The following is a 144,179-nucleotide window of genomic DNA, read 5'->3' as shown; positions in this document are numbered from 1 at the left end:
TCAAATTTATTTATAGTGATGGTGTATGTGTGTGTGTGTGTGTGTGTGTGTTCATGCACATGAAGAAATGTGCATTCCACAGCCATAGCTGGCAAGTGGAGATCACATGACAGACTGTAGTTCTTTCATAAAGTGGGTTCTAGGGATCAAACTCAGGGTGTGAGCCTTGATGACAGGTGCTTTCATCTGCTCAGTCAACTTGCTAGCCCTTGTTCTTTTATTTATTTATTTATTTTCATTTTTTGAGACAGACAGGTTCTCTTGTAGCCTAGGCTGACCTTGAAATCACTGCGTAACTCCTGATCCTCCTACTTCTGAGCTTTCAAGTGCTTGGAATACAGGTATACTGCCTACCATGCCCACTCCAAAGTTGGTCATAACAGCACAGTCCAGCAGGCACTTAGGGGTCCTAAATAAGAAAGATAATACATTGTATTCACACTCCAAAATGACATGGCCACATATGGACATTCTCATAGCAGGATCTTCATCATTGATCCTTTGACTACTTAAACACTGCTCAGGTCTAATCTTCCCTCCAGGATCCACATGTTCACTCCCGCCAAGCCAATCGTCACATTTTTGGATCCGCAATGCCCAATGTACTGCTTCAGTCGAACAATCTACTATGTTAGATTTGTAGTACTTGCTCAAAATATCTTCCTTTACAGAGCACCTTAACTGCAATGCTCTTTCTTCTTATCTTTCCATTCTCAGCATTGTGACCAGCACACAGGACTCAATATTTATTTTGTAGAAAGTATAGAAACAATATTTTGCCTACTTAGGAGATCCTAGCACATTTTGATCAACAGATAGTGTTTAAGAGTCACTTGTCTGAAAGATTACTGCATTGATTTTTTTTTTAAAGAACCATAAACCAATAATCAAACACACAATGCATGGAAAGATCGCATGGTATCAGACTGCCTTTCTGTATAACATCTAAATTCCTTAGCTCATGTTTGAATTCTTCTCTAGAATGGTATCATGCCATGTGCTGGTGTCTGAGTTGGACACTGTCCCAGGTTTGGCCTTGTCTGTTGGCAAGTGGGCTGGGAGGATGCTTCACACTCAGCTTGATATGCTAAGCAGGACCTCCTAACAGGGTCCTCACATCTGCACCCCTCCTCTGGGCCCACATCTCCACGCCCACTGTGCTGCCCTGACACGTGAGAGGAATGTTCTGTGACTGTCAGCAGATGGAATCACACTCATTTCAGCTTAAACAGGATGTGTCCACGGAGACTGCCACCCACTCCTCAAAGTCTCTGGCTTTAGTAGTAATGTCTTTTTTCCTTCTTAAAAGAAATCCCATTTGGCTGACAATAAAAATTACTCAGAATTTCAATGATTTTGACACCATCTTGCAAAGATCACTAAGTCTTTTAAAATCCAATTTAGAGCAATGACTATTATATGCAGAGTGTTGCTTTCAGTGAGAAAAAGCAACAGAATTTAACACATCAAATTCTAAGGAGGACATAATAAGCCTTAACGTCCCTGTGTGGGGGTTGCTTCTATAGTAGAGTGACTCAGAACAGCATTCCTCTCTGTGGGAGGTGGGTAGGAAGGAATGTCTTGTGTGCAGAGAGCTAAGTGACAAACACATTTGTAGTCGCAAAGCAGGGATGACATTTGTAAAGCTTATGTGCATAAAACAATCACATATAGACTGTGTGTACATTTAGACAAGAGTCAGTAGTGTTGAGTTCACAGTCTAATTCAGCTTTCTTAATAGTCTAACTCACTATGCCACACTTACCAGCCATAGCCATAGCTAGATCTGGCTAAACGCAGACTAGAGTCACCCGTAGTTGTGACCGGTAAAATATTTATTTAAATATCTAGTAAACACCTACCAAGTATGTTTTTATGGGGGAAAATAAAGCACCAGATTCGGGGTCTGTGGAAATAAATAGGCAAGAGCTTAGAGACCACTCACTACTTTGCTGTGATAATTTCTTGAAAATCAATGTTAACATTATGTTTCTGCATGTCATTCAGATAAGAGAAAATGTAGGCTACCTAGAACTTTAAACCTTCAAGTATATCCATAGTGACTACAGTACTAGGTTACTGTGAAAGGGTGCAAGACACCCCAAGATCCAAGTTCTCAGCACAAGATTTATTTGCCCCAGAGGGACAAAGGGCAGGAAACAAGAGGCAAGGACAGGAGACAGAGGATGAAGGAGAAGGGAAAAGGAACAAGGAAGACAGAGAAAGGATATTTGCCCTGAGGGACAAAGGACTACAGATGGATACAGACCTGGTCAGTATGCAAATGACGATTTATCAAGGGAAAGGGGCAACCCCACCCCCATAACAAAATGTTACATAAAGCTGAGTTTTGATGAGTTGGCCAGCAACTGTTACAAAGGAAAGAACTTTTCTTGTCATTAGCTTCTTTTTTTTCTCTTGGCCTGTTTATGCTGTATCAGCTTCAGGTCAATTCAAATGATGTATGATTCTGTCTTCTCTCTCATCTTCATATTAACTTTTTGTTCATCTGTGCTGAATGCAGTAATTTAAGACCTCTGGGGGATTGAAGGAGTCCTCAAACTTCTATGATTAAGAGTGAAGGTCACTCCCAATGTGGAAAGACAGTATAGATCTATTTTTCTTGTTCCTTCCCACTAAATATGGCTCTGATCCCATACGTTGATGTGAAAGATAATTAAAGAAGAACTATGAAATGTGATGAGAAGGAGACAGGGAAGCTTGGGACCCCAAGACTACAGAGTATCACATCATAGAGGATGTACTGATAATACATTCTCTCCAGAGAAAGGCCCATGGTGGGCTGTGAAGGAGTATAAATGAAGGGGAGTCGAGTCAGTGAACACGGTCATGGTATAGAATAGAGTTTATTCAGAATAGGGGATGGGAGTTAGTGGTAGAGAAAGAGAGAGAGAGAGAGTGTGTGGAGGCGGCCGGCCATGACCACGTGGAGAGGGGGGAAGAGCCCCAGGGGCAGAGAGGTGAGAGTGTGTGTGAGAGCGGTGAGCAAAGAGGGAGAGGAGGAGCAAGTAGCCCTTCTTATAGTGGGCCAGATCTCTGGGGCGGGGCATACCTGGCTATTACCAGGTAGGTGTGGGGTGGAGCTTACACAAAACCCCAACAGTCCCCAATGTTTGGTTTATTAATAAAAGAAAAAGAAAAAAGAAAAGAAGTGACGGCGCATACGGCGAAGCAGGAATAGGGTCGTTGTTGTGATCTGGCTGCTTCATGCTGACATTGGGGCGGCGTGTCTCTGGGGAACCTAGAGAAAGGGGTATGGGGGGTGATTGTCCAGTCCCAGGAGGACTGGCTGCTTCTTTGCTGTCCAGGGTTTGTAGAGCCATTTGAAGATAAGTCAGGAGAACAGGTCCAGTAGAAGCTGTCTGTGTCTGGAGAAGCTGAGAGGAGATTGGAGCATCTGAAGGTTGCTTCTCTGGAGCTGTCCTGGATATGGCAAGGGCCTGGACTTGACAAGATGTTGGAACACATTAGTATAGTTAGGGAATAAGACGAAGTAGATTTGGGAGAAAGGAAAATTTTTCTTAAGGTGTACAATTGAAACCCAGAGGAATCCCACCCTTTGGAAAGGTAGTAAAGTGGGAACTTGGGCAGATGTACTTATCTGGATGGAGCCTACTTGGTCCATGAGCAGTAGATCTGGGTAGGTTTCCTGTAGCTAACAAGTTTATTAAAGAGATAACAACATGAGTTAACCACATGAACAGTCTTTAAGATGAGCCTTTGTGGATCAGAAGGAATAGAATTGAAGGTTGGGACACTGACAGAGCAAGAAGAGGAAATATGAAGCATTTAATGGAAACAGAGTTTAGGTAAGGAGATAACTGTCTAGCTGTCAATGTAGTCAGAAGTCCGAGGAATAAACAATAACCTAGCAGTTATATTATTAAAGAATGACAGATTCCAGTAGCCAGCAGTTCTTTGTGGTCTCTGGTCTCCATGGCGGCTTTGGCTGTCAGTCTGGCTTTCAAGCACAGAAGATGCACGGCTTTTCTCTGTGGAATGGATACCCATGACATGAGAAATGGCTTACCTTTGTTTAGCTAAGTCATTTGACTCAAGGTATCTAGTTTTGTCCACTGCACTTTCAGGCAGCATCCTGTGGCGGTGTCCATCTTTCTTCTGAGACATCCTGTGGCGGTGTCCATCTTTCTTCTGAGACCTCCTGGGAGAAGCTGTCAGGCCTTTGGGAATTCTGTCTGTCTTAAATCTAATAACAAACTTCTGACAAGATTGAGCGCAAGATAGGAGAGCAATAGTTAAAGAGAGACTAGGAATGGAAATCTTAAGAAGCTTTGACAGGTTGTATAGGTAGAGGAAAGTATATTGTCTTGGTTGGTAAAGATGCTAGGATCACAGAAAGAAAGCTGGCAACAATGGATAAAATTGTGATGTCTAGGCACATTTAGGCTTGTTAACATCAACTTGAGCACACAGCCTATAGGAGCAAATGAGCTAAGGGTGTGGGAACACAGATGGGGAGCAGGCAGGGCAATGAGAAGGCTTAGACCAGAGATAGATAGGATTCGGTCCCATCTACCGGATTGCTTATAGTATGTATTAAGATCCCTTAAAACAATTAGATCTAGGGTGCCATTAGGTGGCCATTTTGAATTATTATCTAGTTTATATTGAGTCCAGACCTTATTGTAGAGGTTTATTAGTTCAGAGACTTGAGATTTTCCAGGAGGCAACTAAGATGGCTTCCTGGGGGTACCGGCGAAGACGCTATTACCCATCAGGTGTGGGGGGGGCATTGTTATACCACTACCGGCGTCCCGGATAGTGTGTAACAAAGAAACGGCAGCTAAGCCAGAGAGTCCGGACCGTCGTGCAAACTCCTGGGAGCTGAGGCAAAAAGCCGGAAGAAGGTAATCCACCTGGGGCCCAGGATTTTCAGAACGGCTGGAAGCCAATGAGGGAGAGTCAGGATTACTTCTGGAATGGAAAACACCTGGGGTTATGAGCGTCGTAAAACGAGTGTTAGCCAAGCGGCACCTAGGTCCAGCAAGGACTGGCCACATCCCTTCTGAACTTAAGAAACCGTCCAGCCAACCGAAAGACCTTACCTTCTTAGGCCGATGGTGTTTGGTAAGGAAGTGCAATCCGATATCCGGGAACGTGGAAGTCAGTGTGGACAGCTTGGCTGTGGGACCCGGTCCCCCAACCTTGCTTCACCTGCCTGTGCGTGGCTGCAAGACCAGTCATGGACTGCTGTGGGAGACCACGCAGTGTAGAAGAGGGAAGACAGGGTGATAGGGAGAAGCTGTAGAACTGTAAAAGAATCGGGTACTAGAATTGATGGGAACGTGGGCTGTGGCTAGGCTTTTGCAGGTAAAGGCCCTAGAAATCTGCACTGTAGCCAGCAGAGTGGGACAGTATGGTGGTGGGGGGTGGGGCGCAGCCACTGGAAAGGGTGTAGGCTTGCTGCGGCGAGGAGGCAGCATCGCTCGGCAGGGATGGAGTGTAGCCGATTCTGAGAGCCTGGAGACCGCGCCATGTGTAACAGTTGCGTTACCAGAACCTGGTTTGGCTCTGATGGTAGACTGTCAGCGAGAAAACTGTAGCAGGGAAAGTTAGTACGGCTTGCTGCGGTGGTCTCTGAGAGCCGAGGAGGCATCAGTGATCGCACATGCGCGGGGCGGAACTTCCCATTGATGGAAGAGGCTTAATATCCCAGGTGTTTCTCGTATCCCGGGTCAACGCACCAATGAAGGAGTATATCAGGATGATGAAGGGGGGAATATATAAGGGGTTAGGTGAGAATATAGGTGAGCTAGGTGAGTGTGGCTAGGCGGCGTGGGGGAAGGTGTCCAGGCGGGCCTTTGCCCGGGCACCTCTGCCCCTAAGGGACCACACACACACAGACATGGTATAGAATAGAGTTTATTCAGAATAGGGGATGGGAGTTAGTGGTAGAGAGAGAGAGAGAGAGAGAGAGAGAGAGAGAGAGAGTGTGTGGAGGTGGCCGGCCATGACCACGTGGAGAGGGGGGAAGAGCCCCAGGGGCAGAGAGGTGAGAGTGTGTGTGAGAGCGGTGAGCAAAGAGGGAGAGGAGGAGCAAGTAGCCCTTCTTATAGTGGGCCAGATCTCTGGGGCGGGGCATACCTGGCTATTACCAGGTAGGTGTGGGGTGGAGCTTACACAAAACCCCAACAGGCTGTGCTATACATTCCCACTCTACACTGCAGTGCCACCTAGACCTTAGCTGACTTTTACTCTAGCAAAAGAAAGCAGTCCAGGTAGCGTCCTTTCTTACTCTGGGACACACTGGAGTCTTTCTGACAGCCCTAGATGGGCCCAACAGCCACTAATGAAAGGATTGAACTGGAATTGAGCTGCCCTTGGGAAGCAGTGGCTGAAAAACCCATCCACTCTCCCCTGGATCTGAGCCTTGCTTTGTCTATTAGAAATACCCAGATGGCCAGGCAGAGAGACTTGGATGAGGTCAGGAAAGCTAATTTGTTTTTACAGGCCAGATGTTCTCCTTATCCACCCAGAGATACTGATATGGCAAGCAGAGGGGGCAATAGGGGGAGGCCAATAGTGGCACTTTTAAGTAAATTAAATCTGATTCTATACAATCTCTTCATACTGAAGAAACTTCCTAACTTATTTTACAAAGGCAATGCTGTAAAGTAACCAACAGCAACAAAAATTGCTAAACCAACCCCAGGAGATTCTGTGTGACAAAAAAGTTCCACAGATTGAGGCATTTGACTCTCTGAAGGGGAGGAAGTCTCCTGGGAAGGCTGTGGAACTCTCCTGTTGGAGGATAATTCTGGTAGTTCTCAAAAGCAGTTTCCTCTTTTCCTTTTTCACAAGGTGATCCTGAGAGCCTGGGCTGATAATCCCATAATCCGTTCTTTGAAGTGGACTCACTGACCCCCGCAAACTCTTTTTTAAAAATTGCAACGCTTTGCCTCATAGTCATTTACGTAATTACACATTTACGTAATTACAACCTTCCAACAACATGCAGGTCTATGTAGCTATGCGTATGTAGATGAGGGTGGCTCTGATACTGTGGTACAGAAAGCATTGATTAAGTCAAGAGGTTTTTACATGGTAAAAGCTAAATGTTAGATAGAATTTCTCAAGGAAACTCATTAAGACGGGGGGGGGGGGGGGGGTCTGCTATAAGAAACTTCAAACTCTTTTTAAAGGTTTGCTGTTAACTACAAGTGACTCTGTATTCTAATCAGAAAGATTGATGGTATCTATAAATTGATCCTCTAAATCTGTTACATGAGAAACATTGTACCTGATTGATTTTGCGTTTCCTTGTGCCAAATGGTTATGATAATCATGCCTGCCTCACTGGCTACATCTTTTGAAATGGTAATAACTCTTCGTGTATAAAAATCCTTGCTTTAGAGCTCCTAAATACATTCAGATTCAAGCGGCTTCTGTGGTTGTTTCTGTTTGTCAACACCGAACCTGTTTCTCTCCTGAAATCCAAAGTCCTCCCTCGGATCTGAATCTTCCTGGCTGGGACCATCCAAGGCAAAAAATTATACAGATACAATGATTTTGAAAAACAGATAGGCAAACTCCCCTTATTATATAGACTGACTGAGTATTTTCTTTAAAAGTTAATTTTATCCATAGCAGAAGAAATGGCTCAGTGGTGAGGAGCACTGGCTGCTCTTGCAAAGGACATGAGGTCAACTCCCAACACTCACAACCATCTATAACTCCAGTTCCTGTGTACCCCATATCTTCTTCTGACCTTCAAAGGCACCGGCATGCATGTGGCATACAGACATACATGCAGGTAAAACACACATATAGAAATAAAAGTAAACAAATCTTTAAGATGTCCATCTTATCTACCTTATCAACAAGCTAATAATAGAGAATTTTCTTTGCTTGAACAATGGTGTCCTTTGCTAAATAGAAGCTTTCCAAAGCATCACGAAGTTCCATTTATTAGTTATTGGTCTTAATGTCCATATTACTGATATGCCAATGAGTTCAAGCCTGTTCTTCATTTCCTCTTCAGTCGGATTCAGGGCATTGGGCCTTATGTTAAGGTCTTTGACACAACCCGAGTTGAATTTGGTTCAGGGTAGTAGATAGGGATCTATTTGTGTTCTTCTACATTCCACTTGTCCCGTCTGACTAACACCATTTACTGACGATGCTGTCGTTACTCCAGTGTGTTATTTTTGGCTTCTTAGTAAAAACCGGCATGTGTGTGGATTTATGCTTGGGTCATCAATTCTATTCCATTCATCAAGATGTCTGCTTTTATACTCATACCTTGTTGTTTTTATTACTACAGCTCTGTAACACAGTTTGAAATCTGGGATAGTGATATTTCAGCAGTTATTTTATTATTCAGGATTATTTTAGTATCCTGGGGATTTTTTTTGTCTTTCTTTGTGAAGTGTAAATTTTTTTATCAAGTTGTTTAAAGAATTGTTTTGGAATTTTGACTTGAGTTTCATTGAATCTGTAGATAGGGTGGTCATTTTCATGAGAGAGAGAGAGAGAGAGAGAGAGAGGGAGAGAGAGAGAGGGAGAGAGAGACTATTGTGAATGGTATTGTTTCCCTGATTTTTTTCCCTTTGTCTCTTCGCAGTTTGTATATAGGAAGGCTATTGATTGTGTGTGTGTGTGTGTGTGTGTGTGTGTGTGTGAGTTTTCACTATTAACTTGAAATTCATCATCACTTAAATGCAAAATCATAAAAGTTTTAGAAAAAAGAAACCAGAGAAAACTCTTTGGGATCTTGAACTAGGCAAAGAATTCCTGTGTTGATACAAAAACTTGATCTAAAGAAGAAAAAGATGACCAATTGGACTCCATCAAAATTTTAAAAGTTTTCTGCTGAGAAAGACCCCATCACAAAAGGGGGACAGTAATTTCGAGATTGGGGGAAAATACTGTAAACATATTTCTGCCACGCGACTTGGGATAACAACACAGGCTGATATCTAGCCCTGGTAATATGGGTCCATGGCATCCAGTGTCTCTGATCCAAACGAGACTATAAAAGGAACTCTTAAATTTCAGTAGTTGTTGAGTGATGTCACATGTTTGTAATACCCATGCCTGGGAGGCAAAAGTAGGTGGGATATCACAAGTTCAAGGCCAGACAGGGCTATCTAGTGATCGGAATAAACTTATATAGTATAAAGTAAGACCATGTCTCCAGAATAAAATCTCAATAGCTAGACACCAATAATTAGACAGCACCAAAAATTATGAAGTGCTTCCTTAAAAAGGATACAGAGAAAGCAACACAAATATGTGCAGATGTTCAAATGTATTAGCTTTCAGAGAAATGCAAATTAAAATGCAAGCTATCATTTCATATCTATCCAAATGGCTAAATTAAAAAATAGTGATGTGTAGTGTGAATTTTTATTTCTTTAAAAACTCAATTATGTCACATGAATGTGTTTTTGTTTTAAACCCAGGTGTGGGATATGGGGCTGCTTCAGATTACCCATAGCTGCTAGGATTCATCTCATGTGCTCTAGAAGGAAAGACATTTTTACCTGGTGTAGATAATTTAATTCACGGGACTCTAGAGGGTATAAATGGGAGAGCCTCAGTTGGGCCTGTGGTAGCTGCTCCTAGTCCCTGCTACTTCTGGTTTGCTGGTTTGATGGCTGGAGGTATCCTGCCAATGAAACTAGGACTGCCCCTCAGTGAGCTTGAAGCCCCTAGTCAGCAGAAGTAGTCTAAAGAGGTCTGTGTCTCCTTTCCCCTCTAACCTTCTTTCTCCCCTACCTAATGTTGGGGGCTTGAAAGGGATTAGGGTGGGACAAGGGTTGGAAGGGTCATAGATATAAGAACCCAATAGAGCAGCCGGAAAATGTACACAAACAGTGATAACATTAAACACTCGTGAGGATGTGGAGAAACTGAGTCACTCATATACTGCTGAATGTAAATAATCCATCCACCCTGGAAAATGTCTTTTGAGAAATGAGACATGTACCTACCATAGGAGTCATAATTACACTTCTAGGCATTTGTGTCAGAAAAAAACAAAAACTCGAGAGAAAATGAAGATGGCAGCGGCCACCAGCACCCACTGCAACGAGTCAGAGATCCATGGATGTCTCAAGGATGACACGGTGGTGGAAAAGGGAGTCTGCAGAGCCTGCACTAGCTCCAGAACAACTAAAAAGAAAGAAAAAGAAAGGCCAGTCCTAAAAGATGCCTTTTAAAAGTGGACTCACTAAATTGGAAAGAAAGATGGCGGAACAGAGCCGCGAGGGGTGGAAAATGATGAATCTCATACCTTTCCGTGTCTCAGGTAGCAGGCTGCAAGCACAAAGGTGGAGGAGATGAGCCCTGGTGCTCAGCGCTGACGACAGGGAGTTATATGGCGGCCTCAAGCTTCTGTAGAAACAGGTCAATTTGAATCGGGCTTGTCCTGGCCTGTTTGCCATCTCCCAGCATGGAGCCACTGCCTCTACAGCCTGTGGTGGTTGCTCTGATGGGAGATGGACAGAGAGCACCTGGGCAGAGGTGCTGCCAGCAGCCTACAATACAAGCACAGAGGTCCATCCTTGTGAACCTTGAGGCAGCAGGCACGGAGGGCATGAGTTCACACAGAACTTACCCCCTGCCTAGCTGCAATATCATTCTGACTCTGAACAACAGCAGAATATCTGGGATGAGTCTTGACAATGGTCAAGTATTTATGGTGCTTCAGAAACTAGAAACCTTGATCCAGAACAGTAAGTCCGTTGCAATGAATATTCACATATAAAGATGTTTGAGCCAAAAATTATACTATGTGACGCACTGCAGGTTCCAGTGCCACTGTGACCCATGAATATGGGACGGAGAGGTAGGAAAGACAGAGGAACGGAACAGTGAGTGTTCTGTGAAGTGGGAGGTGGAACTAGAAGCTACATGGAGATGATGGATGCGAGAGAAGGCTGCAGTGGATGGGGGAACATGTGGTTGCTGGGTGGGGCCAACAGGTGGTGTGCAGCAGCCTAGAACTTATGCAGCCGTGGCTCCTAAATGCTGCCTGGGCCGAGAATGGCCTTGGTTCTGAGCAATGACAGGGCTTCTAAGATGTGGGGCAGTTCATTTTCTCCACTGGGCCTCCTTGAAAAATCTCTATAGTCTGTGCTGTCCCTGGGGGGCTACTTTGGTATCTGTGGCCTGCTGTTCCAGGCCATGTTGAAGCCCAAGGTTCCTGAAGATGTCCCATGGTCCTACTGCAGCCAGGTGATATAGCCTATGTGTTGATTTTTCTGGCCATGCTTACACTGGGGGCTATATTGATGTGAGTGGCCTGTGCTGCCAGCTTAGTCCACGTTGAAGTCTATAGTCTGTGCTGATTATCACCAAGGGCTATGATACTGTTTGTGGCCTGTGCTGCGGCAGAGGTTTGTGCTGATGTTTGTGGTCTATACTGCTGCCAGAGATCATAGGAGGCCAATGGTGTGTGCTGATGCTGGAGACCATTTGGAAATCCATGATCCATTCTCCTAATGACTGTAAAGGGCAAGAAAGCTACTTTTGCAATGATGTTGATAACTACAGATTCACAGTTGTTAAATAAAGCCTGTGTGACAACCCTTAGCCCCTGATCCCTCCTAAATTAACAGCTTAGAGAGAAACCACCATAGAGAACTCTTAAAATCAGGATAAGGATGCTGTTTTAGTATAGCTCTCTATGATTCATAACTTCTCTCTACCATTCATAACTTCTGGTGGGGGGCAGGAGGGGAAGGTCTCAGTTTTCTTTAAGGGCCTGGCCACTGGGAGTTTGACCATGAGTAAATGGAACTTTTCCTTTCCTTTCCTTTCCTTTCCTTTCCTTTCCTTTCCTTTCCTTTCCTTTCCTTTCCTTTCCTTTCCTTTCCTTTCCTTTCCTTCCTTCCCTTTCCCTTTCCCTTCTTTCCCTTTCCCTTCTTTCCCTTTCCCTTCTTTCCCTTTCCCTTCTTTCCCTTTCCCTTCTTTCCCTTTCCCTTCTTTCCCTTTCCCTTCTTTCCCTTTCCCTTCTTTCCCTTTCCCTTCTCTCCCTTTCCCTTCTCTCCCTTTCCCTTCTCTCCCTTTCCCTTCTTTCCCTTTCCCTTCTTTCCCTTCTTTCCCTTTCCCTTCTTTCCCTTTCCCTTCTTTCCCTTTCCCTTCTTTCCCTTTCCCTTCTTTCCCTTTCCCTTCTTTCCCTTTCCCTTCTTTCCCTTTCCCTTTCCCTTCCTTTCCTCTCCTCTCCCCTCTCCCCTCCCCTCCCTTTTCCCCTCCCCTCTCCACACCTTTCCTTTCCTCTCCCCTCCCCTCTTTCTTTCTTTCTTTCTTTCTTTCTTTCTTTCTTTCTTTCTTTCTTTCTTTCTTTCTTTCTTTCTTTCTTTCTTTCTTTCTTGTGAGGGGTGAGGGTGGGGGCAGTCATAATGGTGAGAGGGACCTGGGAGGACTGGGAAGTAAATTTGATTGGGGTTCATGATGCGAAATTCTCAAATAATCAGTACAAATATTACAAAAAAGGAAAAAGAAAACTCAAGTTCACATAAAAACCGATGCAGAGATGCTCACAGCAGCCCTAGTCAGGATAGCTAAGACTTGAAATCAGCTCAGGTGTTTTCCAGTAAGTAAATGACTGTCGTGGTGAATACATACATCACTTGGACTACTCAGCTCTGAAGAGGAATGGGCTATTGATGCGTGCGACAGCTTGGATAAATTGCCAAGAAATTATGCTGAAAACTAACAGCCAATTCCTTATGGCTAAACATTGAGGGATTTCATTTATATTCATATTTTGTAAGTGGAGACCAGGAGCAGAGCCAAACTGAGATAGTTTTGGAGAGGAATGATATACAAGGGATCTTCTGCGCTGTTTGCTATAGTTCCCTGTAAATATATAATTAATCACAATAAAATCCAATTTAAATAAATTTTAAAATGATTTTATCTAGTACTTAAAAACTGAATGGCATAGTTCTAGTATATGTGAGTAGCATCTTTAGGTGTCTTTTAGGAGAGATAATTTCTGTATAAATTCAAGATAATCCAAATTTTAAACTTAAATAAAGACTTGTAATATTCAAGGAAAAGGGGTCATTTTAAATGAAAGTATAAATCATAAGTACAGCCAGACGCTACAGCATTTCTCCTTTTGTATTGAACCACCTTGTTTTTTTATTTTTGTTTTATTTATTTATTTATTTATTTTTTGGTTTTTCGAGACAGGGTTTCTCTGTGTAGCCCTGGCTGTCCTGGAACTCACTCTGTAGACCAGGCTGGCCTCGAATTCAGAAATCCACCTGCCTCTGCCTCCCAAGTGTTGGGATTAAAGGCATGCGCCACCACTGCCTGGCCTTTGAACCACCTTGTGATGTAAATAATTGGTACACAAAGTCCTCAGGGCCACCTTTGCCCTCTTCAGATAATAATTAAGGTTACTATAAGGAATAGTCCAAGGTGCGTAAAACAGTCACCAGTAGTGGAAATTTAAGGGTTCCTTGGAATGTCAGTTGTGTTGGATGGTGTTTTTGCTGGGGCAAACACGTGAAGGAACATTTAGCTGAAATGGACACAGGTAAAAGACGAAGGCAGACTCGTGAAGTAACGTTTCACTGAAGCAGACACAGGTGAAACACGGGCTGTTCTGCTAAAGCAAGCACGTGAAAAGACACGTGATGAAAGACTCTTTGCTAACAGCATACATGTATTGGTGCATAATTACATTGCATAGTTCAGCTGTGTTTGTCAGGACTCCATAGAAAAGAAACTTCTGGCGGTGTGCTGCAGTTTCCTGCTGCTTCCATAGACTCAGGCTGATTGGCAGAGTGATGTCAGCCGAGACAGGTGCACGTGCTGAGGCTAGACCCATGGAGGACACGTGATGTCTGGAGGGTATAAAAAGGACTGGAGGCACAGTGATGAAGACTGAGGTTGGCTTGCTTATAGAGCTGGCTGTGCAAGGCTGGTTAGTCTCACATTGTCATTAATCTTCGATTCCCTGAGAAGCACAGCCTCTCCTGGCCTTCCTCCTGCTGACCCATGCCTTGCTGAGGTTGAGGCCTGGCTGTCTCTGCTAGGTCATGCCATTGCTGCTGCTGTTTGCTATGTGGACTCTGCAGCACTGAACTGCTGGTGTATCTGTGAAGTGTTTTTGAGTGGACTGAGCTGCTGCTACTGACCTGTGAGCTGAACTGCTGATTTATAGATACAGTAACATAGATGAGTTGCTCCAAAAACCTTTCTAAAACAGGACTACTTCCCCCACATCCTTTTTTTTCCACTACCTCTGGTAGGTAGTGATCTAAAAGGGAGGTTAAAGTGTTTAAGAACCTTCATTAAAAATAAGGATTGAAAAAAAAAAATAGAGTTACAGCTACCTGTCCAAAGTTTCTTCAAGAGCTTCACTATCAACAAGTATAAAACATGACTTGTTTGTTTTGTTGAGATAAGAACAGCCCTGGCTGTCTTAGAACTCATTATGTGGACCAGGCTGGCCTTGAACTCACAGAGATCTGACTGTTTCTGCTTCCCAAGTGGTGGGAATGTCACCACACCCATTCCTTAAACATGACTTTTTGATATGACATTTTATAAAACACTGTGATCGTTAATCTCAGTTGTCAACTTGATGAGGTCTAGAATCACCTAAGAGGTGAGTCTCTGGGCATGAGTACAAGGGATTACCTTGATTAAGTTGAGGCAAGAAGATCTGCCCACTGTGGGTGTAACCAATCCCTGGGCTGGGTCATAGCTTGTCTAAAAAGGGGAATATTAGCCAAGTACAAGCAATTATCACCCCCAGCTTCTTGACAGTTGATGCAATGTGGCTGCCTCTTCAAGCTCCTGACACCATAATGTCCCCACCATGATAGACAGCAGCCTGGAAATACTACGACAAAACATTTTCTTCCTTCCTTCCTTCCTTCCTTCCTTCCTTCCTTCCTTCCTTCCTTCCTTCCTTCCTTCCTTCCTTCCTTCCTTTCTTTTTTAAAAGATAGGGTCTCACTAGTATTATTCTTAGTGTGTGAGTATCTCTCTCTGTCCCTTTCCCTGTCCCTCTCCCCCTTCCCTCTGTGTGTGTGTGTGTGTGCATATGTGTCCCATCAGGCCTGCTTCATTGGGTGGCAAAGAGCTGAGCTTTCTCATGGATCCACCTCTTTCTTCCCATGTATTTTTTTCTTTTGGGATTGCAAATTGATTACAGTATTTTCCCTTTCCTCCTCTCAAATCCTCCCCCCATCCCCTTTGTCCTTCAAATTAACACTTCCTTCTTAAATTGCATCTGTGGCAGTATTTTATCACAGCAGCAGACACATATCTATGCCAGACATCTTGTCTTCTATTTCCTCTCAGCAAGAATTTGAAGATAGGACTGGAGAGATGGCTCAGTGGTGAAGAACACTGACTGCTCTTCCAGAGGTCCTGAGTTCAAATCCCAGCAACCACATGTGGCTCACAAACATCTGTAATAAGATCTGATACCCTCTTCTGGTGTGTCTGAAGACAGCAACGGTGTACTCATATACATAAAATAAATGAATCCATAAAAAAAAAGAATTTGAAGATAGCTAAGAAAGGACAGTGTAAAATATCAACTTAGTTGACATTCTTTTTCCCTCTTTAAAAGTAGCACTGATAGAAAAAATTTGCCCCAGTGGTGTGTCAAATGATATATTCATATGAGTTTTTGCCATGATGAAATGTAATTTTCTTTGGGATTAAGTTCTGGGGTTCAGATTTTGCTCATTTCTGGTCTATAGAAATCCTTCTGTGAGGATTCAAGCCTGCCAATTGGAGAAGTTTGGAGTGGTACAATCAGTAGTAAATCAGCAACAATTAAGTAATCCTTGAGAGTGCTGTGGGAGCCAGAAATGACACACCTAATGACCTACCCTCCAGAACCTGCTGAGTCAGCCAGAGCTTGGCAGCATTTCTACCTTGAGAGTCAATGCACTGCTGCCCAGTGCTCAGAAGCGTGTATGCAGTGAGCAGTGGGCATGGCGCCAAGATGATCCCGTGACAGACAGCATCTAGTCATAACACCAACCACAAAGGACTCATCCCAAAGAAGGCAAAGCAAACGCAAGGGCCACTCAGTATCCAACACAGGGTGACTGTACGTGGAGAGTGTAACTGTATCATGGAGGTTTTGCATTAGTCCCACTGCAAATTCCATCTCTATTTGACCTTTAGCATTCTTTTTATGGATCCTTTCAAAGCACACTCCACAGCCTTTGAACTCTTGAGCTAATTAGATTAGAATGAAATAGTTAACCCCGTTATCAGAGAACAATTTGACTAATAAGGAAAATAAAAGGACCCCATTTTCAGGATTTCTGCTCTGAAAAGCGACCTTATAGGAAGGGACATTTTCTTATCCCTTAAAAAAAGTAGAAAGAAGAAAGTTCATCTTGATGAGTACCAATATTGAGGAAAAAAAAAATTCCTGGAACTTTTGTTAGTACCCGAAATAATGTTGTGCGGTCCTAAGGCAAATTAAACAAGTGATGTGCTATGGCGCCAGTTTAAAAAAAAAAATCAAGAATTCTGAAAAAACTATTAATGTCACATTAGTAACTTCATATCAGCCTAGTACGGTTATAACCATACAATTAAGCAATTCTACAGACCACGTCTCTGTGGTTCCTCCCACCCCAGAACCAGTTGTTAACATTTCCCTCATCCCTCTGTGTGTTGGTCAGCTTTTCACCATTATGCTACAATACCTACACAGAGGAAAAGGGGAGATGATTTATGTGTATTTATCCTCCCCTGAGTTCATGGATTTTAGTCTAAGAGGCCAGACCCATTTCTTTGAACGGGGCTAAATAACAGGGCAGCAGGAACATGCCTTGTGAAGGCTGTTTACTTCAAGGCAGCCAGGAAGCAGACAAAGAGTCAAAGAGAGGCTTCTGACGAGATGTAAAGACAGTCCCAGGGGCTCCCTTCCTCCAATCATGTTCCACTTTCCACAGTATCATCCTCTTATCAATATCCATTCAACTGTGACTCCATCAGTGGATTGACTCATTGACTGGATCTGAGCCCCCATGATGTAGCCTCCTCCACCAGTCCGCAATCCCCCAGACTGCATTGGGTTTCAAGCCTTTAACAATGAGCTTCACACTCAAACCAGATACCCTGGATGCTTACGTGTTTGTGGTTTTGTGATGAGAAAGTGAAGAAACGTTGCCTATCTGAAAACAATTTCTTGTGCAGTTGGCTGTGGGAAAGTCTGTGTGATAATTGTAACTTAGAAAGGTTTGATAAACGTGAATGAAAAGGAAGACACAACTGCTCCTAACTACCGTTGGGGAGGTCTTACTGTGGATGTGAGGGAGGAAAACAGTCAGAGGCATCTGGAGGCATCCAGTCTGAACCCATGTTCTTCTATGAGGCCGTGAGAGCAGAGCTTGAGCGGGAGGGCAAAAAAGGAAGAGGAGAGAGAGCAAGGGGCTCAAGAGAAGAATTAAGAGTGCAGGCGGCCAAAATGGCTGAGCTATCTAGGGACGAGGCGCTGGGGGAAGGGAAGCCCAGGCACAGAGCGCTTCAGGATGGGCTCCAAAGAGACCTAGAAATCTATCATTTGTTAAAATAAAAAAAAAAAAGCCTTGAAATTAAAGACTAAAAAAACCAATCTTACATATTTCATGAGATCAACAAAATTTTACTCTGGAAATGATGTGGGTCCAGGAGAGACCTTTGAAGGTTTAACGTGGTTGAATTGCTTGCATATGGGCAACGTGGAATATATGTGATTAAATATGTGGGTTTGTGGGCATGTGGGGTGTGTGCTGAGTGATGGTGGTGGATGGAGAATGTACCAACTCAATGCAATACTAAAGGACCCTTTACGTATGCAGTATACAATATACAGTACTTTATGTGTATAGATTATATATATGCAATAACTATATACAGTACATTCTATGAGCTGTATATCACATCAATGTGCTCTCTACATATATGGATTTAGAATGTAGGTAGAATGTAGCTACAAACTTACAGTGACTCCCTATGTGACTACCTCATTCCCAATGAGTCATGGTTCATGCTAGCTTTTCTGTATGGTGGGAGCCTTTCACCACATTAAAGAATCCTTGCAACATATAATCTACTTGGAGACAGTAGAGACACATATGGGAACAGTGCTACTAAGACCACAATGAGGCAATTGTAAGGGAGACAAACGTGCTTGAGGCAAGACGGAGAGCAGAAATGAACACTTTGCCTAGACTGAATGTCTATAGCGTGCTGCACTATTTTGAAACACTGTGTTTAGGAGCACGGGTTCAGTAACCCACGGTGAATCCATTTTAATCGGATTCCTGAGGCAGGAGACCAGGCAAGGATTTAAACTGGTCTCACAGTTTCATTTCCCAGCTGTTAGAATCCCCATTATTCTCATTTACGTATGGCCTTTCTGTATCAAATCAGGGAACGTTTCTAAAGGGGATCGTTATTAAATAACTAAGAAGCCTTGGGAACCATAACACACTTCCAAGCCCATGGCTTCCTGTCCTCTGTTCCTTTGTTCCCCATGCACTGGGCTTGACATCATGGCTGGCACTCGCCAAAGCTCTCTGAACAGAGCAAGGGAGGTGGGAGGCGGCCTTTGCCTTCTCCTCAGCAAAATCACAGCCTTTCTTTAAGAGGCGGCTTTGATAGGTGGCTCTGAGTTCTCAGGGGGAAGAAGAGCAAAGCTCCCTGCCTTCATTTCCACACAGACTGCAGTATGTGAAGAACTGCTTTTGACATTTGGTGACCTTCATTTAGTCTACTAAGAGGCTATTGGTTTTGAGTAAGAAAATTGGCTGTATCATTCTCTCACTCATATACATGAGATACATTCATATGAGTTAAAATATGTTCTGAATCAACCCCCTCGCAGGACCTCTCTGGTTGTGTGGCCTCCGCAAAGTATTGTCCATCCTCTTCCTGTAAGTCTTCTCACTGGCTGTCCTTTGTCGTCTAATCTCCTGGAGCGTTCAGTGCAGCTCAAGATAATATCAAATCTCCCCTTCACTGTCCAGTGGCTTTCCTTTACTTGTCCCATTTGTGAGATGGACTGTGAAAAGTATCTACTCATTGGGAATTTAAAAAAACGAATTAAAAATGCGCATAGAGTGTTTCATTGTGTTGCATACAGTAGGCACCTAATTAATGTGTAGGTTTAGCACTGCCATTATTTCTTTGGCGGATGATAGGTTAAGAGTTGTTTTATACTTGTCTCTCCCTTTAATTGCTAGTAGTGGTGCACCTGTATTGTTAGGGAGAGTCACCACCATTTCCCAATGAAAATGTCCCTGTGACCACTGTACCTTTTGGAGCATTATAGAGAATTCCCTTGCAAAGAACAGCCTCATCTGCAAATGGTTGCCCATGCTTTTTTCTTTATAGTTTAAGCTGATGTGTTTTTGTTTTCTCTCGCTGGAGCATCTCAGGGTGACAGCACATTTCTCCCCATTTGGAGTCACCCTCCGTGGACATAGTGTAGCTGCTTTGGAAAAAAAGTGCATCTCTGTAAGATGTCTGTCAGGAAGTCCTACTGTGGAATCCAAAGGTGCCATAGTTAGGTCACACTAACCTAAGCACTCTCCAAATTTTGTACTGTAACAATTGTTACAAAATGTGCTAACTCATTGCACAACAGAAATCTATATAAATCTAAGCATACTTTTGAGACTCTGTGTACATGTGCATACATGAATGTATAATATATGTTAATGTGTTTGTATCTGTATAGTATATGTACATGCACACGTATATACATTGCATATGTACTTGCATATTGCATGTACCTGCACATGTATATACATTGCATATGTACTTGCATATTGCATGTACCTGCACCTGCATCTGCACCTGCATCTATATGTTATGTGTATATTATCACATCAAGTGAAAATAAAGGAGGAATGAAAGTGTAAGAATCAGGGTTATACCAGACTAAAGTCAATGACTAAAGTTCATGTCATAGGGTTCATGGATTCCCTAAAAGTAGGCTGCATAGTTGGCTGCAAGCTTCCTTGGCTATTGGCATGCACTCCTAAGTAGATATAGAAGTCAAGGGATTAAACAAACCAGCTACTTGGAAGAAATGTGATTGTTCTAGGTCTCGTCGCTCAAGTGTTTGTTCTTCAGGTTCTCATGATGAGGATGTGGGACCGTGTAGTCAATGTCCCCCTCACAAACATGCCTACGGCTGCTGGTGTGACAGGATGGAATTACACCTGCAACCGCAGCCAATGGAGTTGAGACCAGCCTGGACAACACTGAAAGTCCATGTCTCAAAACAAAACAAACAAAAGCTTCCCACAGTCCCTGCCACAGTGAGTTTCCTAAAACTGGTTCCTCTGATCCTCTGGCAGCTACCAGCCAGGGGCACAGAGTGATAAAGCACGTCTAATCAAAGAGTACTCAGTGGGTAACAGAGAGGCACAAGCCACAGGGGTGACAGGAGGTATGTCTGACTCAATGACACTAGAAATAGAAGGGCAGCAGTTGTTCTCTTAAAGAAAATCCTCCACAGTGATATTTTCCCACCAACTTTTTTAGTACGTTTAATGTGACAACACAGTTTGTAGCAGGCTCAGACCCTTCTCTTATACCTAATGTCATATCCATTAATTTGATAGGTACTATTTTTTAAATCAGAGTTTAGACTAATTAAGTTATGTAAGGATAGCTACTATCTAATTTCAACAATGCAACTTCCTGCTGAATCGTCAAGCATAAAGTAGTTGAAAGGACACTCAGGGTTGGCTGCAAGCAATGGAAAGTTGAAGACTATTTGCTGAAAGTAAGTATTGGGCTGGCCAGAAGGCTTAGTGGGTAAAGGTGTTTGCCACCAACTCCAAAGATCTGAAAAGAAAGCTGGTTAAAACAAACAAAAATAATTACTAATCATTGAATCCAAATGTGGTTGCAAAGTTTGAATACATAAAACTATTATTCTACAAATAATAATTCTTTGACTGAGAGAGCTAGTAATTCTTTGAGATTTATTGGTTTTGCCTTTGCGACAGGGGGTTGCTATGTAGCTTTACTGGCCAAGAACGCTTTATGTAAATCAGGCTAATCCTGACCTGACAGAGATTTGCCTGCTTCTGTCTCTTCAACACTAGTATTAAAGATTTACAATATCAAGCCCTGGAAGACATAGCAATCAGAATAGGAATTAAAACTTTTCTAACTATAGATCAAACTAAGTCTCTAGAGTTCTTTCTTTGAGGAATGGATCATTGCTGAATGTTTTCTTTTAACTCTTAAGCTTTTCTCTTCAGCCTGTCATTTTACCTTCCATGCGTAATCTTTCAGCTACTCAAACGTAGCTTCATATAAATCATTAATTTAGCTGGAATAGTGCAGGAGTGGAGCTAGGAATGGGAAGATGGCACCTGCCTGTGATACTTTTGCATTGGAGGTGGACGCAGGAGAGGCAGGAGTTCAAGGTCAGCCTCCGCTCCATAAAGACTTTGAGAGAAATCTAGATTATACAAGACACTGTCTCCAAACAAAACATCATTCATTAGGAGACCTCTGCTTCTCCTTTTCTTCTTTTCATTTCCTGATTTGCTTAGGCAAGTTCAGCCTGTAAAAGTCACCGTAGTCTGACAATGCACCCTTGGCTCCTCATTTATCTTTCCTACCCACCAAGAATTGTGTCAGTATGTTACCATTAGAGTCAGTCATATCTGCATGTAAACCCTAGCTCTGCCGCAAGATTTATTTTACTTTTACTTTGTGTGTGTGTGTGTGTGTGTGTGTGTGTGCGTGCAAATGAGTGCAGGTGTGTTAAAAGCTTTTGGTGCTGCTTTTAGGAATTTAGCATTTGTCACTGGGCTCAGTGTCACAAGGAAGTAGGCTCAGATAAGAATATTAGAAACAGTGCCCAGGGGGCTTTGTTTACTACTTTGCTGAATTACTACCTTATGTGATCTCTTAATTGTTATCTTATGTGGTCGACTTGCTTACTACTTAGCTTGATCACTTTGTCTTTGATCTAAGAACTGACCATGTTTTTTGGATATACCCTGAGTGATATAAAAGCAGGTTGGAGAGAAATAAAGCTGCTTCAGCCTCAGTATGGAGTCATGTTATAAGTTTGTCTAATTGTTTTATTTCTTTTTCAATCCTCACTCCCTTCCTTGAGACCCTGTTGACTAACTGAGCTGGCTTGATCACAGGTGCCCATGGAGGCCAGTAGAGGCTATCAGATATATAAAATACCCTAGAGCTGGACTTGCCCATGGCTGTGGTCTAACCAACATGGGCTCTGGGAACTGAACTTAAGTCCTTTTTGAGAGCATACGTCTCCACTGAGCTGTTTCTTCAGCTCCACCTGGGAATCTTTTCCTCTACAAGAAGGGATAAGTGATACCTATGAAAAAGAATAGATATTATTAGGGAAATGGTGGGCATTATTTGGTAGTTTTTAGTTTTATTCCATCCCACTTATGACTGTACAAAGTCCCCAAATAATTGTCAATAAATTATTTTAAGAACCAGATGTGGCAGTAGAGCTTTATTAGCAACTATGGTTAGACTCTGCCTCCTTTAAAACCCTTAAACTCTTTCATCTGACTTGATGCCTATGTTAGGTAGAATAATGACACCCCAAAGTCCACACCTTAGTCCCTAGAATCTGTGACTATATGTCTTACATAGTAAGACAATAGCTCTGGAGAGACGGCTCTGTGGTTAAGAGTGCACACTTCCCTTGCAGTGGACCCAAGTACAGTTCCCAGAACTCAGACTGGGCAGCTTTCAACCACCCATAATACCAGCTCCAGGGGATCTAATACCCTCTTTTGTCCCACAAGCAACTATGTTACAAGCACCTATCATATAGACACGCATGCATATGCATAAATACAAAGAATAATAAATCTTATTTGTAAAAAAAGGATCATTCTGATGAGCTCAGCCTGATGACAATCATCCCCACAGATAGGGGAGTCAGGAGAGTGATAGCAAGAAGAAGTGATGATGGATGCAGAATTTGGAATGCTGTGGTACCAGCTTTCAACACAGAAGCAAGGGATGCTGGAAGCCTCTAGAAGCTGGAAACTGCAAGCAAATAAAACCCTCCCTACGGCCTCCAAGAAGGAACATAACCCTCTTAATGACAGAATTTTAGATGAATGAGTACCATTTGGGTACTTCTAACCTCAAAACCTATGAATACTAAATTTGCATCCTTTGAAGCTACTAGGTTTGGAGTATCTTGCAGCTATAGGAAAGGAGTACAGTGCTACAGTATGTTTGGAATCTGAAATACCGGAGCTTGCCTCTGAGTATTTTCAGTGAACCAAGCTACAAAGCACATGCGAGATTGTTATGATATTCCCGCTTCCAATTCAGGTTTAGTTGTCAAATTTAGTTTTCATTTTTGTGCAAAAGGTAACATAGACAAATGTATATACCAAATCTGGCTTGGAATTAAGAATCATGTCTCCCCTATCAGTGCAATTTGCTACGCAAAACATCACAGGGAAGGAAAGATGTAAAATCCTGTATCATCAAGGAAGAAATATTGACTGATGCATTAGTTTAAAGTGAACATCTCTGTGCTAGTTAATTTTCGTCAGCTTGACTGAAAGTAGTCATCTGTGCTGCCTTGCTTTACTTTTTACTTGACTTGGTAAGTTTTAGAATGCTATGAATGCTTCTCCACTATGGTGTAGTCTGTACTAGAACTTTCCCTGGTTTAAATAATGTTCAAACACTGTGAACATGAAGAATGAAGGTGGTATTATCTCTCCCCACAAATATGAACTCCATGGTGATGGCTAGCTATAACTGAGTTAGATGAAATCCTATATAAGTCAAAAGAATGTTCCTAAAAGTACTTATTGTAATTAAGGAGGATATAAATAATCTTGAAAAGGAATAAGAGAATACAAAGAAGCAACTGAGTGAAAATGGACATCAACACAAGGACTTGAAACAGGAATTCAACAAAGAGAAATCTCTACTGAAAGAAATCAAATTGAGGGTTGGAGAGATGGCTCAGTGTCTAAGAGCACTGACTGCTCTTCCAGAGGTCCTGAGTTCAATTCCCAGCAACAACATGGGTGGCCCACAACTGTCTGTAATAGGATCTGATGCCCTCTTCTGGTATTTGAAGACAGCAAAAGTATACTCACATAAAATAAATAAATCTTTTAAAAAAATCAAATTGAAGTTTGGAATAGAAATCTCAGTCAGGTAAATTCAGTAAAGGATGCACCAATATAATGGATCAAGAGAAGGCTAGAAGGTCAGGAATGGGAGACTAAATGGATGAATTAGGATATTCAACACTGACAAAAATAAAATAAGAAGAAAGTATGACCACAGCAAATCTATAAAACAGCATTAAAAGACCAAGTCTATAGATCATGGGCATAGATGGAGGAATTTAAGGCCAAACATAGAAACATTCAATAAAATTATAGCAAAAGCCCTAAACTTAGCAAGATTATAGTCTAGACTTATGATACTTTTAGATCAACAATTAGACAAGGCTAGAAAGAAACCTTCCTAGATCATATTATAACACTAAAAACATTACACTCTAAACCTAGAGGTAAAAACAGATGGAAAGCTACCAGAGAGAAGCACTAAGTCAAACCCTCCCAACTACAGCACATTTCTCAACAGAAACCCTAAAACCTAGGGGAGCATGAAGCAGTGTATTCCAAGCATAAAAATGCATGATTGCTGGCCTATAATACTACATCTAGAAACATGGTCTCAAGAAAGGAGCACTTTCCTTCCTTCCTTCCTTCCTTCCTTCCTTCCTTCCTTCCTTCCTTCCTTCCTTTCTTTTTTTTTTTTTTTTTTTTTTTTTTTGGTTTGGTTTTTTGAGATAGGGTTTCTCTGTGTATCCCTGGCTGTCCTTGTCCTGGAACTCACTCTGTAGACCAGGCTGGCCTCAAACTCAGAAATCTGCCTGCCTCTGCCTCCCAAGTGCTGGGATCAAAGACATGCACCACCACTGCCCTGTGAAAGCAGTGCTTTTTATGACAGAGACTAAAGGAATTCATGATCAGTACTACAGAAGATATTGGATGGGAACCCTTAATACAGAAGAGAGAAATGAACACATCCATGAAGCTGTAATCTTGTCTGAAAGACAAGAGTAATCTCAAGGAGTAGGAAGCAAATGAAGAATAGGAAGTCATCAAACATGATGACATCAACAAAATGACAGGAATTAGCATACGCCATTCAAAGATAACTTTAAATATTAATGGACTACATTCCCCCAATCAAAAGAATAGCAGATTAAATTAGAAATCAGTATCTATCTATTTGTTGCCTCTAAAAATGTACCTCACCATCAAAGTCAAACATAAGCTTGGTTGGGGTGAAGGGATCAGAAAAGGCTTTCCAAGTAGATGGAACTAGAAAGCAAGCAGAGGTTGGAATGCCTGACAAAATAGACTTCAAACCACAATTAGGCAGAAGAGGTAAAGGGCACTACATTCTGAGAATACTGAGAGTGTATATACATTGGACATCTGTGAACCCAGTTTAATAAAAGAAGCAGTACTGGATGCAAAGGCACAGATTAACCCAATGAACTAATAATGGGTGACTTCCAATACGACCTTCTTCCCAACAGGTAATCTTGACAAGAAATAATCAGAGCAACATTCAGGTTAATTTTTTTTTTCAAGACAGGGTTTCTCTGTGTAGACCTGGCTGTCCTGGAACTCACTCTGTAGATTAGGCTGGCCTTGAACTCAGAAATCCTCCTGCCTCCGCCTCCCAAGAGCTGGGATTACAAGCGTGCGCCACCACTGCCCAGCTTATATGGGTTAAATGACATCATAGATCAAATGAACCTGACAGGCATCTACAGGACACTGCAGAACAACCCCTTTCTCAGCAGTCTGTAAAACTTCTTCTAAAATAGATCACATAACCGGATACAGAACGGATCTTAACAAATAGTAAAAAATTGAAATAATTTTTATTAGATATTTGCTTTATTACATCACAAATGGTAGCCCCTTTCCTCCTTACCCCTCCAACCCCCCCCCATCCCATCCCTGGTCCCCCTGCTTACCACCCCCCCACACACACTTTCCTGGCTGGCATTCCCCTACACTGGGGCCTTCACAGGACCAATGGCCTCTTCTCTTATTGATGTCTGAAAAGGCCATCCTGTGCTACATATGCAGCTGGAGTCATGGGTCCCTCCATGTGTACTCTTTGGTTGGTGGTTTAGTTCCTGGGAGCTCTGGGGGTACTGGTTGGTACCTATTATTGTTCCTCTAATGGGGCTGCAAACCTCTTCAGCTTCTTGGATCCTTTCTCTAGCTCCTCCTTGGGGAAGGATCAAAGTATCCACACTTTGGTCTTCCTTCTTCTTGAGCTTCATGTGATCTGTGAAATGTATCTTGAGTATTCCAAGCCTTTGGGCTAATATCCACTTATCAGTGAGTGTACACCATATGAGTTCTTTTGTGATTATGTTACCTTACTCAGGATGATATATTCTAGTTCCATACATTTGCCTAAGAATTTCATGAATTCATTGCTTTTAATAGCTAAGTAGAACTCCATTGTGTAAATGTTCCACATTTTCTGTGTCCATTACTGTGGACATTTCTGTGTCCGTTGAGGGACATCTGGGTTCTTACCAGCTTCTGGCTATTATAAATAAGGCTGTTATGAACATAGTAGAGCATGTGTCCTTATTACATATTGGAGCATCTCCTGCATATATGCCCAGGAGTGGTATAGCTAGGTCCTCAGGTAGTACTATGTCAAATTTTCTGAGGAAATGTCAAACTGATTTCCAGAGTAGTTTTACCAGCTTGCAATCCCACCAGCAATGGAGGAATGTTCCTCTTTCCAACATCTGCTGTCCCCCTGAGTTTTTGATCTTAGCCATTCTGACTGGTGTAAGATAGAATCTCAGGGTTGTTTTGATTTGCACTTCCCTGATGATTAAGGATGCTGAACATTTCTTTAGGTGTTTCCTAGCCATACGGTCGGTATTCCTCAGTTGAGAATTCTTTGTTTAGCTCTGTACCCCATTTTTTTTTACGGTTTTTTTCAAGACAGGGTTTCTCTGTGTAGCCCTGGCTGACCTGGAATTCACTCTGTAGACCAGGCTGGCCTCGAACTCAGAAATCCACCTGCCTCTGCTTCCCAAGTGCTGGGATTAAAGGCGTGCACCACCACCGACTGACTGTACCCCATTTTTAATAGGGTTATTTGGTTCTCTGGAGTTTAACTTCTTGAGTTCTTTGTATATATTGGATATTAGCTCTCTATCAGATGTAGGATTGGTAAAGATCTTTTCCCAATCTATTTGGTTGCCATTTTGTCCTATTGACATTTTGTTCTTTGCCTTACAGAAGCTTTGCAATTTTATTGACCATTTGCCAAATCTTGATCTTAAGCATAAGCCATTGGTGTTTGGTTCAGGAAATGTGCCCATGTGCTCCAGGCCTTTTCACACTTTGTCTTCTACTAGATTCAGTATATCTGGTTTTATGTGTAGATCCTTGATCCACTTGGAATTGAGCTTTGTACAGGGAGATAAGAATGGGTCGATTTGTATTTTTCTACATGCTGCCAGTTGATCGAGTACCATTTGTTTAAAATGCTGTCTTATTTCCCCTGGATGTTTTTAGCTCCTTTGTCAAATATCAAGTGACCATAGATATTTGGGTTCATTTCTGGGTCTTCAATTCTATTCCATTGATCTTCCTGCCTGTCTAAGTACCAATACTATACAGTTTTTTTTTTTTTATCACTATTGCTCTGTAGTAATGATTTAGGTGAGGGATGGTGATTCCTCCAGAAGTTTATTGTTGAGAATAGTTTTTGCTATCTTGGGTTTTTTGTTATCCCAAACAAATTTGGAAATTGCTCTTTCTAACTCTGTGAAGAATTTAGTTGAAATTTGATGGGGATTCCATTGAATCTGTAGATTGCTTTCAGCAAAATGGCCATTGTTACTCTATTAACCCTGCCAATCCATGAGCATGGGAGATCTTTCCATCTTCTGAAATATTTAATTTCTTTATTCAGAGTCTTGAAGTTCTTGTCATACAGATCTTTCACTTGCTTGGTTAGAGTCACACCAAGGTATGTAATATTATTTGTGACTGTTGTGAAGTGTATCATTTCCCTAATTTCTTTCTCAGCCTGTTTATCCTTTGAGTAAGGGAAGGCTATTGAATTTTTTGAGTTAATTTTATATCTAGTCACTTTGCGGAAGTTGTTTATCAGGTTTAGGAGTTCTCTGGTGAAATTTTTGGGGTCACTTAAGTATACTATCATATCATCTGCAAATAGTGATACTTTGACTTCTTCCTTTCCAATTTGTATCCCTTTGACCTCCTTTTGTTGTCTAGTTGCTCAACCTAGGACTTCGAGTACTATATTGAACAGGTAGGGAGAGAGTGGAAAGCCTTGTCTAGTCCCTGATTTCAGTGGGATTGCTTCAAGTTTCTCTCCATTTAGTTTGATGTTGGCTACCAGTTTGCTGTATATTGCTTTTATGTTTAGGTATGGGCCTTGAATTCCTGATCTTTCCAAGACTTTTATCATGAAGGGGTGTTGGATTTTGTCAAATGCTTTCTCAGCATCTAATAAAATGATCACATGTTTTTTCTTTGAGTTTGTTTATGTAGTGTATTACATTGATGGATTTCCATATATTGAACAAACCATCCCTGCATCTCTGGGATGAAGCCTACTTGATCGTGGAGAATGATCGTTTTAATGTGTTCTTGGATTCAGTTGGCAAGAATTTTACTGAGTATTTTTGCTTCAATATTCATAAAGGAAGTTGGTCTAAAGTTCTCTTTCTTTGTTGAGTCTTTGTGTGGTTTAGGTATCAGGGTAATTGTGGCTTCATAGAACAAATTGGGTAGTGTTCCTTCTGTTTTTATTTTGTGGAATAACTTAAAGAGTATGGTTGTTAGGTCTTGCATGCATGACTTTCCATAGATCAGTATTAAATATAGTGGGAAAGAAATCAGAAAAACAACCACATTTATAATTGTCTCAAAAAAAAAAAAACCCCAACAAAACAAAAACTGAACACCTAGGAATTAATGTAACCAATGCTGTGAAAGAATAATATAGTGAAAACTTTAAAACACTGAAGAAAGCAGTAGAAGATGGGAAGACCTTCTGAGCTCATGAACTGGAAAAGTAATATTACAAAACTGTCTGTACAACGAAAAATGACCTTCAGATTCAATGCAATCTCCATCAAACTGCCAATGTCATCTTCAAAGTCGTATGAAAGCACAGAAGACCCCAGGCAGCCAAAGCAATCTAATCAAAAAGAACAATTGTGGTTATCACCATGCCTGGCCTCTGGCTGTAATACAGAGCCACAGGAACAAAACTACCATGCTCCTGGTACAAAACAGACTCATAGAACAATGGAATGGAACCAGATATAAACCCCACAGGTATAGCCACCTAATTTTTTTAAAGATGCCAAAAATGCAAATTGGGGGAAAAACATCCTCTTTAACAAATAGTGCAGGGAAGACTGAATGCCCATATGTAGAAAAATGAAACTAAATCTTTATCTCTTACCCTGTACATGAAATCAACTTGAGATATAGCAAAACTTTAAAGTAAGACCTGGAATGTGGAGAACTTTGGAGGAAAAGAAATATGAAAACATCTTTAAAATTTTGCATCTACAATGACTTTCTGAATAAGACTCTAGTTGCACAAAAAGACTTGACAATAATTGACAGATATGATTTCATAAAATTAAAAGGCTTCTGCACAGAAAGGAAACCATCAATATAGACATGACCTATAGAACTGGAGAAAAATCTTTGCTGCTTTACCCTTGACAGAACACTAATACCTAGTATATATAACGAACAGGAAAAAAAATCCAAAACATCAAAAAATCATGCTACCCAATCAATAAGTGGCCCAATGAAATGAGTAGAAGTTTCTCAATAGATACTGTTTAGTTTTTTTTTTAATTTTGGTTTGTTTTTGTTTTTGTTTTTGAGACCAGGTTTCTCTGTATAGCCCTGGCTGTCCTGAAGCTCACTCTGTAGACCAGGCTGGCCTCAAACTCAGAAATCTGCCTGCCTCTGCCTCCCAGAGTGCTGGGGTTACAGGCATGCGCCACCACTGCCCAGCTTAACAGATATAGTTCAAATGGCCAATAAACACAGAGAAAATGTTCAGTCTCACCAGCCAATAGAGAAATGAAAATTAAAACAAAACCAAGATTGCATCTAACCTTAATCAGAGTGCCAGCCATTCAGAAAACAAATAGTAACAAATACTTGGAGGAAACAGATGAAGGATATATGACTGGTGGGAATATACTCAAAATGCAGCCTCTATGGAAATCTGTGAATCTGTTTCTCAGCTCTTCCATGCCTGGCTATTTTCCTAATGGAATACAAGTCAACATAGTTCAGACCTGCACATCAATGTTTATTACAGCACTATTCAGAATAGCTAAATTCTGCAACCAACCTACACATCCACCTACAGAAGAATGGATAAGGGTAATGTGGTATATTCATAATGGAATTGTTTTCAGCTCTAAAGGAGAAAGAAGTTTTATGTCATTTTCAGGAAAATAGATGCAAAGGTAGACAATTATAAGGTGAGTTAAATTAGTCTCAGGCAGGCATTTGTGTTTTCTATGTCATGTAGATAGATACAATCATTTGTGTACGTGTGACATGAAAACAGAAGCAAAATTGCCTAGGGAAATAAGGGATCATGGAGGGCAGAAAGTGAGCAAGGGGTTGTTGGTGGTAATTCTAAAGCTGTGTTTTTATTATTGCTCAGACAGCAATAAGAAACTTACAACACATAACTCAGTCCACTATAAAGAGACCAAGTTGATTTTTTTCTGTTTTATTTTTTAAAGATTTGTTTTCTATTATGTGTGTGTATGGGGTGGGGGTAATGTGTATATATGCATGTAGATGCATGAGGGTGTTTGATCCCTTGAAGTTGGAGTTGCAGGAGCCTGCGAAACACTGATATGGTGCTAGGATCCCAACTCAGGTTTTGTGCAAAAGCAGTATATGCTCTTAATTGATGAGCCTTACTCCTCAACCCCAGCTGATATTTCCCGATCAGCGAGATGATAAGCTAGAACAGAAAACTATAGGTAACATAGGGAATGGGATATTGGACTGTACTGACTTTTATTTTACTGAATTATTATAAATAATTGAACTAATATACATGCTATGGTTTGAATATGTTTGGCCCAGGGAGTGGTACTATTTGGAGGTGTGGCCTTGTTGGAGTAGATGTGTCACTGTGGGCATGGGCATTATGATCCTCATTCTAACTGCCTGGGTCAGTATTCTGCTAGCAGATTTCAGATGAAGATGTAGAACTCTCAGCTCCTCCTGAACTATGCCTGCCTAGATGTTGCTGTGCTCCAACCTTGATGATAATGGACCAAACCTCTCATCGTATAAGCCAGCCCCAATTAAATGTTGTTCTTTATAAGTCTTGTCTTGCCAGGCAGTGGTGGCATACACCTTTAATCCCAGCACTTGGGAGGCAGAGGCAGGCGAATTTCTGAGATCAAGGCCAGCCTGATCTACAGAGTGAGTTCCAGGACAGCCAGGGCTACACAGAGAAACCCTGTCTCAAAAAACAAAATCAAAAAACAAATACAAACAAACAAACAAAAAAGACTTGTCTTGGTCATGGTATCTGTTCCCAGAAGTAAAACCCTAACTAAGACAATACACTAATATATATTTGAAAGTAGCTGTTCTAGAAAGCAGCAAATGTTGGCAGTTGGGTTGAAATGTGTTGTCTGTTAGATCAAGTTACTCAAGTTGGCAGAACACACAGGTTTTAAGTCACAGTCCAAAGGGTTAGGTTCATAACTGGCAGGGTTTCAGTAAAAAGCTGGGGTAGATGTGCCTGTGACAGAATGAAGCTGTGTTGAAGCACAAAGCTTTGGCAGGTTGTGAGCAGTTTTACCAATTCATAGAACACAGGCCAGAGTCCAGAGAGCATCCCAGAAATGGTTGGTGATTAAAGCAAGGCCGAATTCAAAAGTTCGCAGAGCAAAGAATCAGCAGACAAAGGGGAGTCAATGTATGCTCCTCTATCCTAACTTCTCCCCCACCTTATGGTGTCCCGACAGGAGGCAGGGCCCTTGCCGCTGAGCACAGAGAAATGGAGAAAAAAAATCATCCAAGGGAAATCAGAGTGCTTTAAAGAAAAGATATACAGATGGGGCTCATAAATGTGTGTGTGTGTGTGTGTGTGTGTGTGTGTGTGTGTGTGTGTATGTATGTGTGTGTGTGTATGTGTGCATGTGTATGTGTGTGTATGTGTGCATCTGTGTGTGTGTGTATGAAAACTAAGAATAGGGCCTAAAGCAAGTTTAAATGATGTTCTACCATGTTTTCCAATGGTTTAAGATGATATATCTAATTCCAAGTCATAGAATTTTATAGTAGAGAATATCATGGGACTTAATATTTTTAACTTCTAATTACTATTTATGTTGGATCAGATTACAGAGATTCCTTGGGACCTTATGGTATCTAATAATAGCCAGCTATTTAGTGCCAACTGTATGCCAGGTGATATGATCAATATATTACAGATTTATCACTGCATTTAATCTTTCTGGTGTACTACTGGTACTACTAGCCCACTTCACAGATTAACTAAGGTCAAATTTACTTAAATAGATTTTTTAAGAAAGAGTGTAGAAGTGTATGACTCTAATTACAGTCACAGAAAGTAGATGGAAGTATGGGCTCTAAGTATCTTCTTGCATCAATTTTAACTTTTGTTGAACTTATATGAGGATAAAGAAGAATGAGATAGGAAAGAGTCGGTGAGGAGAGGGATGAAGAAGCTAACACCGAGGATATTCAAGTATGACAGAGATTAACAAAACAGAGTTAGACAAAGAATGACTTCCTTGTTTACTGTCCAAAGGGCACACGAAGTTCACCCTGCCTTTGGCACCGGCATAGTCCTGCCAGGGCAGAATGGTTTAGCAATGGCGCATGATGATTTGCTTAGTAGCCTGAAGCAGCCTTATCCAGTGAAGTATGCTCAAGTCCAACCTGGAGCTGGAGAAAAAAAAAAAAACTTTCCATGAAAATGTATCCCTCCTGTGTGCTGGTTGGGAGTTTAGGAAAGGTCACCATTTTCTTTAGGAAAGGAAGCAGTAGTCTGCTGTCACACACACACAGCAGGCATCAGGCAGATGGGTAAGTAAGTGGCAGAGCCCAAAGTCTACTGTCGCCACCGCTCAGTCCAGAGGCGTCAGGCCGAGCACAGCCTGATTCTTACTGACTAATGAGACATCTAGTCTTGCTCAGATTTTGGCTCAGGAGCTATTCTGCACTTCTGAGGTAAATGTAGGGAGATATGATTCCGGAATCATAGAAGATTTAGGAGATAGGGGATGGAGCAGAGATAAATTATTAAGACCACCTAGAGAAGTTAGGGCTCATGTATTACCCAGAATTCACCTATCCTGGAAACCATTAAGTAAAAAAAAAAGCAGCCTTAGCTAACTCTTCCATTTATCACAAAGCAACATTTTCTGAAGAGGCAATCTGCCTTAAAAGCTGCCAAAATTCAGGTCTCCTAATGGAAAAAAAATTAAATTGCCCAGTAGGAGACTTAGCCCCACTCTTTTGTCAAGACTTTTTAATTTTTTTTTTTTTTACACTTCTGTGGTGTTACAGAATTTCTATACTGTCGTTCTTTCTCTTAAGCACATATTCTTTTCTTGCAGGTTTTGACATGGTTGTCCTAAATGTCACTGTTTCTTATTTACAATATGTCTACCCTGTAGCTTTTCTTATATTTATAGATGAACTACTTCCAACATGAAATGTATTATTTTGAGGCGTGCTTGGGACTGAATTTTGTCTTTCCAAAATTTATGTGCTCCAACTTTGAATCCTAACATGATAGTATTTGAAGGTGGGGTGTTTGGGAGGTAACCAAGTCCAGTCCAATTTAGGGTCCGGGGGCTTTAAGATGGGCTTAAAATGAGGATGAGGGCCCTTTCTCTGTCCCTGTCTATACCCAGAAGTGAGCACCTTTGAAGACACAGATCAAGAAAATAATCCCAAAGCCTAGACAAAAAGCTTTCTTCAGAACTTTACCTTCCTGATAGTTTGATGTTGAATTTCTCTGCTTCCAAAAATTTAAGGAAATAAATTCATAATTTTTAAACATTCAACCTGTTATATTTTGTTGTGACAGCTTGCCTTAATCCATTTCCCAACACAGCACAAAGTTCAAGTCATTTATAAAGAAAAGAGATTTATTTGGTATCTAAGTCAGGGTTCATATTGCTTCGATTAAACACCATAACCAAAGACAACTTTGGGAGGAAAGGGTTTTTCACTCATGGTTTTATCTAACAGTCCATCATCAAAAGCAGTTGAGCACAGGAAGTCAGAGCGGGGCACGAAGCTGCTTTCTCGCTTGCTCCCCATGGCACGATCTGTCTGCTGTCTCATAGAACACCAGGACCACCCGCCAGGGATGGCCCCACTCACAATGGGCTGGGCCCTTCCCCACTGATCACTAATCAATAAAATGCCTTATAGCAGCCCGGCAGTGATGGTGCATGCCTTTAATCCCAGCACTTGGGAGGCAGAGGCAGGTGGATTTCTGAGTTTGAGGCCAGCCTGGTGTACAGAGTGAGTTCCAGGACAGCCAGGGCTACACAGAGAAACCCTGTCTCGAGAAAAACCAAAAAAAAAAAAAAAAAAAAAAAAAAAAAAAAAAAAAAAAGCCTTACAGCTGGATCCTATGTAGGCGTGGCATAATTGAGGCTCCCTCCTCTCTGATGAGTCTAGCTTGTGTCAAGTTGACACAAAACTAGCCAGTACATTTGGGTTCACAGTTCTGGAGGCTGAAAAGTCCAAGATCAGGTGTCTGAATAGCAGAGGGTGGAGGGGCCAAGGGGTACGTAAAAGACAGTCCAAGGGATAGACTTGCTTTCAAAATAACTCATGCAGTCCTGTGAGAGGATTCACTCAGGCACAGAGGCATTAAACTTCTCTTCGGTGCTCTGTTCCTGTAACTTCCATGTCTCCCACCAGGCTCTACTTCCAATGCTACTCCAGAGAGGAATAGCATTGGAATAGCAGAGAGGAATCCCTGGCCTTTTGAGAGAGCCATCTAAACCATGGTGCAGCTCGAAAGAGAAGCCCCCAAACTGGGATTTAGCTAAACATTTCTGAGGATAATTGTTATAAGCTATAATGCAGGCACATGTAAGTTTGGTGATTGCTGTATATACATTTTCCACTTACAAAATATTTTTTCTAAGAACTGTATAAACCAGCATATTGACTCTTTTTAGCAACAGTCATGTGACAGCTGTGCTTTGTGAACCTTGGGGACACTTGAAGCAATGTTTACTTACCCCAGACAGGCACTAGGACAGACCGAAAGTTCTAACTTGGTGAACCAATTAGCTTATTGGGCTTACTTTTAGAATATGGCTGACGAATTCCTTACAGGTGTGTGGGTAACTGCTCCCCAAACAGCTGCACTACCAAAAAAGTCTCACACCAGCACAGACGATAATTTCTCCACAGCCCTTCTCAACCCTTCATTCAATCTACCACTCTCTATACATTCTGATGCCACTGATAACAGGAGAGCTCGAGTTGTTTGGACAGAATTACATACGGTTGGAAGGAGTGGCTGGCATCTTAGTTGAATGTCTAATGACTTTCCCAACTCCTTTCTTCTATAAGGGAACAAACATCAGGGCTAGTTGCTTTAAAATGCTGTTAAGAATTCCATACTTAGCCAGGTGTGGTGGCACACGCCTGTAATCCCAGCACTTGGGAGGCAGAGGCAGGTGGATTTCTGAGTTCAAGGCCAGCCTGGTCTACAGAGTGAGTTCCAGGACAGCCAGGGCTACACAGAGAAACCCTGTCTCAAAAAACCAAAAGAATTCCATACTTGTTCTTTGATCAGATTCCTCACCGTTACCCCACCCCCATTCCCTCTAGACCCCTTCTCAAAAGTCCATTTTCTATTTCCAGTTCTCCACGTGACCAGCTGAATTTAATCAGGGCTTTTTGCAATGGGTGTGACTTGGAGGGTACTTATTGGGACTTGGGCAATTTACTCCCCTCCCCCATCAGTAGTCATTCACTCCAGATAACTCCTCTTGAGCCTCCTGAGCCCCTCCTCCATCTGGGATGGAATGGCTATAGGCTGGCTCATGGGCAGGTCCTGTACAAATAGCCCAGGTGCTCTGGGTTCATTTGTGCAATAACTACACTATGTCCAGAACACCGTGCTTCATCTGTAAGCGCTTAAATTATGTGCTCCTAAACCAGGCAGTGGTGGTACATGCCTGTAATCTGCACTCTGGGAGGCAGAGGCAGGCAGATTTCTGAGTTCGAGGCCGGCCTGGTCTACAGAGTGAGCTCCAGGACAACCAGGGCTATATAGAGAAACCCTGTCTCAAAAAAAAAAAACAAATCCAAAAATCAAAAAAAAAATATTATGTGCTCCTTCTGTGATATTTCCTAAGCCTTGGACATGGTAGAGGGAGGTCTCTCTCTCTCTCTCTCTCTCTCTCTCTCTCTCTCTCTCTCTCTCTCTCTCGTGTGTGTGTGTGTGTGTGTGTGTGTGTGTGTGTGTGTGTATGTGTGATATAGATGTATTTAGGTCCAATCAGTTAACAAACACTAATTCTCATCACTTTCACTAGTTATGAGTCTACATTACCCTCTACTTACTGAAAAGGAAGCTTCTCTGACCAAGACTGAAAGTAGTATATCTGTAGGCATAAACATAAGTATTTAGAGGGCAGTTTGACACTGTCTCCATTTAGCAAAATAACAGTTGTAGGTAGCTTCCTCCTTAGAGCTTGTGATGCTGCTGGCCGTGGGCTTTGGACCAGGTTTATAGTATCCTGCATGGATTCCCTCCTGTAGAACAGGCCTTGAATCTAGAGCTATTACTTAATACCTTTACAGTCAGGCCATCATTGGATCCGTGGGCACGTCTTGCCTGGAAAGTCAGGATATCGGAGTGTGCAGGGTCTGCTGCTGGGGATGAGTGCGGATCATCTCCTTCAGCAGCCTGCTCAGCACGGCCCGGCTCTGTGAGAGGTAACAAGAAGGCAGGGAGCTTTCTGGTCAATACCGACGTTTCCCTATGTCCAAAGTGTGTGGTATTCTTGGCAACATCACTTTACCTTACAGTTCTGAAGGTGGGCAAGCCAAAGCAATGGAAGTAGGCTTCGTTGTTTCAGGGGGTTTCTGGAGCCTCCCAGATCAACACTCACAAAGGGGAAGGGTGGGAACTGGCTCAGTCTTGTGGATTGCTTGCATATACGTACAGCTGCTTTGATGAAGATACTGAGGTCTCTGGTGCAGAGGATTCCATTCTACAAGCGCAAAGAAAGTTTGCTACTTTCCCACGACTGAGGAAGCTGCCGTTTGTGACTGACATTCTCCTTGAACCCTTCCTTTTGCAGCTCTCGTTGATTGCAGAATTCTCTCCAGTTGAAGCAACTGACTGACTAAAATGTGCTGCTCTGCTCCCAGTACTACACCCTGCAATGGTTGGTCCTGGTTGTCAACTTGACTATATCTGGAATGAACTATGATCCAGAATCAGAGCGTTCACCTGTGATCCAGATCTTGAGGCTAGAAGACACAAGTTTCTGACCTGGATCAGGCAGAGTGGCTATGAAAAGCTTAGGCCAAGGGAAGGTAGTACACACCTTTAATCCCAGGAGTCTGAGGCTAGGCGATCTCTGAGTTCAAGGTCAGCCTGGGACAAAGCCCATCCCAGATCCAGGTGTGGTGGTACACACCTTTAATCTGGGCCAAGCCTTCTACTGGAGACCTGCATAAGGACATTTGAAGAAGGAAGATTCACTCTTCCTCAACCTGCTTGCATTTACTTGCCAGCACATCTGTTGGAATCTACTTCTACAGAAGACCAGCTGAAACAACCAGCCTCATGGGACTGAGCGACTACTAGATTCTTGGACTTCCCATTTATGGCTGGCCATTGTTGGGGTAGTTGGACTACAGACTGTAAGTTGTCACAACAAATTTCCTCAATATAGAAAGACATTCTATAAGTTCTGTGACTCCAGAGAACTCTAATTACCACCCCCCCATTGTTACAATGTTTCCTTTCTGTTTCTTTTTATCTATTTGCCTTTTTAAAATTTCATCTCTGCCACAAGGTACATGACCTTAAAGGATAACACTGAAAAAGAAACAGTTGAGTTTAGTTTGGCAATACCTCAGGCTTTGCCCTAGGTCAACTAGGAATTCGCCATAGCAGGCTTACAATTATAGTAAAAATAGGTAAACGCAGAAAATGAATGTGTTACCTGGTTTTGTTTTGAAAGGTTTTTAATAAACATCTTAATCTCCTATTTTCCTGCTTATAAATGAGTTCCTTCTTTCTCTTGCTTGAAACTTCATTTCTTAGAGAGGAGGGACAATGGCCAGCGTTATTCTTCAGCGTATGCTAGTCTCTTTCCCACCGAGCAAAGAATTGGAAGGAAATAGGAGTTTTTCCACAAAAGAGAACTTTGGTAAATCAAAGTTCTCCATGTGTTATAAAAATACTGTGAGTACTAGAGCACAGACATGGAAGTGCAGGAGTAACAAAAGACGTCAGTGGAGAATATGTGCCCAAGGAGGTGCAAGGTCGGCGCGAGGGACTAAAGCACGCTGCATTTGTTTGCAGTCCAGCAGACTGTCTGCCGATGACACACAGTACACCAAGAGCTTTGCTGGGATGTCTTTGGTTTGGCTTTTCCTCCGTTGATATAAACTATTCTCATATTGATTTTGGTTTTTTTTTTCCCCTTTTAACTTATTAGAAAAGGCTGATAATTTGATTTCTTGCTAGTTCCAATTCACGGCTTTCCAGTCAAATATCAATGGAAAATATTTACTCAGGTGCTAGAAATATAAACATTCTTAACCACATCTAATTAAAATATATCTAATTCAGATATTTATATTTGTAGTTTAAAAGAGTTGGCATTATTTCTCGAAACTTGGGTCTGGACTCATGGTATTTATTTGCCTATAATTCCATCCACATAGGATGTTGAGGCAGGGGGATTACAAATTCAATGTCTGCCTTGGCTACAGAGTGAGTTCAGTGCTAGCCTGGCAATTTAGTGAGACAAAAGAGGACTGTTAAGGAAAATGTATTTTGTAGACATTTCTCTTCCTTTTATTAAGTTTAGCTTATTTCCTTTCTTGTACTGGGTCTTTGGAAGATGAGCTTTTTAGACCAGAGACTTTGGGTTATGTTGTTTGAAGAGGTATGTTATTACCAAAGACTGAACATGCATCAATCTTACCTGTCTCACAACACAATAGCCCCTGTACTGTGGGCTGAATTTAAGAATCTTGAATGCTAGGTTATTAAGTTTCAAACCAGCCCTAGCTCACTCAATTCCAAACTGCCATCTTCCTGTCCCAGCTTCCCTGATAGATAGCTGGTTTTACAGGCCTGTGCTGCGGCGCCTGGCTTGACCCGGTTTCCACAACGAGGATGTTACTCATAAAGCAGTGCTTATGAAGAATATAGCCTTCTACTCGTTCGAAGAGGCCTGGGAAGTGGATTCTGAAACCATTGGTTCCAGTTTGAGCTTCACAACTTAATGACTTGAGTCATGTGTAGTGTCCGAACTCTTTAGGAACTTTACTTGAAAAATTGCAATAGTAGCTATGACACAGGATGAGCTCAGTTGATGAGGACCTGAGCTTAGACATGTGGACCACAAGCCATTTTTCTAAGCATCCTGGATCTTAGTATAGCACTCGGGGAGGGGGAGGGGGGTGTTTCTAAGCATCCTGGATCTGTGGTATAGCACTCATGCTGGTGGTGGTGGTGTGAGAATGAGGCAGAGAACATGTCAACCAGGTCCCGATTTGCTGGCACCTGGAAGGACGTCCAGATGCTGAACAACGGTGCCCTGACCGCTCCGTCCTCTTGATTCTTCGCAGCATTTCTAAAGCTCTCCCCGTTCTCTGCAGACCTAGCACAGCCTGCCTCCCACGGCCTCAGCCAGAAAGCCACCAGGGACCTACAACCGCTCCCCTCTCGCGGGCTGCTCGTGCGAAGGCGGGATGGGGCGAGACTTAGACTTTCTGGCTCCTTCCAGCCAATGAGCGCGTGGCCTCCTTTCCGGCCGGCGAGCCGACCAATCCGAATCGGCTGGTGTCATCTTCGGCTCCGCTCGGCTCTTTTCGCTTATGCGGGCTGCTTGGGGGCCTCCGCCGCCGCCGGAGAGACTGGACGCTTTCCTTTCTTTTTTTTTTTTTCAACCCCTCTTTTCTTTCTTTCTTTTTTTTTCCTCCTCTCATGTGTTCACTTCCGGGTCCGGTGCCGCTCCGGATGCTCGAGGCCGAAGGATGTTTGACCTCCGGATAAGCGAGGCTCCGCCGTGCATTCATTCCCGGTTGCATCGGTGGCCACAGCCGCGGCCCGGACGGCGACTCGGCGCTCAGCGGCGGCAGTAGGAGGCGCCGGCGGCGGCGCGCGGAGCCAGTAGACGCGGGCCAGACCCTCCCTCGCTAGCGCCTTCCTTCCCCGGCCTCGTTCATCTTCTGCGGCCGCCGGCGGCGGGGATGTGCCGGCGCTGACGGGCGGACGCGCGCGCCGGGCCGAGCCCGCTGCCCGCGGCCGCGCCTCTGAGGTAAATTCCGGTCGGCGGAGGCCCGCGGGCTGGCGGGCGGGCCAGGGGCGCGGGCGGCGGGCGAGGCCAGCAGGGCGGGCGGCGCGGGGGCTGCGGCCCGGGCCGGGGAGGGGCCCGGCGGCCGCGCGGCTGCCTGAGCTCCGGGGCGGCTGGGAGCAACTTCCCCGAGCCGGGGCGGCGGCGATGTGCCGGTGTGCCGAGCCTTCCGCCGCCTCCGAACTTGGCCGAGCCGTGCGGGGAAGGGAAAGGCGGCGGCGTGCCCGCCGTGGGCTCCGGGGTCGGGCTGCTGTGTTTACTCGCTCGCGGGGGAGGTGGCGAGCACCACATTTCTTGGGTGCAGGGTGGTGATGGAGATCCTGTGTGCTTCTGGGGTCGGGGGAGTTAGGCCTGTGGCGTCCACGATCACTTCTGCTCGCCCACCTCTTGTTTCAGGACGGAAAGTTAAAGGGTGAGGGAGAAGTCTGAGAGGCAGCAAGCTGCTGTTGCTAGAGGCTGGGGATGAGTTTTTAACTCTCTTGTGATGAGTACCCAGGCTAAGGCCAGTGCCCCCTTTGAGCATTGTGTACAACATGCACTTAATATTAGAAGGCGGAATGCCTTTAAGAAATAGATTTACGAAAAGAACCTCATTTCTGTTCTTGCAATTACTTCTTGTGATTATACTTGACATTTGGTCACAGGTAGAGGTACCGAACTATAAAAGTGGAATAAGATTAAAGAAAAATAAAAAGTATACGTTTCTTTGAAGAATATTGGCTTTTTCTGTAAACACAACGTGGGAGGAAAATACAAAGTTGTATGAGGGTAATTAAAATGAGCCGTGAGACTGGTTTTAGATAATATATTCAATGGCAAAATTCAAATGTTTTGATACATTCTTATTTCCGAGATGTGCTTATGCTGTTTTATAATGGTTACCTAACTTTGCTTCCACTGTGATTTTGACTTAACATAAACTGTTAATATTTTGTATTTTAGCCGTTTTAGCTGCACAAAGATTATTGTTGTATTTATAGGCCCTGGAAGAAAGGTGTTATCAGTACATTGTGGGCCTTTCACATACATTCTTAATAGAATATATAGAGAGCTTTACTTTAAGTAAGCTTACATTGCTGGATATGTATGCATCAGATAGAAGGAATTCATACAGGGCTGGGGACAGAAAGTTGTTTTTTCTGTTACTTATTTGTTAACTTATTCATTTTGGAATTTAGAGACAGGATCTGACTACATAGCCTGGGTTGGACTTGAATTCTTTATCCTCCTTCTCTGGTCACTTGAGTGTTAGGATAGCCAACTAGTGTTCCACCTCTCTTTTAATATTGATATAGATGAGACTTTTTGAGGTTGTGGAGGATCTTGAGACATGATTATTGATGATTTCTTGTACTCCACAACTGCCCCTCCCTATTTGCCAGCTTAAAAATTAATGAATTATATAATTATTGACATTTTTATCATTAGGTTTGCAAACGTTAATAATGTACAACATGAATCTTCTGAACAGGAGAGTCATTTGTTACTGTTTTCAAAATAAAGGACTGGGACTAGAATCAAGGGATAGTTTAATAAACTCATACCTCTACCTCTTGATGTCACTAGAAAAACAGGCAGAATTATGAAGGTGAATGAGACTTAGTAGCTACCTTCAAGGGAGAAGCAGGCATGCACACAGATGATTGCAACACACGCTTCCTGTAGGTTTTATTAGAGGTGGATGGAAGTATGGGTGTATATGGGAAAGATACTAATTTGGAGGGAGTTATGAATGAGCGTGGAGCTGTGACACTGTGTTTGGGCCTTACTATTTTCATAGGCACAGGGGGCTGGGGATAGTACTTTTCTAAGTGAAGGGAGTGGGCCGAGCCCTGGCATCTGACTGGGCGTTAGAACACCTGTGGAGCTGGGTGCCAAGCTGCTGTGGAAGAGGAAGCTGTGAAAGGGGGCGGAGAGTGGGCCACGAAGGTTCCTAATGCCTTGTGTTTAATGAGTCAGTTTGAGGTGTGAGGGTTCAAATGCATCTCCTCTGTGGTGACAAGAGGTGGGCAAATAAAAATGGCACATTAAAGGAAACAGATTATAACCCAGTAGTTAGCTGGCTATCATTTATTGCTATTGGGGGGGGGGACATGTATACAATGGAAAACAGTTTGTACATGGCTTTATAATTTTTCTTTACTTACATTTGATTATGGGTGTGCCAGGCAATCTGGTAATTGGTTTTACGTGAAATAAATCAGGATTGTAAAAATGACTCAGGAAGAAATGGGAAGCTCTCCAATTATTTCTCTGTTCCCTCTGATCTTTCCTGAAACCCCCCCTTTTTTTTCTGCTGGGAACAGACAGATCTTTACTATGGTCTAGTTTTTGGTTCAGTTCCCCCAAACCCCACCCCTGAACATTTATTGGTTTAATTACAAAGGGCATTCCCAAAACAGTATATACAGAAAAAGAAAGGGAGTGCTGAAATATTAAACAACATGACAATATGCAGGCTGTTGCATAATCTGTTACTGTGAATACATGTGAAGGTGAGATTTGCCATGGATAAAGTATAATGTGAAAAAATCTACACAGGAAGAAAATTAACTGTCATAGGAAGATGGTAAAATAAGAGTAGCTAGTTATGGGTAAGCATATATGGGCTTTTTAGTCATCTTAAATATCAGACTGTAAAATAATTTAACCCTCAATAAATCACTATCCAAGTAGTGCTTAGAAAAATAGCACCTCATACCATTGAGTTACTGAGTGCTTGTGAAATCGTCAATCATGTTACACTGAAGGTTTTTTCTCTCCTTGGAATTTCCCTCTTAATATTAAAAAGGGCCTAGATTGTAACCAAATCTGTATTATCTTGAAACCTCCCCCTAAAAAACAAAACTAGTAGCTACAATTTATTTTTAAGTCTAGTTTGTGTAAAACCACTTTGAACTCTTCTGGGGGAGGGTTCAATTCAATGATGGGACTTCCATTTTGACAGCAAAGTAGTCCTAAGTGATTTTAAGCAAGCTGTTGAAATATATCTTGGGAATAACAATGTATCTTTGAGTCTTCTTTTTCCTGACTATGAAGTCACCAGTATTGGTTTTTTCCTTCAGCTTTCATATTCTTTTTTGTCTTTATTTAAGCACTTGGTGTTTAGCAATATTACTTGATACCGTTAGTATGTTCCGGTGTTGGCACGTTCTTTGGACATAGCAGTTGGGGATATGTGTCTTTTTCCAGTTGCAGTCAATCTGTAGGCTCAGAAAACAGAGTCCAGTGACAAGCATTCCCTTTGTGTTGAGCCACAATCACACTTGGGAGCTTACTTTTGGAATGAGCTATGCACTGTTTGCTAGTGTGATGTGACTTTGGATGCCGTGGGGATCTGTTGGAAAACCCGGAACAAGGCCCAGGGTTGTCTCAGTGGTGGAGCTCTTGCCTGGAAAATAGTGAAGGAGAGAGGTGCATGTGGAGATTATTTTTAGATACTCACTGTTAGAGTGTTTTCCTACGCCCTTCTCAAAGTTGAAATTTAGAAACTGTATGTCTGAAGTTCCTTTATATTGTGGGGCTTGCGGTTAGCACGCACTGATTATGTTCTTAGACTGTAAGTTACTATATTTTCTCCATCCATTTCCTGTTTATCATCTTTACATTCTTAATGAAATATTAATGTATTTTAGTAGAAAGATATATTTTTGCCTAATTTATTAATGATATATGACCTAGTTATAATTATGTTTAAAATCTTGTCTTCTTTTATTTTTTATAACTTTCTGTGGTTTAAAGCAAAAATCCACATGAGTTATGTCAATTATTTTCTTTCCTGTAGTAGAGTAGGTCAGACTTGAAGCTTTTTAGATGCATTTAGCCAATGCTGAATTGCCTAGAAGTATTTCTTTAGCTTATAGCTACATGTGGTATGCATACATGTGTGTGCTGGTATGTGTAGTGGGGGGAGAGGAGAGGAGAGGAGATTGAGGGTTGAGGTTGATCTGCATTATACTCCTCTTCAAGACTCAGCAAATGGATGTAAAAGTGAGGAGGTATGATGCCACAGACATCCTCACTCCACAAAGTGCTGATCCCTCTCAGCCGTTAGGGCTGATTGGCGTGTAGAATAACCAGAGACTCTTGGGAAGACTCATTATAGCAGAATGCCTCTTAAGTGACCTCGGCTAAAACCCACTCACGAGCTGAAATGGGACTCTTTCTTCTCCCTGCAGTTTACAGAGGCCGTGCTGGTGCTGCACGGGGTGGTAGAAAGCTACTCTCTGCTTTCCTCTCTTCACTTGTCCCTACCAAGAGTCATTTGTGTTTATGTTCCACAAACCATCAGTGACAGTTACACTTGATTTTGTAATCACATATTGCAGTAAAACCTTGTTCAGCAAATTCTGAGGTCAGAAACACGTTCGTATGAGAGCCATTTTGCTGCTTTGGAAAGAAGAGTGTAGCAAAACCAATTATAGTTGAAATATGGGGGACGATGCAATGACTTTAATCCCGGACAATACCATAAAACCCCCAGAGTTAGGCTGCTTAAGTGTTGTGGGTGCCTTTTCACATGGAAGAAGCAGAAGCTGGCAATGACAGGTGGTGTGCCATGGGTGTGGCTTTTGCAAGAAAAATAAAGTGGAACTCTTGCCAGTGAGCTCCTGTATGAAGAACGGAGCTTAGCTCTGCAGTGCAAGATTGCTCTGTAAGTGGACCTTGTATTTTAGCTGCACTAAATTATTTAGGGTCTGTGGCATCTTGTTGTTCTGTAGATTAAAAAAAAAATTCTCTTTAAAGCTAACTTACAACTGTTGATAACTAAAGTAAGGGATTTACTAAAGCTAATCTCCCAGCCCCCCCACCCCCTTTGAGACTTACATAATAGTATCTCTCTCTCTTTTTTTTTTTTGGATTTGGTTTTTTTCGAGACAGGGTTTCTCTGTATAGCCCTGGCTGTCCTGGAACTCACCCTGTAGACCAGGCTGGCCTCGAACTCAGATATCCGCCTGCCTCTGCCTCCCAGAGTGCTGGGATTACAGGCGTGCATGCGCCACTACCGTGCAGCTAATAGTATCTCTTAATGACTGATTGATTCAGTGTTTTGGGTTGATTTCACTCCGTAGTGAAGGTCAGCCTGGGATTTACCATGTAGCTCAGGCTGCTCTTGAACATTAAGGCTTCCTGTCGTCTTTCCAAGTGCTAGGATTATATAGGCTTGGGCCACTCTACCAGACTGCATCTTCTTTTGAAACAATAAGGAAATTCTGGTATTCCTGACCCTACCAGAAGGCCATTTCTCAGAGTAAATTGTTTAAATATCTAGTTAAGTGATTGTTAATCTCACAGTTTGCAGTACAGCCCCTGACCAGAGTTTCTGTGCTGTTTCAGCTTTTACACAGCATCAGCATTGGAGTAGCACCTTATTATTTCAGTAGCTCCTCAAGTTAAGTAGGGACTGCTGGGGTGAATTGGTAGGTGAGGCTGTTCTTAGAAAGTAAAAATACCACTCCCTTGATGTGTATCAGGAACACTTGAACATGGTGCAAAGTATGCTGGTCTGATAGCCTAAGATTGCTGTGCTGACCTGCCTAACTTAGCTCAAGCTGGAAAGGAGAACTTGCAGTTGCAGGCATAACAAGGTTGGTTAAGATGCAGGGATGTGCTTTGTCTGTGGGACCCACACTTGAGAAGGTTGGGGTGCAGTGCACTCAAGTGCAGCAGCTGAGTGCAGGGAGTGCGCAGGGCTGAGTCTAGAGCAGTTCTTTGCTCTTCTGTGTCTTTGCTGGCTGTGTTGTCTGACTCTCAGTTCATCCTTAGGCTGCTGTCAGATCACATAGTTGGCGAGCAAGGAGTGGCGCTTGCTTGTCTGCCTTCCCTTAATTTGTCCCTCCCTCCCAAACCAAATCTTAGCATTGACCTAACAGCTTATATTTTTCCTTCATATTTTCTTAATCAGACTTAGGTTGTGCTCCTGTTTTGTCCAATTAGGAGAATGGAACTAGAGCTAGCTTTGGTGTCTAGTCAGGGTCCATCCATGGTCCTGAGGGTGATATATTTTGTAAATAGCATGAGAAGGAGGAATGGGTGAGGTGAAAACAAGAGATGTAATCAGTAGTGACCATTGTATATACTTGTTTGCGGATGAAATCAGAAGTGCACGTGTAAATGCATTTTGAAGCCCACAGTGCTGTAGAGATACAATGGATGAAAGGTTAGAAAGCTTCCTTTCATGATGCTGTCTTGAATATGCTCATGTCTGAAGATTTTTCAACGCTAAAAATATTGCTAGCTTTTAAATTGACTAACTTTGAGTCACTAAATAGGTTATCTAAGTAGTAAGATTATCTTTTTACATGACACTTTTGAAGCTATTCTAATTTTAAATAAAAATGCATAAATAACTTCATTTAATTATTTACCAAATTGTTGCCCTCTGGTTCTTGTTCAAGATACCGTCTACACCTTTGACCTCAGTGGACTACTTTGTTCCTTATACCTACTAGGCCAGTAAGCGCTCTGAGGAAGTAAAAATTGTCAGGCAAGCTTGGAATTGTAGTCTCAGTAACAGGAGGAAAGGGTGGTTTCTTACTTGAGAACAGGGGTGGTACACGGTGGGGAGGCGTGGGAAGGTTGAGTAAATACTGATGTCATGTACTTGATTAGTAGACCTCTCATATCCAAATTACTAGTATCATACGCCTCTGACCAACAGGTGGGAGGCCATAAAAGTTGTCTCGGCTGCATTGCAGATTTGGGCTGTGACTGGGCTGTAGATCAGTTAGCCGAGTTTTTCTTGGACGGGTACTGGGTTCTTAGTCTTTGGAGGCTTTTTTTATTATTTACTTATTTATTTTTTTTTGGGTAACTTATTTTTCATTATCCTTTAAATAGCAGTAACAAAACACTGAAGTGCACATCTGTGTGTGTCACACACTCAATGTATAATCTCAGGCTTGCCCTGCTTCAGTGAAAATGCAAAGTGGAATGAGTATATAGCCACTCACATATTTTCATCTTGAAGAAAGTTACAGTAGACTTTTCCTTCCTTCATTATATGTAAAGGAAAGACATAGAAATATACACTGTGAATAATTTGTGTTATTTATCTCCCAAGAGAATTTGCTAATGACAGGTATTTGTAAGTGACATTATTTAGAATTATCTTTACTTTTCTACTTTTAGTATTTTTCTATATTTGAATTTTCAACTATATCTCTGCATTACCTCATCAGAAAAAATGTTTTTTAAATTTTATTTTATCTATCTATCTATCTATTTTTTATTTGTTTTTGAGTAAAAAGAGTAGATTTCTAGTGGGGGATGTTTTCTGCCAGCTTAGATTTTCTTATATTTAATTTACTTTCAGGGTGTAATACCTTGAAATAAATGTTAAATGTTTTGGTACATATGTTTTTTAATTTTTAAAATTGAATACATTGAGATTAACTTAAAATTTTGAGTAGATTGTGTGTGTGTGTGTGTGTGTGTGTGTGTGTGTGTGAGAGAGAGAGACAGAGAGAGAGAGAGAGAGAGAGATTGTATGTATGTTTTCATTTGTGTATGTGTGTGTGAGTGCATTTGCCTGAGTGTACTTACTTGTAGAGGCCAGAGTTCAACCTCAGGTATCTTTCTCTTTCTTCACCATATTTTTTGAGGTACTATCTCCCAGTGGACCTGGAGCTTGCTATTTTAGTTGGCCTGGCTGATGAGGAGCCTCTGGGGTCTGCCTATCTATGACATGTTTCCCCGGGCCCCTACCCTGTGCTGGGATTACAGGCATGTGCTGCTGCCATGCCCAGCATTTACATGAGTGCTGAGTATCTGAGCTCAGGTCCTCATGCTTACACAACAAGGACTTTATTCAGTGAGCCATCTCAGACCTCTGAAGTTTCAAGTTAATTGGCCATGTGAAACCTTTTGGTACAAATGTACTTTATAGAAGTAATAGGTTTTTCAATATTTTGAAGTGATTGTATTGTATTTTTTTTTTTTAGCTTTGTTTCTGCAGGAATACTAGACAGTGTATCAGAATGTGATATATTTAGAGTTACAATTATGTTCAGAATTTCCTTTGTGAAAAGGGAAGTGAAAATGCTTTTTTTCCCTTTACACCCAGTCTGTGTCATTTATTTTTTATTTCTGTGAAGTCCTTATTCTAGCAGTGAATACTGTACTTTCATATGGCAGGCAACTATGTTTATTAGATTAACAATCTAATGTAGAAGAGAGAGAACATTTATCCTGTCCCACTAGTCACATGTATGTCTGATGCCTGGCAAACATACATACATGTGACTGATTGTGACTCCTTAAAACGAAAATGTAATCAGGGGTCACCTAGCACTAATTTTCAGGTGTAACTGTTAGTAATTAGTTGTTGGGTAGCTGGTGCAAAGTTTTATAAAGCATTATTTTATATTGATTTTTTTGGGATCTGAAAGCAACATTTCTGGAATACTTTATAAATCTTTAAGACATGGAATCTTGTGCTACTAATTTTCATCCAAGCAAATTGTAGATTTTTTTTCTGAGTTCTTTTCTAACATGTGAATGTCAAGGTATATTGTGGCTAAAATAACTATAAAGATTCTGTAAATGCTTATTGTTAATAAGATATTAAAATGTCATCTATTTAAAATCATTCTTTGTTTCTGATCAGTTGAAAGTTAGTTGATCAAATATAATTGTATGTTCTGCTAATTGTCTTCACACTGTATTTATAAAAGTTAATGGAAAATAATTTATGACTATTTGGGATGAGAGAAATCAAATACATGAAAGTAAACTTTATTCTATATGCATATTAAAAAACTTCAAGCAAAATTTATTCTATATATTATCTCCCCGTGGTAGAAGATAGAAGAAAAGTCTATATATAAGATTGGCCTTGTAGACTTTGTAAATACATGAGTAGAGAGAAAGGATCCTAGAGGATATTTCCTGTCATTGGCACTTAGTTCAAATCCCTGTTCACACTTTCCTAGGATGTTAACCAATTTATATTGAATGTGGTGATTGGATCAGGGCACTGGTATGTTTTAGGTTTCTTTAGGCTATTTCAGTTGGCTTCAAGGTAGAAAGTCTTAATTTCCTCCGTTCTTTACATACATCTTTTACCTTTAAAACCAATGCCTTCCCGATGTCATTTTAATTGGGGCTGAGGTATGAAGACATGGTGGTTCATGAGTTTGTAGTCCCAGTAGTCAGCAGGCTGAGACAGGTAGATTGCCACAAGTTTGTGGCCAGAGTGGTCTACAGAATAGATAGTGGCCTACAAAATAAATAAACACATACACACACCAGCTATTCTTTAGAGAACCAGGTTTAAAAAAGTGACTTCTTGTAGTGTTGGACATGGCTCTTTGGTGAGGCCATTTTCATTTCACATTCTTAATTTTGTAAGCATAGCATCAAAGCTAGAGCATTTAAGATACCTTGTAAAGTTTGTTAAGGGGAAATTTGTCAAGAAGAAATTGCAGTGTCAACTAGGGAATAACAAGAACAAATACATCTCTAAAGTTACCTTTAAAGAAGGCTTGCTAATTAAAAGTTACTCATTTTATGTTATATTGATCATATTTACAAAATCATCATTGAGGTTTTTTTTTTTTTTTTTGGTTTTTGAGATAGGGTCCTGGTGTATAATCCAGACTGACCTTAAAACTTTGAATTTTCTCTCTTAGCTACTAAGTGCAAAAATGACAGGAGTGTTCTCTGGGAGAGGAGACTTTAGCAGTCATGTAGTAGCCTACACTTTTCCTTCTCTTTTAGCTCAGTAATGGTGCATTCATAGAATATTGCCTAGGAAGTGAATACACATTAATATGCTTTGATAATAGGTGTGAATAGGATTTTTCTTGGTAATTGATGACTACTTGTCCTTTTTTGTGCCTCATTTGCTAATTTTCGATTCAGGAGTAGCCTCTCTGCCTGCAGCACTTTTGGTCTGACATAATGGGAGCAAGCCATTTTATAATGAGCTCAATTCAACCCCCCACCCCCACCTCCATACACAGTGCATGATGGTTAAGTTTGGATTTTGGCATTATTCTGTAAATTGTAAGGTTTAGATTTCTAAAAACTGCCCTGATATTTGAGAATTTGTGGTAGAGAGCTTAACATTGCATACATAGGATTTGGAGAATATGTTATTTGTGAACGCTACCAATGACTTTCAGGGATTATTTTTAGTTCAGCAAAATACCACAGTACCATAGTAAAATCAACATGCAATGAAGAGTAATGAACACTATTTCCCAGCAATGTACTTTATTATTAATACTTTGACCATAAAAATATTCTAAAATACCAGTTTTTAATTTTTGCCATGAATTGACTTTAAAAATACAAAATCTGTTCTGAAATGTAATTTTTAACTGTGTTTGTATATGTTGTATGTGCATGCATGCACGCACTTTGGCGTGTGTGTTTATGTGTGGTATGTGTACATATGATATGTATATGTGCATGTATGTATTAATGGTATATGTGCTAAGGCATGTGTGTGAAGGTCCAAGGACATTCTGTAGTTCTCTCCTTTCAGCTTTTGAGTGGGTTCTGGAGATTCAGTTCCACTTGCCATTCCTTCATGGCAGGGTCTGTTGTATGCTGAGCCATCTTGCTGAGCCATCTTGCTGGCCCTTTAGCTGTTTTGTTTTTGTTTTTTTCCCCAGGTGTTGGGGTGTCAACACAGGGTCTCTTGTGCATGCTTGGCAAGCAGTCTACCAGCTGAGGTCTATACCTAGTTCCTAAACTCTTATTTAATGTATTTGTAGGTTTTGTTGTAGATTGGGCAAATGGGGTCTCAGACTTCTGTGCGTCTTCCTAGTCCTTACTAGGGTGTACGTAGACTCCATACCGCCTGTCACAATATTGAGACTTTCTGAAAACTAAAAAGGGACTGTAAGAACTTTGTGCAAGCTGTGTGGAGTTGGATGGGTTTGCATCTGCTTCTTAGCAGAGCCTACTTACAGGAACTTTTGTATATTCCCTGGATAGTTTCAGTAGATGCTACGTAATATTTTTTGCTTCCCTTCTTCTAAGTTTATGTACATCAGAGGACTATATTTTAATCTGCAGTAGGTTTTTTTTTTTTTAAACAATTACTGAAAGTACCTCCCTTCATTGCATGCTCACTTTCCCCCTGCTTTCTTGTTTTTTTTTGTTTTTTTGTTTGTTTGTTTGTTTGTTTTTTCTCTCTCTCTGAGTAGCTAACCCTGGGTCTTGGGCCTGACTGAAGTCCAAGAGTGTAGTGTAGTTAGGGTGCTCAGTGTGGAGCCACTCAAGAAGTCTCAGTGGCTTAGCTGAGAATCAGGTGCTCCCTTTTGAATCAAGGATTATATCAAGGATATTTTACATGATAATTTGGTGTCAGAGCATCTACTGGTAACCCTCTTTTTATACTTTTGACTCTGTCTCAGCCCCCCCTTAATGACAGAATCAGTGGTATGGTTGTAATGTTCTGTTTTAGTTTCCTTGTACTTCCTTAATTAGATTTTAATACTTCATTGTAAATACCTTTATATCTACTTTGGCTTCTTCCCCCTTCCTAATCCTTATCCTCTCTGTTGGCCAGTCTTTTCTTTCTCTCCTTTTCTTTGTACTCTCCTTATTCCCCCATAAAATAAGGTTTCCCATGAAACTTAAAATTATGACATTCTGTATCAGAATTTTTTTTTGGCCTGGTATAAAGGTAGTAGAAACAAATCTGCAATTAATAATCAAGTAGGGACTTGCTGTATGACACTGGAGTATATATAGTGTTCTGTGTATATGTTTTTCTTGCTTTTCATCCCGAAGGGTTTGGATCAGTGAACACTGCTGCCACTTGCTTTCCTAGCTGTGCTTTTGAGTGTACCAAGATAGCAGGCACTTGAAGGTACACATCCTAGATCAAGCCATGACCTAGGACTTATGTGCAGTTCTGTGCACTTGGCATGAGTTCAGAAAGCACTGTACTTTGGCCATAGTACATAGTATACTTTTATTGCTACCTGTTTAAACATATCATGTCAAAGACCGTGTCTTGTTTTCATACTAGTTTATTTAAACAATAAAAGCTTTTAAATGTTACTTTCTTTGAAATAATTCTAATAACGCTTACTCTAGAAATAAAAATGGTCCACTAAGTAAAAGTGCTTGCTGCACAAGCATGAAGACCTGAGTTTGATCCTCAATACCCACATAAAAAGCTGGTGTGACTTCCTGTGCCTGTAACCCTAGTCAGTGCTGTGGCAGGCATGGACAGGATAGTTCAGTTCAGAGAAACCTTGCCTTAAGGGAATAGTGCAGAGAGTGATAGGATCTACTCACCCATGTGAGTGTAGCTGTTTGTGCATGTTCATGCACACACATAAAATTTAAATTAATTAAAAATGCAAAATTTTTCCAATAAAAAGATGAAACAACCCATTCATCCACCAGATGTGCAGCCACATGTAAGCAAGTGCTCTACCACTGAGGCCTGTTCCTTGCCCTCATGTGCTTGGATTCTGAGGCATGCTAACGCTCACTAAGCTAGACAGGTGTTCCTGAACTGCTAACCTTATTTGTCCTCTAACATGGCAGGGATTTTAGGCCCAGACTTCTAGCCCCAGCTGAAGTTATTTTTCTTCTTCTTTTTCCTTTTGGATTGTAGTGTTTTGGAGAGTCACAATTATGGTATAAATGACCTTTGATCCATGAGATACTATTTCATTTCTTGTGGTGTGTCTTGGAACTGTAAACATCTTTACAGCTTTAAGATCAGCATACTATTCCTTTATTCAGAAAAAAACTGCTATATAAATTAATATTACCAAATTTCTAATAACATTTTCATTTATCTTTTAAATGGTTTTTCATGTGTTACTACGAAGAAATGCTGGGTAGCAAGACTTGTGCCTTTGAGGACATCAGATTAACAGTTATAGTACCTCAATACTAAATGAAAGCGTAGCTGGGCGGTGGTGGTGCATGCCTGTAATCCCAGCATTCTGGGAGACAGAGGCAGGTAGATTTCTGAGTTCAGACCAGGCCAGCCTGGTCTACAGAGTGAGTTCCAGGACAGCTAGGGCTATACAGAGAAACCCTGTCTCGGGAAAAAAACCAAATCCAAAAAAAAAAAAAAAAAAAAGTGTAAAGCATTGTTGTCTGCTTCCTTAACATTGACAGTGAAATGCAGAGGTTCAATTGGATTATGTTTTGCTTCCATTGGAAAGATTTGAACATTCTTATGATATTAACAATCATTCCTCATCCTTGTTTGGTTTTATTATAATCACCAGGAGTTGCATATTGCTGATACTTAATTCTTATTCCTTATTCATTTATAGATGAAAGTGTAGGCAAGTGTGTGTGTGTGTGTATGTGTGTGGTGTTTTCACACCAGAGATTGGTGTCTTTGTTAATTGCTCTCAAGTTTTGTCGTTTGAGATAGAACCTCTCTTTGAGTCTTGGGCTCAGGGTTTGGCAAGCCCTGGGGCATCTTCCTGTCTCTACCTCCTACTGCTGGGATTACAGGTCCAGGCACAATTCCTGGTTAGAGTTCAAAGAGAGTAATGGGGTTTAAATTTAGCAGAGCAAGCACTTTGCCCCCTGAGCTGTCTCTCCAGCCCTGGAATACATTTTTTTTTTCTGTGTTTAAAGCCAACGTTTCTTTCACTGTGTTGCCAAGGCTAGTCTCCAATATAAAATTCTCCTGCCTTATCCTGGGGTTACAGATACCTACAGCATTGTTTAGCTTTTTATTTGTGTGCTGGGGATATGAACTCAATCTTTCCTGCTTGTGTGACTGAACCATCTCCCCAGCATGAGGTGCAATACTTTCAATGAGAAAATTTTCACCAATTAGAGATTTTTACTATTTGTGGATTAAATATTTGCAAAATTCTCTGCTTGCTAACATTTATTTGTAATCTCAAAATTAATACTCCTGGTGCTGTTCCAGAGAGCCACAAACAGGAGCATGCAAAAACAAACAAACAAACAAACAAACAAACAAACAAAACAAATGTTAGATTTAGTCAGTGTGTGCTCCCAGTTGGGGTTAAATAAGGTAACTCAATCTCCTGGCTTTGCTTTTCATAGGAGTCCTTTCCTTTCCCTTTTCCTTTCATGATTTTGTTTAAAATGACCCCAGCCTACTGCTAAAGTGCTGAATGATATTCCTAAGGACAAGAAAGCTGATGTGTTGTGGATCAAGTACATCTAAGTAAGTTTAGTTGATGTGCATGCATAATGTGAGATGTTTTAAAATAAGCCTGCATATTGATTGCTTGATTAAATATTTGTGATGGAAGAAAAAGTCTGGACAGGACCTTAAGTGTATTTTTCCTTGGAGAGGTAGTTCAGTGTTTTTTTTTTTTTTATTCTGTATTTGTACTGAATTGATAAAATACAACTATCAAAAATCAGTTGTTTTTGACTTTCCTGATGAGCAGAAGAAAATAATTTTTAATGACTAAAAGGTAGGTCATCAAGTAGTGTATTCACCCGCAAGCCCCCCATAACTTATCAAGTCCATTTTGTGCTGCCCATTTATATTTTCATGGGCATGGGGCCATCTGCTGGAGTGTGCCAGATACCAGAGGCCACACCCTGAAGGAAAGGACTCTCCCTCCCCTAGCAGCCATAGTAGCTCCTCAGTTGGAAGCAGAGGCTATACTAGCAGGCTGACTGCTTGATCTTACAGTGTCACTCAGGCGACCATAGCTGCTGTGAGTGCAGAGTGCAGTTCATCTTCCAAAGACACTGTCACTCCACCCTGCCCAACCTCTGCTTCTGCAGTCGTGCTACCCAGTCTTTCTTCCTTGATGGCCCTGATGGCCTTTGGGACTCAGTAGGTGTGTGAGACACATTGCCCATTTGTGGCTCAGTACTCTACTGACACTTACTTTCCATATTGTGACCAGTTGTGAGCTTTGTGTTCACCACTGTCTACTGCACAAAGAAATGTCTCTGAGGTTGAAAGCTGTATTCATATGGGCAGGAAGATGAATTCAGGGGACAGTTTGATAGTGTGTCTGTTTAGCAGGACAATAGCAATAAATTCACCACGGGAGCCTGTGAGCTCTGCAGCCATAGGTTCATAGCCAGATTTCAACTGGGCATGAGTTTTCTCTTCTGGAGCAGGCCTTAAAACCAATTGGAAAGCAACTGGTTACCCTAACATCGTCGCTGCTATTGTACCTCTGGACACCCCTTGCCAGAGTAGTTGTAATTCAGAGGGTTCTATGGTAGAAGAGCTTTGTTGGAGTGTTTGTCAGGTCAGTCCTAGCTAGAACTGGAGAATTAGCTGATGGAGTGTTAAAATATTCCTGCTCCATTTCCAAACTGATGAGCCAGTGATTCTGACAGCATCTAGCTCACTGTCTGGCCTAGAAAGGCAATTCTTAGGTGTGAGTCTGACCTGCAGTTCTCTGTATGTCATATAATAAATGATTAGGAGACTGGATATTTTACAGTTCTTTTAACTGTTCAGAAATGTGGACTTCAGTAAAGATGTGTTAATAAGGAACATTCATATTCGCATATTCATTTATGGAGAGATGGCTCAGTAATTAAGACGTTAAGAACACTTACTGCTTTTTTAGAGAACCCACATTTTTTTTTTATTATTCGATATAATTTATTTACATTTCAAATGATTTCCCCTTTTCTAGCCCCCCCACTCCCCGAAAGTCCCGCAAGCCCCCTTCTCTTCCCAGAGAACCCACATTTGCTTCCAGCACCCATGTTAGGAGTTCACAAACTGCCTTTAACTCCAGTTCCAGGAACTCTAACTCCCTCTTCAGGCTTCTGCAGACATCTGCATATATGTGACATACATGTGTAAACATACATGTGAATAAATATAAAAAACAAATTCACCAGTGAAATTGAAATAAACCACATAGAAGGCACTGTGTGGACCTATACACATGCACATCCTAGTGTATTGTTCTGCTTTCTCTTAGTATTCGAAAAACCTGAAGTTCTGCTCTTTTATAAAGAAAAGTTGGTGCTGATGAAATGGCTCAGTTGGCAAGTACCCGTTGTAACAACCATAAGAACATGAGTTCATAGTCCTCAGAGCCTTGGAAAAGAGCCAGGCGTGGTTGTTGCATGCATCCATAACTGCAGTGCTGGGAACAGCAGAGGCTGCTGCATTTCTGGATCCTGCTGGCCAGCTGGTCTAGTCAATCGGTAGCACTAGTTTCAGAGAGAGAACCTATCTCAAAAAGATAAGGTGCCACAACCTCTGCCTCCCATACATGTGCACATATGTGCATAGCACATGCATAAATATGCGCATGCCAACACTTCATGCACATATTTATATTTTATCCCTACCGCCCCCCCCCCCCCCAATAAAAGAAGTTGATTTAGGTCATAGTTCTAGAGATTCAAGGGCATGCTGGTGACATTGGTTTGGTTCTGGTAGAAATACATTTTGAATGTATGGTTGTAGATGGAGAAGTCACATGGTGAGACAGGAAACTAGAGGGCAGGGGAAACTCTTGTATAATTAACTGTTTTGAGAACTAAATCACTTCAAAGGTTCTTTCCAGTGACCTAATGATTTTCTTCTATGCCTTCTTAAAAATCAGATTATTTTTTAATATCACACTGGGGATCCAGTTTTCAACATGTGATCCTTTGGGGACATGTTTGAGTTGTATGCATCATGGAATCTATTTACTTGAGAATAGTCAGATGACCTGGATGACTAGAACATTTATTTAATTAAATTTAGAAAATTTCTTCTGCTCAGGAAGTTTAGAATTTAATTAAGTTTCTCATTTAAAAATTCCTTTAATTGTACCTGATTATAATATACTATAATTTGGTATTCCTGTTATTATATAGTAGCTTAAACTCTAGAAATATTTTGACTATAACCTATAGACAGGTATTTTACTCAGTATTTACAGTATTACACACACACACACACACACACACACACACACACACCATTCATTTATGGAACTGAAGGTCTCATTAAGCACAATGTTTTTTTTGGCCAGGCATGGTGGCACATGCCTTTAATCCCAGATTTTGGGACGAAGAGACTAGTACGTGCGTTGGAGGCTAGCATGGTCTACACAGTGAGTCCCGGGATAGTCAGGCCTATGTCGACACAACAAAACAAAGAACAATATGATTTTCCTTATTTCATATGGGCACTGCGTTTTTTTGTTCTATTGCAGGGTCATCTTCCATAGTTGCTGTTTAACAGGGCCCATTAAATTAGTTTCATGAGGGACTGGTAGGGTCTGATCCAGTTTAGAGAATATAAAAATTAGTAATCTCTTTTCTTTTACATTTCTTCCTTCTCTCTTCTTCCTCCTGCCCTCCTTCCCCCCTTCCCTGCTTCTCCCTTTGTTTTGTTTGTTTTCCCTTCTTTTAGGTGATAAGTCTGGAAGGGTAGATAGTTCCTGGGTTTATTCATAGGAACGTACAGGGACATAATTGAAATCAACTTTCAGACATATTAAGTAATTTTAGATGATGGGCTTGAAATCTTTTGAGACAATTTTTTTGTAGTATGTAATTAAAGAAATTGATGTCCATATTTTTGACATTATGGTTAATGATTTAGCTTTAAAAATAAGTGTTTGTTCTTTCCTTGACCACTGCTGTTGGAGGAATGCCAGAAACCAGTCACTGGGACCCTTGGTGCTAGCAGAGGTGTGTGCTGTGCTGCTAGCCATCACATCACAGATTCTCCACTCACTGCAGTTTCAGAGAGGCTTGAAGACACATTCTAATACATTTTTATAGAGGTTGAATAAAACATTTAATACTTCAAATGAGCCTTTTTGTAGTAAATACATAGTTTTAATTGTCTATTTCTTGAGAATTTCATACATGAATACTTTGTATTAGTTCTACCCTTCTCTTCCCCTCCAGTTCTTCCCATGTCCTCTTTACTCCCTTTCAAATTCAAGGGCTCTTATTATTGTTATTGTCATACAAACACAAACGCACATGTGCATACACACACACATTCACATATGTACACATACAAAACCTACTGTTGTAATAAAACAAATAATAAGTAAATATATTTTTTTCATGTAACATACCTGTTGAGAAATACTATTGTCACAAATAAGATTTGAATATACAATTTGATATTAACTTTATATGTTATACTTTGTACTTATAATGAATTATAATATTTATTAGAGATGTGTGAAATAATTCTTTTTCTTTTGCTACGATAGTTTTTTGAGAGTTAGCATAATAAATTATTTTTAAAATCTAAAACTCATTGGTGTTGGAAATCTAAAATTCATTCATATGAAGCAGAACATGAGTGCACAGACATGTTCTGAGACCATCGTAAGTGCACAGATGTATCTCAGACTGCCTCTGTCTTCTTTGTTGTGTTCTTAACTAGGTCAGCCCTCTGTGTAAGGTCTTAAATAATTAAACTATGCTAATTTATATAGTTATGATAAATTTTTGAAGATTTATCAGTGATTGTCAAATTCGAGTATACCAGTCCCTGTATGTCTAGTCAGACTATGCCAGTGTTCTCCAGATCTAGCTCCTTATTAGTGGATATCACTGGATCAGAATTGAAGATGTCTATGAGAATAAGGCAGTGGACTATTCATATTTGCTCCTTCTTAGAGACAAGTTTAAAAGCATCCTCTTTGCTTATTCGCTGTCTTTTAACTTCTAGCCTCTTATAAACACATAGATAACTATGTTTATTATTTCTACTTAGTAGAAGGATTAAAATTTTAGTTAAAGGGAAAATATCTGTTATAGAAATTACAATATCCTCAAGCATTATAAATATTTTGTGTTATGAAAAATTGTGAACTGGGTGTATTTCTGTCACACCCCTAGTAGTTACCATGCCTACTCTGTCAGCTCTGCGTGTTAGTTGTCTTTCTTGTAGCCTTTGACTTGACTGTTCTCTGAACAGATGGTTTCACTCTTGATTGCATCTGCATGCACAGAGCTACAGTACTACAGTTCTTTTCTTAGCTGTTTTTTTTTCTTTTTAAGCAACTGGAATGTAATTAGACACTGAATCACATCTACTCATATTTGTGCTTTTTGTTTGACTACTAGAAAGTGCAGAAATAAATTCATTTTGTGTGGGTGCTGGACTGAAGTGTATGTAACATTCTCATTTTCTTAAATATTTTTTAGACATTTTATAGTGTCTATTGAGGTGTTCTAGACACTTAAACAACATAGTTGGATTTTAAATCACAGATGCTACTTAGTTTTCGGAATAGATTGCTGAGGTTTATTTATTTATTTTCACGAGCTAAGGTTGGGCCTCGCCTCTTGTGTGTGCTGGGCAAGGACCTTATGAAAACTGCACTCGCAGCAGATGTAGGCCTCACTAGTTGTTCTTTACTCTGTAAAGAGCTCGTCAGCCTTTGAAAACTGGATTCTTTTGTCAGAAAAATGCTGGAGGGAGGGGGTCGCGCATTTCAGATTAAGAAGTCTTAAGCTCTTTCCACTGTTAGATTCTGTGCTGTCTTTGAATTATCTACTAGGAGTACAAGGTTTCAGCAATCTGCTCTGGCTTCCTACTGCTGTGTGGTCTTTCCTTCATCCTCCTCTATTTCTTTCCTCTAATACTTTAAGTAGTAACTTTATCTCTATTTCTTCTCCTAGTAAACTTTTACCTTACCCTTTCACTTTAGACTATGCAAGAAACAGAAATTCTTATCCCTGTGCTTTCTTTTATTGGTGTCTCATTAATAACCAGACTTCTAGTAATTTTGCCATAACTTTAACACTGTTAGGCTCCATACTTCTAATTTTATTTTATTTTATATTTTATTTTTTATGTTATGTTGTTTTATTTTATGTTATTTTATTTTGTTTTATTGTAAAATTAATTCTGAAGGTTGAAAATCAATGACCTTGGCTTGTATTCTTTAAGATTAACTTTGGTCCTATGTAATTATCTGGGTTTACCTTTCCCCTAGTAAGCATTTTTTTGATGGTCCCTCCTCTCCTCTCCCCTCCCCTCATTTCCCCTCCCTTCTTCTCCCCTCCCCTCTCTCCGTTCTCCTCCCCTCTCTCCCTTCCCTTCAACTTCCCTCCCCTTCCCTCCCCTCCCTCCAGCTTCCCTCCCCTCCCTCCAACTTCCCTTCCTTCCCCTCCCTCCCCTTCCCTCCCCTTCCCTCCCTGCTCATTCCTCTCTCTGCCTTCTTCCCTCCCTCCCTCCTTCCTTTTCTCCATTCCTTGCTTCCTCCCTCCATCCTTCTCCTCTGCCTCTTCCTCCTCTTTTTTTTTTTTTTTTTGAGACAAGTTGCAGTCTGTAATCTAGATTGCCCAGAACAGTATTTCTCAAAGGATGGGTCTTGACCTCTTTGGTAAACTTCTATCCAAGAAATATTTACACTAAAATCCATAACAGTAGCAAAATTACAGTTATGAAGTATCAGTGAAAATAATTTTATGTTTGGGGGTCACCACAACATAAGGAACTGTAGTAAAGGGTCATAGCATTAGGAAGATTGAGAACAGGCTGGGTTTAAACTCATGGTAATTCCTCTGTCTCAGTTTCCCGAGTACTTAGGTTATAGTTGTGAGCCATCCCATCCAGTGTTTATTTTTCTTTGTTCTCTCCGCTCTTCCTATTAGTAGCCATTGTTATCTAGATGCTGGAGAAATTGGACTTTGTTATTGTTGCTTTTGTATTTTGCTTTTTATTCCTTTGAAAACTGTAGTTTTGCTTTATATATTAGGATTGTTCCCTCTTTTGTCTTTTAAAATCCTATTTACTCTAGTATCACTTTGATTCTCTATGTATTACTGTATCTTCTAGAGGCTTCTTGTTTTTAATTTTGTTGATTTTTAAACTTCTCTTTTGTTGATTAAATAACTTAACTAACCAGGAGTTTGCCTGCCCCCTTTGGTAGGGAAAGCACTTTTCATATTAGATTTCCTTAGATGTCTAGTGATCCTTGATTGTCAGTTTATATTTGTGAAAGAGGGGATTAGGGTATGTATTTAGGTTTTCCTTATAAAGCTCTTATAGTTCTGTATACAAATAAAGCTTATCAACTAGAAGTATTATAAAAACTTCTGGTATAGTATTATATATTGTCTTAGTCGGAGTTTCTATTCCTGCACAAACATCATGCATGACCAAGAAGCAAGTTGGGGAGGAAAGGGTTTATTCAGCTTACACTTCCACATTGCAGTTCATCACTAAAGGAAGTCAGGACTGGAACTCAAGCAGGTCAGGAAGCAGGAGCTGATGCAGAGGCCATGGAGGGATGTTACTTACCCGCTTGCTTCCCCTGGCTTGCTCAGCCTGCTCTCTTATAGAACCCAAGAGCACCAGCCCAAAGGTGATACCACCCACAAGGGGCCCTCCCCACTTGATCACTAATTGAGAAAATGCCCCACAGCTGGATCTCATGGAGGCACTTCTCCAACTGAAGCTCCTTTCTTTGTGATAACTCTAGCCTGTGTCAAGTTGACACACAAAACTAGCCAGTACATATATGTATCAATGTATAATATATATATAACCAATGTAGCTCCAAGCATGATGTTAAAAGTTCAGGTATCATAAAAAGTTAAACATAAGAAACTCTGTTATCAAATACTAATACTGCTCCACGGCTGCTCTCATAGAAAAAGTTCTACCACTATTTAGGTCTGGCCTAGAACTACTTGGCAATCTTAGTCTCCTAAGTGCTAGGATTATAAGCATGTGCTATCTCATGCAAATCTCCAGGGTTCTACTGGAGATTTCGTGTATGTATGTGTGTATGTGTATGATATTTTGAGTGTGTGGCCGTGGTGTCTGTGTGTAGGTCAGACAGAGATCTACCTTCCCGTGCTGACCCCTTGTCATTCCACTTTGGTCAAGGCAGGGTCTCCTTACCTTGGTGTAAATGAGGCTTGTTGGTGCCCTAGAGCTTCTGAAGCTTCCTGTCTGTGTCTCCCTTGTGTCTGTAAGGGTCAGTGCTGGGATTCCAGACAATACAGTGTCTGCCTTTTACATAGGCTCTGTGGATCCAGACCTCGGGATGTAAAGCTGTGGACACGTGCTTTTACTTACTGAGCTGTCTCTCCTGCTCCTATACCTGAGGATCTTAGTTTTAAACTATTTTAATTTCTAAACAATAGTTTTAAAAGGAAGAATTCTGAATTACAAGTTTATGAATAGTTTCTTAAATGTTCAGAACTGAATGAGGTAATATAGGACGTGTCTTAGTTTCTTAGTGATCGTTGTCATATATGTTCTTTGACTTGTCTCCCTTACCTGCTATGAATGATTTGCTAGTCAGTTTCCATTGCTTCATTTTTATATATCAGAAAGTTCAGTTTTGAGAATGGACTCATTTTCAGCTATTAAAAAAGCCTGCTCATTTTCTAGGCTCTATTTTAAGCTAATCCACTGCTTCCTACTTGTCTGCTGACTTCCCAGTTTCAGGCGTGGGCCTTGTTCTGGGTCCCCTGCTGGGGAAGGGATCTGGGGCTGTCTTGGTCCTCTCCCATCCTCCATCAGGCTGTGGCCTTCCCTGTTCTAAGCTTCATCTGGGATGGAAGCAGATGGAATGGAGGGAAACACTCTTCATGTTTCTGATGTGGAAATATGTGCTCTTGGAAGACTTCCTATGTACCTATTACACAGAACAGTCTACAGGCTTTTCTGTTCACAAGTAGGCATCCATTGGCCTTACCAAAAAGAAGCCCACTCTGGAAACTGAGAGTAGTACTTTCCTCTGGGAAGGGCAAACGGCTGAGGAGCGAGAAGTATATGAACATCTGTGGATCGTTTTTACTTCATTGGTGCTCCTTAAATTTAGAATATGCTTTTGGATATGTCACAATTTGCAAGTAAGTGAAAAGCTGTATATTGAAAATATAAAAATTTGTCAAAAGAAAATAACTTTCTTCTAAATAGAAAAAAGCAGAGGATTTTTTAAATGTTTAAAAAATATTGCCTTATTAATTATTTAAAACAGCTGCGTTTAAGGTAAGCTTTAATTAAAAATATGGATGATATGTTATACTTTGAGATATTATGCTAAATTATGTGAAGTGAGCATTGTTTTTAATGTTTATTCTTAATTATATATGTGTCTATATACACACATGTGCACCGTACCTTTACCCTCTCAGCTGTCCTGTCAGCCCAGCTGTTATTCTAAAAGTCACACTTTGACTTTTGTACAAGGTACATAAGCACATTGTGCAGGTTTTAAGTGTAGTTTTATGCATTGGCAAATGTATAGCTAGCTGCCTGCAGCTCCTGATAGGAAAGGTACAGGGGACACACTTCCACCAGAAGTTCCTCGGTGTGGTTTTCCAGTAAACCACCCTCAGTCTTACTAAAGTGCTGCTCTCATTTCTGTCTCCAGAGCTTAGCTATGATGTCTTCCCACCTGCTCCTGATTCAGAGCATAGCAACTCGTCTATCCTTCTGTTGCGAATACTTTGATTGTGTCCAGATTTGGTTATTATAAATAAGGCTACAATGAAAATGGGTGACAAATCTTTCTTTCTTTCTATTTATTTATTTATTTATTTATATATTTATTTTTATTTACATTGCAAATGATTTCCCCTTTTCTGGGTCCCCACTCCCTGCAAGTCCCATAAGCCCTCTTCCGTCCCCCTATTCTTCCATCCACCCCTTCCCACTTCCCTGTTCTGGAATTCCCCTATAGTCTTGCACTGAGTCTTTCCAGAACCAGGGGCCACTCCTCCATTCTTTTTGGACATCATTTAATTTGTGGATTATGTCCTGGGTATTCAAAGTTTTTAGGCTAATATCCACTTATCAGTGAGTGCATACCATGATTGATCTTTTGAGACTGGGTTACCTCACTTAGTATGATGTTCTCCAGCTCCATCCATTTGTCTAAGAATTTCATGAATTCATTGTTTCTAATGGCTGAATAGTACTCCATTGTGTAAATATACCACATTTTTTATATCCATTCCTCCTTTGAAGGACACCTAGGTTCTTTCCAGCTTCTGGCTACTATAAATAGGGCTGCTATGAACATAGTGGAGCATGTGTCCTTATTGCAGGAAGAAGTCAAACTATCACTATTTGCAGATGATATGATCATATACTTAAGTGACCCTAAAAACTCTACTAGAGAACTCCTACAGCTGATAAACAACTTCAGCAAAGTGGCTGGCTACAAAATCAATGCAAGCAAATCAGTAGCCTTTATATATTCAAAGGATAAGCAGACTGAGAAAGAAATTAGGGAAATGACCCCCTTCACAATAGCTACAAACAGCATAAAGTATCTTGGGGGTGACTCTTACCAAACAAGTGAAAGACCTATATGACAAGAACTTCAGATCTCTGAAGAAGGAAATTGAAGAAGATCTCAGAAAATGGAAAAACCTTCCATGCTCGTGGATTGGCAGGATTAATATAGTTAAAATGGCCATCTTGCCAAAGGCAATCTACAGATTCAGTGCTATTCCCATAAAAATCCCAACCCAGTTTCTTCATAGAGCTAGAAAGAGCAATTCTCAAATTCATCTGGAATAACAAAAAACCCAGGATAGCTAAAACTATTCTCAACAGTAAAAGAACTTCAGGGGGATTCAATATCCCAGACTGTAAACTCTACTACAGAGCAATAGTGATAAAAACTGCATGGTATTGGTACAATATCAGGCAAGCGGATCAATGGAATAGGACTGAAGACCCAGAAATGAACCACCACACCTATGGTCACTTGGTCTTCGACAAAAGAGCTGAAAGCATCCAGTGGAAAAAAGATAGTCTTTTCAACAAATGGTGCTGGTTCAATTGGAGGTCAGCATGCAGAAGAATGTGCATCGATCCATTCTTATCTCCTTGTACCAAGCTCAACTCCAAATGGATCAAGGACCTCCACATAAAACCTGACACACTGAAACTAATCGAAAAGAAACTGGGGAAGACCCTGGAGGACATGGGCACAGGGGAAAAGCTCCTGAATAGAACACCAATAGCTTATGCTCTAGGATCAAGAATTGACAAATGGGACCTCATAAAACTACAAAGTTTCTGTAAGGCAAAGGACACCGTCAAAAGGACAAAACGTCAACCAACAGACAAATCTTTCTAAATAAATTGTTTTATTGATAGGTCAAAATAAATACACATTTTACTTCATAAGAAACTGGCATACTTGGTTCCATTGTCATGCTATTTTATATGTATATCAGCAATTAATGACAGGTCTACCTGTTTGTAATTTCTATAGCATTGCTATTGGTAGACTTTTAATCTTTTAAGTTTTGCTTTATTTGTGAGATGAGATGATACGTTTATGGTTTTAGTTTGTATTCCCATGGTAAGTATGATATTAAGCAAGATTTCATACATTTATTGGTTATTTGCCTACATTCTTTGTGGTAGATATCTTGCAATTTTTTTACAAAAAAGATAAAAGTTGTTTTTAATTGTAGTATATTAATGTATATTCATTAAGTATGTAAAATAATTTCCCTTAATACTTGGTGTTTCTGTTCAGTTCTATTTTTTAAGTTTTTTATTTTATTTTTCTTTTATATACCGTAAGCTTACAAATCTATTTTTCTTTATGATTCTAATATTTGTGTTTAGACTTATGGTTCATTACATATCATTCTTTCATGGGTTGAAGCGGGTTCATCTTTTTCTCACATGTGTACAGTTGTTACCCATGTCACTGTTGAATTGACTTGGTGTCTTAGTGGAAAATCAGCTGTTCACCAGTGTGGTCCTGTTTTGGACTCTGCTGTTTCATTTACCTGTTCTGTAGTAGTTTCATATTGTCTTGATTACTATACGTCTCTAGTAAGCCTTGAAATTAGGTGCTGTTGTATTTTTGTTTTTGTGGTTTGAGGTTGTTTATTCTACATTGTGCATTTTCATACCATCTCTAGGGACAGTTTGTTCTAGAAAACAAGCTCACTGACCTGTCGCTTGGCTTTGTGTTGTTTCTTCAATCTTCCTTCCTTGTTTCTGTGTGTAGCCCAGCCAGGGCGTTGACACGTGTCACCACAACCTAGCTTGAAACTGTTGCTGAAAAGGATGGATTGCTTAGACAAAAGTAGGTGCTCATGTAATAACAGGGCAGACTAGCCACAGAGCACACATAGTTGATAGCTGAGATTTCTAAAGGAAATGTGTAATTACTCTTTTGAAAGTCTCTAATTTTTTTAATGCTTCTAGAGTTTTCATCTGTACATTACAATATATTCAATACATGTATATTCATGTGGCATGGTGGTATATGGCTGTAATCTTACAACTTGGGAGCCTGAGACAGGAAGATTCTAAGTTTGAGACTAGACTGTGATGCATAAGACCCTGCCTTTAAAAGAAACTTTAATACCTATCTTCAACATTTCTTAGCTTTGTGAAATTACTAGTTTTAAAAGATGTAGTTTGAGTGTTACATAAAACATTTTTTTTCTTGAGACATAGGAATGCTATGTTCTTATATTACCAGGTCTGTGACTCTTTACTATATATAAAGAATAATAATATTTGAGTAAATGAAGACAAAAGGAGGACATTCTTTTGAAAAGTCAGTGTGTATTGTTTTATGAATACTTTATTCTCCTTTGTTATTTTAAAACAACCAAATCCCCAATTTTTAGGTTTTGTGTTTGTGGTGGATAGGGAGATGCCTCAGGTGGCACAGCCCCTCCTGGGCAGGAGGGAGGGCCTATGCCTGGATCCCCAGCGCTCATTCGAAAGGGGCGCGGGCAAAGGGATCTTTGGAGCTTGCCAGCCTAACTAATCTGTGAGCACTGGGTTTATTAAGAGACACCATCTCAAAAAAAAAAAAAAGTTCTTAGGCAAATGGTTGGAACTGGAAAATAAGTGAGTTACCTAAGTGAGGTAACCCAATCACAAAAGAACACACATGGAATGCAGTCACTGATAAGTGAATATTAACCCAGAAACTCTGAATACCCAAGACACAACTCATATATCAAATCATTCCCAAGAAGAAGGAAGGAGAAAGTCCTGGTCCTGGAAAGGCTTGATGCAGCATTGTAGGGGATTACCAGGACAGAGGAGTGGGAGGGGATTGATTGGGGACCGGGTGGAGGGAAGAGGGCTTATGGGACTTATGGGGAGGGGGAACCCGGGAGAGGGAAAATCATTTGGAATGTAAACAAAAACTATAGAAAATAATGGGGGAAAAAAAAGAAAATGTCTCCAATTCGCTCTCAAAAAAAAAAAAAAAAAAAAAAAGATTGAGGAAGAGACCTGTGGTGATTTAAATAAGACCGTGCCCCATAGACACATACATGTGAACTCTTGGTCCCCAGATGGTGGTACTATTTGGGGAGGTTACAGAATCTTTTGGAGGTGTAGTCTTGGTGGAGGAAGTGCACCACTGGGTAGGCTTAGACTTTATAGTTTTACCCCATGTACAGTTTGCTTTCTCTGTTTGTTTGTGGTTAAGATACAATCTCTCTGGAGATTTGATGACCCAGCATAGAGGAATGCTAGGGCAGTGAGGTGCGGGTGGGTGGGTGGATGGGGGAGCACCCTCATAGAAGCAGGGGGTACAGGGGATGGGATAGGGGGCTTGTGGAGGGGGAAACTAGGAAGGGGGGGTGGATAACATTTGAAATGTAAATAAATAAAATAACCAATTAAAAAAAAGATCTCTCAGCCTCCTGCTTGGGATGCCTGTTGTCTTGCTTTCCTCACCCCAGTGGCCAAAAGAGACTCTTCTGTAAGCTGACTTTGATTATGGTATTTCATCCTAGCAACAAAACTGATAAAACACCTGATTTCTACCTCTGGCCTTTATATATGTACACATGCACATATGTGCACCCACATTTTCATAGTCATATAAACATCTACACACACGTACCACACATGGATAAACAAATATGCAGTTTTTTTTTTAAAGTTAAATTTTGTTTTTGTAATGTTTGATATTAAAAGTACAAACGTTAAGTAATGGTTGATGTAAGAGTCTACTGTGCTTTGATTTCACTGGCCTAAACAAATAACCTAAGGTCTTGTTTTTTAATTTCTTAAATATATATGTTACTTTTGTTGACAATTTTCTTTTAACGTTTCAGCTCTCTGTCAACACCAGCTTACATCACTGAGAAGATAATTTTGAAGACATACTTTGCTGAGAAGACAACTGACAAGTTGTACGAATGGGATGAACACGCATCACTTGACTGACTCTCCGCTGAAGTTTGAGTGCTAGCACTGCTCCTAGGGCACTACCACCTAGTGATGCTCCTGTTCTTACCGCACCCATTTCATCGCGCTTGTCTTGATTAAAGAATTCAAAGTGGAGTACCGCAAACTTGATATGGATAATAAAAAGAAAGACAAGGACAAATCAGATGATAGAATGGCACGGCCCAGTGGTCGGTCAGGGCACAGCACTCGAGGAACTGGGTCTTCTTCATCTGGAGTTTTAATGGTTGGACCTAACTTTAGAGTTGGGAAAAAAATCGGATGTGGCAATTTTGGAGAATTACGATTAGGTAAGATCATTTTGTTCATTCCATTGTGTGAAAAACAGTTTAAAAATGAATACACTTGTAAAAGCACTTTCTTGCTTTGGTTATAAGTTCTTATATAGAGTATAGTATATTAAGTTAGGGGCTTTAGTTACCACTATTTCCTGAAACACAGGCATTGAATACAGGAATTGAAACTTTATTTGTGCTTCCATTTGTAAGGAATTCCCAAGTATCTGAATGTCTGTTTGAGAGTAACCATTCTCATTTCTTAAGAATTTGAAAAAAAACAAGAAAAAGCAAATTTAAAACACCAAGCAGGGGCTGGAGGGGCTGGCTGCTCAGTGGCCCAGAGCTCAGGCTGCTCTAGAGCAGCCATGTTGTTTGATTCCCGTTACCCACATGGCAGCTCAGAACCACTTCTAACCCCAGTTCATGGAGATCTTTGCCTTCTTTTGATCTTCTCAAGGAGCAAGCTCAAAGTATATAGGGCACAGGTGTGTGTGTGTGTGTGTGTGTGTGTGTGTGTGTTCGTGTTCAGACAAAAAGCCCATACATGTAAAAATGAATAAATAAAAAATTTTAAAAGGCCATAGCTCCAGTAAGTCTTTTCTTATATAGGTTCATTTTGGGGGAAGGATTAGGTTCCATTTTCATATTTCAAAACATTTAGTAAGTAACTGACCACTGTAGAGTCATATATGCAGCTTAAAGACAAGATAGTGATTATGAAAAATTAACAATGTTCACATTGTTACAATTTCCTGTTTCTCTACCCCAGTCTCCCCTTCCTTTACCCTGCTGTGTCTATGGGCAGGTTCAGGAATCTTTCTTTAGCTCACGTCTCAGCACCAACTCATGCTGTAGTTTGGAAAATGTGGGGCTTACTGAAGCTCTAACTGTCCACTTCAGGAACCCAAAAGAAGACTTGCCAGATGCCACAGAGCAGTTCAGTGACATATTTAGATGTGAGATGCCAATCTTATCCCAGTGCAGTAGAGCAGCTGTCTCCATTGAAAAGAATCAAGGACTGTGGCATGGTAACGCAGGAATCAGTACTTACTTAGGTAATTAGTACATTAAGGGCTCTCCTCATTGAACCACCAACACTGAATTGAGGTGGGAAAAAAATGGCTTTACAGGTTTCATTGAGTCCCACCTACTGTTGAAAATAAAACAACTCGTATGTTTCTACTGAGCTATCTCTTAGCACCTTGTAAAACACACTAATTTGTAGTGTCTCTTCTATTTCATTTGCTTTGTGTTGCTAATGTACATTAAATATGAATGAAGAAGCAAGCTAATAAAAGCTAGTGTCATTCTTTGTACATAGCTATAAATATGATGTAGTTGGCAGATTCTTTTGCATTTAGTGAAGACTAAAATATTTGAAGGGGCACATATTTTATGGGTTATTTTTGAAAGACTGAATTAGTTTGAATTTTCTAAGTTGTTTCTTACTTGGGAGTTAGAGAAATTAGATTATTTACTTTTTGTTAAACTTTGAGATCATCCATCCAATTCTTAACATTGGCCATATACTGAAAGATGTTTATGAATTATTTTTCTAGGTTATTGTAAATATAAATTTATGAGTATAATATAAAAGATTGACAGAATATCTGTATAGGTTTTCGTTGTTTTTATTATAGTTCTCCATATAATTTAGAAATAACCATTTTCATAATATACTGTGTGTGTGTGTGTGTGTGTGTGTTTACACAGAACAATTCCAGTGGGCCGACTTAGCCAGAACAGTATGAAGCATAATGTCTCATGAGCTAGATACTAAAATTACACTGTGTGTAGTAGAGCATTCCTTTCTTTGTTTTGTGAATGAATAAAAACAAAAGCAATGTACCTGCTTAGTGTCTCTAATTTTATCCAATCGAATGATTATGTAGAATCTAAAGTGTTGTATATATGTGTTTGATGCTTACATATTTATTTAAATATATAATCTATATATGTATATCTTGCAAGGTCGTTAATATACTATAACAACATATGAGACTTTTCCTATAAAGATTCGTATGAAATCAATTGTACCAAAATTGAGCTTATTGAATCAGTGAGTTTACTGGAGTAATTTCAGTAGTCTAGGTGTGAGGCTACTCAAAGGCAGCTCTACATTACTGAAGAACCCACTATACCTGAGTGCCAGCTCAGGAAGAGTTGCATTTCTGGGGATCTCTGCCCGACTTACAGGCAGCTTGAGTGGTCAGGGTTGTGTCCTCCTCATTCACCTTATGGGTGGGAGAGTCTCTTCCCTAAGCAGCTGTTTATGGCTTCCATAAACTTAACCTTGGGGGGAGACCCTGTGGATTTTGGAAGTTTCAGTCCTCTAGGATTTAGAAGATGGTTTACTTCCTGAGCTTCATGCTTCATTCCCCTCTCCAGGAGGGAGTGTTTCCACATTCAACAAATAGATCCTCTCTACTATAAATGCCATTGTTCTATGGATATTTAAGTATTTTACATATATGCACCCATATCTATAAACATAAACATATAGAGCTAAGTTAGTCATTTTAAGTTTTCTTTTTCATAGACCACTAAGAGGGCAATTTATTATTGTCTTTTCAAAGCCCTCCATGGTTTCTTTGTTTAGAAAAAAGTTATATATATATATATATATTTTTTTTTTTGGCTCTAGCTGTCTAGTTATTGCTGTATAGGGGAGGGTCAGATGAGAGTCTGATGTCTCTAAGTTATCTGAGGTTGTCTACAGCCTCAGTGTCTGGTTAGGGCTGTCTTGTCTCTTATAGGAAAAGAGCTTATTGTTCATTACTTTTACTTTTTCTCACCAAATTTTCATGATGAGGTTTCTTCCTCACCCCTGCCTCCTCTTATTTTGAGTGTTTGTTTTGCCTGTATGGATGTCTGTGCATCATGTATGTGCAGTGCCCTGGAACACAGAATAAGGTGTTAGATCCCTTGGACTGGAGTTACAGATGGTTGTGAGCTGCCATTTGGTTCCTGGGAATTGAACCCAGGTCCTTAAGGATACCCTGAAGTCTTCTTTGGATATCTTTTTAAAAAACCATTTTGTTTGGGGGAGAGCCAATTATTAGAAAAAGAGCAGTCACTGGAGACTGAGGTAGAGACTGCCTTGGGTATGAGAATTAGCCAATCCCCAGCTTTAGGTCTTTATGTCTTACTGTCTTTATCCTCCTATATACCCAGGAATAATATTTTGTGCAATGCTATTAGAGACTAGCCCTCTACCCAAAGGCCAATGGAACCATGGAGACACGATAGTCCTAATCTGTTTATTTTGCCCTGCCTCTCTCCTCAAAACTCTAATAAAGGTCTTTGTTTAAACTTTCTCATCTTCTGCCACCTAACCCAAACGGTGCTCTTACAGCCCTCTGGCAGAGGTTCTCAACCCTAATGCTGTGACCCAATACAGTTCCTCTGTTATGTTACTTCAACCGTAACATTATTTTCATTGCAACTCTATAACTCTAATTTCATTACTGTTATGAATCATAATGTAAATAAAAAAATCATAATGCAAATAACACATTAGATGACCCCTGTGAAAGGGTTGTTCTACACCCAAAGGGGTCATGACTCACCGGTCGAGAGCCACTGCTCTAAGACATTCTGTGTAACTCCTTCAGACTTGTGAATATAACAAACTTTATTTCCCAGAGTTTCACTTCGATTTTCTTGTGGTATGCCTGATTGACATTACATTAAAGACAAAATAAACCCTCAAACTCAGAACAAGGGTATTATGTATTACTTTATGAATTAGTATATCTAAAATTAAGATGCTGTGCCTTTTGACACAATTGAGTTTGCCACAGGAGTTTCTATAACTTTTCTTTTCCTTTTTTTTTTTTTTAAGATTTATTTATTTATTTGACATATTTGAGTGTTTATCTGCATGTATACCTGAGTGCCAGACGAGAGCATCCCACCCCATTATAGATGGTTGTGAGCCACCATGTGGTTGCTGGGAATTGAGCTCAGGACCTCTGGAAGAGCAGTCACTGAGCTGCTTTTAGCTCCTGAGCTGTCTCTCCAGCCCCTCTATAGCTTTTCTTGTTTTCTCCACTGTTCTTGTTCCTCACAACTTCTTATTTAAATGCTTGCTCCTGAAAATTAATGATGTTGAAATTCCATATGCTTTATATCTCCATGAGTAAATTCGTCATTTTTATGTTTATTGATTTTTTTTTCTTCAAAAGCATTTGAAAATTTAAAATGCTTGAAAATGTAAACCTAAAGATTAGATAGTGGGGATGGTGAGGTGGCTTAGTGCACAAGGACAGTTGTCGCCAAGTATAATAAGTTTAATCCTTGCTACCTCATGATGACAAGGGAGACTGATTCTACAAGTTATCCTGTCTGCTGCATGTACTCCATGGCACATCCATCCCTGCCGACCCCCTCCTCCCCAATAAACAAACAAACAAACAAACAAATAAACTTAAGGACTTTAAAAAATATATGTCCAAATACAGTGATTTTAATCAAATTCATTTTCTTCCACATAACAGACCAGAGCGAGAGAGAAAGCTCAGGATACCTCTGTGTCTTCAGTGTGAGGACTGTGGTGTCTGCAGGGTGATCTCACTAGCTGTTACTCCTTTCCATTTAGCCAAACAGAAGGAAGAAAAATCAGGAACATAATTCTGTTTCTGGAGATTGGAAGTGTCATACTTCATGGCCATTGGTGTGAAGTTAGTCACTTGGCTACCTTAAGCTGAAAATGCCTGGAAAATATAGTTTATAGCTGGACAACTATAATGCAGAGTTAATATTGGTAGACAGCTACTATTCCTGCTAGATATATAAATGTAACATGAATATAGTTTAATAACTTCTATTCCACAATGTTGGTAAAACTTCTTGAAGTTCAATACAGCAGAAAACTGAATTGGCAATCTACTTGAGGTAAGGTGTCAGCGAGCTAACCCCTGTCCATTTGGAGCCTTAAGGGGCCTGTGCATCCCCCCAACTCCATCTACCAGAGAGACAGACAGACAGACAGACACATTGTACACCACTCACTTTGTGTTTAGCACATGCTGATCAAACTCTAACTGAAGGACTGTGGCTGTTACTTAGGGACAAGACTATTATTTATTCTTTGTTCATGTTTATGACTGTAATCCTATAGTTCTGCCTGATATTTAATATTAATAAAGATGATGCTTTTTAGGATTCAACTTCTTTTTGTCTCTTTTCTTTTTTTGCTATCACATAAAAGATTAGACTATATGAAAGCCAACAAAAATGTTTCTATGTTTTGGTTCTGTAGGATCTGTATTTAACTACTTGTCTTTTGAATTTTTCCTACACATTGTTCAGAATAAAATTATATAAAGATAGTTGTTAAAGGGATTATAATGCTTTGAGAAAATACATATTTTTTGTCTTTAAACTCCCTTAAAGTCAGGTTTCTTATTATTAGTGACCCTCTTCCCTTAGATTACCTATAGTCTCATATATGATGAGTTCAAAAATGTGCATGAAAACATTTCTAGATGCTAAATCAGTTGCTTAAAAATACAGAATATTCTCTAAAGTTTGTAAACTATGAACATTTGTTTAATGAGTTTTAGAATGGAGCTTGATTTGTAACACTTAGTATTTCTGTTCTGTTAAATCTTTCAAATATGCTGCGTCCATGAGATCTATGCTACTAGGCAGTAATATGTATGATTCCCACTTTTACACATTTTTATGCAATAAGAGCAATATTAGAATATTTATATGAATATCTGCTATAAAGATGGAAGTACATTTGAGGCTGCCTTCAGGCTCTGCCTCCCATGTGCTGGGATTAAGGTGTGCACCACCACTGCCCAGCTTGATTATTTTTCTTATTTAATTATATTTTAAACATAGTTCAGAGTTTTTATAATCTGATACGTGTTAGATTATATGTGGCCTAATAAAATATTCTATAATGGTTTAAAAGGAAATGGATGGATGAGTTTTATATTTTTACTTTATATAGATGTTCTGGCTTCAAATGTATTCACTACTTACTTGAATATTGACTGTTTTCTAAGTTGCATGCAGTATTATAACAAAGTCAGAATATTTTTCTTATAATTGGATAACAAACTTATTAGTACCAGTTTCTACTTGGAATCTAAGTAACACATTGACTGCGTTATTGAGTTGATAGCAGACTTAGCAATTTTCTTGTAAGAGTTGGAAGTAAAGGGTTTTGTTTTACTTAATGTCTTATATACTTTTTGATTTTAAACAGTACAGATCGTAAACGTTATGTAAGTTAAATTTAAAAGTATTAGCAGAATCTGACATATTTCTTCCTTTTTTCAAGGGAAAAATTTATACACAAATGAATATGTGGCGATTAAACTGGTAAGTTCATACAGATTTATTCTACAATTATTTCTTTTAATTATTGACTTATTAATTTTTCATCTTTATAGTTATAACTTGGATGTTCATTTATAAGGAAAAATGCTTGCATGAGTGTGCTCTTAAAACAGTAGCTATGACATTATTGCTGACTCCTGTGTGGAATGTCAGTGCTTTTTCTATAATGAAAACTGTCTTTACTTTGGCAGCATCATGGAAGTGAAATTTGTAGTTGAGCAGTATTTTTAATTTAGAAAGGTATTTTCAAGTAGATAAAAACAAAACTTCTCTTTCTGATTAGACAAGATAAACATGCCTTTAGCATTCAGGATTGTGGGTGCCAATTATCCTCTGAGGTTTTTTTCCCTACGGGTGTTTTATAAATCTAGTAAGCTGGCTGTTGCTTGACTTTCAGGGATTCAAAAATCTCTGAGTGTGGGTAGTAGCAAGGAGAGCTGACTGACTCAGGAGTATTCCAAAGTTTCATGGACTCAGTGTGGCAGGCACAAATCAGATCTCTTTGGAAGTATTTGTATCCTGGAACTATTTTTACTCATTTGCCCATTCATCCATTCACTGACTGAGACAGAGCCTGTTTAGATCTGGGTGTTCTAGAACTCACTTTGTAGACCAGGCTGCCCTAGAACTCACAGAGATCCACCCGCTTCTCTCAAATGCTGGGATTAAAGGCGTGTGCCCCTACATGGTGCTAGGAGCCATTTTTATAAGGCATATTTTTCTCATTCTGGTTCAGTTTCCCTCAGATCCAGATTGACTTGGTGTTCTCATTCTCCTCTCTGTGTCACCCTTGTCCCTGACAGTGTGACCTGTGTTATTAGAGTGGGTATGAGTCAGACTGTTAGAGGAAGAGGCAGTGGGAGGAAATTAAAAAAAAAAAGAAAGAAGAAAGCAAGCTTTTGAACTGCAGTGGAAAGTCCCTGCTGCTTGAAGTATGTTGTTTCCTGTCTTTTCATGGAAATGAAGATAGGCAGGCAGTCTGTGGCATCACTGAGACGCATGGGACCGACACTGAGCTTACCAAATGAATCCTGCTGGTTTCAAGGTCTAGTCTCTTAATTTATAATACAAAGTCTGGTTGGGTTATGACAAGATTACAACTGTTGTTTTAAATTGGATTTGTGGTTATCAGTCATGAGAGTCAGTTAATACAATCAAGCTCTCAGAGATGTCAAAATTGAGAAAATAGTTTTTACTTTTTGATAACATTTTTTAATATTAAGGTTCAATGTGCCCAAATCAGTAAAAATATAATTTTGTTTAAAAAATATTAGTTTATTATTTATCCATGTTATAAATGTAGACAGCATGTCTTGATCATATCCATTTTCTCCCTCCTCTCTCTCCCTTCCTCCTCTTCTACCTCACGTCTATTTAAAGATAACAACAAAACAAACTCTGAGTCCAGTTAGTGCTGCTTATGTTCTTGGGGTGTGGTGTTGGGCTGTCCCCTGGAGCATGGTCACTTGTCACATACACACCCCTTCCCCTCAGCCTCTTCTCCAGCAGCCATCAACTAACTGCCAGTAGCCAGGGAGGATGGCCTATGCATCCCTCCCTGCCATCCTTGCTGGGACGCTGGCAGCCTGAGCTGTCCTGAGTTCATGAGGGCAGTGCCTGTCATGTCCAGAAGACAGCATTTCCAGTACCCCTTCTCTCCTCTGACTCTTCAGTTCTCTCTGTCCATTCTTCAGGAAGGGTATATTCCTCGAGGTTGCAGGAATGAAGGGGAGTATGGAGGATTGATATCGATGTTCTATTGAGGGTTAAATACTCAATCGTATTTATTCTCAGCACTTTGACCAGTTATGAATCACTGCATTAAATAGGTTTTAAAGGCTACATAGAAAGCCAATTAAAGCAGACAAAGGAGAGAGACTCAGCATGCAGGAACCCTACAGTATTTGAATGGGCATTTTGATTTTGTTTGGAATTGTTCTTTTTTTTCTATGTTCTAGCTCCTTGAATGGCAGTGGAGTTGGAGTTGGATGCCAGGCTAGAAATGAGTGGTGTTCTGTGCTAGTGGTGAAGTGGTCTTAGTGACCAGCTCTATGTGTAGACAGTATATCCTGTGTGAGAGACAGGAGCCACTGCTGGGTTGACTGCTCCCTGTCTAGTTAATTCATTGGGTGGGACCCTTAAGTCCTGTTATTTTCAGATCCAGAACTTGTTTGTCCTGTCCCTATCCCTGGTGCCTTAGTAAAAACAAATCATTCCATCTTCCAGTCTCTTTATATACACTACACATAGGACTTTTTTTTTTTTTTTCCGTTTTATTTGTGTATTTCTTCTTTTCTGCCCTTTTCTGGGAGATGGGGACAGGGCATCCTTGTCTTTTTAGACAGGGTTTCTTATAGCCCAGGCTGGCCTTGAGTTGGCTTTATAGCTGAAAAGGACCATGAACTCTGGATCTTCTTGCTCCCACTTTTCAAGTGCTAAGATTACAGGCATTCTCTGTTAGCGTGCTGTGATCAGCATTGCATACAAAAATATTTATTTCTTATAAGTTGGGGTCATTGGCAACATTTTTACTTTACTATTATGAGGTAAGTATGGCCTACAGCCATAGTCTCTCTATATTTGTTGCAAGGTCAGAAAATGTTTTACATTTTGGTCCTTAGTTTACTGATTTCCTTGTGTGTGGTTTGATGTTATTATATCTCGGTGCAATAAGTAAGGTGTAATTTTGTTTACAATCAACTATAAAGATAGTCACTTGAAAATGTTATGTTTATATATTTTAGAAATACCTCATTTCTGTATTTTGGTGAGATAAAGGCACTGTTTGATATTTTGAAAGCAGGTCTTAGTGGCTATTTCAGTTCTGCCACAGCATACAAGACTGATGGTTTATCTAGGTGTTTCTACATACATAATAACCGGTCACCATGACTACTGAAAATGTTACCCTTTGGCGATGTGACTAGCTACATGGTGTATTGTAACATTATGTTATTGCTGTTGAAGTACTGGAATCAAGCTGAAATCAGTAAACTAAGCCAGGACTAGTTCCTTTCCTTTTTTACCAGGAAGATATCAGTGATTAGCTGTATCTTTAATTTCAGTTGTGATGGTGTAGGTGGATATTGCTTCCCATTCTAAGATTGTATATTTTTAGATAGTTAACCAAAATTTGTGTATAATATAGTGTTATGTGGAAGACACTAGTTTAATTACTTTATACCTTAAATTTTCTAAGACACACACACTCTCTCTCTCTTTCTCTCTCTCACTCTCACTCACTCCTGTATATAAAGAAGGAACTATAAAAATTTTAACCATAAAAATTTAAAATCCTAACTTACAGATGAGGAACTGCAGCATGCAGAACGCTTAGCTAACTTTCCAAATCTCCCACAGCTAGTGAAGTGGGAAGTGGAGGGTTCAAGCACAGTGTAATTTGGTTTCGATCTCTGTGCTTTTAACTATTGTTCTGTATTGCCTCTCAAGATACTGCTTTCTATAAATAATCCTTTTATACTAAGTTTCCAGTGAGTTTCATATATTCATTCATTCATTCATTCATTCATTCATTCATTCATTCTTGGGCTTCTCATTTTTGAATCTAGCTGCTGTTTGTGATGACAACTGACCTCTTCTCACTATGTTGTCAGATATCTAATAAAATAATAATAATAATAATAATAATAATAATAATATCCTTCCTACTTCCCCACAGTACATCTTTTTTTTTATTCGATATATTTTTTATTTACATTTCAAATGGTTTCCCCTTTTCTGGCCCCCCACTTCCCGAAAGTCCCATAAGTCCCCTTCCCTCCCCCTGTTCTCCCACCCACCCCTTCCCACTTCCCTGTTCTGGTTTTGCCCTATACTGCTGCACTGAGTCTTTCCAGAACAAGGGGCCACTCCTCCATTCTTCTTGTACCTCATTTGATGCCCACAATACATCTTAATGGTTTTCCTGTTAACCCTTTTCTTCCTGTAGTCTCTTGTTTTTTGTTGTGTTTATCTTTTGTTGCAGAAAACTATGTTTTTAATTTAATTACTTTTTTAAAAATTCTGTTTGTTTTTTTTTGATAGTATTCTGGCCAAATACTTATTCTGTATATGTTTGTAGATGGTATAAATTTATTGAACATTGAGCACAATGTTAATTTTACATGGATCTCGAGATACGGAGATACCCAGAGTGTATCTCTGTATGATACACTATGAGAGTGTATAAAATATGAGAGTGTATATATGTTTAAACGTTTGGAATTATAACCTACTAGTTTTCTTTAACTGAAATGTCTTCTGTTTATTCAATTGTTTTCCTAGGAGCCCATGAAATCCAGAGCACCGCAGCTGCATTTGGAATACAGATTCTATAAGCAGTTAGGATCTGGAGGTAAGTTATGAATTTTAAATTGGTAATAACACAGTTAGGTATGATAATAATTCTTTAGTTTCAAGTTATAATATTTTAAATTTGATTACAGACTCATTTATTTTTTTAAATTGGGGCTGAAGATATGCTTCAGTGGTTGAGTACTTCCTGTTCTTTCCGAAGATGGGAGTTCCTGGCACATGTCAGGAGGCAAGCGTCCACCTGCGGCTGCAGCTTCACATGGTGTGCATTGTGGTGCACATGTGGAGGATGGGGGTGACTTGTTGCCCTTGGTTCTCTCTCCACCTTGTGTGCTCTGGGATCTAAACTCTGGTTGTTAGGCTTGGTGGAGATGCCTTTACTGCTGAACTACCTACCTCCTCGGCCCAGGGAGAATCATTTTTATAACTGCCAAAGGATACTGTTTTATTTAATAGTCCTTTAAAAAATGAATGTGATAGTCATATGAGTAGAGAATATTGTGCCAAAATTAATTTAGTTGTGCAAATAGAATCCATAGTGTTAGCCTTTTCAGCAACACTGGTGTTATGATGGGTATAAAATGGTTCTATAAATATATCCACATGGTAATTCCTGGAACCCAGGTTCACGCAGGGCAGATATATGAATTTGCAGGATTATCCTGGGTGTTATCTGGGTAAGCCCTAAATGCAAAATGTAAGTTTCCTTACTAGAAAGGCAGAGACCTTTGACATATACAAAAAAGGGTATGTGTGCTCTGGGCATGATTGCCGTGATGCAGATGAACCAAGGAATGCCTGCAGTTCTAAGATCCTGAGACTGTTATTTTTATTGGTTATTTTATTTATTTACACTTATATTTTGCCCCCCCTTCCTAGTCTCCCCTCTGCAAATCCCCATCCCACCCTCCTCCCCTTTGCCTCTATGAGGGTGCTCCTCTACCCACTTACCCACCCATCCACTCCCTCCTCACTGCATCCCCCTTCACTGAGGCATCAAGCCTCCACAGGACTAAGGGCCTCCCCTCCCACGGATGCCAGATAAGGCAGTTCTGTGCGACATATGTAGCAGTAGCTATGGGTCCCTCTGTGTATACTCTTTGGCTGCTGGTTTAGTCCCTGGGAGCACTGGAGGGGTCTGGTTAGTTGATACTGTTCTTCCGATAGGGTTTCATTCCCTTCAGGTCCTTCAGTTCTTCTCCTAACTCTTCCATTGGGATCTCCATGCTCAGTCCGATGGTTGGCTGTGATATTAGTCAGGTGCTGGCAGAGCCTCTCAGGAGACCTCAACCAGGCTCCTGGCAGCAAGTGCTTCTTGGCATTAGCAGTAGTGTCTAGGTTTGGTGTCTGTAGATGGGATGGATCCCTAGGTGGGACAGTCTCTGGATGGCCTTTCCTTAAGTTTCTGCTCCATATTCTGTCCCTGTGTTTCCTTCAGAGAGGAACAATTCTGGGTTAAAAATTTTGAGATGGTTGGGTGGCCTTATCCCTCAACTGGGGCCATGCCTATCTACTAGAGGTGGTCTCTACAGATTTTGTCTCCCCTTTCTTGGGTATTTCAACCAATGTCATTCCTGTTGGGTCCTGAGAACATCTGGAAAGTCTGGGACTTTCTTGTGGCTACCCCCAGTTCCCCATCCCCCATTGCTACATATCTCTATTAAATATTCTGGACCTCTGGCCTTTTCTTTGTATCTTTTCATACCTGATCTCATATTCCCTCCCCCCCCCATCCCGTCTCCTCCCTTTTCCATCCCAGGTCTCTCCCTCCATTTATCTCCTGTGATTATTTTGTACCCCCTTTTAAATAGGACTGAAGCATCCACACTTTGGCTTTCCTTCTTGTTAGTTTCATATGGTCTGTAAGTTATATTGTGGGTATTCTGAGCTTTTGGGCTAATATACACCTATCAGTGTGTACATACCATGTATGTCCTTTTGTGTCTGGATTACCTCACTGAGGGGATATTTTCTAGTTCCATTCATTTGCCTGCAGATTTCATGAATGGGAAAGAATTTTTTTTTTTTTTTTTTTTTTTTTTTTTTTTTTTTTTTGGTTTTTCGAGACAGGGTTTCTCTGTATAGCCCTGGCTGTCCTGGAACTCACTCTGTAGACCAGGCTGTCCTCAAACTCAGAAATCTGCCTGCCTCTGCCTTCCAAGTGCTGGGATTAAAGGTGTGTGCCACCACAGATCTTTACCAACCCTACATCTAATAGAGGACTAATATCCAAAATATACAAAGAACTCAAGAAGATAGATTCCAGAGAACCAAATAACCCTATTAAAAAATGGGGTATACAGCTAAACAGAATTCTCCACTGAGGAATCTCAAATGGCCCAGAAGTACCTAGAGAAATGTTCAACGTCTTTAGTCATCAGGGAAATGCAAATCAAAACAACCCTGAGATTCCACCTCACACCAATCAAAAAACTCAGATGACAGCAGATGCTGGCAAGGATGTGTGGAAAGAGGAACACTTCTCAATTGCTGGTGGGATTGCAAACTGGTACAACCACTCTGGAAATCAGTCTGGCAGTTCCTCAGAACATTGGAAATAGTTCTTCCTGAAAACCCAACTCCTGGGCATAAACCCAGAAGATGCTCCAACATATAACAAGGACACATCCTCCTCTGTGTTCTTAGCAACCTTATTTATAATGGCCAGAAGCTGGAAGGAACCTAGATGTCCCTCAACAGAAGAATGGATACAGAAAATGTTACACATCTACACAATGGAGTACTACTCAGCTATTAAAAACAGCGACTTCATGAAATTTACATCTGTTTTCTTGTACATGGAATGCTCTTTCCCGGTGAGTGCCTAGTGGCACTCCAGTTTACTGTACCTGCCGTGCATATTCCTGGTGAGTGCCTAGTGGCTCTCCAGTTTACTGTACCTGCTTTGCAGTGGATTTCCTGCCACCAGTTGGCTCCCCTCTAAAGAAAGGCTTCTATATTCTATCACATTATTAGTTGATAACTTTCAATATTTTCAATATTCATATGGGAAACATTGTTTTCTATAAGTGAGTAACTTGGCTTTTTGAGGTTCTTTGAATTATGTAGATCTAAACAATATTTTGGTGGTAGCAACAGTGGCTATTACTAAAATTATAACTTCATAGTATTGTCTTTTAGGAAATTAGAAAACCCTCCCTTCCTTCTTCCTGCTGCCCCTTTGCCTTCTTGATCCTGTCTTGTGAAAAAGTCAGGATCTTTATTCTTATCCTGTTTCCATCTGGTTATCCACACTTCTACTTACACTGTCTTTTACATTATTTAGCTCTGTTTGCTGTGAAATGAATGGGAGGATTCTGTAATATATGGGATTTTAATTATACTTTTTGAGAAGAATTTTGGTTATGATGAGTCCTGTAAACATCATTGATATCTAAAGTTCATCTTTTTTATAGTTTCCTGATCATGCTTTTCACAATCATGATTTAAGAAACAAATTATTCAGGTATATTAACCATGCCTATGATCCTGCCACTCAGAAGGTTGAGGCAGGAGAAAACGAGTTTGAACTCATCCTGAACAGCATAGGAGATCTACTCCCAAAACAACAAGAAGAAGAAATTGAAGAAAGCCTTCTGTCTCTCCCCTCTCACTCTTACATTGTGCTGCTGGGATGAGAGGACCTGCAGTACCAAGTCTCTTTAGGCTGCACATGCCAGACATTTCGGCTGAGGTCCTTTTTTAGTACCAAGTCCATTAGGTACCACATCTCAGACATCTCTTGCTGAGGGTCTTTTATGACTTTAAGATTTTTTTTTAGGATCTCAGAAACCTTTTGTTGTGGATTGGATCAACAAGAAATTCAAGTCTATATTAAATATTAAAAAATTCTCAAGTTGTCATTTACAGTAATAATCGAAACGTTTAAAAAATCAAATTGAACTTTCCTTTTCAATATAGATGAATGAGAATGCTGTTACTGCCTTAAGTGTTTTGCAAATATTTAAATATCCAGTTTAATAGAAAACAGCCAGCTTCTCATATCTTCAGTTCATTGTGATAACATGTGTCCAGGAAAACTTAGCATTAACTTGTTAGAAAGTTAGAGTGAAAAAGGTAAATAACACCCTCATGATTTTATTAAATAATTTTCATAGTGTTTGTTCTCTGACATGGTCTCACAGACCAGTGTTGTTTACAGGCCGCAGTTGTTTTCAGACCTCATTGGAACAGCTTTGATGAATTAGTTGGATTTTAAATGATGGATACCCTTTTGATAGTGTATTAGTTATTTTTCTCATTGCAGAGGGAGCAGACCAGAAAGTAATATAGCCCTGAGACCCAACTCCCGCAATCTACATCCCATCTGTGAATTCCAAATTCCCGCTTCTTTAGGAAGAAACCTAAAGCAACACCACTGACTAGGGACCAAGTGCTCAAATACCCCAGCTCAGTGTGTCTGTGGAGGAGGACATGTTACACTTAAGCCAGGCACTACACCAAAGCATGAAAAATGACAGTTTCCAGCATTCAGTTGCAGTGTATAGTTAGAAGCTTTCAACCTGAGTATCTGTGTTAAATTCACTTACCGGGTGTGAGTTTGCATTTCTTGATCTCTCAGATGATACTGTTTTATTGACACGAATGTATTTCAAATATTGACATGTTTCACTGTCCATATTGCACCATAATAGTATCACCAGAACCTTGTCAGAATTGTTTTTAAGTATTCTACAGTTATTAAAGTCATCTGAATAGATAGAAATTTTACAAAATTATAATTACCCCTTGCTTAATTTTTTTTCCTTGGTAACACTTTTGTCAGTTTGACTTAGAGAGTTTTCTCTGTGCATTCTCAAGAATGCTTTGCTTACTATACTTGTCAAAGGATAGGGCTTCGATGGTTTACGGATTTTAGTTGGCTTTATTGTTTTCCTTTTAGTTTGCTTTTGACACAGGTCTTATAGTTCATATTGGCCTCAAAACTCTGTGTAATGGAGGATGATCTTGAACTCCATCCTGCTTTTTCTTCCTCAGTGCTGGAGTTACAGGTTGCATGTAAGTCACCATCCCAGCTTAGAATAGACTTTGTTTTAACCCACTGTTAAAACCAGTACCTTATGAATACTAAGCAAAATTCAATCCCAGTCCAGTTTTTCTCCCCAGGTATGGTGGTGCATGCCTTTGATTCCAGCACCGAGGAGGCAGAGGCAGATGGATCTCTGAGTTGGAGGCCAGCCTGCGTGATGAGTTCTAGGCCAGCCAAGGATATATAATGAGAACCTGTCTTGAAAAACAAACCGAAACAAAAGATTGCATTAGTGTCTTACTGTAAACAGCCTAGATAAAACTTGTGGTTTTCCTGCCCCAGCTTCCTAGAGTGCTAGTATTACAGATCTGAAACACTTATTTTCATAAAATAGAATTAAGTATTTTGGTGAACTAAGCAGAAGAGAGTCGTTTTATACACAGAGAAAGGCAAAAACAGACACAGACATACAAACAAACAAACCCCCTCCACCCAGTAACAAGGAACATGAAACAGACGACATTTCCGAGTTACTTCCCTCCTAAGGTGATAGAGGGAAGACAAAACAGTAGACACATGACTGATTCATAATGTTACATCATTTTGAGTAAGGATTAAAGCACAAGGAACTTAAACATCGTGCTGATTGAAACTAGCCCATTTTAGAAAATTTTTCCTGGTTTCTTGACAGGTCAGATAAACAAGTCTATTATTTGGTAACATAGAACTTTAGCATGGAAGAATTTCAGTTTTATTCTTTGTTCTGCTAAAGCATGGTTGAATCGAAGAGTTCAAAGTGGACATTAGTTTTTCACCATTAAGTATGGTGCTAGCTCTGTCTTATTGGACTTAACGAGCTTATGTTTCAAATTCTGCAGAGGGTTGTATTAGATGTTTCCTTTTCATCATAAAATGGCTTCCTCCCATTTAGTTATTGGAGTGAGTTTCCTTGGTGGATTTTTTTTTTTTAAGGTTAACCCCCAACTTTGCATTTCTGGGCAGACTCTTCAGTTATGGTGTCTTATTTGCTTTTATATGCATAATACCCATGTTAGTCCCATTAAGATCTCATCAGTGATCAACATTTGTGTAATGAATTAGGAGTGATGTTCTATAAGTGCTTTCCATTTTGGGTAACATTTGACAACACTGAAAAATTGACAGCAAAATACTGTCATGCAGTAACCCAAAATTTTAGATACTTTGTTCAGAGAGCAGTTCTCTACATTAAGTACTAGAATGGGTTGGTGAATCAGAAGAAAGTAGAGACACCCACTTGTATGTAGTCCTGGCTTTAAGGAACTTCGCAGATAGTTCTAACAGATTTTGATGCTCTAATGTATTTATACTTTACAACTGAGGAGGAACAAACTAGAGTGAAATGTTTTCCTAGAGATTGTTTAATTGAGAACATAGAGATTAGCAACTTTCAGTGCTGTGGAGGAGAAAATAATATTGTGGGAAGAACTTCCAAAACTGTGTAGCTGAGAGAGCTCTTGAAAAATCCCAGTAGCAGTTCTGGGTCTTGACTGGACCTCTAAACTTTTACTGTGTATGATTTATTTTAGTCAAAACAGGACTTTAGTTGCAATGAGCTTTAGTAAGTGGTAACACATATGATGCGTGACTGTAGGCAGTGTGTGCAGGGCTGACAGATAGACCTGGAGGTGGTGCTGTTTCTGGAGAGCATGTGCACGTGCACTTATGTCTGTCCCCGTGACTGCTGCAGTTGTAGTATTCAATTCCTTCGTGTCATGCTGTGTCATTCATCTTGACACTTGAAAAATGCTGCTCTTGAGAGCCACATGTGGCCTAGTGGCACACAGCCCCACAGCAACACTGACGGAGAAGTGGCTGTGCTGCTTTCTAGTTCGGTGTTCTCTCTTCTGCCACGACAGTAATTGGCACTCAGATTTATAGGATTAACAAGAGTAAACCGGTTCCCCAAGTCTTCATTAAAAAGAATGGAAAGGATTTTGTTTTAAACTGTATATGAAACAACAACAACAGGCCTTCCCAAATCTTTTGAAAGGAAAACAAGTATTTGTGGCAAAAGAGCTTCGTTTCTCCACATGAAACATTTATACATGCAGTATTAAGGTAAAAAGGTTGCTTAATACATAGGTCTTTATTGGAAATTTATTATTTTTTAAAATAAGAATGTCAGACTTTTAGTTTATGTTATTTTATATAACTTTATAATGAATTGTTAAGTGTGTTAAAACACAAAACATCATTGTTTCATAGTTTAGCTCAGAGAACTCAGTTGCTGTTAGGAATAGCAGTGCTAAAATCAGGGTATGAGGCTGGACTATGAACTGTGGTCTACATTGAAGCATAACATCCTTGTCTCCTCACTGCCCGCCTCACTTGAATTTCTAATGAATATGTGGTTGAGGCCTGCAGTTCGAAGAGACTTTCCACCTGGCATGTGCAGCTCTCCATAACATGGGGCTTGCTTCTTTAAGGCTACCTGGACAAGCTCTCACTTTGGATTTCTTGAGCTGCGTTTTAAAAGTGATGAGATAAGGTTAGACCCATTTAGGCACACAAAAGGCACAAAAGTCTGCCTTTTGATTAAGATCTGCTGATAGGGACTATACATACATTATACACGGTGTGTGTGTGTGTGTGTGTATGTGTGTGTGTGTGTGTATGTATGTATGTATGTATGTATGTATGTGTATGATACGTCCCCCCACGCATTCCCCTAACTATAAGGGTGAATGAATCTTATGAATTTTCCCACACCTAAAGAAGATATTTGTATTTGCACCAGGGAGCCAGGCGGTCCACAGCCTTCTGTGCATGGCCTGCCAGGAAAAAGTGATCTCCCAGCAGTTCCTCCACTTCTGAGTGTGGAAGTGAGATCTCTACCTTCTCTCTGGAGGGGAACGACTAGGAGTGCATAGGGTGTACCATCAGTGGCGCAGCTGGGATTGGAGCCTTCCACGTGCCATTTACACCAGGGAGCCAGGCAGCTCTACAGCTTTCTGTACACAGAACCCTGCCAGAAGAGAGTTGGTCCTCCAGGAGTACCGACACGGCCTTACAGGCCTACAAGAGGGACAAGCTCCAGCCAGAGACAGCAAGACCAACTAACACCAGAGATAACCAGATGGGGAAAGGCAAACACAAGAACCCTACCAACAGAAACCAAGGCAATGTGGCAACATCAGAATCCAGTTCTCCCACCACAGCAAGTCCTGGATACCCCACCACAGCAAGTCTTGGATACCCCAACACACTGGAAAATCAAGAGTTGGGTTTAAAATCGCATCTCATGATGCTGATAGAGGACTTTAAGAAGGACATAAATAACTCCCTTAAAGAAATACCGGAGAACATGGGTCAACAGGTAAAAGCCCTTAAAGACAAAACCCAAAAATCCCTTAAAGAAATACAAGAAAACACAAATAAGTGAAGGAACTGAATAAAACCATCCAGGATTTAAAAGTGGAAGTAGAAACAATGAAGAAATCACAAAGGGAGACAACTCTGGAGATAGAAAATCTTGGAAAGAATTTAGGAGTCATAGATGCAAGCATCAACAATAGAATACAAGAGATAGAAGAGAGAATCTCAAGTGCTGAAGATACCATAAAAAACATTGACTCAACAGTCAAAGAAAATGCAAAATCCAAAAAGCTTGTAACCCAAAACATCCAGTAACTCCAGGACACAATGAAAAGACTAAATCTAAGGATTATAGGTATAGAAGAGGGTGAAGATTTACAACTTAAAGGGCCAGTAAATATCTTCAACAAAATTATAGAAGAAAACTTCCCTAACCTAAAGAAAAAGATGCCCATGAACATACAAGAAGCCTACAGAACTTCAAACAGACTGGACCAGAACAAAAAGTTGTCCCGGCACATAATAATCAAAACACCAAATTTACTAAACAAAGAAAAAATATTAAAAGCAGTAAGGAAAAAGGTCAAATAACATATAAAGGCAGACCTATCAGAATCACACCAGACTTCTCACCATCGTCAGAGACAATGAAAGCTGGAAGATCCTGGGCAGATCTCATGCAGACCCTAAGAGAACACAAATGTCAGCCCAGGCTACTATACCCAGCAAAACTCTCAATCACCATAGATGGAGAAACCAAGATATTCCATGATAAAACCAAATTTATACAATATCTTTCCACAAATCCAGCCCTTCAAAGGATAATAGATGAAAAACACCAACACAAGGAGGGAAAGCTATACCCTAGAAAAAGCAAGAAAGTAATCTTCCAACAAACCTAAAAGAAAGTAACCACACAAACATAAAAATAACATCAAAAATAACAGGAAGCAACAATCACTATTCCTTAATATCTTTTAACACCAAAGGACTCAATTCTCCAATAAAAAGACATAGACTAACAAATATTTTTCATGCAAATCTTCAATTTTATCAGAAAATGTTTATAATTCCTCTTTCAATTAATTTAATAATTTTTTATGTCCACCATTTTATCTGTATTATTTTCCATGATAATCTGCAATTTTAACACGCCTTTCTTTTGTTTTTTTTTTTTGTGTGTGTGTTTGTTTGTTTGTTTATTTTTCAAGACAGGGTTTCTCTGTGTAGCCCTGGCTGTCCGGGAACTCACTCTAGACCAGTTAACATGTTTTTCTATATATCTCTTCTATTTTATCAGAAATACTCTACATGTAAATCTTAAGTTTTATCAGAAAATGTTTATAATTCTACTTTCAATCAACTTAGAAATATTTTTAGGCCTACCATCTTATCTGTGTAATTTTCCATGATAATCTTCAATTTTAATATGTTATTTTATTTTTCTACAATTTTATCAGAAATATTTCCCATGTAAATCTTCAGTTTTATCATAAAATGTTTCTACGTCCTTTTTCAATTAATTTAGTGGTGTTCTTTTATGTCTACCATTTTACTCTTTAATTTTCCTTGAAAATTATCAATTTTAACGTGTTTTTCTATATATATCTTCAATTTTGTCAGAAATATTTCCATGTAAATCTTCAGTTTTTTCATAAAATGCTTTTACTTCCTTATTCAATAAAAAAAACAAAAGGAAGATATTTGTGTTGATCTTAGCAGAATGCCAATCACGGAGTTCATAAAGACAACAGGACTACCTTGTTCAATAAAAGTTGGATCTTTTCTGTTCTCTAAGCTTTTCTTTTGTCTATAGAAATATGAGACTAAAGCTCATTAGATGAGGTTACAGAAAGATAATACAATACTCTTTATATGATACTCAGTGACACAGCTTCAGTACAGGTGCAACTGGCCTACCATGAGAACCAAGGAGTAGGTTTAGAGAAGAAGGTTTAATTGGAAATGGTTGGTGTATTTCTGGAAAAATAAATTTACTGTTAAGGTGTTTAAAAGTAGAAAAATTAAAACATTGTTTATTGGTTTTCTATGGAAAAGGCTTAGTACTTAAAATGATGAAATTATTAAATAGCTTTTTCTTTTTTCTTAGATGGTGTACCTCAAGTTTACTATTTTGGCCCTTGTGGTAAATACAATGCCATGGTGCTGGAACTGCTGGGACCCAGTTTGGAAGATTTGTTTGACCTCTGCGATAGAACATTTTCTCTGAAAACAGTTCTCATGATAGCTATACAGCTGGTAAGTAGAGCAGGCTGTTGGAAGTTGCTTGGCCACTGCTTAGCTCTTGGTTACAGTCTTCTCCCTCCTCCTTCCTCTCTTGCTCCAGTCCTCAGTCTCTGGCTCCCTGTCTACTTCCTCCCCCTTTCCTCTCCCCCCTCCTCTTCTCTGCTGTAACCAGGGTTGGTGTCTAACTCCCAATATAACCTGGTCTTAAACTACTGATCCTCCTGCCTTTGCCTCCTGACTGCTGGTATTGCAGATGTCGTCACCTGTACCTTTTGTTAAAGTTTTCATACATTTAAGTTAAAAGTTGCATTAAAGATTTTTTGGCTTTTTCATGTGAACCCATATGATAGAAATTACTTTTCTTTGTACAGTATTCTAGTCTGCATAGAATGTAAAATTAATATTTTGATTGCTTTAAGAACAGAAAGCTCATTTCAAGGTTAAGGTTTTTCTAGTAGTCTTTTCTTGTATCAGATGAAAACTTTGAAACCTTAGAAACAGAGTTCTTAATCTTGGAAGTTGATATTCATGACCTAAGAAAAGAAGAAACAAGCGGATGAGAGATATACTTCAGTATTTAAGTTTCAGGGGACCTATGAGAAAACAGTTGAGATAATTTTTAGACCATGCTAATACAAGTATACTGCAGAAGTTTGAAGTTTTTATTAACCTCACTATTCTACGTCTACAGATTTATATTGAAAGTACCTAATTACTTATAATCTTAGTATAGCAGCAGATAAAATTGTAAAACAATGAGAAATACCCTATGGTGTAGAACTAACAGGGTGAATGGGATAAATTATAAATAGTTTAAAGTTACATACAACTATTAAAAGCTGCATTAAACTTTTTGTGACCTTGAAAATGTTAATAAGATTATTAATTAAGGCATCGGTCATGGGAATTTGAGTTAATAAACAGTTTGTTAATAAACAGACTAGAATGACCAATATACTACTATGTGCTATATGGCTTTGTTAACCAGGATTGTCACAAATGGAGTAGTTACCTTATATGTAATGTTCAGTTTAGCTGTTTTGTATGGTAAGCATTATTTGAGAATCTGAAAAATGGTTAATATAATTATATTTTGTTATTATAGTTGGAATTCAAAAATTTCCATTTTCAAGATTTAAAGTGTTTAATACTGGGGGAAATCCCTTTTGAAAAAAATACTAAATGATGTTAAGTTTTTCATGCTAAAATTTTGAGGGTACAATTAAATTCTTGAGTTGTTTTATTATTATTATTGTTATTATTATTATTATTATTATAAAACTTGCCTGATTGTTGAACTGAGGAAGAATAATCTTAGCTTTATGAATTCGTCTTTAGTTTTGAGTTTGAAATCTTTATTTTTAGGCCTTAAAAGTATTTCATCTTTGTAATCTAGCATCCTCTGAAAATGGTGATTGACTTTGACTTACTGATAGGAAATGCATTCCTAAAATTCAGATACTTTCATTTATCTGTTACTGTAACAGCAAAAACTAAAGTCATAAAATGGGTGTGTGTTTGTTGAGGAAATAAAGACTCAGACCATGTTAACTTAAAAGGCTTCAAATAATTTCTTTTTTGATTTTTTTGGATTTGTTGTGTTCCCCCCCACCCCCCACCCCAGACAGAGTTTCTCTGTGTAGCCCTGGCTGTCCTGTAACTCACTCTGTAGTCCAGGCTGTCCTCGAACTCAGAAATCCACCTGCCTCTGCCTCCCAAGTGCTGGGATTACAGGCGTGTGCCATCACCACCCAGCTTTAAAATAATTTCTAATTGTTTTCTTTATTATTATTTTTATTATGAAAGTTCTGTCTTGCTTTTATCATGATTTTTGTTTGTTAGTGAAAATCTAAAATAATTCTTTTCTCTTTTCTCACTAAGATTTCTCGCATGGAGTATGTCCACTCAAAGAACTTGATATACAGAGATGTGAAGCCTGAGAACTTCTTAATAGGACGGCCAGGGAACAAAGCCCAGCAAGTCATTCATATCATAGATTTTGGTTTGGCAAAGGAATATATTGACCCAGAGACAAAGAAACATATACCATACAGAGAACACAAAAGCCTTACCGGAACAGCCAGATACATGAGCATAAACACACATCTAGGAAAAGGTATGTGAGCATGCCCTAAGTGTGGGGGCTTGGGTCTGTAGCCGTGCAGCAGTGTGAGTCGGTCTGCTACTGTGAGCCAGTGTTTGCAAATTAAAATAGCATGCAGCGTGATCCTCATTCACCGTATACCTGCAGTTTTTATTCACTTATCGTTGGATAATACTGTGAAAATAAGGTCCAGTACAGAGTGTGATAACTTGGAATGTCCAACCTTTAATACATTGAGGGTTCCATTTAAGAATATCTATTAAATAGTATGAGGCAATGCCCAATTTTAACCGAATTCAGAGCATGTGAATATTTTTATTGAGATTGTAAAGGCAGGCAGAGCTGGCTTCTAGATAGAGTAATTTTTCCTAGCAGTATACGTTTGGACATTACTAACTTTAAAAATATATTTTCTATGTATATAAAGAGTGAAATATTGACTATAGAGTATTTTTTGTCTTTCTTTGATTCAGGATCTAATTAGGACAATGTTTTATTATTGCATAGGTTTAGTCTCTCTCTTTTTTTAAAAACTAGGAACACTTCTCCTTCAGGTCTTAATAATTTTTAGGAGCAAAGGTAATTTTTCCAAATATTCTCAGTTTGGGTCATTTATTTTTTTTATGATTAGATAATGGTATGCATGCTTAACGCACATCTATGAAAAAGCAAAGAAGTCTTGTGTTCTTGTATTCTGTCAGGAGTCAGTTTATGTAATTAGTTCCAGTTGGAGCTATTTACTTAATAAGATGATGTCTAGTGAGTTTCTCCAGGAAAGTGAATGTTCCCTAGGTAACTAAAATGTATGTTGTAGGTAGATATTTGAAATTATGCAAACATAATTAATTCTTTAAGTTTATATTAAAGTTTATATTATTTAAGTAATAATTTAATTCTTTAAGTTTCTTTCTTTCTTTTCTTTTTCTTTTCTTTTTTTTTTTTTTTTTTTTTTGAGATAGGGTGTAGCTTCACAGCTTAGACTGTCCTCGAGCTTGAAGTCTCTTTGTTTGGCCTCTTAGATACTGGGATTGCAGGCATGGCTACCAGGAAAGGCCCTTTAATAAATATTTACCTAGTATAGTCATCATGTATTGATTTTTCTCTTTCCATTGTTCCTTACATATTTATTAGCTGATAAGCTGACATCACAAACTTTACTTGTATCTGTGCAGACTCTTTGAATTATTTAATAAATACATGGCTACCGTTGTTTATTTTGTTGCCCAGAGGGTCTCACATTTGGCCACTGGTTGCTTATTCAAAGCTGGCTCCTCCTGACAATGTTCATAGCATTCTTTGAGCACTTTCTGGTTTTGTAGTTTCTCTATTCCGTGTGTGTAGCCAGTTGTGCCAATAAGATGTCCTGGGTCTCTTTCTTTGATAATGATAGTATTTAAAGATCAGGCCAATGGGTATCTTGTTGCTGTGTTTTGGTATTACCACTAGGGTCTGGGAAATGTATAAAAATATACATACACACAGGAAAAAAATAGCCTATACAGCATACAAATGTACACACGTACTATTATATTCCTAGCAAAGGTTCAAGATTATTTTGGTTCTTCTGAGTTTTGGGTCTGTTTACTACAAAGTAGTACTTGTATTAGCTTTCTTTTTTTATTTTCTTTAGCTAACATTGAGAGGTCATCACTACTTATTTATTCAGTGCTTGAAAGCCAGGCTACTCAGAAAATAGCCTCAGTCTTGCTAAATGACACTTTTGTGAAGCAAGCTTTCTACACACAGTATTTAATTAATTTTCAGAGTTCTTTAAAAACTGAACAAAATTTGTTAGATATGGCAATAAGGCAAAAATATTTAGGTATATAATATATCAGCAAATACTGACACTACATAACCTGCAGCTCTATTTTGGGTTTCTCCTAGCAGCTTTGGGATTTTGGTTTCTAATATCTGTGACTTATTTAGAATTAGGTTTTTGGTTTTTTTGGGGGGGGCGTTATGAGGTGAGATCGTGGTTGAGGCTTTATTAATGGTATATTTGTTCACATTGAGTTGTTTTTGTCTTTCTCTTAAAATCATTTTTATATTGTATTTGCAGTAAGTTTTTCTGAAACCATTCTGTGTGCTTATATCAGTTGAAGCACAGACTTGGTTTTCTGTTTTTAGATTCTGTTCCTATTGTTAATCAGAGGATTAGCCAAGAATGTGCAACAATCTTGTTGGTCATCATTGCTTAAAGTATATAATAAAGTGTGGGCAGGATCGCAAAAGCTGTCTAATCCAACTTCCAACTTTCCTCAGGCTTCAGTATTACAGACTGGTTGTCTCAGCCCTGCTGCTCAGTTCTGAATTCATTAGCCTTTGGCGCTGTTTTTGACAGCGTTTTTGCCTGATCCTAGGCTCAAGGTGCACATCTGAAATGTGTGAAAAACTGTGAAATGCCTTTAAGTAGTTTCAGACATAAAATGATATAAGACAACTTTTATTCAGATAATATTTTTGGTAAATCCTTTCAATAGCAAACTATCCTGACAGATTTAAAACACAATTGGGTAGCCTCTTTTAAAACCAGTCACACCCATATTTGCATGTGCCTTGTGAGAAATTTTCCTTTCATGGGAGTTGTTACAGACTATTTCAAAATAACTAACAACGCCTCACAACTATTTTATTGTAAGGCATGAGGTCACAACTTCCCTATAGGCTAATGTTTTTTTCTGTGAACAATGGTATATGTAACAGCTTTCTATTTGTAGAACAGGCCAAGTGAGTTATTAATCATTGTTGGGAAAGGCCTTAAGAGGTTGGAGAAGTGACATTTAACTGTTGTAGGAATCTACAAACAACAAAAGCTACAAAGATATACTTTGCAAAGATTTACTTACTTAGTCTAACATAGATGGTAATATTGATAGAGGAAGTGTTTGTTTGCCAGATCACATGAATTTCTAATATGAAGTAATAAGAGTTCAGTGATGCTTGAGTGCCTTCTGTACATTCTGTGAGATGGTGATGCTTGTTTGTGACATGGGTATCTCATATTTGTTGAATTTGAAACACGGGATTTGGTGGAGAGAGAGAGAAGAGAAAATGTAATTTTAATTTATTCCTCTGACTGAAGCCTTCACAGCTTTACTTAGTTCTTAACAATCTTCCTTCCTTCCTTCATCTTGTCTTCTTTCTTTTCTTTCCATCCTGTTCTTTTCTTCCTTCCATCTTTCCTTTCTTTTGCTTTTCAAATGCTGAAGGGTCAAACTCAGGGCCTTGAATCTGCTAGGCAAGCATTGAACTGGTGAACTACATACCTAGATCTTTGGTGATTACTTTTGAGGACTCAGGTTTAGTCAGGATTTAGTCAGAAAGAGATGTTTCCAGTATATTATAGATGAATAGTATAAAAATCACATTGCATAGTCTTGCATCTTTAGTCTCATAATATCTGATGGTTTTAACATAGCATAAGGCCACACCATGAAGACAGATATGCTCAGATGCAAATGCAGTAGTTTGCTTATATCTTTGATTACACCACTGTCCAAAGTGACATCTTCAGAAAGCTGTGTGACAGCTAGGGATTTCCATTGTCCGCTTAATGAAACCACTACCTGCTGCTGCTGCTTCCTTGTATTTTGATGATGAGTTGTTTTATGTCAGCTCTAATTAGATGTCTACTTTTAAATAGTTTTTTAAAAACTGTTTTCAGTGGCTTTGGGGTTCATTTTAAAATTCTTGAATTCTGCCTTTTTAAAAATCTTACTGAAGTATTCATTCTCCTTCCTCTGCCTCCCCCCCTTTCCCTTTCCCTCTTCTCTCTCCCTTCCCCTCCCTTCACACACACACACACACACATACACACACACACACACACACATATTAGAATTTTTTTTATTTTCAAAGAATAATTTTTATTCTTTTAAGTTTTTATTCTTTGAGTTCTCTTACCAGTCTACACATTAGCCCTTGTTGTTTTTTAGTAGGAAATGCAGTAATAAATTTATTTTTGATAATGTATACATATATAATAGATTCTTACTTTTAAATGAGGTCTTTAGCATATTCTGTGTTGAAATAGATAAATTTGAGTTCATGAAAAATCTTTCTAGTCAAAATTAAATTTTAATTGATATGGACAATTATAGATAATTGAATAGTACTATCATATCTAAATGGAGAAAAGTAATATTGAATTTTTAATAGAAAAGCATTGCAGAAGATTTGCAGCAAACTTGATTTCATTTTTAGTTTTTTCCAAGTGACCAGATGCATGAAGGTATCTAGAATCCTGTCCTGTTAAGTCCTGGTAGTTATTTAGCCTTTCTGAGCATATGCTTCAGATACAAGGTAATAATTTTACTTTCAGTAAAGTTACAACTTTGAAACATCTGTTGTATGGTACATGGATGTATATGTGGCTCTGAAATGGGTTATGCATATATAATACTTAACATTTCTAATGGATAAAAGTTTAATTATATAGCTTAAATTTCATTGAATTCATTTAAAAGAAATTTTAACTGTGCTTTAATCTCCACTTCTAATCCTTTAAAAATTACATAACCATGACTTTGAGGGAAATACCCATTTTTAAACAGGCCTATTCAGTTAGATGCTTTAGAAAAATGTGAACAGGATTTAATAAGTACCTGATAACCTATGAGGGGTCTTTTTCATGAAATAGAACTCTTACAGACTTAAAGTGTATGCCTTAGTTACTCTATTTCAAAGAGAAAGCTTTCTTGTGACTTGTATTACTTCCCACTTGGTGACATTTATTTCCAGGTGTCAGTTGGTAAAAGAACACAAAGAAAGCAATTATGGAGATAGAAGAGGAGGTTTTGGATTGAATTTTCGTAGTGGGCTTACTTTACTAGCTTCTATTTATGGCTTGAATTTATAATGCTGTGTAGATTATGAATCCAATACTCTCCTTTGATGGATTCATAATCACTTTATGATCATTTTTGTTGACACTGTAGTAACTAAAGTACTCCAGTGGAATAGAAATGGCATTTTGTGGTGTTTCTTTAACAAAGAATTATATTCTGAGGCTAAAATTATATATATTAGTATGTGTATGTGTGTATCACCTATTTATTTTGCATATGTATGTGGAGGGTTATTGGGGTGCTTACATTACTGCCTGCATTTGGAAGGCCAGAGGACAGCTTGAGGGAGTCAGTTCTTTCAAGTCTTTGTAATTATATGCTATTTTACTTAAACGTGCATGCGTACACACAAACACACATACGCACAAACTCAGGCACACACATACAAACTCATATACTCTCCTATTGGTACATTTGCCTTTATATATTTTCTGGGTTTTTAATACCGTTGTAAAGATGTTGGGTTTTAAATTTAATTTCTGATTGCTCATTGCTAGTATGTAAACACTTTGTTTTTATACTTACTATTTAATGCATATGTATGTGGTGGGGGCTGCAATGCGGTGGAACTCGTTTGGAGGTCAGAGGACATCTTTGTATAGTTCAGTCTCTCATCCTTTTGTGTGGGTGCTAGAGTCAAACTGGACTGCTTCATTGTGCTGTCTTGCTGTCCCCTGAATACATTTCAATAATTAAATGACATTTTTCTTGCCTTGTTATATGACAAGAATTTTTCATATGAGAATGAATAGAAAGCATGAAAGAAATAGCTATTTTAAATTTATGTTAGGCAGGTCTAGTGGCTCCAGGAATAGAATCCAAGGTACAGTGGAGTCTGAAACAGTAAGGTCACAAAGTCAAGGCCTATCTAAGCTAAATTCAAAGTGTAAATTCAAGGCCATTTTGGAAAAGTTAATGAGAACTGGTCTCAAGTGAAAAACAAACAAGGCAGGAAAAAATTGGAAACAGTCCCTTGGGAGCTTAGCCCAGATCTGGAATGCCTGCCTGTCTGGCGTCCCCAGGCCTGGGTGCAATCCTAAGTACCACAGCAGATAAAGTGCATAATAAACCAAAACAAAACCAGAATGTTTCAGATTTTCATAGTGTTTTTTTTTTTTCTTAAGATAAAGACATTTCTTTTTCTTCTTCTTCCCCCCCCCCCCCCCCCGCCCCCCAGACAGGGTTTCTCTGTGTAGTCCAGGCTGTCCTGGAACTTACTCTGTAGACCAGGCTGGCCTCGAACTCAGAAATCCACCAGCCTCTGTCTCCCAAGTGCTGGGATTAAAGGCATGTGCCACCACCGCCTGGCTAGATAAAGACATTTCTATAACTTATTTTGTTGAGTTTTTATTTAAAATAATATTGCGTGGTGCTGAGGATCAAGCTTTGGGCCTTGTGCAACCTTGGAAATGCTCAGTCATTATGACATTCCCCAGCCCTTGCTGAGAATTTTTATGATAGATGTATACTAGATTTTCAAATGTTTTTAATGTTTCTGATAACTGAACAACTTATGTCTTATTAATTTTAATTAGGGGTGCGTGTGTGTGTCAGTCAGTGTGAACAGTATATGGCTGCAGGTATTCAGTCAGTGTGAACTGTATATGGGTGCAGGTATTCAGTCAGTGTGAACTGTATATGGGTGCAGGTATTCAGTCAGTGTGAACTGTATATGGGTGCAGGTATTCAGTCAGTGTGAACTGTATATGGGTGCAGGTATTCAGTCAGTGTGAACTGTATATGGGTGCAGGTATTCAGTCAGTGTGAACTGTATATGGGTGCAGGTATTCAGTCAGTGTGAACTGTATATGGGTGCAGGTATTCAGTCAGTGTGAACTGTATATGGGTGCAGGTATTCAGTCAGTGTGAACTGTATATGGGTGCAGGTATTCAGTCAGTGTGAACTGTATATGGGTGCAGGTATTCAGTCAGTGTGAACTGTATATGGATGCAGGTATTCAGCACATGTGGAGGTCAGAGCATGAAATCAGGACTTTATTGCCTCAAAAGAAAGTTCTCATGGGATTGGCCACTTGCCCTTTTGCTTTGTAGCTCGCAAGGTCTTGGGAACTGCTTGTTTCTGTCTCCAAGTCCTGGGGTTATAGGCAGTGGCCCCCATTTCTGGATTCTTGGGTACTTGTTGGGAATACAAACTCTGCCTCTTGTTATAGAGCAAGCACTTTTACCCACTCAACTATCTCCCCAGTCCCCATAGATTCACCTTTGACAGTTAAATCCACCTCACATTCTAAGAAAAATGCTTACTTTGTCAAGGAACATTAACTTCTTGAGGGTCTTATGCTTGTTTATGAGGGATACCTGATGAGTTTTTGTGACTTGTAGTGGTTTTGTACAGTGACATCCTGACAACAGGATGATATGAGTTGAGAACTCTTATTTCTAAGTTTTGTTGATCTGATACTTCTCGCCTTTAGAAGAATTTGCCAGGCATGCCTCATATTTAGGTAAGGTTTTAAGATGTATGAAAATGTTTTGATTAGTTTACAAAACTGTGTGTGTGTGTGCGCGCGTGCGCGAGCGCGGGTGCGGGGCATGTATGATATACATGTATGTATATATAAGGGCACAGATTATGTGAGAGACTTTCTGGGGAGATTAAACACTTACACGTGTCTACTCATCCCAGAAAGCAAACCTACAACAGATTAAAGTTAACAGTTGCACTGAAGTCCACTTTGGTGAACCAGTGAGTTTTTATTGGTGCTACTGACAGGAGTATGTGTAAGAAATTAGTTTCAGGAGCAGGATGAGTCAAAAGCTGCCACATGACCTAAAAGCCCACTCAGCGCAGATGATGACGCAGGGAAGCAGGAGCCCTGGAGCTTCCTGCATAGCTTCCAGGCTGCTCAGCAGGTCTGAGAAACCCGGATGACTTAGCTGGGCAGTGTCTTCTCCAGAAGTTGTTTACCACTTTTGTCACTCTGGTGGGACTCTTAGACGACTCGTGTCAGCTTTCCTAGACATATGAAGTTCACTTAACTTCCAAGTGTCATAAAGTCCCTTCTCATCTCATGGAAGGAAGGCTTCAGTTCTTGCTGTCCAACAGTACATGGTAGTCCCACATGTATGTGAAGGTCAGAGTATAGACAAACACTGGTGTTGATCTTTGACTTCATGCTTAAGACGGGGTTTCTAGTTGCTCATTGTTGGATAGGTCAACTTAGTTGGCCTGGAGACTTTGAGGCTTCTTCTCTGCTCTTCCCATCTCATCATTGTCCAGCTGGGATTACAAATGCATGCTACAACACCCAACTTTATGTGGGTTGTGGGAATCTGAACTCTAGTCCTTATACTTGCATGGCAAATACTTTATCTATGGAACCATCTTTTTGGCTCATGGTCTAAAATTTAAATTTCTTTTATTGGCATAGAGCTCTTTATTTGTCTTGAGGCAGTTCAGTAATTAGTAAATCTTATCAAGTATTTGTTTCATCTCAGTTGAGTTGGCATGATATTGGTTCTTTTTATGGTTTTTAAGAAGGAGTTTCTCTGTATAACCTTGGCTATCCCCTGGAACTCATGTAGATCTTCCTGCTTCTGCCTTCCAAGTATTGGAATTAAAGGTGTGTCTTCCCACCACCCAGCTAAATTCAGAATTTTTTAAAAATCAGTTTTTTCAGAGTCTGTGCCCCTTCTGTTGCTCCTATTACTGTTAATTTGTGCCTTTTTTATTTTTAGTCTTGTAAGAGGATTAATTATTTTATTGAAGCTTTCAAATCATCAACTTTTCCTTTTGTTTTTCCTGTTGAACTTCTGTTTTCCAGTCATTGACTTCTTTAAATATCAACCTCTCCCCCATCTCCCACCCATGCCAAACTTATTTTGTGTAGTATTGATATGAAGATAGATAGGTGGTCAGAATATACAGTCCAGAATTTGAACATAGATGGTTAGATGAGTTTTGAGAATAATGCAGAAACAGTTTTGGTGGCAGAGAAAGTCTTGTCAAAAAGTAATGTAGGCAGATGTCATTATTAATAAACAAACAAACAAAAAATGGAACTATTATTTTATTCCATACCTAAAGCAAAAATAATTTACTTCAAAGTGTATAATAGATTTGAATATAAGAACACAAACTATAAAATTTATAGTTAGAAAAATAGGAGAAAATCTGTAGTCTCAGGTGTAGTCAGATTTTTTTGAATTGCAAATAAGCCAGTATGAATAGTAAGAGAAAAAATTGGTAACAAATTAGACTTCATGAAAATACAGCACACACATGTGAAGTTCATGAATGAAATCCAAGATCGTCAATCTTCAGTAAGATACTCTCCATCTACTGTAAGCTTATATGTCATGGATACTGGCCTGGGTAAAACATGAAGGAGTGACAATATTATATTCTGAAATAACTGGTGATCTAATATTGCTGGTGGAGATCTGAAATGGCACATAACCTTCTGCAGTGTACTTCAGAAGTGTCTAACAAGGCTGAGCACACATGCCATATGATGTTGTGATAGACTCCTAAGGATTTCCTCAGGATGATTGAAATCAGTGGTTACACAAAGATTCTGGATGCTCACGGTTCTCTCTGTCCCTCAGTAGGGAGGCCTCAGACTGTAGCCTACTTAGGTGTTAGGTGGACTTATTGTGGTTGTCCTCATGAAAAGCAGTGAGCTCTTGATGCAGGGAGCATTATGGGCAAACTATGAAAAGATACCGAGGGAAAGAATCAAGATATGAATCTGCACTGTATAATCCATGCTGTATGAAAATGAAATCTAATCTATAATGACAAGTAGTTAAGTGGGGTCCTTAGGCTAGAGGTTGGCAGTGGAAAGGGACATTGATAGCTGAGCTATTTGGAGTCTCTGGGAAAATTCTTAAATGTGGTGACAGTTATGCAGGTATCGTGTCAAGGGTGTATTTTATTACAGCAAGCAGAGCTTTTCCTTCTAGTAATTAGCAACCATGACTTCAGTATCACCTGCTAAGCATTTAAAATGCACGTAACCTCTGCTCCACTATATAAAAGGAGTCAGCTACCAGCTGGAGGCCAGCTTCTTTCACCTTTTAAAAGTTTCCAAAATGCTTTCAATCCCCACCTGGAGTTTGTAAGTAATGTTTTCTTTATATTACTTTCCCTTTTTAAGACTCCCAGAACCTAAGCATCCAGAGTATGCTCTCTGCTGGCCCTTGCTGGATTGCGAGGGTAATGATAGCTCCTCTAACATGCAGTCTAGGTGACAGATACTGAGAACAGTGTAAGGAAGCATTGTTTGTAAACTGAAGCAAATGCTGTGGGAACACAGGGTAGAAATTCAACCGTTTCCTGACCTTTCTCATCTTACTGCAGGTCAGAAAGTTTCTTTTATAAAAGCATTGAGCATTATTTAGAATAATAGAAAGTAATGTGGCTAATTTGGGAAGTATATCTTGCATGCTACATTTTTTAAAAGGTCTTTAAACTTTTAAAACTTTCTTCTTTGTTAGCATCTTTGTATCATTTTAAAAATCAAGAAATCTCAATTTAATATCAGTGACAACATATTAAAATATGTTGTGCTTCCAGATTCTTAGTTTGTTAGTGCCAGTCATTTATAAGCTGTATATTTTGTGTTCATCTGTGTTTAGGAAATTCAGATTTATAGACCATTAAGCACTTGAAAAGCTACAGTTTCTCAGACCCACTAGCATGTTCTATTTTTACTATTAAGATGGAATTATAAGATACAGAGAGTCTCAATTTGACCATTAAACCTCTTTTCCACTGGCCTCTATTTCCATGAATAGGTATTTAAACAAGTAAATAAAGTTTCAGTAGCACTAAAGATATCATATGGCATATTTTAAAGATGACAATCTGTAAAAGCAGGATATATACAATTTTGTTGTTTATATAAAGCAAACCCATATTTTACACTTATGTAGTAAACTTAGAAATGGTTATTCTCCATTCGTGTATCTTATTGGTAGATGAGAGTGAAATGTCATCTTCCTCTTCTGTTTCAGAGCAGAGTAGAAGAGATGATTTAGAAGCTTTAGGCCACATGTTCATGTACTTCCTGAGAGGCAGTCTTCCTTGGCAAGGCTTAAAGGTAACTGTTTTTTGTTTTGATTTTTTTGTTTTTTCATTTCTTTATTGGAGTTCACAAATCTTAATGTGTATTAAGACCTTTTGCTAGACTACATAGTTTTTAAAACACCACATTGTTGTACTCTTCTTTTGTTCTTCAGGCTGACACATTAAAAGAGAGGTATCAGAAAATTGGAGACACAAAACGAGCCACACCGATAGAAGTGCTGTGTGAAAACTTTCCAGGTAATGGACAGTGATTATGTTCATAAATTGAAACAAGTGCTTATGTGTAGAAAAAGGTTCATTTTTATTGCTTAAGTTTATAAAGACTTTGTTGTGTGCTTTGAAAACCATGAATCCTATATAAAAATGATTAAAAAGTTGTCAACAATTACTGTTTAGACCACAGGAACAGTTTGTATATTTGTTCTACAGGATGGCATTACATGGAGAAAATTTCATCTTTTTATTATGTTAAGACCAATTTAAGTCGTGTTTCCTTTAACAATTCATTTTTATTAAGTTGAAATACCTTGTAGTTTACCGTAGAGTCTCGGTCAGGTTTAACAGAAGTTATTAAAATGCTAATTTTATTTTCAGAGTACTATAAGACTTTTATTTACTAACTTTAGGGAGATATTATGTTAAAGAACTGTATACATTTTGAAAATTATTCTCCTTTAAGCACTTATGGCAACTCACAAGCAAAAATTTACTTAAATAAGTTTCCTAATCCTAAATTAAGAAATGGCAATGAATTGTTATTTAAAAATTTATGTTTGATATAGAGGCTTATTAAGTTACCCTGGCCTGTCTGGGCCTTGCTTTGTACCCAGGCTGGCCCGGGACTTGCTGTCTTCCTGCTTCAGCCTCTTGAGTGGCCTACAGTCATAGCTGTAGGTAGTTACTAAATGACTGTTGTGGCTTGTCAGTAACATGATGTGCAGAGAAGAACGACCTCCTTCAAGATGAAGTCTTATGTCACTTTGTAGTCACTGGCTTGTCTCTGTAATGGAATGACAGTAACAATAGAATCAGTGCTTAGAAATGGCATGTATTTCCATATTCATTGCTAGTAAACTTTATTTTTCTTTTTTGCTATAATTTCTATAAATGGAAGATTAAACAATATTGGTTTCAGTCCTAGAAGTTTATGTTAGGCAGAATGTGTGGCTGCATTAGTAAGTCTATATACAATTCTCCAAGAAAAATGGAGGTGCCAAGATAATTACTCCTGTAATTAGACAGTAAGTAAGTAGAACAGCGAGAAAGTGCCTCTGTGAGGAACACCACAAGGTACTCTGTTGCATTGTGAATGAATAGGAGCACAGGGCAGAAAGTTTCCTTGTCTGAGATTCCAGCCTTGGGAACCTACCATTGCTTTCTGTAGATCCTGCATTCTATGATGGGGCAATACTTGTTTTAACAAGTTAACAACTTTATCCATTAGATTTTTGTTTTTATTTACCCTTTCTTTTAGAAAGTATAAACTTAAAAAAAGTGATATGTAGAAATTTGTATATTACTAAGTAATTATTTGACTAGAAACTAAAAGAAGGCTTCTATTGTATTTCTGTGTCAGATTTTTGAGATGATTTTGCCAGCTCAGTTAATTAAAATACTGCTCGTGGTGAAGATAGAAATGTTCCATAATTGTTAAACTTTGTCCCTTTTAGTTTCTCCTCAGTTCTTTTTCTTGCAGTTATCCCCAGAAAACAAAGTCCTTTAAAAAGTATTAATTATTAGGGTGTGAGGTATGTGTTTTCCATGTGAAAATGCTGTTACGCATGTGCTATGACATGTGTGGAAATCAGAATAAAAAACTCAGTAACGCCTCAAACAGACAAAAAGAAATGTAAAGAAAAAGAACTGGTAAGTTAGTGCATGGTACTGATGCTGAGGGAAACAGCAAACTAGTGCAGATGTTCTCACATGAACTGGCTCCAGCAGGCTTCTGAATATATTTAACAGTCATGTATCATGAGCCACGAATTCAACCTCTAGTTCAATTCAAGGAATCTTTTCAAATACCATAAAAAAAGTTCTAGTCTTTGATGATAAATGGTGCACACACGACGGTTGAACTAAATGTCGCCGCCTTGTTTCCACTCCCTTTCCTTCTCCTTTTCAGTTTTGCTATAATTGAAAATTTTTAATTGAACTAGAATTTGGTTAACTTTTTATTTAGTATTATATTTAGTATTATAGAGATGTATAGTCAGAATAATTTCTATTTCCTTTCTAGAAGAAATGGCAACATATCTTCGTTACGTGCGAAGGCTAGATTTTTTTGAAAAGCCAGACTATGATTACCTAAGAAAGCTTTTTACTGACTTGTTTGATCGCAAAGGGTATATGTTTGATTATGAATATGACTGGATTGGTAAACAGTTGGTGAGTACTTTATGCTCATAGATGATTATTTACAGTATTTTTAATAGTACAGAATGCTGATTGAAGATTAATGGCAGTTTGTAAGGAGTTCGTTTTATTTCCTTTTGGGGACATTTCTTCAGGGGCACCATACTTGGGATTTTATATAAGTTCTATTACTGAATTTCCTGCTTTTTATAAAAGGTTGTTGAATTATTTTGGGTTTTCTATTTTAATTTGCATCTTGGTATCAAATATAATATTTTTCTATAGTATTCTTATATTATACTGTTGGTATTTCTTGGCAGTAACTTATGATCTGCTTTGATCAAAGTTAAGAATTTTAACAGCTTCTCTGAGTCAAGATATTAAAACCATAATTTTGTTATTTAATAAATATTTTAGTTTTATAAACATGTATTTTATTTATTAATTTCAGATATATGATTTATAAATACATTTATATTTTTAATATGAGGGAGTAACTTAAAATTAACTTATTTCCTATTAACATTAGGAGACCCTTTAAACCAGTGGTTCTTATCCTGTGAGTCACTTGGGGTCCAACACATGACCCTGTCACAGCAGTTGCATATCAGATATCCTGCATATCAGATATTTACATTAGGATCCATAACAGTAGCAACATTACAGTTATGAAATAACAGTGAAAATAATTATATGGTTAGGGTCACTACAACCTGAGGAACTGTATTAAAGGGCTGTATTAGGAAGGTTGAGAGCCACTACTTTATTTTCACATAAAAGTTAATACACTAAAAAAAATGCTTAAATGTCTTTAAAATACTTGAAAATGTAGTTCTGTTCCTTTTGTTTTACTCTGGTAGTCTTTATCAATGTGCCTGAGGATAATGTTGCTGCTTGAAGACTTAATAACTTCGCAATACTATTTATTGATTCATTGATTCTTTTAAACAGTTACTGAAAGTTTTAGATGGAAATTCTGAAGCAGCCATTCCAGCATTAATTGTTGTTTTTGTTTAGCCTACTCCAGTAGGTGCAGTTCAGCAAGACCCCGCTCTGTCATCGAGCAGAGAAGGACACCAACACAGAGATAAGATACAGCAGTCCAAAAACCAGGTTTGCTGCCTTTATGGATGTGAAATCTTTCCGTTACTTTCCTTATTGACATGTGCATTTCTGTTCAGTGGGGAACACATACACACACATATACAAGCATTGAAACCTTCAGTTCTCACCTATTTCACATAATCCTCAGTTGTTAATTCATGGTAAGACTAGTAAAAATCCAGCCACATTTGGTGTTTAAGAATGAAGTGTTAGAATTATAACAATGTTTGCTCTCTCTCTAGTTAATTTAATAAGCTATTCATTACATTTTTGCTATTTAAAGTGGTTTTTTTTAATATGTGTGTTTAGAAATACAGAAGCAAAGACTACAGTATAAGAAATGATGTAAACTGAGTTTACTAGGTGCAGTGTTCAGAGCTCACTTATCTCTGGAAGCAGACAGACATGAAGGAAGTTTCGTTTTACCTTGTTTAAATTAATTTCTCACCTGTAACATAGTGATACTGCATGTCAGCTTCTAGAATATGATGTGTCCTCAGTGATGTGAACTCATGGGTGGTGTCGCTCTCTCATAATTTTTACAGTAAGTGTACAAATAACTATTTTGAAGTAAACTGTATCACTTGAAATACATTAATAAAGTGCCATATACATTTGCATATTTAATACAGAAAAAGCTGCTTGCTGGTTTGTTTATTTTTGAATGACGCTGTAGAGTAAATGCACTTCTTTTAGTCAAATAATGGAACAAAGGCGTTCTGAGAGTAATGAGCCGGAGACCGAGGAAAAACAGAGGAGGGACGAGCGGAAAGGTTGGGCAGGGAAACCAACAGAAAAGCAGAAGCTAAAAATCATAAAGCATTTGTTTGAGAAATAGCAGTCAGTAGTGTGCTTGGCACAGAGTGGGAAGGTAAGCAGTGACAGCCACTGAAGGAGCCGGAGCCCTTGCTTCCTGGGGGGATGGACAGCCTTCGGGGCCTTCAGCACTGTTTTCCTGTCCATTTTTGCAAGAGGATTTTCAAGTCTTCTGGAATCTGAGAGTGTCTAGAAATTCTTTTGTTTAGCCCTGCTTAAATTCTGTCCTGCTTTTTATTCTGAGTTTCTTTATCCCATTAAAGTTCAAGTGATGGTTTGAACAAAATAAAAACTAAAGGACAATACCATTTCTTAATAATACTTCTACATTAAATATCACTACATGTATTTAACAAAATGTATGATAGCCAATTTAGCAAGATTTATTTTTAAAGTTTGACATAGAAATATTGGCACAGTTGAAAGTCTCATGAATTAATTCAACTAAAATATAGTTGATTGCTTGAATGATCTGTCAAGATAACTGTAGGTAGAGGGCTTAGAAATCAAGACTTGGGGTTTGTGTCTTCTAAACTAGAGTTCATTTCTTGGGTGTTCTTAAAGATTGGTTCTCTAAATTTCTCTGTTCAAGCTAATGGATATTGTAGTAAGGGAAGCCTTTTATAACTTAAAGACTTTTAGGCTTCTAACTTCTTATATCAGACATAGTTTGTCATGTAAGCTTTCTAAGGGGTGATTCTGGGTTTTATTTGTAGTTCTTTTTGCCTTAAAGCAGGGAAGATTTTGTATGTGTGTATAATGTTTCAGTGAATTCTTTGGAATAGGGCTATGTATAGGATTTGAGACCTGAATGCAGTCTCCTCATTAAAGAAAAGTTGTGTGCATAGAGAAAAGAGTTCTTAAATATCTGTGCATCAGTGAATAGTGTTTTATGACAGATCCTGTGGTTCACAGTTTAAAAGAGGAAACATGATTTTTTTTTAAAAAGCTCTGAACACTGTAGTGACTGCAGACAGAACAGTTAGTCGTCGAAGTTCAGGGTAACTACAGTTACATGTAAAATGGTAAGTCTGTATTAGTGTTTATACAGGAGGGAAGATAGGTTTTATTACCTTCTTACACAGTTCTGCCATCAGTTGCTAGTTGCTACAGCTGTCTGTGTCAAAACTTACCTCACTGTCAGTTATAAATCCACTAATCTGGCTGTGTAGTTAGAGAGTGATGAAAAGACAGAACTCTCATGATGGTTTTGGTAGCAAACTTGATGCCATGAGCTACGTGATTTCTTGCTATACAGCTTCAGTTAGGGAGTGTACCCGAGTGTTTTCTCCATGTCCGTCTGCTTATGTTTAACATCTATTCCACAAAACTTTCTGGCATCTGGTGTAGCTAAGTTCCCTCTAGCCCAGCATAGTTGGCACTTGTGGCAAGATTTTGTGGAATTTTGTTGAAAAAGATAAAAAGGGTGCCAGAGACTTTAGAATATTTGCAGTGAGTGTCACAAGCTTGATAGCCTTCCTGAAGCTGACTTTGGTTGGAATCCTCACCATGCTCTTCACTAGGTCTGTGGTCTTAGGAGAGTGCTGAATGTCAGTGCCTTTTCCATGAAATGGGGATGGTTTTGTCTACAGTTACTAAGTCAGCACCAGGCTTTAAGAACTCTTCCTTCTGTTAGTGCTTTCTGCATGTTCCTAAAATAGAGAAATTGACTGTTCTAAATTCTGCTAGTAGAATGCTAGTAGCCTGTGCTGATTACCATACAGATTTTCCAAGGGATCTAAAAACATCCACAATTTCACTCTGTTTCATAAAAGAAGGTTCTTTAATTAGAACCAAACTGAAAAAAAAAAATAAAGCAGCAAAGAGATTCATAATTGTGGGACTGTCATTTTTAAAAATGTTAATTCTCACAGTATTGGGCATAGTGTTTTGCACTTCTCAGAGAACTTGCTGTTTTTTCTGTTTTACTTACAGTAGAAACAGAATACAATGAGACACAATTCTTAAGATCTCAACATTTTAAGGATTATTTTTTTTTCACATTGCTAAAAATAGCTCCTCGTGGAAGAACCACTTTTTAAAGAAAACCCAGTGGCGGCCTTTGTTGCACTCACGTCAGCCTTCCTTCCCTGGTTCTTGGCAGATTTCATTTATGAACAGTGGAAAAGATTCTACCAAATTAAAAAGCACCAGAGAGTTTAGAATATTTGTAGTTAGTGTCTGTGTTATCTGTGATGGAATCTATGACTTCCCAAATCCTTTTACTTCTAAGGCTCTAACCTGCTTTTATTGCTGATCATTACTCAGTTCAACAATAAAAATTTATCTTTCACCTTCAGAGATAAATAACTGTATGAATTCTAGGTATTCAGAATAGTAAGATATTTTAATTTTCCTTTTATACATATGTTTTGTAAATTATAAGGATGAGATGTTTAACATATTGGGTTTTTCTTCTTCCACGCATGCCATATGCATTAAATAAATGGCAGTCGGCAGACCACAGGGCAGCTTGGGACTCCCAGCAGGCAAATCCCCATCATTTGAGAGCTCACCTTGCAGCAGACAGACATGGTGGCTCGGTACAGGTATTTTCTGATTTTTGCATGAGTGATTTTTCCCCAGATTTATACAACTAACCTTTTTTTGAGCTCATGGCATGATACTCTATCCTTATGAAAGCTCGTTGCGGAATTCTATCCATAACTCACTTCTTCGTTATTTCACCAAAAACCAAAGTTAACATGATCCAGAAAGACTACCAGGGATACTACAGTTTTGCCTTGGTTTAATTTTGCAAGTACATGAAACAGTAGTTAAGTCATACTTGTGGCAAGTTAGAACAAGTGAGCTGTAGAATAAGTGGACCTTGAATGTTAAATAAGAAGCTAATACCTATTCATTCTCTAAATAATAGAATGTTTCCAAACCTTTTCCCCCTTACTGACTTTACTTCCTTCGAGTTTCACTCATCTATCTAAACTTTTTCATCTGTACTACTTGGAAACGTGCCCCTGCCTGGACTACAGAAATAGCTGCTGTGCTGTACAGTTATAAACACTTAGTAAGCCAACCACGGCAGGTCCTTACTTATGGTTTGCTTCTTTCTGTCACTTCCTCTCTGAACAGCTAGCGGCTACTCTGCACTGTCCCAGCCTGTGCACATCACCATGTAGCTGTGATTGTAGCGAGAGGAAGACTGCAGCCTTGGAGGTGTCTCTTTAAAGCAGTCATCTAAGCGCTAGTGTAAAATAACCAGCAAACGTTATTTCAGCTTGACATCCTTGTGTTTTGTTTTTTTTACTCAGTATATTTCCATTTTAATAATTCTGTTTTATCAATTTTTCATTCTTTTAAATATATTATTAATCAACTGAATCTGTATTTTACTTAACTTCTAAAAATAAGTTCAAACTTGTCTTATCTTGTTTTTCTTACCATTTTATTTTAGAGATAAATTCTGAAACCACCCATTTTTATATATAAAAGTCTATGGATTTTTAGTAATATGTAGTAGAAATGTTTAAATAGTTATAAATTCTGGAGTGTCAGACTTAGTGGCAAGAGCGCCTGAATTCATATCATTGGAAAAGCTATGTGAGCAAAGTATTTTGAATTTGCATTGGATGCTTGTTTCTGACTTCTCTTTTTTGTTGTGCTACACATTTGGCTAGTGCCCAGAGAGACCTGCAGCAGCTCGGGCTGGGATTGAAATCTGTTCTCATAGCATCGTTCGCATCTGTTTTCCTTCCTGTTAATCATCTCATTTGTTTCCTGGGGAGAATAATTTGATGTGTTTCTTTATTTTTATTTTTTTATCACTTTAGTAGTTTGTGCTCTGTTTATTTTTCCCTCAGAGAACTTGTTCTTTTTTTCCTTTCTCCAAAAGTTTTATGTCTGTCGAGACTCCAGCTTCATCTGATACTCAGTATATAAGCAATATCCCAGTAGAATTCTAGTAATAGGATGAATACATAGGTAAAATAAGAAGTTATGCCCATTCTGCTGATTTCATGAATGTGTTTTAGTCAACATAATACAGTGAACATTTTTAAAAGTTTCATGGGTAATTTGCTAATACCTCAAGTGTGGCAGTGTCAGAATCTTACCCCATTGCAAAATAAAGACTGACTCATTTGAAAATCATCTCATGCACACTCCAAATTGCTTGTTAAGATTTTATATATATATATATATATATATATATATATATATATACATATCTACACACATACACACACACATACATACATATATACATAGACTAAGTGTATAAGTTAAAACTAATACTAATGAAAGAAAGTACTTAAAAGCTAACTTGTTGATCATAAATAAAGGTAGAAAAGGAAGTAATGTATTATGTTATTTTCATGGTTTTATAAAGGGAAGTTGTATAGAATTTTTGAAAGTTTGTTTTTGTTTTGTCCTTTCTCAGGGTTTAAGTTGTGTGTGTGTGTGTGTGTGTGTGTGTGTGTGTGAGGTGTGAGCTCTAACGTGAAGCTGCACTCGCTGCCTTAACAGTTACCCTCTATACGCTTTCCCTAGTCAACTGTACACTCCCACCCTCCATCCCCTGACCCCAGCCACTGTTGTTTTGTGGAACAGTGAAGCACTGTGAAACATTCTAGGCTATTTACAGTTGATGGAATTTCTTAGAGTTTTTGACTTAAAGACACATCATAAGATAGCTCTTATTTCTGGTATGCTTTGCATGTAGTTTATTACATGTTTAAAAGTGTGTGCACATGCACATATATGTGGAACCTGGAGGCCTAAGACGGATATCTTCTTCACTTGCTTCCCACTGTTTTTGAAACAGGGTCTCATCCCAAAACCTGTGGCTTACTGATTGGCTAGGCTGGCCGGCCAAGGAGCTCTAGGGATCCACTTGTCTGTACTTCACTGATACTGCAGGCAAAGATGTTTACTGTCTGCACCTGTGTGTTTACCTGAGTATTAGGAAGTCCACCCATGGATCCTCATGCTTGCGTTCATTGTAGCTATTTTATTAACTGAGCCCTTACCCTTCTGATGAGCTGCTGGATTTTTTTTTTTAAATTTATTTTATATGCATTGGTGTTTTGCCTACATGCATGTCTGTGTGTGGGTATCAGATATTGGAGTTACAGCCATGTAGGTGCTGGAAATTGAATGCGGGTTCACTGGTCCTCCGAAGAGCAGTCCAGTGTTCTTAACCACTGAGACATCTCTCCAACCCCTTGATAAGCTTTTACTACAAGCTTGAAACTTGAACTCTATGCCTCTCTTTGAATAGTAATGACCTAACAGACCAGATATACATGCTGCAAAACTGACATTATGGTTAGCAGTACAGTAGATTAGGTTCATATTTTGTGTCCTGGGTTATTTTTCAGAAAAAGGAGGATATTAATGATATTTTTACCTCTTGGCTTTGCTTTGAAATATTATGCATCAAGTCTGAGGTTTTTGAAGGACTAGCTAAGTAGAATCAAGTAATTTTGTAAACCAGTGAGCAACTGTATTTTCATTTCCTGAAAGTGAAGTGTGAAGACATAGCCAAGAGAAAATATTGTCAAATTGGATTTTTCCCTTTTTATATTTCTTTAGTGAAGTAACAGAAATATGTAGCTATAGCTCTAATAAGCTCTGCTAGAAAACTAAAGAGCAGATTAGTATATTCAAAGATGTTACGTTGAGTCTTTTCTTACCTGTGTATGCCTCAGAACCCCTGGTGAATTTAGTGAGCACATCGCTGTTAGCCCAGAGAAGCATGGTAATGGACATGGATGAGAAAGAGACCCACCCATTCATAGTTTTGGCTACTCATTATTCAGAAATATCTAAGTGATTCTTAGGAGCTAGACCTTGTTCTGGGCTCTTAGAATGAAAAGAAAAATGGAGACACAGAATAAACTAGACTAGTGCTAGGAGGACATATAGGAAAATGTCCCTGGCTGGAAAAATGGCTGGATTAATGACTCCACAAAGAATCAGTAGCAATTATTAGTTAAGGAAGGCAGTGGGGGAAACAGAAATATCCAGTGTAGAAAGTTATTGAAGAGAGGGATGCCTTGAGGAATTGAATTCAGTCCATCTGGGTGTGTGAGAGATGAAACCAAGAAGCATGTAGTCCATCTGGGTGTGTGAGAGATGAAACCAAGAAGCATGTGGGCTGTAAACTGGGAAGGCTTAGTAGTCCTTATTGTTAGGTTTGAGTTTTATCCTGAAGATGCTGGGGAAACAGAACGAGGACTGTGTAAGGCTAGTCATGGTGGTGCATGCTTGTAACCCCAGCACCCAGAGGCAGAGGTGCAGTTCCTCAGGAAAGCTAACCTGCTGGACTAGCTGGAATCCCCAAGCTCTGGATTCATCAAGAGAACCCTTTTTCAACAAAGAAATTGAAAAGCAATAAAATTCGATACCTGATATTAACATCTGGCCTTCATACATATGCAAAACACATATACAAATATGCACACTACCCACACATGTACTTGTCAACACACATGTCCATTGTTTATGTCTATCTCATTTTCCTTGTTTGTTCATGGTGATGTACAATTGTGAGAGTTTCATATGTTGGCTGCTGTGAGTACTTTGCTAGTAAGCATGGATGTTAAGGTATGTGTAGTATCCTGGCCTAGGTGTTTTGGCAATATACTTAGGAGTAGTATAGTTGGATGATATGGTAATTCTTCTTTTTATTTTTGAAGTTCATCTGGATTTCCACAGCGATTATACTACTTTACTAGCCCACTAGAAGGGTATAGTGCTCTTCCCACCCCCATCCTTACTAGCTATTGCTGTTGAGTTTTTGTTTTCTTTTTCTTTTTTAAAGACAGGGTCTCTCTATGTAGATATAGGCTGTCAGCCTCAAACTCTCAGATATCTGCCTGCCTTTGCTCCCCATGTGGGGATGAAAGGGGTATGTGTGTCCCTATGTCTGGTCTTGTTGGTTTATTTGATGCTAGCTGGTCCGATTCAAGATGAGATGGAATGTTGATGTGGTTTTCATTCCCTATTCCCAGCTACTCAAGGGTCTTGGGTACTTTTATGCATTTACCAGTCATTTGTATTTTTTTTTTTCAGAAAAGTGTTAAATTAATTTGCCAATTTATTGCTTTGAATTTTGGTGTTTTAATTTTTTAGGTATTTTTTTAAAATACAAGTTAGATATTAACCTTTGTTCAGATGCCAATTTCCTTTTCTGTGCAGATGCTTTCTAATTTCATCCACTCACAGCTGTCAGTTTTTGGAGGGTTTTCCAAAATATTCTCACTGATGTAGTTGTCTTGAAATGTTTTCCCTTTCTTTCCTTGTGCAGCTTTTGGGCCTCAGATTTTTACATTAGTGCTTTAGTCCATTTTAATTGATTGTTTTGCAGTAGGGTTGATAGAAATCTTGTCTTATTCTTCTATGTGAAGATAGCCAGTTCTTGAACAGGCTGTCATTACTCCAGTGTAGGTTGTGGTTGTAACTGCACTAAGTTTGTGTCTGGACTTGTTATTCTGTTCCATTGGTTTGCATGTTCAATTTTGTGCAGTACACTGCTGGTTTTATTATTAAGGCTTTGTTGTTTAATTTGGCATCTGTACCATCACCATTGCTCTTAATGCTTAAGATGACTGTGCCAGTTGAGGCCTTGTCTTTCCATGTGACTTTTAAGGTTGTTTTCTAGTTCTATGAGGAATGTCATTTAAATTTTGGTATGGATTACATTGAACTTGTAATATATTTGGTCAGATAGCTATTTTCATAATATTGTTTCTGTGAATTTATGATATGGAATTTTTTCTATTGTCTGTGTCTTCTTAAATTTCTATTTTTCATTGTCTTTCATTTCTTTGCTTAGTTTTATTATGAGGTTATTTGTGCTTTGAAGCTTTTGTGAATGAGGTTTTTCTCTGATCTCTTTTCAGCAAGTGTGTTATTGATATAAAAGTATGGATTATATACCCAGCTACATTACTGTGATTGTTTCATAGATGTAAAAGCCTTCTACCAGAATTCTTAAGGTCTTTTGAAGCATAGAACTCGTTGTCAGCAAATGGGGATAATTTCTTTCTTTCCTGTTTGTATGTCTTTTATTTCTTTCTAATGCTGTATTTATCTAGCCAAAACTTTTAAGTACTATACTGAATAGAAGTAGAGTGAACAGACATCTTTATATCTTTATATCTTTTGCGATTCCAACTTAATACAATTTATTTATAGTTTTTATGATGTTGAGGCGTGCTCTTTTACTCCTTTTTTTTTCAGAGCTTTTGTTATGCAGATATGCAGAACTTTGTTAACAGCATTTTCTACATCTACTGAGATACTCATGTGATTTTCCCCCAAGAATATTTACATATAGCATTACATTTATGTATATGTATATAGTAAATCTCTTGTTCGGTTCTATGTGATGAAGTATGTGTAATCATGGAGTGGAGTATGCTTCTTTTTAGAGTTTTTCAATTCAGCTTGAGAATTTCTGCATCCATGTTCATCAGGGAATGGTGGCTGATGTGTTTGTTCTTTCTCTTGTTCCCATACTTTTCTGGATGGGGTGGTAACTAGAGTACGTGGGGACTTGAGTTTCAGATGTTTTTCTTCTTTATCAGTTTCCTTCCCTTAATTTTACAGAACATTAAATTATTTTGGCCTTTTTCTATTCTGTAGTCACAGGTAATACATTAGTGGCTATAACTAAGCTTTAGTGTGTTTCTATATCATCTATGTTTTTTAATTTCCTCTGTTACATCAGCGTGTTTTGTTCTTCCCAAATGGTCCTGGGGTAGAGTTCAAAATAGGCTGCTCATTAAAAACAAGCTGAAATGTACATTGGAGCTAACCAGCAGTCACAAAACTCACAAGACAAAAACACGAAAAGGTACGTTATATCCAGGAGACCGTACACTTGTGCAACAGTTGAAATGTCAGTCAAAGAATCCAAAAGTCTGCTTCTAAAAATAACCAGTGATTCCTAGATGGCCAAGTCCACAATAAGAAAATTAATTCAGGATTTACATAAAAAATCAGTGTTGTAGAAGAGGAAGTGGGTTTATGTTTATACACTTTGGGATGTCTAAATGTTCTAACCAGGATGTCTCCTTAGTGTATGGTGGTGGAGGAGTGAGAGCAGCCTTCAGACCTGCACAGCCACACCAGTCTTCCATGGTTTGTTTTCTTTTTGAGGCATGGTCTCTCTATGAACCCCTAGCTGTCCTGAACCTGCTATATTAACTGGAGGGTCCTCGAACCTACAGTGGAATCAGCCTGCCACTGCACCTGTGTGCTGGGATTAAAAGCATGCACCAGAGCACCTGGCAATTTTCACACCTTTAAAACCTCCCCAACATTGAATTCTGCTGAGACTGCAGGTGTCAGGCATTCCAGTGGCACTTCAGAGTTGTCAATTCTGTGACTGTGAACCAGATACCTGGTTTCAGAGGCTGGCTTGTCAGCTCATGACTGGTTTGGGCTTCTTGGAATTCACAATAATCTTAAGTGGTAGGTCAAGCTCTTAGTGATTAAAGGTGGGTTACTAACTCCCGTACCCTGTGCTGCCCAACTCTCTCTCTCTATGTGCTGCGTGCTATAATTATCTCTTACTGAATGCTACGTGGGCTTGGTGCCAGGCTCCTGGACCTATGATTGTTCCTTGTTATAAGGCTCTCGGGGTAATTTAGCCTTAAACACAAGGTTCCCTCTTAGGCTACTACCTTGCCACCCCACTCAGAGGCATGGGGAGTGGCAGAAAGGACCTCGTTCTACTCTGATGACTTCTTACACCAGAGGAGTCACTATCTAACTCGAACTATGAACTATTTCCAAGGTTTGTCTAAACTGTGTGCTGTTTCTTTCGGTAGGATTACTAGTTTCTTTTCACCAAGGGCTTCTTGTTTAATTTTAGAGGCACTTCTGTGCCCTTCTTCCTTGGGGATTTGGGGAGCAGTGCAGAAGCAGAAGCTGTGTCCTTCCTCTGCAGGAGCTTTGTTTTTAATTGGTAGTTTTCCACTGTATCTTTTTGGAATAGAATCTAAATTTTGTTTTCTTGACTCTTCTTCAGGGTGTCATAAAGAAGGAAGTTTCAGTCCGTCATTTTACCCTGGAATCTTAAAGATTACTTTGATAAAGACTTGATTAAGGGGAGTGGAGTAGAGAGTCTGTAAAAAGTCTTCACCCGAAGCTGAGTGTGTTAGCTCCTGCCTGTAATCACAACGCTCAGGAGGCAGCGGGAGCATTGCCCCAACTCCAAGCCTCACAGCCTGGGTTACAAGTGACTTTACAAAATATTCTGTAGCTGGGTTGCATGAATAGTAGTAGAGATGAGAGGAAGGCGAATTTGGTTGGACCTGGGGACCAGGAAAGGAAGAGCACTGGCTGTGGTTTTCTTCTGTGGATCAGCTCTCCAACTAGCTTTGGTTAACAGAGAAGGCTGACACAACCCCCTTGTAGCTGTGCTTTCATTGTAGTGCAACTTCATTCACCACCATCAAAAATAGGTTCTGTGATAGTGGGCAACTGTAAGCAAAAGGGAGAAGAAAAACATTAAAGACACCAGCGTGCCGGATGACGCTTTACTGTTGGAAAGTTTCTATTTGAGCCTTATGAATGATGTTGTTTTGAGAACCTGAGCCAAGACAGTTATAAAGTCACAAATCATGCAAAAGACAAGTGCAGCCAGGTACTGTTAAGGAAAATGAAAAGAATAGTATAAATTGCTATAATAAGTTTGATTTATTTGCAGGTATAGTATCAGATTCAAATATAGATAATACCGATACTAAAAAATGATGTGAACAAAAGAAACTTGCAGTGGTAGCAAATACACATGGTTCAATGTGAGAAGAGTAATTTTTACCTTGCTGAGAGTTTTCCGTTGTGCTAATTGTGTATAGGCCTTTACTAAAAACATTCCTAAAACAAGTTTCAGTTTTCTGTATCAGATCTTTAATATGCACAGTTAATAATGAGGAACAAAATTGAGTGACTATTATAACTCCATCTTCTCTGCATAGTTTTCTGGGGTGCTGACATCTGCAAAAGAACATTTGTAGAAGGATATAGTCATTGTTTCTATTCTGTAAATAATTCCACACTCATTAGAAAGTTTCCTGGTGAGTCTCATTGCTGTGAATCAGTATGATTCATTTATTGTAATCCCCTGTTTTAATAACAGATTTTCGATAACTTCTCCAAAGATCTGAATGTTCAGAGAAAATGTGATACAATTATTATCTGAACTAGTAAGTTAAGTTGAAAACTCTTCCTTATCTTGGTTGAAACATAATGAAAACTAATTATGGCAAATCATACCTGTGGTTCACAGAATGCCATTTTACTATGGGTTATCTTTTAGCATGAAAATTATCAATTAAGCTCTAGTTATAGTTTTTAAAGTATGTAGTAATTTTTTTTAACTGGCTCAGGTTCTATAACTGTAAAAACATTATTTTAACTGTATCTCATGTATCAATGTGTCATAGAGAGATTTTTATGTATGTTTGTGTGTGTGTGTTTTAGTATTTCTGATACATTTATTGGTTAGCTGTCTATCTGATACTGCAAATCTGTGGTGTTATAAGTAGCTTTATAAATTTTTTTATATTTGGAAAGCACGAATTTGGTTTTGAGAATCCTGAGCTGTGATGGAGAGGCCAGCACATGGGAAGCGGGGGAGCCTGGGCTCCACGGCAGCCTCCATCAGCCTGTCAGCCTCCGTCAGCCTCCTTCCCGCAGACACTGGGACCTGACCCGGCTTACCTGACTGGATGGCTTGTTCTGGAAGTTGCTTGTAGGCTCTTTCGTCCTGTCCCTTTGAAACTTGGTAGAAAAAAATATAGTCAATTGAATTTCTTAAAATACTATGTTTTTTGGGTTTTTTTTTGTCCCAAAGTTAGAATGGCAAAGCAAATGTCTTTAAACATAACAACAGTAAACTATAAGACCTCTGATTATATTCTGAAATGCCAAACTTGAGATTATTTGTCAGTTTTATAAACTTCGCTAAAAAGTCAGCCTGAAGAACTCTGATATTTCAGTCTTCCCGTTCAGTTATAATTCTAGAAATGCCAGCTGAATAGACCCAATCTAGAATTTGACTTGTGAAATTTGAAAAAAAAAAAATGCATTTGCTTAGTTGATTGAGTTGGGCTTGTCTATACCATTGTGCCGTCATTTCTGCTTTGTAAAGTACCTCTGCAAAAGGCTGTTTGACAGTGGTGATGGCCCCCATGTCTAGATCTGTGGCTATATGTATTGAACTCCACGGTTAAATAGACACTGCCCTTTTCTATTTCATAGTCCAGGACATTGAGATTTAGCAAGACCAGGGTGTCTCTCCTGCTTGCCCAGTTCTCAGTGCTACAACCAGCTTTTGGTATAGATCCATCTTAGTACAGAGTGATCAGCTGATGCCAGCAGAGACAGAAATTGTGTTGGAAATTGGGGAGTGAGGAAAGCTTACAGAATATAGGGTTGTTTTTTTTTTTTTTCTTTTTTCAGATTTACCAAGGAAATTTTAAGTTTTAAGTAAACACAGAAAAGATGGAATTATGATAAGGAGTAAATGAATGGAAGAAGTTTAGGCTAAGGAGAGGGTGGGGTGTGTCTTTCCAAGTTTAGAATTATGAGGAAAGAAGAAATAGGACAATTAAGTGAATTTGTAGGACCTTTGATAAATTTAGGAATTTTGTTATTTTTTTTTTATCTTAAAAGTCTTTAATTTTCCTTTGTTACTGGTGATATTTATTTACTCTGACAAATAAGTGCCTGCTCTGTGTCAGGTATTTCAGAGAGCAAGAGATGGGTTTCCTGCTCAGCGTTAGATGTTTCAAAGAGTAAGAGATGGGCTTCCTGCTCTGTGTCAGGTGTTTCAGAGAGCAACAGATGGGCTTCCTGCTCTTATAGAGCAGTTGTGATGGAGGCAGAATATTAACATGGTAGCTAAATCAGGAAGTACAAACATCAAGACCAAAACAAAAATGCAAACAAAAAAACAAGAAGAAAATGGTCATTGTATGCCTGTAGTCCTAGCGCTTAGAAAAGAGGCCGGCAGGTCTCTGTGAGGTCAAGTTCCAGGAAAGCCAGGGCCACACAGGGCTGCCATGTCTCAAAAACAAATCAAATAAAGGCAACGCAGAGAACCAAAAGTAAGGTACAACTTAAAGATTTTTAAATACATGGAAGTTTTAGGCGAATGGTATAAAAGGCTTGTCATAGCTCTCTAGACCTCTAAGATGACAACCCCTAAGTAAAAGGGCAGTCCTAGCAAGTGACAGCGGCTAACGCCGAGGCCTGAAGCTTGGTCTGTTAGAAGCTGCTGAGCTCAGGGGATGATAATAGATCAGTGAGCCCTGCAGATACTAAGTTATGGGATGTTAGCATGGGATGGGCAATACAGCTCTTTATTCTAAGTCAGGTGAGAAGCCAGGAGTAGGGCTTTTCAGAATTATTACAGGCAGGTTTATACCTTTAAAGGAGTGCTCTGGTTGCTTTGTGCACATTAGCAATGCAAGTCAAAGCTAATACTACTAGTTAACAGGTTTTTGTTGGTAAGAGAGGTCGTGTTCTTTAATACTGGAGTAATAGTAGTAATAGAGATAGTAAGAACTGATTGGATAGGTATGTATTTGGAGGAATGAATGCCTCAGGATGTGGGGTCTGAGCAGCTAGGTGAATGGATGGTACTGCTGTTCCTTACAGCAGCAGTGTGGGGTAGAAGGTTCAGGGATTACGGCGTGGAGGAGGGAAGTGAGTCCTGTGTAAAGAGTGACTGAGTGGAGCCTTGTCAGGAGTTACTTTCTAGAAAGCAGCAGAAAATACAAGTTATAAGACGAAAAGGAAGGCTTGGCTTTAATCTACTAATTGTTTTATGTTCCTCATATTAATTTATAATTTAAATGCGTTAATCTTTACTAAGTATATATGATTTTGTGTGTCTGTGTGTGTGTGTGTGCGCGTGTGTTTGATATATAAATATTCTTTCCCTTTATTAACCAGGTTGTAAGTTCTACAAACGGAGAGCTAAACACGGATGACCCCACGGCAGGACGGTCAAATGCACCCATTACAGCCCCTACAGAAGTAGAAGTGATGGATGAAACCAAGTACGTTTTTGTCTTGTTTATTTTGGTAATTTTTTTGGCTCATAACTTTGCACGTTTCAACTTTAGTTCCATACAATTATTCCACATTTTTCCCCCTGTAGGAAATAGTGCACACAAAAGAAGTGATATAATTATCGTAATGACTATTTAAAGTAGTACTAATTTTGTAAATGCATTCTTAATACAAAAATAGTTATTTAGAAACTGTGCTCAAATTTTCATTTAAAATTAATAGAATACTTTTAGCTTTTGATACTTAGGGACATTACATGGATATTACTGTAGTATTAATACCTTTCTATAAGTGTAAGTACTTGGTATTATAGGATTCTGCATGTTTAATGTTACTTGAAGATTAATTTTTAAAAGCTAAACTATAGTAGTGCTGCTTGGAAAACCAATGCATGAAAAACAATGTGATCATTTAATTGTGGGCTATTTTTTGATGATTTCTCTTTCTTCTTCTCTTTCTTTTCTTTTTGTTTTTCTGTGTATAGCTGCCAGAAAGTATTGAATATGTGGTGAGTTCTCAAGTGTCGGCAGGCAGAAATAGCTCCATTGACTATAATTTCAAGATTCAACACTATTTAATGCAAACAAAAAACATTTACTTAGAAATTACAATTGGTAAAACAAAATTATTTGATACCAATAACATTAGCTCTTGAAAAGCAAGAAATCATTGTTGAGGAGCTGTTTTGCCTGCTGCAGCTTTTTTCTCTAAGTGACATAGTTTGGGGCTCTAACTGCGTAGACGGCATGCCAACCTGCTTACGCCTGCACATTTGCTTTGTAGCATGGGAGTTTTTATTTGTTATTTCTTGAATAGAAAGCTGAGTTGTTGAGTTAAACTTTTCTATTTTCTTTTAAATTTTTCTATTTTCAACTTTTGAATACATATTCTTTCCCCCCACAGTATCACTAAAATCTTATTTCATTTACTAACCAATACATTAAAAGTTCTCTAATAGTTCTTAATAATATTCTTCCTGGGGGAAATGATACTAAATTTTATTTATTTTCTGGTCTTTGCCTTCAGGTGGAATTCTGTGTTTAGATTTCTCTCTCAATTTCAAGACAGATTTTAAGTCAGTTCTGCAGTGAACTTAAGCCTTAGATGAGTCAGTTTTAAAGTCTGTCAGTCAAAAACACTCGTTCTCTAGCTGAGAACTGAGAAAATGCTGTGGATACTTCTTTTTACCAAGCAGTGACCTATTTCAGTTACATTTTAGAATTGATTGATGGTGTGACCAAATTTAATATATTTCAAGACACACTTAGTCAGCTATTTACTTGTTATTAAATAAAAAAAAATAACTACAATGGCTTATGCTTGTGAATTTTAGATACAGTGCTAAGACAGTTACTACATAGGGTGGCAGTGTGGCAAGTCTGGTGCACGCACACAGCTTTGCGTTGAGTCTAGGTCTTCTCCTCTGTGTGGTACTTCGTTAGGTTTGTTTCTTTTCCTAAAATGCTGCGAATAATGCCCATCTCATAGGGCAGTAAGAAAAAGCATGGCTGTGGTAAGGCCCTGGTTTGTCTGTCACGTGCACAGATTCTAGCTGTTACCACACCTCTTTGTTTTTCATTTCTGGCTGCCGTTTGTGTTTTTCACAGGAGAAGCCTTCTTCAGCACTGGTCCACAGCAGTGTTAAACCTGCTGTCTGTGTTCACAGCCTTTTAGAGACTGACTTTTGATCCAGTCAGTCTCTTTATGTTGTTTATATGTTCATTCAGTAGCTAACACTGATGAGATTTCAGAATATCTGATTTCACAAACTAGCTGGAGAGACTGCAGTTGTATTAGTGCATTTAAGTATATGTAATCAGTATATAGTATAATAAGAGAATGCTTTATAGAGGTGGCTTTCAAGAATGACGTAGTTGTGATGTCTGTGGGTCTGTGAACATAGACCAGATAATAAGATGACAGTTTCTATCATCAAGGCCATGAATCAGCTGGTTTTGAAGTGACTTTGATCTTTAAAACTAGCAGGGGTTAGTTAGCATTTCAGTTTACTCCTGTGGGCAGATGCATTTATAGAACATGCATCAATGCTGCCCTCTGGTGGTAGTTGCTTTAATATGCCATCCTATTTAGTGGGATTTATTCTAAAAGCTGTGGCCAACTCTTTAACATTGTTTTTTAACTTAAAGGACCCATGCCATTAGAATTCATCTTAAATATGTATTTAGTTTCAAATAAATGCTTGGACATAGTTTGCTTATTCAAGAAAGGTTATTGAACCAATGAGAACTTTGCTTTCCTAACTAAAAGCAAAACCAAAGAAGGCAGTGTGAATACAAGAGCAGCACAGACAAGCTGGCAACGAAAAGCCTGTTTATCAACCTGTGCTGATTGCATTTCCCATTGGAAAGGCGTACATAGTTTAAAATCACTTTTTAGGAGAAAGGTTTTGGAGAAATATACTTAGGAGCTTGAAATGACAAATGATAATAGATAGGGACATTTAATACCGTGAGCAAGAACTTTATAGTAAACAACACTGAAGTTTCACTGGAATATCACTAGATTCTTAAATTTAATATTATAAGTATTGAGTCTATTTCTTTTAAATAACTTTTTTTCAATTTAGCCTTTACCCCGTGGGTGTTGTCTAGTAACTGAAAGATTTCTTTGAATTCTATCTTACCCCCTCCAGCTGAGACCGGCTGCCTTGTATTCCAGGCTGACCCAAGCTCTGTATTAGAGGGTGACCTTGGCCCTCCTCATTCTTCTGTCTCTTCCTCCTGCCTGGTTGAAGTAGCCTGGAGACTGAGTCTGGTCTCTCTCCACTAAGCAGTATTCCATTTGAGTTTCTTCTGATTTTGAAATTTGATCTGAAATTTGAGAAAGTGTTAGGTTCATGTAGTTGAAAGTAAATGTGGCTGATATTTTGACTCCTGAAACAATGTATTCTACTTAGTCCTCGTTGGATGGCAGTAGCTCTAATTTAGGCCTATGAGTATTTTATCATACACACAGACACATATACTCTCACACTGATTGCAGTTACCTCAGTAAGATAAAGTTTGTATCTAGATGTTTTTTTACCTAGGAAAAAAGACAAGGATCAATATGTAGTGTTTGAATTGTTAAAAAAAAATACTATATATTTAAAAGAAGTTTTGAATATATAGTTTTTGAGTTATAACATGGACACACCTTAGCTCTGTGATTTTAAGTGTTAAGTATAAAATTAGTTTGATCAAAATTAAATAACTTACAGTAGGCTTTGACTCAAAATGACTTAAAAAAAAAAAGTCAACGCAAATGGGTCAAGAGTTCATAGGCATCCTCAGCTACTGAGTGAACCTGAGGCCGGCCTGCACCATTTTATAGTCTGTCCCAAAACAAACGTGAAGCAAGTTCTAGTCTCAGTTCTATACTTAATCTATTTTCTCTTTCTGTTTCATAAATGTGGTAGGATATACTTGTTGATTGATGCTGGATTTTTGTTTTGTTTTAGAATCTAAACTGATGTACGAAAACAAAATCCCTAGTAATAAATAGAAGTAATTATTGCTTCTGTAACAGTGGTTTCAGGAATCAAAACTATCCGAAAAAAAAGGGAGCAACTATACAGATGCTTTATACAAGCACGACAGCCCGAGACTCTGAAATAAATATCCTGAATAAAATGAGTCAGAATGCTGTAGTTTTTTAGTTCTTAGAGCAGCCTTAGGACTTCCTGGCTCCTTTTTGTGTTGCACAGAATGTCCTGCTGTCTGCAGGAGGCCTGCTGCTGGGACGCAGTCATGGCTGCCATAGACAGGGCCACTAACTCCCATGCTCTGCTGATGTTCACTCTTATCCACCCTGCACGAGCCTGTTGCTTTCTGTGACCTCAATCACTGTGATCAGTTCAGCCTTGAATAATTTCAGTGTTTCTATAATAATGGAATGTTTTCTTTGTCCACAGGTGCTGCTGTTTTTTCAAACGAAGGAAAAGGAAAACCATACAACGTCACAAATGACTGGACACAGACAGATCCTGGGGAGTCACTTACATGTTCATATGCTGTCTCGTGATTAAAATCATCTCTATAGTGACCACATATATTTTCAAGGACTCACTCTTGAAACAAAAATGTCATACTTTCATACTTCATTTTGTGGTTGTCTTACATCCATCCCCCCACCCTTAATTTAACTTTATGGAAGCTTTAAAATTTTGTCAGAACGTGAGTGCTTTGCCCATCATTGATTGAATGGACCAATGAAGTGGTATTGATGAACACAGTTCCAGAGGACAGTTTCCAGAAGCTCTTCTGTCCTAGAAAACAATACAGGTGTCCAAATGTCAATTAATTGTACCTAATTTGATTTCTTTATGTCTTCTATAAAAGCATAATCAAACAGGAATTTTCTTCCCACTGGATATTACAGCAGAGAAAACAGTTGCCCAAATATTAAAAACAACTTTCTTGAACAGTTCCTGTTTTGTGACATCTGCATTGATTTTCGTGTGACTGATGGTACTGTTACTCATGAATCATATTGACATTCTCTCTGTGAAATCATGGTACAGCCACTGCCCAGAGGTACTGAGGAAAACGTACTGTGGGATTGGCAAGCTGTGGCGGTAAATAAATCAGCAGTGTTGGAAATGTGAGCTCGGCTTCTGTGGCGCCCTGTGTGAAGTGCAGCTGCAGAAGAAGCAGGCGCGCCGGGGACATTTGTTTAATGTCACTCTCTGCTTCCAGATGATAATATATAATAGATGGCAAGAAGTGAGTACTGGAGAAGTAATGTATGTGAGAGTTTAAAAACACCCTAAGGAAAGGGTAAAAATGTGAAACTTGTTTCAGTGTGTAAGGCTGGAGCCCCTTAAGAGCCTACTGCCCACTGGCCACATTTGTCTCAGAAGCAGAAACCTGAGGACGTGCCATACAGTGGTGGCTGCTTGTGATGTTGTTCTTCAATTAAAGAAAAGAATCATACTCCCAGCAATAAACCCGGGTCTCTGCTGCCCTCTGCACATTAGTCTCTCTTCAGCTGTGCTAGTTCTCTGAGATCCCTGTCTTGAGCATAAAGTCGATGATTGGAGAATGTTCTGGAGAGGGTGGGCTGGGTGCTTTGCCTCCATAGCTTTCACAGTGCCTGCATATGAACAGCGTCACGGTTCTGTTACTAGCCAACACCATTCCACTTTGCAAGTGTGCTTTGTTTTACGCCATAAGGACACAGCATCCTCTTTGTCTCATCATCAGCCGGGCTGTCGCGAGTTCAGAGCCAGGCTAGAAAGACGCTGTTGATCGTATCACACATTCACCTTCTACCCAGAACCTTGCCCCTCCCCGCGCTCCTTCTCTGTCTAAGTGTGAACCTTCAGGTATGCTTATTTATTTTTTTGTCTCAAGGGTAACATTTAAACTATGTATTAAAGGAAATGAATCCACATTTTTTTACTTCATTATTGAATTTACAGGTATTTAATTGTATTTTATAATTTATTTTTCTTATTAGCCAAAAGTTCAATGTGTTGCTTTTGATAAATTGGGCACCCACATAAACATCCCAAATCAGGATATTGTTTATCTTTTTTCTTGATTTTTGAAGACCTACACTCAACTAAGAAAACATTTACTGTATAATTTGATCAACAGTTTTCATTCTTTTTGTATACTGTCATGATATCTAAACTACAGGAGTTAAATACTGATTTTTTTGTTTGTTTGTTTGTTTGCTTTGAGCAACGTAGATGGATATTTTGGCCATTTATAATGTGAAACCACTTCTTTACAGTATTTGACCAAATTTGTGTGTCTATGATATTTGTAAATACATGTGATATCTGTATTTCTTATCATAAACCTATTTAGTTTTATTCTCAGTAGGGTTTTTTGGACTGTACAGTGTTTATATGATCTGAACTCCTTATACATAAGAAGGTGTGTATATTAATCCAATTATGGACTTAAATATTTTAAAAGTATGAATACCCTTATTTGCTGCAAAGGCCAGTGTGTAAACATTTGCTTTTTAGCAATATTTTTAAGTGCTCCATTTTAGTGCTGGAGAAAAGTCTTTGGCACACAGACTGGTCAGTAATAGGTAATGCAGGTATGTTCAGGTAAAGCCAACAATGTTTTGCATTTTTATGCTTCTTTTCTGTCAACACTAATGAAATCAACATTGCCTGAATGTCTGAATACTGAAACACAGCCCTGTTTAAAAGTATGTAACTGAAAAAGAAATAAATAAAGGTAGTTTTTTTAAACTCGCTCTTTCCCCTTTCCTCTAACCACGAGTGAACTAATGTTATTCAGTGCTGCATAGAGCTTTAAAAATTAACTTCTGTTTGTTTACTACTTACTCTAAGAAGCAGAGCAGAAGGAAGCAGCTTTTGTTACTTGGTTTCTGCCTCTGTTCACTGGAGCACAGTTTGTAAGGAGCACATAACAGGAAGGATGCAAGCTTTGCTTTCATTTATTTTTATTTTTATTTTTTATTTTTTTTTTGAGTTACTTAATAGAACAATTAGGTAAAGCTGTCCTCTAATAACAGTGATTTTTATTTCTGGTTTGAAAATGAAGTCATGCTACTTATGAAAGTTCACTGTTAATTCATTTTAAGCGAATAAAGTAATTTCAGATGAGGAACATAAATATATTTGCACCAGTAATTTGACTTCTCCATATGGTAGGTCCTTTAAGCATTTTACCAATGTGTTAATGGAGCCTTGTTTACTGAAGGATAGATACGGTAAGCACGGTTGGGCAAGCAGAACCACTTTGTCTGCAACTAGTCTGTGTTGTTGAGCCCCAGAGCATGGAAGAATGGAGAACTGGGGAGAAGACTCAGCAGGTGCGAGCGCTTTCCATACAAGCGTGAGGGTATAAGTTCAAATCCCAGGAACCTCTGTAAAAGCCCAGTGCACGTGTTACTCCAGCATCGTGCCCTGCAATAGCTGAAGGCTCACTGGGGCGTGCTGGCTGCCAGCCTAGCTCCAGTCTCAGTGAGAGGAGCCCTTGTCTCCGATGGAAGTAGAAAGTGAAATGCCCTTCTCTCGGTTCTGTGTGTGTCTTAAGGTTCCTCTTGCTGCAATGAAACTTCATGTTCAAAGCAACTTGTGGAGGATAAACAATACAGTTCATCCTTACACTTCCACAGCATTGCTATTCATAGAAGGAAGTCAGAGCAGAAACCCAAACAGTATCAGCCTGGAGGTAGGAGCTGATGCCGAGGCCGTGGAGAAGTGTTGCTTACTGGCTTACTCTCTCCCTGTGGTTTGTTCAGCCTGCTTTCTTATAAAACCCAGGACCCCCAGCCCATGGACGGTCTACCTATTGGGCCCAGGACCACAATGGGCAGGGCCTTCCCCATCAGTCACTAAGAAGAGGCCTTACAGGCATGTCTACAACCAGATCTTACGGAGGCATTTTCTTCATTGAGGTTCCCTCCTGTCAGATGACTTTAGCTTGTGTCAAGTTAACATGAAATTCTCTAGTACAGTATGTATATGATGACACACAGGGCCAGGAAAATGATCTGATAATGACATGTAATCAGGTTTTAGCTGGAGAACGTAGTCTGATTTTAGAGTGAGTTCTAGTCTCTGTATTTGCATTAGTAAGAAGCTTTCAACAGCAAATGATAACCCAAATCAAGCAATAAGAAGCAATATTTCACTGAACTGTAAAGCCCAGTGCTAAAACCAGCTTCTGGTCAGTAATCTTGGTGTTAAAGCAGCATCTGCCTTCCTCTTATGTCATCTTTGCTTTACTTTGGTGTTCCCAATTTTACTTTTTCAGAGTGAGGGAGGGTCAACTGGCTGTTCAGCAACACGAGACTTTGATGGTTCGCTCTTGATAACCAAGTAAAAACAGCAATCTCTCAGCAGGTCCAAAAAGTTTCCATTTTTGTGGAATGGAGCAAAGAACTGTGGCCAAACAGTTGCTGTGCTCCTCATGGTTGGGTCTGAGCCATAGGCCCCTGTTTAAAGAACACTTGAGAAAGGCACATAAAAGGACATGAAGATAGTTAACAGTGGTCAGATCTAATGCTTGTAAAAACAAACAAACAAACAATCCAAAACCAACAGCAACAAAAATGCTGCCATTACACAAATGCATGTATACATGTGCGTGCACACACACACACACAGACACATACACACACATGCAACAACATACACAATATGTTTAAATGCATAGATTTAAAATCGGTATGAATGGATGCTCTAGATACATTAGGAATGCTTGAAAGTAGATTAAAAGAGAAATGCTGATGATTTGGACAAGGGTGTTTACCAGCAGGGGAAAGAAAGATAACAAATAGTTTCATTATTTAAGTTTCAGCACACAGAAATGAAACTGTAAAAATCACTTCATTAGCCTCAAGTATCTCACTTGGGCAGTTTAAAAGATAATGACATATTTTGTTTAGACATGAACATCAGGGGGAAAATGTGAATGCCCCCAAGTTTGGTATAGGATATGGTAAATTGGAGGTTTATATATGAATATAAAAAAGTACAGGATGTAAGTCTAAAACTCAGATAAAATGTGAAAGTTATCTGCATGATATTGGGGCAATATTGGTAACACCTATTGACTTACAAGAAGCCAAGGAAAACTACTCAAAATCAACTTGCTTGTTTTTAAATCAGTTATCGGTGACCATACTTGTCTTTACAACTTACTCTTGCAAAGCTTAGTGGGCACAAACATGTTCCTTTCCTTGGGTTGTTGCAGTCAAATGCCATGAACTCCATCCCATAGCTAGTGAGTAGTAGCTTTCAACAAACAGATGAACCACTCAGGAAGTTCTTTGTCCCTTTAACCTAAATCAATCAATCTCTCTCTCTCTCTCTCTCTCTCTCTCTCTCTCTCTCTCTCTCTCTCTCTCTCTCTCTCTCTCTCTCTCGCATGTAGATATGCTTGGTGCCTACTTGCATGGGTGAATAAATCCCGCTGTGATGAAATTTTGTTCTAGTTTTCTAATTGTCCTGATCATTTCTTTTTCTTTGTGATGAGAACTTACTCTGGTAATATGGAAATACATTCTTTTAAGACACCTAAAGTATCATTTCTTAATGAACTCGATGCTTTGTCATGTAACTGTAGGACAATCCACATTCCACTGAGCCTTAAATGTGCAATACTTAAAGATTACCTTTTTTTTTCACATGATGAATATGCACTGGTAATAAAAACTGTCTGACAATATGTGTGACACTTGAAGTACTTTGAATTATAGTCATTACTGAGATTTATGATGTTTTGAACAGCAGTGTGAAGCAATGAGGGTGCCGCATATGGTCTCTGTCACAACTCTTCAGTTCTGCCTTTGTGGCAGGAAAGCAGCCATATTCAATATGTAAATGAATGGGCATGGCCGTGTTCCAATAAAATTTTATTTATGGACACTGCAATTTGAATTTCATATGATTTTTTATGTGTTTTGAGACATTTGTGTGATGTTTTCAGCCATTTAAAAATGTAAATATCATTCTTAGCTCATGAGCTGACCAAACACAGGAGACGGGCTAGATGGCCTTGCAGACCACTTTGAAAGGATTTGGATGTTTGAGGGAAATTGTTTTCTCTAATTGAAAGATATTACTTACCCAAAGATAACCCTGTTATATACAAAAATAAAGAATATTTTGATATGGTACCAAGAATTACAATATAAAGAACAGCTCATGTTGGAGCTTTGGAAAATGTAGACAAGACAAGCCTGACTCCAAAATAAATTTAGATGAAGAGGCAGTATTTGATTTTTAAAAAGAAAGTGGACTTTTTTACACACACACACACATACACACACACACACACACACACACAATTTCCTGAGTGGCTCATTTGTTAAAGGAAGCTACTACTCACCAGCTATGGGATAGTTAATTGCATTTGATTGCAACAGCCAAAGGAAAGGAACCTGTTTGTGCCCACTAAGCTTTGCAAGAATAAATTGTGAATTGCACTAGACAAATGCAATTCATGCCATTAGAAATCAAGCATATGACCTTTCCTGTTTTAGGTGAATGCCTCTAAGCCTCATTCCCAGCCACAGAGAAATGATAAATGTAATTTGGATTCAAATTTCTTTTTTTTAGTTTTTGAAAACGGCCAGTTAATTTTTTCTTAGCTTTAGTTGTCCCAGCTTGGGTCGGAGGTGGCCTCTTCTTTCTAGCACAGTTCTGAGGCTCATCCACACTTACTGTTGTGTTCTTACACAGTGCTGTTGCTCCTTGGGTCAAGAAGAAGGTTTGATATTTGATAAATGTTATCTTGGATTAAAGTTACCATGCCTATCTTCTTATTCTGTTGCTCATTGGCATATCATACTTCTTATTTAGTGACACTTAAAAGTATTAATTTTATATATTGCTTAAATGGCATACAGAAAGGCTCAGGGCAAAGCCCTGGTCAGCTAATAGGAATTTTATGGTAAGGGCACTATTTGTCCACTAATCCGCGAACACAGTGTGTCACTGTTCTTTGAAATGGCGGTGATCCTTCACACCCTGTTCACTAGTGGCTGAAATCCAGGCCACTGGGTGATTTCTTCGCTCTACTGTTCTCTTTATTCCAGCAGGGGAAAAATAGGACAATTCTTGCTCCATGTTATTTCTGACATTGGACAAACCAACCGTCTTTATTGCATCTGGTCCCCTATAGACCCCTTTGTCAGCCTGGCTCTATGAGTCGCTTTTCCTTCTAAAGAAATGTTATATTTCCTGTCTCTCATCTTTTTCTTGTGTTCCGGTTGCCAGCTGAAGGTCTCTCATGGTGAATTTGTTGAGGTGGGTCTGGAGAATTCAGAGTCTTTTGAAGTTTGACACCTATGAAAAGTCCCTTTGGTAGAATATTCAAGATTTGAATAAAATCATCAGAAGAAAACAAAAAGCCAAGTCTTAATTAACATTTCCTCTGTTAATCCTCAACCATTTCTTTACATCTGGTGCTATGCATAGTTTATAAAATCCTTGAGTTAAATCCCCAGCTAATTTGGAAACTGAAAAGTTGTATCACTTTCTCATTAACTTGCCGTATAGAACTATTTTTCATTTTTGTTTATGTCTTAATATCTGAGCTTGGAGAGAAGGGATATGCCTCTGCATGTGTACGCTCCCTGCCCCTCTGGGATTCCTCTCTCACTGTGTGGGATTGGACTCACTGTCCTTTCAGAATCACAGTAGTTAAGATGACAGGCTGGCTAACACTGTCCAGGACAAACACTCCCAATAACTGTGTACTCGGTGTGCGCATGCGCACGAGACAGAGCCAGAGCAACAAAGACATTCTGGGAAATTAAAGGCTGGAGATGTTTTGTTTTTAAGAACACTTTGATACAATGGCTAGTACACTTGAGTTTGAATTGCCTGGCTGGTTCTGGGATATATATTCGTAATCCTGTCCCAGTTTCCTCTCATTTGCCGAGATGCTGCAGTGTATTCTGCCTTGAGCATCCTGAGCTCCATTTGGGGAATATGTGCTCATAGCAAACTTGCTGGTTCCTCCCTCTTCAATATGCCTTTCAATCAGAAGCTTCAGTCTGCCCAGGGTCACTAACTCTGATACCACATTTCCTGTGCCACCTCATCCCTGTCTTCACATTTTTTTGTATATTTTGAGGACTCGTCTGTCACACTTTCTTGTTTAGTTTACTTGGGTGAAACTCTTGGTCCTCATCAGCACAGCAGTGTCATAGCAACTACTGTGGTACTTTTAGCTAATATTTTCACCTCCATTTGCATTTGTTGTAGAAATCACTTTAAATGTCCAGCACACTCTTGCCAAGACCTCTTGAGACTCCGTTCTTTCTAGCTGTTCGACCTTGGAACCACATGCTGGCCTGTCTGGGCTTTGCTTTTTGTGGAGACACATATTAATTTATAATATTTCTCTCCCCCCCGCCCCCGCCACTAGTGTTCACACCTATATTTCAAGTTTAGAAATGTGTATTTCCAAGCAGCAGTACAAAAGTATTCATGAATGCATAATTTCTGAGAATTATGACAACATTCCTGCTACTAACATATTTGCCACTTCTACGTAGCTAGACAAGTTCGTTTTCAAAACAGATAGAATTCAGTATTCAGGTGTGAATGTTTGGGATCCTTAAGCATGCAAATACTTCAATCAGGAGGGTCCACAAAGAATCCAGTGTTGTATTACAGCATCCAGTTAGGCTGGAGCCAAGAGCAGTTGGATATCTAGCAAGTCCTCCACATGACGTATTTCTTAAAGGGAGGTGTGCTATGCTTGAGTTTGTTCTCATGTTTGTCAGCATCTTTCACATTAAAGAATGAATGAATGAATGAATGAATGAATGAATAAATACAAAACCAAATGCAACGTGTGAATGTGAAGGGAGCCGTGCAGCCTGAGCTCTTACTCTTTTGTAAAACCTTGGCCCAGAGGTTGAGTCAGTGGAGCCAGCTGTGTGCTGCCGATGGGAGGATCAGGGAGCACAAGCAAGTGATGTGGAAGACAGGAGGGCAGGGTCAGGTAGGTGGCAGGGGAAGCACAGAGGAGAAAGGCTGCTTAGAGGGAAGTGGGTGTGTGTGCGTGTGTGTGTGTGTGTGTGCGCGTGCGCGCGCATGTGTGTGTGTGTGTATGTGTGTGCCTGCGCGCACATATCCTGCTTCAGTGTCTGCCTATTGTGTCTGAGAATTGAAAAGGAAGCAAACCCTAGGGAAGGCTGCCAGTGTTATCTGGGGCAAAAGGAACCTCCAGGAGCATGGGGTTTGGGCTTTAGGATGTCAAAGCACACATATAATTACTTCAAATGGTTTTGTTTTAATATTTGCCATTTTTAGCCTACATTTCTCCCTTAGGCGGTACATAAAGTTACCAACAGAAAGATGATTGGATTATAAACTTGTGTGTAAAGAAAAGAAGTCTTTCTCCTTCTGTTCTGAGAATCTACTTATAAAATATCTTTTTATATGAGAAATGTTTCATAAGCCAATTATTTTTTGAAGGGTCCTCAGCATTATAAGATGCATTATGCATCTAGCTGGTACTATGTGATGTTCCATATTAATCATCCTGTGTTCTTTCCAGAACCAGTGTGGCGATGTAATCTGCCCAAGTTCAGTGCTAATGCAACTCTATTTTACTTCCAAAGAAAAGATCACTCTCCCTCCCTCGCTCCCTCTCTCTTTGTATACACTTCTGCTGCCACAATAAGAAAATGATTAATTCTTGTTGATCTGTTATGGCTTTAAATATATGAATTAAAATTTTTGTGGTATAGCAAATTAAATGTTAATGGCTGATTATCTTTGCTTGTTTAGACACAGATGAAAGTTACCTTGTGTATATGTATTTATATGGTAATACCCGTGGGGGAGGCTTCTCTGGGAGGAAGTTTGAATTTATGCATTATTTTATTTCTCTTTCCATAGGATGTTTATAGTGAATTAAATGTTTGGTGTTAAATAGAAACTACAGTTAAGGCCAAAAGTGAAAGTGAGGGCAGACCAATCAGTAACATCTATTGCTGATCTGAAGAGTGTCTCCCTTCAGATATTAAGAACAATTAGAATAAGAACATACATGCTTCCTCTGCCTTTGAACAAATGTATTACTGAGCGATTATTATACAGTTATCTGTGACAGTTAAAGCTGATAGTGACTACTAACTCAAAGTGTTCTATAATCTCCCAGAAGACAAATATCTGGGTACACCCCAGGGCATGCTTTTGAGGGATTACCTAGATTGTGTTAACTGGGGTTGAATACTTAACTGTGCATAGTGCTGTTTCCTGGGCTGTAACCCTAACCCTAACCCTAACCCTAACCCTAACCCTAACCCTAACCCTAACCCTAACCCTATTCCTGGGCTGGGCTGAAAAAAAGTAGGAAATGACTGAGCAGTTTCAATCGCTGTCCTTCATTTCCTGGTTGTAAAGCAACATGACCAGCTGCTTTGTTCTTGATTTCCTTGCTACAATGGACTATAGCTTCAGACTATGAGTCAAATAAACCTTCTACCCTTAAGTTGTTTTGGTCAAGGATTTTTGTAAGGTGTTTGTTTTGTTGTGCTTTTATCACAGCAATGAGATAAGTTGTGAAGACTCTTTTGAGATCACAATCATCTAACATATATTTATTTTTTATTTAGTTTTGGTTTTTCCAGACAGGATTTTTCTGTGTAGCCTTGACTGTCTTAGAAGTTGCTATGTAGACCAGGATGGCCTTGAACTCAGAGATCTGCCTGCCTCTGACTCTGCCTCTGCCTCTGCCTCTGACTCTGCCTCCTGAGTGCTGGAATTAAAGGTTTTAATCACCCATGCCTCCTGGTTCAAATATTTCAAATATTTAAGCTATTTTAAATTTTACAGCTCAGTGGCATTAAATGCATCTACAGTGTTGTACTATTAACACTATTATTTAATCCCAAAACATTTTAATCAACCCCACCCCCAAATAAACTGTGTGTATTAAGCAGTGCTTCCTGTTTTTACCTCTTTGACTCCTCCCACCCCTGGCATCCATATTTCAGTCTCAATTATTTGCTTCTTCTGGGTATTTCTTGTATAGACGCCCATATAACATATGACTGCTAGGCCTCACTTGTTACAATCAGAACCTTCCTGTGTAATCATTCTGATTTCTTCTTTATTCCTTTATAATAATATATTTTTATTTTCCCTTATTGGGAAGGTCTCCCTCTTCCCTGGTTCCTTACTAGTTACCTAACTTTTGTGACTATTCAAGTTGAAACATATATATCTAAAGTTTAAAAACTAACATTCACACAGAAGAGAATCCGTGCAATATTTGTCTTTTTGGGTCTGGTTTACTTTACTCCAGATGTTTCTAGCGCTATACATTTACTTCTAAATTTCATAATTTCATTTTTCCTAACGCTTGAATAATAATCCCATCATATAAATGTACCACATTTTCGTTATCCATTCAACAACAGTTGATGGATGCCTGGCTTATTTATAATTTTTGGCTAAGATGGATCTTGTGATAGGTCTACTTTCACCTTTGTGAGGACCCTTCACGCTGATTTCTATAGTGAGTGTACCATGTAGCGGTTTGCACTCCCACTAGCAAGGACTAAGTATTTCCCTACTCCTGCATCTTTGCCAGCATGCGTTTCTATTTGTTTTACTGATCTTAGCCATCCCAACTAGTGTAAGATGGATCTCAGGATTACTCTAATCTACAGCTCTCTAACAGTTAAGGATGCTGAACATTTTTAAGTGTTTCTCAGCCATTTCTGTTTCATATTTTGAGAACTTACATGCCCCACTTTTAAACAGGGTTATTTATTTTCCCGATGTCCAGGCTTTTTTGTCCATTGTTTGTTTAGTTCTTTGAACACTCTCTGTCAGATATGTAATTTGTAACTCACCCCACCACCAGTTTGTAGGCAGCATTTTTGTCGGAATGGTTGTCCTTTGCCATACAGAAGTGTTCCAGTTTCATGTGGTCCCATTTATTAATTATTGATCTTAGTGTACTAAGAACTATTGGTGTTCTGTTCAGAAAGTCTTCTCCTTTGCCAATGAATTCAAGATGACTTCTGACTGTTTCTTCTGTCATATTTAGGTATCTTCCTTATATTGGGGCCCTTGATCAATTTGGAGTTGAGTTTTGTGCGGGGTAATAGATGCGGATTTATTTACATTCTTCCATACACAGCCACACAGTTTGACCAGCATTTGTTGAAGATGCTGTCATCTTCAACAGACTTTTCTCCAGTGTGTATTTTGGCTTCTTTGTCAAAAATTATGAGTTCTTAGGTATTTGGAGTTGTGTTTGGGCCTTCAGTTGTATTTCACTGATAGGCATGTCTGCTTTTATGCCAATACTGTGTGATTTTTTTTATTGCTATAGCTCTGTGGTACAATTTGAAAAATCTGGTATGATGATACCTTCATCAGTTCTTCTATTATTCAAGATTGTTTTAACTCTCCTGGTGTGTGTGTGTGTGTGTTTCCATATGAAGTTTACATTTTTTCAATTTCTGTAAGGAATTTTGTTGCAATTTTGATGAAGGGTTGCAAGGAATCTATAGATTACTTTTGATAGGATGACCGTTTTCATAATATTAATTTACTGATCTGTGAGCATGAGTTATCCTTTCTGTCTTCTGATGTCTTCCTCAATTTCTTCGATGTCTTAAAGCTTATATTTTATAGGACTTTCACTTGTGAGGCTAGGGCTATCCCAAGATATTTTTTGATGATATCATGAAAAGCACTTTTTTGATTTCTCTTGGGTGAAAGCTAATGATTTTTTGTGTATTTTTTTATATCCTGCTACTTTGCTGAAAGTATCAGTTGTACAAGTTTCCTGGTAGACTCTTGAAGGTCTCTGATATGTAAAAATAGCATCTGTAAGTGAAGACAGTTTGACTTTTCCTTTTCTATTGTATCTGCTTGACCTCCTTCAGTTGTCTTATTGGTCTATCTAAGACTTTAAATACTATGTTAAACAGAGTTAGAGAAAACAGACATCCTTGCCTTGTTTCTGATTTTAGTGGGGTTTTTCTCTCAATGCCTTGGGTTTCTTGCCTCTTAAAATAATGTTGTCTGCAGGTTTATTGCAGATAGCCTGTTTTTATGTTGAGATATGTTAGTTATATTTCTAGCCTTTCCAGGAAAAAGCTTTATGATAAAGGGATTCTGGATTTTGTCAAATGGCTTTTATGTATCTAATGACATGATCATGGGTAAGTGCTCTTTCATCTGTGTATATGGTCGATTATGTTTATTGATTTACATATGTAGAACCATTTCTGCACCTCTGGAATCAAGCTTGATAAATGGTGGATGGCCTTGATGTTCTTGAATTTGGTTTACAAGTATTTTATTGAGAATTTGTGTGTGTATATTCATAAAGGATATTGATCTATGCATTTATTTATTTATTTGGTTAGCCTTTGTGTGATTTTGGTATCAGAGTAATTGGGATTTTATGAAAAGAATTTGAAATGTTCTTTTACTTTCTACTTTAAAGAATAATATGAAGAGTATTGATGTTAGCTTTTCTTTGAAAGTCTGGTAGAATTCTATGCCAAATCCCTAGGCTTTTATTTTATTTTTTTTTTAAGTTGAGATTTTTTTTTTTTATTGCTTGCATCCATTATGTTCTAGTGTCCTCTATAGAGTTGATTGGTGGATATAAATTGTTTAAATTTTGTTTTGTTATGACATATCCACTTCATCATATGAACAATACCTTATCTTAACACTACCAAGTAACCAGGACAAGTATTTTGTAATGCCAAAACTACTAGAGCTATTTCATGAATTCTAACTCTCTCACTATCCAAACTTGTATGCAGAACAATGCCAGAAATTTGAAATACTATGGTTCTGAAGAATTGCCTTCATAGAGGTGAAGCTTGGATATATCAGGTAGAACTGAGAGCACAGGAACTCTTCATCTGCGTAAATAGTGACTTTTAAAAATCTTTATAGAGGGGCTGGAAAGATACCTCACTGGGTAATGCACTTGTTATTCAAGTGTGAGAACTTGAGTTCAAATCCCCAGCACCCAAATAAATGCCAGGCCTGGCATCCGTCTATAATTCTGGCACTCAGAAGAAGTCAGGGCATCTCGGAGGAATGCTCATTGGCTATGGCAGCTGAAATGGCAAGCTCTGGGTTCAATGGAGAGACCCTGCCTCAGAATATAAGGTAGAGAGCCACTGAGGAAGACACCCAATGTGAGGCAAGCCCTGGCCTCCATATGTATACATGAACGTGTAAACTCCCCTACATATGCATACACTAATATATCACACACGCGTGTGTGTGCACACACACACACAGGAAGGCTTTTAAAATTTGATAGGCATTTTGAAATGTAACAAAATATAGCATTGATTTTATTCTTAACAAATGTATCTAAGTAATGTTTCTAACAAAACTGTATGACAGCAAGATGTGACATTTCTTACTTTGGTTGTTCTAGGCAAATAAGCTCTGTGAAGTTATAAAAGGAAGTCACTGTAACTGTTTGACATCTAATTTAAGTTGTTTTATTTGAAAGTGGAATACTTGAGTTCTGTTTTTTGATATGGCCGAATAAACCCTGGCAGTGAAGTGTAGACAGACACTCAGACGTTATAAGGTTGCCACATTTGGGTCAAAATTTACTGAATAAAAATTTCAGTGCTTTTATTCTTTTTCTGATAGCTCTTGCTCACCTATCCCAGCAAGAATCTTCTTTGAGTCTGAAATGTTTAGAAAGACTCAATGAACAGGCAGAGAGGGAGTTTCTCTAGTGTTTTCCTATTAGAGACCTTTGAGAAATTCAGACTGTGTTGGTGATTTCTCATAAGCTGTGGGGCCAGCAACCATCTCCCTGTGACCTGCTGAGGAAGTGTCAGGAGAAGAAAAGAAAGAAAACAATCAGGGGAAAAGCTTGAGAAATCCCAAAAGGGAATGATAAGACAGCTGATAAGTTCAGAGAAAGAGAAAGACTGGCCACCAAACAAACAACTCAACAACAACAAGCAAGCAAGCAAACAACAGAACAAACATAGCTAAGTAAGACAGAAGCCCCAAGCAAAAGGAAAGCCAGGTTACCTTGGTGACAAGAGACTGGAGTCCTACCTACAGGACAAGCCCACACCTCTCACAAGCCTCATGCACAGTTGTGGTCTTGCTGGGACAGATTGCTCTAGAAAAATGAGCCAACAATATGCAAATAAATAATTTAAGTGCTTCGGGATGGGAGGAAACCCAAACAATTGGTAACTTTTTTTTATTCTTTGAAAATTTCACACACACACACACACACACACCATTTATAATACAGGTGGATCACATTTACCCCCTAATTATTTGTGTGATAAATAGGCTAATAAACTGAATAGATAGTTCTCAGAGGAAGAAAAATGTACCAGTGAATGTTCAAAAACATAGTCAACATCCTTAGCCATCAGACAAATGTGGATTAAAAGTGCATTGAGGGACTGGAGATGCTTAACCTTAAGAGCACTGGCCGCTCTTCCTGACAGCTCAGGTTCCACTCTAGCATCTATACATTGGCACACAACTGTTACTCCAGTCTAAAATCCAATGCCCTCAAAGGGTACCAGGTGTGGTACACAAACACATGCAGGCAAAACAGCCATACATATAACATTTAAAATACTTTAAACCAATTAACTGATTTGAGATGTCATCTCATTCAGAATGGATGCCATCAAGAAAACCAATGACAAGTCTGGGGAAATGACTTAGTCATAAAGAGTGCCCGGTGTTCTTGCAAATGACCTGCATTCACTCCTAGCCCTTGTATCCAAAGTCTCTCCAACTACCCATGACTCTAGTTCCAGAGAGGGCTGATGCCTCTGGCTTCCACAAGCACCTGCTCTCACATGCAGATACCCACACGATGCACATAATTGAAAATAAGTCATAAGGACGAAAATGTATGCTGGTGAGGATGTGGGGGAAGAGGAAGCCATGGGCACTGCCATTGGAATGTAAACTCTTGCATCTACTATGGAAGTCAGTGTAGAGGTTCATTGTAACACAAACATGAAAACAAAACAAAGACCACACACACAACAGAAAATACAGCTACCATGTGATATCAAACCAATCCTGGATACACACCCAAGAAGCTCTAACCCACTTGCACATCCACACATATTGCTTCATTGTTCACTAAAGCTAAGGAATAGAACCAGCAGAGAGATTCATCAGCAGGTAAATGGATAAAGGAAACATGAAATAAATGCAAAATACATGCACAATAGAGTTTTATTCAGTTGTAAAGATAACATGAAATCACATTTGTTGGAAACTGGATGAGACTTGAAATATTTACATAAAACAAAACTAGCTACATTCATAAATACAAATGTAAAATGCTTTATGTATCTGTGTCTCTCTCCCTCCCTCCCCCCTCTCTCCCTCCCCCTCCCTTCTTCCATCCCTCTCTCCCTCCCTCTCCCTGAGACAGGGAATTAGGAAAGAGTCTTTAAGAGAGGATGGATAGAATGGTGAAAGGTATAAGGAAGGGAGGGAAAAGATATGTCATAACTAAAGACATTTTTATGTATGCTACCAAAATGTAACAATAAAAAAGACGCCTTCCCAAATATGTTTGCATCTCAGAGCTTAATATAGGGCTGAGTTTAATAAACTAGTATTTGTTGATTTGTTTTATTGTAGAAGCCCAATGGAAAAAGAATGTTTTTTCATTTATAATAGGATCAGATAGAATCTGACTTTGTAAGAAAAAGAAGATTGATTGTAGAATCCTGGAATGTGATAACGAAGTGGGTGTTGGTTAGACTTTAATATATTATGATACTCCACTCCTTGTACTTATACACACACTCTCTAATGGATGACTGGAAAAAAGCATTATGGACATTTGTTACTATTTGTACACAGCAAACATGACACCACTTATTGAAACACGTGCAGATTCTCTATTGATTTTCCACTGTCTATAATTGGAATCATGTCTAAGGCCTTCAGCTGCTGTTTCTGTTTCAGGAAGATCATAAGGAAGTGACAGGTTCTTAACCTTTGGGAGGTTTTCAATAGCTTTTCTTTGATAAATAAATCATATCTGAATCGCAAAGGTACCTAGAACTTCGTTCTTTACATTTTGCCACATGCAGTGAACCATCTTCATGTGCCCTAAAAATGTTCTGCTGTCTTTTGTTATAAAATGCACCCAGACTGCATAATACCTGGCTCAGTAACACATGACTGAAGGGTTATGTCATTCTCATGTGGGCTGTACTGTGACCTGGGTTTTGGTTTAAAGTAAACATACAAAATTATAATTTCAGGTTCATTTTTATAATGCTGAAACTTAAAGACTTAACACAAGGTATATGCAAAGAAAGTTGTTCTATAAGTGGACATCTATTTCAACACAATATGAATACACTGGATGGAAAATTTCTTTTTTATTTGAAAACTTGCCCACCAAAGAATTATCTTGATTATGAACTCCTCCTATATTTATGGTGTCAGACAACACTAGTTATTTTCCATTGTTTTAATTGTGCTCTCAAATAAAGGGGACTAAAATTGTTAATGTTCTATAGTTTTCCTAAGACATCATCTATTTTTAAATGTAAGTCAGAAGATAATGCTTCTATACTCACAACCCAATATGCAGATTGTTAGGTCAGTGATTACAAGTGAACTGTGAATATATGTTATATGACTGCAGTGACTAATGCTGCACCGTCAAGACTGAGGTTTCAGTTACCAAATATTTTATGTGTTGTTTTCAGACAGAGTCTTAATCATGTAGTTCTGCTGACCTGGAATTTATGACCTGGACCAGCTGGCCTCAAAGCTCAGAGATCTGCCTAACTCTGCCTCCTGAGTGCTGGGGTTAAAGGTATGTGCCACCATTCCTGGATCAATCGAATATTTTAAAACTTGCATCAAGATTGCTTGTAATAGCGAAGCAGTGATGGCTCATGGCTTTAACTCCAGCACTCAGGAGGCAGATCTCTGTAAGTTTGAAGCCAGCTTGGTCTACAGATCGAGTGGCAGGACAGCCAAATCTACACGGAGAAACCCTGTCTTGAACCACCACCCCCTCCCCCCCAAAAAATCCCATGGGCCTGGAAAGTACAATTTAGTGCCTATTTCCTTAAGCCGTTGTGACTGTTTGGGTCTTTCAGGTATCTTTATATTAGCTCAAAGAACAATGAATGCCAACAAGAGAAATCTGAGTATACACAACTCTACAATGGAAAGGGATTTGTTGGTTTTGTGCTGTCAGGTATGCAGTTATATAATAGTTCTTCCTTGCTGGAGGTAACCATTGGTTGGATTCTCCATGGAAATGTACTATGGTGTGTAAACTTTTTTCATATACACACATATAAATGCATCTTATAGCCTTGTGTCTGCACACACCTGCAAATATGTTGGATATAATGTTAGGTTCTTTGCCTTTTAATTAAAAGAGTGTTTATTGTTCTGTACTAACATATATCACTAGCAAGCATATCAGTTGAGAAAAATATTTTAAATTAGGACTGCTGGATTAATGAAAATATGTTTACAGCTTCTTAAAACTGTCGCTCTGCTTAGGATTAATTTTGCTAAGCCTGAGGTCAGAATCCAAGCTGATCCCTTCCCTTCCAGACGGCACCTAGTTTCCTCAGAAATTCATCTTGAGTAAAACAGCTCTGTACCCAGATTCAAAATATAGTTTTACCACATGTTCTATAGTTTTCCTCCTGAGTGCTAGGATTACAAGTGTGAATCACATCTCCTTTTGACACAATCCTTACAAATCAATTTTGTTTTGAGTTAAACAAAAAATGATTTTTCTGCGATCACATTGGATGGAATGATTTATATGGAGATTAATATCTTTATAATCATATAGTCTCATGTAATAATTTTAACTTATGTGCTTGTATTATTGTGCTTTTATTTTTAAAGTTTGAAATACATACTGACAGTTCATGTTTTGGGACCTTGGTTATGAGACTTGTGGGTAGCAACAGGATATTGAGGGAACTGAACATAATGAATAGATCAATGCCTTGATTTTTTTTTTTTTTTTTATGAACGTGATGGCAAGCCAGGTGGTGGTGGT

General features: G+C 39.0%; 1 protein-coding gene across 8 annotated transcripts; it reads left to right on the top strand.

Annotated features, from left to right (window-relative positions):
* Positions 1-40,191: 40,191 nt before the first annotated feature.
* Csnk1g3 (casein kinase 1 gamma 3) lies at positions 40,192-130,479 on the top strand. Of its 8 annotated transcripts, none has more exons than XM_052156103.1 (14): positions 40,192-40,648; positions 68,651-69,073; positions 75,360-75,400; positions 79,703-79,772; positions 90,190-90,338; positions 92,208-92,442; positions 103,260-103,345; positions 103,485-103,569; positions 105,575-105,720; positions 106,705-106,800; positions 110,061-110,156; positions 121,540-121,646; positions 122,144-122,167; positions 125,573-130,479. In XM_052156103.1, the coding sequence occupies exons 2-14, from the start codon at positions 68,896-68,898 to the stop codon at positions 125,625-125,627; spliced, it is 1,368 nt and encodes a 455-aa protein (XP_052012063.1). In that variant the 5' UTR covers positions 40,192-40,648; positions 68,651-68,895; the 3' UTR covers positions 125,628-130,479. The 8 variants fall into 8 exon arrangements, with proteins under 8 accessions (XP_052012063.1, XP_052012062.1, XP_052012065.1 ...); XM_052156102.1 differs by having other exon boundaries at positions 105,572-105,720; XM_052156105.1 differs by lacking the exon at positions 122,144-122,167 and having other exon boundaries at positions 40,193-40,648.
* Positions 130,480-144,179: the final 13,700 nt, after the last annotated feature.

The sequence above is a fragment of the Apodemus sylvaticus genome, chromosome 13 (assembly GCF_947179515.1).
Source record: "Apodemus sylvaticus chromosome 13, mApoSyl1.1, whole genome shotgun sequence".
Classification (NCBI taxonomy): Eukaryota; Metazoa; Chordata; class Mammalia; order Rodentia; family Muridae; genus Apodemus; species Apodemus sylvaticus.
Note: the sequence above shows the minus strand (reverse complement) of the source record. Positions and strands in the feature narration are given on the sequence as shown.

What these genes read in the sequence shown, in the direction of transcription:
- Csnk1g3 (XM_052156102.1), top strand. Translation starts at nt 68,896, where the DNA reads ATGGATAATAAAAAGAAAGACAAGGACAAATCAGATGATAGAATGGCA. An exon ending in AAACACACATCTAGGAAAAG is followed by an intron (nt 92,443 to 103,259) that starts GTATGTGAGCAT and finishes CTTCTGTTTCAG; the next exon opens with AGCAGAGTAGAAGAGATGAT. An exon ending in ACTGGATTGGTAAACAGTTG is followed by an intron (nt 105,721 to 106,704) that starts GTGAGTACTTTA and finishes GTTTTTGTTTAG; the next exon opens with CCTACTCCAGTAGGTGCAGT.